A 126,733-nucleotide genomic window follows, 5' to 3' on the forward strand; every position below is an offset into this window, starting at 1 on the left:
AGCAGTCGGGTGCTCTTAACCGTTGAGCCATCTCTCCAGCCCTAGAGTTTGTTATTTTAAAACAAATTACTTTTCCTGGGCAAGGGAAAGGCCTTAGCAGTGAGCCTTCCTGACTCATGGCTTAGGAGGCAGACTGGTGAGCGCAGGGCGCAGGCTTTCTCAAGGACGCAGGACTACTCACAGAACAGTAGGGCACTTCCCGCTCCTTTCCACCAAGTCAACATCTTGCCTGTAGAAAAACAGCAAAGAGAACTGAAAGCACTAATTGTTACCCAAGGAGGGATGAGGAAACCTCTGGAGACAAGGAGACACAAAACCAAAGGCAACAGAAACTGCGGCTCCAGCTGGAGAATAGGAAGCCTCGTGCTACTTCCCGTCTTCTATCCGTATAGCATGCCACAACATGTGTGTAAAGGTCAGAAGACAACTTATAGAATGGGTTGCATTTTATACCTTTACGTGGGTTCTGCGGGTTAAGCTTAGGTCACCAAACTTGGGTGGAAAGTGTCTTCGCCAGGTGAGAGTCTCACCAGCTAACGGAACCCAAATTTTTACCCAACTTTGTATAAACTTAAACTACTCTAACAAAGTCTATTAACTTTTTTCCCAGTTTTCTTGAGTCGGGGTCCCACGTAAGCCAGGCTGGACTTCCGAGCCTTCCACACCTCCCTCTCGAGTGCTAAGCCTCTAGACCTGCACTAGCATACCTTGTTCTGCACCACACTAGAGGGCTTACCCAGAGCTTCTCGTGCTGGGTAAGCACTTACCAGCTGAGCTTCATCTCCAGCCAAAAGTCTGTTAATTTTCAAATGCAGTTCAAAAACCATAGGGAGTCTGACCTCAGGTGTGTGTTTAAATACTGGAAAAAAACACATTCAGATGCTCCTCATGGTTACTTCTGAAAATGGATTGTTGTCGTCTTTTGTCTCTATATCTTACTGAATTTTCTTGTTTTTATGCAATTAGGATCTGATTCCTCAATCGTTAAAAAGACATTTATCTGGTAGGGGAGACACTGTGATCATAAAACACCCTACTACCATCACCACCACCACCACCACCACCCAGGCTCCCATTACAGAGAGTATGCAACCCCAGAGACTCTCCTAACTGTGTGAAACTTGATTGCCTGCTTTGTGTGTCAAGGGACTGTATTCATGCCTTCCCCTGTTTGAAAAAAAAATAGTTAATTTTGTTCTCTCTAAATAAAGAACGTGATCTCTCACGCGTAACTGTACTTGGGGGGAAATATATAGTCTCTCTAGTAACTGCTCTTGGTTAAGAATACGAGTTTTTAAATTTTCTAGGAGCGTCTAAGGATAGCATTTCCACATTACGTAGACCACTGGTTCACATCCTCTAAGGAACAACCCTGAAAAGAGAGCAGATGTTAGGCAAACTCACGTGTGTCTTTTGCTGTTTTAAAGCAGATGTGGGGGGAACTGAGAAACCTCAGTGTAGTTGTTTAAAGACCCAAGTGGAATCAGGGATCAGACGAAGGTAATCTTAGATTCCTTTGAGGGTGTGTCAAGGTAGAAAGAGCCCTCTGGCTCCCAGCTGCCCCCTGCTCTCTACTAAAGATTCAGTGCAGCTTCTGGTTTTCTAAGAGCAGAACTTTGAGGGTTAAAGGTTTTTCTGTTGTTCCTGTGTACAATTGTTTGAGTCAAGGCTGTCTTTTGGTTTTGTTTTTTTGTTTGTTTTGTTTTGTTTTTGTTTTTGTTTTGCTTTGAGTTTTTTTCTGTCCTTTCCTTTCCCTAAGCGACTTCATCTCCTTCAGATCTATGACACATACACTGTACACTGCAGATGCCATTCTGGGCTTTCGAAAACTGTAATTTCTGTGGCTGTAGGGCTCTGGCTGCAGACAGATTGAACTCAGTGACCTTTGGCAGCAGGCACGGACTGTTAGGTGAAATGGGAAATTCTGGGAGGGGGAGGAGACCAAGTGTCCCGTGTGAGATCCAAGAGGACTGAGCTGGATCTCTGGGGGGTCGGAGCTGCGGTGGGTCTGGGCGATGCTACTGGTGCCTCGGGACTGGTCTAGGCAGTTCTTTCAAACTACTTGCTCTATGACCTACAGTAAAGTACATTCCCCCGAGGGAGCCACAGAGAAAATAAAGAGGTTGAACTGGGGTGGTGGTTTTCACCATGACATTTTGGCCACGGAGCCCTGTGTTTAAATGAACTTAATTGCACAGAAAGCCAGTCAGGCACAGAGTAGTGAGAAGCCACTGTACTTCAGGTGAGGGCATGAGCCCTAAAGTCTGGCACCCTACTGCCACAAAACAGTGTGGACCCTTATTTTTTCACATGGCATCTAGATCTCCCTGAGCCACAGTACAGTAGAGGAAGGGGGACTTCCTCCTGAGGGGGAAAGGCTGTTCAACTGGCCAGCCACACGAAGCCTTAGGAAATTGCTCTCTTCGAGTTCAGACACTGAACAAAAAAAGTCAGAATGGTAATAGAAAGTAAATACGGGATCTAGGTGGGAGGTAAATTACTTCCTCCTGCCAGTTTCGGGTCTTTGGCCGATCTGTGATTTCATTTTAACGTGAGACAGTAATGGGAGAAAAGCATTTTGGTCTTCACACATTCGCAGGGGCTCATGGGAGCTTAAATGCTACGGGGTGCTACGGAGAGGGCGTGGTCTGTCGTGAGCGGCTGGGCCACAAGACAGACTCCCTCCACTGGTGAAAGCTGTCTAGAAGCCACTCTCTTCCTGGCTGGACCCACTTGTTGGCAACGTTTCTTTTATATAGGGGAAAGTGTACTATATTCAAGGCAATAGAGGTGAAAGTAGAAATTGTTCAACACTAACTGGTTCTCAATCCCTTTTAAATCAAAATCATCAATATGTCAAAGAAGTGAATTTTAGAGGTAATATATTTGGATCTTCTTCCGGCCAAGATGACTGAGCAGCCGAATGCAGCCACTGTACTCTGGTGTTTGATGGCAGCTTCTGCTCTTTCTTCCTGGTTCGCCAGCTCTTCTGAAGAACACTGATGGCAGCGGCACAGCCAACCGCCCTCGCAGAGGTGAGGAGAGGCCCCAGCCACGCAGTTCCATCAGCACCTTTTGATTATTTGCTGGATGGGGTCCTGATCTAGGGACAGAGCGGGGTTCCACAGTCATTAACTGTAGCTCAGCTCCAGGATGGCTGCTATAGACACCCTTGCATGACTGGTGCTAACCTACCTTGAAAACCAGAGTATGCCTGGCAAAACAAAACAAACAAACAAATGAAACACTAACTCATTTCACGAATTTGAACTGAAATCACAGAGCATAGAAGAAAAGCGGGAACATCTGTAATGCTGCTTCCTAGGGGAAAACTCGATCCGTGGTTAAGATTATAGGACACAGGAAGGAAAAATGAGTAGGTTGGGGTCGAGGCTTGGTGCTGGAGTGCGCAGTTGGCATGCGGAGGCTCCGGGTCTGATCTCCAGAACCAAAAAAGGGCACAGAGAAAAACATTTATCCTGAAAATGAACCCTCACTGGTATCCAAGGCCGTCTCAGTAGCTAAGGGCCTTTTCTGAAGGAAGTGATGCCTAGGACTTCTCCAGTGAGAAGGAAAAAGAGACATGACATTTAAGTTCTTCAGTTAAAAGCCCAACCCAGTGTACATAAATGAAACCAAAGAAGACCAGAAGACAGCGAAGAAAACAGACCGGCCTCCATCTGACCTCTGTTCCACGGGCCCTTGACTGACACTTCGAAGATTTGGAACTGAGGGGGCCAGCAGCCTCCTGCACAAAGAGGGGAGACAATGACGGTCTCCAAAGAAGTCTGTTCCCTCCAAGTGATGGCAGGAAAAGGAAGCCTGAGGGCGGTCCAGGGAGTAGGCAGTCTGCTGCAGGTAGATACCTTAGAACATCTCCCAGTTGTGTACTAATTACAAAGCTGCAAACATGGCAGTGTTCGTGTCTGGCTGAGGTACAGGTCCTTGTGGCCAGCACTGAGTGCCCACCCAGTCTTTGTGCTCTAGAAAAGGGCTGAGCTATCCGGAAGAGGGCTATGCTCATGGCGTTGTAAGACTTGGACCAAGAGGAGCATTTGTTACTTGAGGGGCAGGACGAGGTATACTTTTTCTGTTTGAGTTTAAATAGTGATCTTGAATATTGGTGTCTACCTACCACTCCTTGACCTGTATGGTATAACTCTAGCTGTTTTGGGGAAGACAAACCTTGAGTTCACCATGGAAAGCAGCACAGACTCCATCAAAGAACCAACAATCTAAAGGATGCAGCTTAGAGCTGGGGCACATGCCTAACAAGTAAATCCCCAGCAGTGCAAACACACACACACACACACACACACACACACCACACGTTCATGCGTGCACACACACACACACACACCACGTTCATGCATGCACACACACACACACACACACACACACACACACACCACACGTTCATGCATGCACACACAGGCATACATGCACACTGAAGAAATGCTGAAGAAAGAAGGCAGGTGAAGAGACACCACCAATGATCTCACAGTATTCTGGGGTTTCTTGAATGTCAACAGTCCTAGAGGGTGCTGTGACAAATGCCCATGTGCCCTTTTGCCTCATGCCTCACCTGGGCCTCTGGTTGGAGGCTGAGCGCTCAGGCCATGGTGGGATGCCATGAGGCCATTAAACCCAGGTTGCGTTCAGCTGTGGATGCTGCCCGGACTACATCCCTAGGGTGAGTCTTTGGGAGTAGTGAGCCTGAGGCACTCAGAACCTGATGATGCCTACTGCATCTTAACATGGCCTTGTAAAGCAAAGAGAGACAAACCAGTGAACAAGGAGCCTTCTGAGTACCCTGCAGGCCAGTGTTCCTGAGGGCACCCGTCTTGCTCCACACTCAGATGAGGACACAGTGCTGGACATTTGGAAATACAAAATGGCAAAGTCAAAGTAGACAACCAGCCCCATGGGAAGGCTACAAAGCCAAGAGTTGCCATACATTTCCCTTTATGAGTCTTGAAGGACAGCTGGACACTAGTGGTATGGGCTAGTGCTCTCTGTAGATCACACTGTTGTCCACAACTTTGCAAGCAGTACAACAAGAGAAGCCAAAGAAGCAAATCCAGCATTTCTACGTCACTAGTTGCTCTAGAATGACATCTAAGACTCCAGAAGTCAATGTTGACTTTCCATGTCCAAGAGAAACCCCCCAAAATTACAAGTGATGTGACTTGTTCTAGCAAAAGCAGAGCATAGGTTGGGGGTACACATTCCAGATTTCATACTTGGGAATGACACACACACACACACACACACACACACACACACACACATTTACCTATGCAAATTGCTTTGTCCCGGGAAACGTCTTCAGCCCAAGCAGGAGACAGTGTAACAATCTTGGGATACTATACCGGAAATTGATGTGTCGCCATGTGGTTCACCTAAGTGCTCCACTGATGTTGACCTTGCTCTAGGGACATTTGCTGGGTGAAAAAAAAATTAGAGGGGAAGAGTGGCCACCAGTAAGACAGAGAAACCCACTGGGAGAAAGTGGTGCTGTTGGCACAGGGATAAAAGACCCGGAAGCCATGGGGTATGATTTTCAAACTAGAAAAGTGATTTTGGCTTTTGAATTAAAACAAAACAAAACAAAACTACATTTTGATGTTGGTTGTGATTATTCAGTGCGCTGCATGTGCCCCGGCAGAGACCTTGAAAATTATTTATCGTGAAAATATCACAGGGGGAACACAGAGCTATAGGGAGAGGGACCACCACTGCTGCGTTCACGGCTGAGGCCTCTATGCCAAAGACAACTGCGTGTAGTTGGGAGCAAATGAGGACATCTGCGTGTCTTGTGCTGGAGTCTGAGGGAGAGTAGACAGTCCTACAGAGGACAGAGAAGTCTCATCTATTGTCTGCGGCTTGAGATGGAGCCAGGCAGTGTGTTCAGATCCTATCTGTGGCACTGTGTCTGAACAAATAAGGCTGCGCCTCAGGGAAATGCACAGGGGGAGGTGAGGGAAGTCCAGATCCCCCCCCCCCCCGCCTGCCTCTGGCTGGCTTGAGCTAGACTAACTCCTTGTCTTCCCCGTAGGAGTCATGTGCTCTGCGTGCAGTCAGTCCAGAGACCACGTAGACACAGCATCTGTGGTAATCAGCCGAGCTTGCTCTATTGCTGACTTTTGCCCTGTTTACAACTCAGGACAAGCCAGAGAAAGGTACCTGGTTTCATCCGTCCGTGCTGAGACTTTGCAGTGAGGCCCCGGCCCAGCACACGGCCCCTACCAGGGACCTAGGAACTCGAGCCACTGTAAGCTTTTAGTTTCGGGTACAGAGCCCAGGGGGCCACTGGAGCCCCACCCTCTGTGGGGCCCCCACCGTGGCCAGCTGCAGGAGTTTGCCCTGTACCGGGTATACAGTTAATCTCTTCCCATGGGGCCTTGCTTATTTCCACACTCTGGAACACTTGACTAAACTAGGTAGAAAACCTTGGTGAGGCCTGGATAGGTGAGGTGAAGACAGTCAATAGGACCCCAACTGTCCACAGTAACTCCTCTGTAGTGCCCCCCCCACAGCCTCCTGGGGCCCACTGACAGTTGCTTTCATTCATGTAACTATCCTCAGCATGATTTCTACCAAGACACTGCCACCAATACCACATGGCTCTAATTTACGGGTAGTCGGCACGTCTGGCCACTATGAGGTTAAAATGGGAGCATGGAGTTGTCTCTAAGATTTCAGGTTTCCTAGATTTTAACCATGGGGGAGGTAGGGAAGGTTAGTAACCTGGAAGAAAATGAGCCCGTCAAATTAGGAACAATTCAGCTGTTGGGATATGTAGCCCTTTTGTGGGTTAATATTCTATGTGTGTAATTTTAAAATATTTCCAATCTGCAAATATAGCTGCCCATATTCTCTCTCTCTCTCTCTCTCTCTCTCTCTCTCTCTCTCTCTCTTCCTCCCTCCCTCCCTCCCTCTCCCTTCTCACCCCTCTCCGATTACTAGACTTTACACAGTCATCCAGTAGAATGAGTTTAATTAAATTGAGGGCAGCTTAGCCCTTGCCTTGGTTAGGGTTATGTTGCTATGATGAAACACCACGGCCAAACCTTGGAGAGGAAAGAGTTTGTTTGGCTTCCACTTCCAGATCATAGCCCATCACTGAAGGATGTCAGGACAGGAACTCAAACAGGACAGAAACCTGGAGGCAGGAGCTGATGCAGAGGCCATGGAGGAGAGCTGCTTACTGGCTTGCTCCTCATGGCTTGCTCAGCCTGCTTTCTTATAGAACCCAGGACAATCAGCCCAGGGATGGCACCCTGCACAATGGGCTGGGCCCTCCCCCATCAAACTCTATTTAAGGAAGTGCCCTACAGCTGGATCTCGTGGAGGTATTTTCTTAATTGACTTTTTTTTTTTTCAAATGACTCTAGCTTTCCTCAAGTTGGCATAAAACTGTCAGCACAACCCTGAAGGGGCTGGATGCAGAGCCATCATGAGTCTCTCTAACACTCAGCCACTGCTGTGGAAGAGCGCCCTGAAATGAGCTGCACTGGCAGCTGTGAGCAGGGGCTCTCCCTGGGAGGCAGGTCCGGGGTGCCTGGAGAAAGGTTTTGTTTTATTGGGCTTTGTGTTTGTCGCTGTGCAAGAGATCAAACCCCAGCCTCAGCCTCCCACAAGCTACACAAGCCCTTAACCACAGAGCTACAGCCCCAGTCCCCGAATCTACCTATTGGTGTAAAAGAAACATGAAATAAGCAGAGAAGCTCCTATGGAAAAATAAAAGCAGCAGGTGGCGGGGCTCGGACTGGCAGCAATGAGCTTCTAGTCAAGGCCCCCTCAGCTTTGACTACTCACTCTGTGAGACCACTCCCTTCAGAGCCGATACTCACTCCTCCTCCCAGAACCTGTATGTTTACACAAACCAGCTATTCTTACAGACCATCTGACCACACATCAAAGCCCGAGACCAAACAGGAACCCCCATCCCAGATGCCTGCACTCCGCTTAGATAAGAAACAGCAGGTTGCAGGAGCCCCCACCCTATGGTTCCTCAGACACGACTTTTGAATGTTGTTTCTCCTTTGTCAGAATTTGTTTTGATACTGTGAAGGAATCCCTTAGTCTCTCTCCCTCCTTCCGGCTCCTTTCCCCCATTCAGCCTTCCTCCTTTCCTTTCAGAGATCTCCAAGGAGAGCCAAAGGTCTCCGAAATAATTGCATTTAGTTCAACTGTGTCAACTTTCCGACCTACCTTTCCCTAGACGATACACTGTAGCTGACAGAGGAAGGAGGGCCGAGGAGCCCGCCTATGTTGTTCTTCTTCATAAATCAGGGCTTTCTGCCCTCCAATGACTGTGGCTGTTGTACCGGCCACGCCAGTGTCTGCGGTCACTGTCTCCGTGTCACTAGCTGGACTCTTGTGTGGCTACGGATTTCTACCTCTTACCCCTTCAATAAGGGGATAAAAAAAATCTAAATGTCTATACACTATTTTTATATTTATTTTAAGGTTAGCTTAAGTGAGGAAGGCAGGTGTTTCTTGAGACAGGGTTTCTCTACAGGGCCCTGGCTATCCTGAAACTCACTGTGCAGAAAGGCTGGCCTCACACTCAGGTCACCCAGGTACTTGTTTAACATATCAAAGAGGACCAGGCAGCCAGGTTGAGCATCCCTCTGTCCCTCCCTGTTACAGGGTATGGCTGGCATACTTTGCTCCCTACCCTAAACTTCTCCAGCCCAGGGACGAGGCTGCCCTTCCCCCAGTTGCCCTTCCCTGTATATTCCAGCCCATGGTTATCTGGTCCTTTTGTCTTCACTGTGGGGCCTTCTGGCTTTCCCCTCCCCTCACATGTTCCAGCTCAGGGTGGCACTGACTCTGGCTACACTCTGCCTTTTATCTACAATAAATCCTCTCCCCTACCACACCCAAGAGCAGGCATGGCCTCCTTTTTTATGTCTTTTTTTCATTCGCTACAGATTTTGTCGGTTTGAAGGCATCTCAATATGTTTCCCAAGAAAGACATTGGCTTACAATTGTTATCAGATGTTTATCAAGCATCTTTTTTCTTTTCTTTTCTTTTTTTCGGAGCTGGGGACCGAACCCAGGGCCTTGTGCTTGCTAGGCAAGCGCTCTACCACTGAGCTAAATCCCCAACCCCCGTTTATCAAGCATCTTAAGGTATTGTTGTTGTGATAACGAGCCATGGTTTACTATGAAATTCCATGAATTTGGGAATTCGCTTGAGAATTGCTAATTTCTTTTTCAACTCATCTGGCATAAATAGGCGTATAAATTAGGCATTGGCTAAATGCTCCTGGTTTAAGCCATCTTAGTCGAAATTAAAAGGCCCTGTCCTCAGTCCCAGAAATGAGACCTAAAGGAAAGGCAGTTGCCTTTCATCTGTTTACAAGGAAGCTCAATTTCTAAGCCAGAGTGAGTTCGGCCATATGCCACTTTGGGCTGCTTACCTGTGGGAAATCTTAAATGTTCCCACTTGTCGCAGGTTATGTTTCTGGGTACTGCTTCAGTTGCATGGCTGCCTCTCTCGGATGTAATTCCACTATAGATGCCATCTATATGACGGAATCACCAAGTGCTCATGGGTATTGCTGCCGGTCTCTTTTTAAAAGATCATCCATCCCATAATAAGTGTGTTCTATCCTATTGCCAAATCCTAAGTGATGGTTTCTCCTTAACGTAATCTCAGTGGCCCTCACCGATAGCCGCTTCTGTTCCTATTGTCCGTGTGTCCTTGGTTGGACGGTCTGGGCCTCATGAGAGCCTGGTCATTAGACTTCCCGGTAGCTAGAAATCCAATTAGGTCTTGGTGTTGCAGAGGGCGGACGGCAAAGCACAGGGATAATTTCTCACCTCGAATCCCGAGCCACCGGGAGCTTGCTCAGACAGACTCTTGTCCCTTCAAGTCCTGATATGTGAACCAAGGTGGGCCCAGACAAACATAACAAGTCCAGGTTATCCCAGCCAAAGGATCCGAATTGCTGTCCCAGGAGTTTTACGTTAAAGGACTATTTGTCATAATTAGCCTACAAAAAAAAGTCTGTCCAATAATCCACTAGGGCTATTGTGGAAGTTTGAATGAACATCCCCCAGAGGCCCAGTCATTCGGACATGTGGTCCCCAGTTGGTGGTGCTGTTTAGGGTGGTTTAGGAGATGAGGCCTCAGAGGAGGACGTACATCCCTAGAGGTGAGCTTTGGGCGGATATAACCCAAGGTAATTCCAATTCTGCTTTCTGCTTGCTGCTGAAAAAGCAAGCTCTCGGCTTCCTCCTGACACCTTACAGGCCGCTTGCTTCTGTGCCTCACTGCCATGATTGCCTCTTATCTCTCAGTAACCCTCGGCTGTGTAACCATGACCGTCAACTCTTCCCTCTGTAACCCTCGGCTACGTGACCATGACCATCAACTCTTCCCTCTGTAACCTTCAGCTATGTGACCATGATGATCAGCTCTTCCCTCTGTAACCGTCGGCTACATGACCATGAGCATCAACTCTTCCCTCTGTAACCGTCAGCTACGTGACCATGATGACCAACTCTTCTACTCTTCTATGGGTTGTTCTGGATGATGGTGGAAAAGTAACACATATACCTATACTTGCAATGACCTTTCTGAACCCAAATCCTAGACGCAGACACGACAAGCATGCAAGTCCCAGGTGAAGGAGTAGGAGGCATCGTGGAGTGTGACCCCATCCTCTGTCCTATTGACAGCTGCCCTGGGCAGTACGGTAGTCGACACAGGCTTGAAGCTCAACTCTAGGTCCAAAGAGAGAGGACGCTGCACAGCGATCTGCCTGGGAAAGCTTAGATAGGGCAGCTCTACCATGGGGGTGGGAGGATTTCTAGACAGCATGTGACTACATAAACCGTAGAAGCAAGAGAAAAGCCTCCTCCTCTTCCTCTTCCTCCTCTTCTTCCTCCTCCTCCCTGTCCTCCTTCTTCTTCCTCCCTCTCCTTTTCTTCTTCCTCCTCCTCCTCCCTCTCCTTCTCTTCCCCCCTGCCTCCCTCCTCCCTCCCCTTCTCTTCTGCCTCCTCTTCTTTTGGCTTTGAAATGTTTCTTATGTTATTAACTGATTTCAGTGAGGTCACCAAGGCAGCCTTGGGTGGTCATTGTCTGTACAAAAATCCTTTCAAAAAGCTATCCCAGACTACGAAATGAAGTCATGAGTTTCAGCACCAGACATTGCATTCTGAAACGTTTGTGTTTTCTTATGCCTTGAGGCATCCAGGGACACTACACTCTTCTGTAGAGAGTGCCTTGGTAGCTAACACCACACCCAGCCCTCTTCTTCCTGGAAGATAGAATGATGAGAGAAATGGCAGGCCCACAGTAGGTCCTGCCAGGTTCTCTGCACTGGGACCATCCTGGGGCGCCATCCAGTAGTACTCGTCTCCTAGCCACAACAGAACACTTGAGTAAAAAACTTATTTTGGCTCACTGAAGTTACAGTCTCCCTTTGTACATTGACCTACTGTGAGTCTCCCTAAAACACCCACAGAGACACACAGACGTACCCAGAGGTAAGATGCTCCAGCTCCCGGAATCCCCAATCTGTCAGGTGGACACTCAAAATTAACCTTCAGAAAAACCACACTGAACTGAGCTGACATTTCTAGGACTCCATCGAGGAAGCTAATGGCTCTCAAAGCTGGGAGCCAGAGACCATTACACTAACAAGAACAGGAAGGTTACAGTTCTTGTCTACAAAGTTAACAGCTCTTTGATGTTTTCTGTTAAGCCGTTATACTATTGTAAAAAGGAGCAACACACTGGCCACGTCTCTCCTTGTGTCCTTCCAGAACATTCTTCTCATATCAGTACGGTTGCTTGAGTGCAGGAAGAATCTTGGAAGAGGACACAATTAGAAACACTGGTTACATCTTCAAGGCTTTGACTGGAGGTTGGTAGGAATGTGTCCGGTGTGATTAGACCCTGCAGCTGCCTTTCTAGAGTTGATACTTAGGCTGGTGTCTAAGTGGTAGGGTTCAGCCTTTCACGTAGCTCACTTCCTGACAGGCTGGGGAAACCTAAGAGGCCTTAAGATCTCGGTAAGAAAGGAATCCATCCACGTCAGTGGTATGAAAGCAAGGTCTGGTGCTGAAACTCATGACTTCATTTCGTAATCTGGGATAGCTTTTTTTTTTCTTTTCTTTTCTTTTTTTTCCGGAGCTGGGGACCGAACCCAGGGCAAGCGCTCTACCACTGAGCTAAATCCCCAACCCCCTGGGATAGCTTTTTAAAAGACAAATCTGGTTCGATCCCCAGCTCTGGAAAAAAAGAAAAGGAAAAAAAAAAAAGACAAATCTAAGGTTCCCTAGACTCTGGGGTGGGGGTGGAGGTGGAGTCCAGCAAAATAACTTGAAGCAGCTTCCTCGTGAATTACTTTCTAGCTGTGTGTGAATGTTTGTGTTCTCCCCAAGTTCATAAGCTTTAGTCTTAATCCTCAAGGAGACTTCGAGGATGTGAGGCCTTGGGTCGTGGTTCAGAGCCTCAGGATAGTATTAGGGCCCTGAAATGGAAGCCCCAGAGAGTCGTCTGTCCTTTCCCATTGAGAACACCGAAGGGAGGCAGCAGACTTTTGGTGATCAGGGAATCTGCTAGTCTCTAGAACTGTGGGAAAAAAATATTAATAGTCCCTTAAGCCACTCGGCATAAGACGTTTTGTTGTGGCACTATAACTAGATTAAGGTTCTGCACTCATGTAAATGATTGGTCAAAATCCATCGAGAGCAGGTCTGTAAGCAGGAATAACCAGAGTCTGTGTGAAGGTACCGGCATAAATCTCAAGGTCCGGAGGCTTGGCTTATTTTTTGACCGACAAGGAGACTGTTTGAGAAGATTTTGCTTCAGTAGAAAACTGTAGCACCCCATAAAGAGCCTCAGTTTCCCCTGTTTACCCCCACATCTGCCACAGCACCACAACCTAAAGCTTCCCTCTCCTGCTTCCCTACCCGCCTACTTTGGAGACTGCGTGAAAGCTGCCATTTTCCCAGAGTCCTAGGCAGAAGTGGGGCTACCTTTACACAACCCTGTTGTCCACCTCCTGGCTGTTCAAATACAATCTAAGATGCCCTACGGACTCAGATAATGCTTGGCAACCATTAGCTGTACTTTGTTTTCTTTTAAAATGCTGGATCACCAGCAAACCCCAGGTATCCACCCAGCAAATATCCCAGGCACCAACCCCAGACAGGGGTTTGGCTGGTCCATAGCAAACCAAAGTGGCTTGGTGGGGAGTGTGTTCCTAAGGGACCTCAGATGGCGGACTCCACCTTGTCAGACTCAAACCGTCATCTCTGAACCCTTTCAGCAGGTAGGACCATGGCTTCACTCTCCAGCCTCTTAGGGCTGAAAGAAGCCTGACTAAAAGCCCGTGTGGGCTAGGGAATGTATCTTGGGAGGTAGCTCGGTGATAAGAGTATGCGTTTATTACCTGCCAGATGCTGGGTCCGTTGGCAGCACTGAAGCAAAGAATGCTGCTGACTCTGTTTATCCTGCACCCTCATTCTAGATACTTGATCCTTTACAACCCCTGGGTGGTGTCTTCTCTCCTCCCCTGCCTTCAGCAAGAATCAGGTCACTCAGGTCAGTTGAGCTAGAATACCCCTCCCCACCCCACCCCACCGCACCCCTGACGTCTCCTCTTAGGGACTTCATGCATGTACGCATACACCCAGGAGCACAAACAGACTTCCTCCCTACTTTTCCCCACTGTATTGGGTTGAACCACACTTTCCCTCTGTGAGACCCCCTGCGGTAGTCTGCGGAGAGTCTGTTGAGGTGGTTCTGAATACAGCCTTCCTCACTGTTTTACCAAGTGCCCTGAGTGATCTTTAACACCTTTAAAATGATTATGACTTTTAAGGAGGGAATAAAGATTACCCTTGATAGAGAAGACCCGGGAGTGATTCACCTAAGACACCAGACACAGAGGTGCTTTTAAAAATAGACTCCACTAAGGAAGGGCAAATGTAGCTACTATTCTTTTTGGTATTTTATTATAATCATATAATTTCCCGAGGAGGAAACGGGAAATAATGAAAAGACCTTGGCCTTTGGCTGCTCTGGGAACGAGAAGGGAGGGCGAGTGCCAGGAGGAGGAAGCCACTAGCCCTGGCCTGTGGGTGGGGAGGCCTTCAAGGATGCGGAGGACACTTCCACTCTGCTCTCAGACTGTTGAAAGTGAACACTGCTCACCGAATAAGGGAAGAACAAAGCAGTGCCTGTGACTGGTAGCTGAGGCCTCTGTCACTGCACCGCCATGGTCATCCTTCTTTCTGGGAAGCTCTACATGTAGTAGAGAAATCGTGCTCAGGTTACCCTCGGACAGAAAGGGACAGAAAGGACCTCTGTGCTTCCCAATAGATACTTACGTCCTGTTCATGATGACTGTCCCCTCCTGCCCATTATCTGTGAACTAGAGTTCTCTGAAGAGGCGGTCTCCATATCAAAGACCCAGCAGCTGCTAACTTTGGCTGCATAGAGCAGCAGTTCTCAGCGTGTGGGTCGAGACCCCTATGGGGGTCGAAGGACCCTTTCATAGGGGGTCCCATGACAGGGTCACAGGGCTCATCTAAGATCACTGGGAAACACAGAAAAAGTGCTGACTTCTTTTTGTTTTGTGACAATAACCCTTCGGGACCCTTCTTCCACGGTGTGACACGTCCGTCACGCCAACCTGAATCCGTGTCCTGAGCCACACCGGTCGTTTGTCTCAGAGGCAAATCCTTCTCTCCTTTGACAAGAGCTGTTAAGTGTCAGCCCACTCATATCTCAGTAAGTCAGGCCTTTGGCAGTTGGCACACAGAGTGAGGCGACACGGCCGATATGTATCTAAGTAAAAAAAAGAATGTCTACATCAATGAGTTCTATTTTATTTCAATAAAGGCAAATTCAGCCTAAAACCTGCAGCTTCCTCCAACTGAATGTTCAGGGGAGGACTGTTGGGCAAGATCTTTCTAGATCCCAAGATGAATTTGCATGTATGAAGACTGTTTTTCTGATGCCGGACTGTATAAGAACCCTCTTACAAACTTTGACAATAGTGTGGCTCAGAGATGAGGGGGTCAGCGACCCACATCACGTCCTTTGCAGAGCCACCATCTCTACTTACCCGGTTCCCTTCCTAACCATCGAGCTCTTCCACCGAAGGAGTTGAGTGCTGCTTTAAAGCGGTCTAAAATTTAGCATTAATGTAGTACCCTGCGGCGACTTGTCCTTCGTTACCGCAAGCCCTGAATTGTCCCAGACAGGCCAGGTCTGGGCTGACTTGAGAAGGTTCTCACTGTGTGTACACCCTTAATGTACTCAAACACTTGAAGAATGTCAAGAAGGCATCTTGTAGTTTACCTACAGTGCTGTCCTCTCCCAAAAGCACACAGCTGTGGGCAGTTTTGCTGGGTACAGTTATGTGGGTACAGTGTAGGACATAGCGGGTGTAGGTTCAAGTCCATGTGTGAGTGTTTACAAAGGCCAGAAGTCAAGTTGGTGTCTTTACCACTTTCCACTTTAAAGATAAGATCTCTTAGGCCAGAGCACACCGATTGGCTACACTGAGTGGTCACCGTTGTCTATGAAGGAACCCTTCTCTTTCCCTACCACCCACCTCCCTTGCAGGTGCCCCACCCCCCAACTTCGGTGGTCCATATCCATTGATAGACCTTCAAGGACCAGCATAGACTACTACCCCTCAGTCTGCAGTCAGCGAAGCCCCGCCCTTGGCCCCCGTAGCACCAACGGGGCGAGCATGCGTATTGCGTGGCCCCACCTCGGCGTTGCCGTGGTGATCCAGGATGGACCACGCCCATCGGGCTGGGTGAGCGGTGGGCCGGGAGTTGAGGGGCCGCCGGTGTGAAATGTCACGTGGGTTTTGTGCGCCCGGGTTCTTGGTCCCTCGGTAAAGCACTCGTCCGGCTGAGTTCCCCTGGGGGCTTTCTTAAGGAGCTTGGGGCTGCCCTGGAGAAGCAGGGGACCTGCGGGCTGAGTGTCAGAGTCGGGGAGGGCCAGGGGGCAGGGGGCCTGAGGGACCTGAAGGCTGGAGGAGGGTCTGGGGGGCGGGCCTGGGGGCGGGCAGGGGATGGCGGCCCGCAGCTGACCGCCCCTCCCCGCCCAGTCCTCCGCACTGTCCCAGCGCCGCGGCCGGCCGGGCGTCCTCCCTCAGTCCGGGAGCGACGCTGCGCCGAGCGGACAAGCACCCGAGATGTGGAAGCTGAGCCGAAGTCGAGTGCTTCTGGACGAGCCCCCCGAGGAAGAGGACGTGCTGCGAGGGGCATCGCCGGCATCAGCAGCCGCTCAGGCGCCGGTGAGGACACGCGTGGGGGCGCAGGTGCGGGCCGTGGGGTGTTCTGGAGGCCAAGTGCAGGTGCATGGGGTCGCATGCCGGCTGCGGAGTTGGCAGGGACCCGACGCATCTCCGGGCTGCGAGGAGACTGGCCCCGGAGGACACCTTTGATTAATGCCCGGATCCTGCAGGTCCTGGGCCCCAGAGCCAGCATGTGTGGGGTACCGCGGGGACCCGTACCCCGGGCACTTTCTGCACTGGCTGGCGACGCTGCCCTTCGCTCTACTGCCACAAGGGCTCTAGGGTTCGGCCTGAGACACCGGGGACGCGGAGTGACCGCTTCCAGGCCAGGTATTTCTATTCCGGAGTGGGAGAGACAGAGAAGTCCTGAATCATGGTGCCCGGGACGACCGTTCGCTCAGACTTAAAAGCTTGGTTTTTTTGTTTTTGTTTTTTCCTTTCCTTTTTCTTCTGGGGACTATAGCGAGTATAAAGTGGGTATTTATTTGCACAACACGTATTTCCTCTTTTTAAGCCTTTGATCCCGTCTCGCCCCCCTCCCCCGGAAGAAGAGATCAGAGACCTTTATACAAAAAAAGCTTTGGCCCGACAAGTGTCGAGATATGCTTGGAATGTCTAGAATTTTTTAATTAACAGGATCCCAGGTGGATCTGTATGAGGCTTCCACACCCACCTCGGTACACTTTTCATTCCCTCTCATGTGCTAGGAAATTTGGGTCACAAAGCAAGCAACTTTTTTAGGCATGAAGTTACCATATTATTTTTTGAAAGATATTGTGAAAACTGTGGCTGTTGCAAATCTTTCTTTTGAAAACTTGGAAGTAATCCCGAAATTGCTTCTCCCCTAGTTGGAGCAAAAGAACATTTGTTAGGAATGAAGTTTCATTGTAAGACATTTCTTGGGAATGTAATAACCTTACCAGCTGATGGCTGTGAGGTTTTAAGTACAGTTTGTATCTGAATTTACATTCGAGAAGTTACTTTTTGGTATTCCTAGTTACCTACCTTTTACTTTACTAGCGTTCAAGTTTTGTAACTAAACCTCAACTCTTAAATTTGTTCGCAGCCTTTAGTTTTTTGTTTTTTTTTTTTTAATCATCTTCTAGCCAGGAATATGTGTTTAAGATTACTTCATGTGCCTTTTCATGGTTCAGTAGTAAGTTTATTTTTGGCGCTGAATACTATCCCTTTGTCTCGGGAGACCGGTTACCTGTTTACCTTCAGAACATCTTGTTGCTTCCTTCCAACCTTGGGTAGCTGTTGCTGAAGTTCTGTAAACAGGCAGGGCAAGCTTTTTGTAGAATCACATTTCTGCTCGTTCAAGTAAGAGAATGTGTCTATTGGGTTGTCGGGGAGTGTGTGTGTGTGTGTGTGTGTGTGTGTGTGTGTGTGTGTGTTTATGTACATGTGTGTATACATATGTGTGTGTACATGTGTGTGTGTGAACTGTGAGTGCAGGCAAGTGTGCATGAGGAGGTCAGAGGACAACTTTTGAGTCACTTCTTGCTTTCCACGTTGGCAAGCAGGTCTCTCTTGTTTTTTGTTTGTTTTGTTTTGTTTTTGTTTTTGTTTTTTTACCATTTCCCAGCGTGCTTCCTCCCAATTACATCCCACAGCTCCTGTCGGAGCACTGGCAGTCCAGGAGCACTGCTCTGCTTGCAGAATGAGCACTTGTACCTGGGCAGCTTCCCACACCCCAGGTTCCCACTGTTCCCACTGATGCCCTCTCTTCACCACTGCCCAGACTAATTTTTACACAGGGGAACAAATTTCTCTACACTTTTTTAGATTATTGGCTTGTTGTTGTTGTTGTTGTTGTTGTTGTTGTTGTTGTTGTTGTTGAAAATAAATATGGGTGGCACTAATTGGACTTGAGTGGGTTATCAAAAAATATGAACATTAAGTTGGGAGTTAGAACGTGCTGGATATTTATGTGTGAGCTCTGGGGGAGATGGGTGGGTGATATTATTGCGATTCATTGCTTACACGCACCACAAAATGTTAAAAAATAAACATTATAATGGAAATAGAAAATAAGAGATTAAAAAGAAAAGAGACATCTGTTTGCATTAAAACATAAATATAACTTAATATAAATATGTAATAAACATAATACAAAATTCAGTGAGGCTTGTAAGAACTATTCATTACAGCCATCCCATAAGGGGAGATACGTTTTTAATAAATCTAATGTCTACTTTAAAAATTAAAGCTGAGAATGCACATAGTACAAGATTTCTGGATGTTGTTAGGTCGTAACTCCTGTCTCAAAAGATGTATTGTTAAGCTTTTTCATATCCGTCAAACACTTAGGCAGATGCATAAATTTGTTTGCAAATGTGCATTCGCTCGTCAACGCCAGGCACTTGTATTTATCTTGCACTGCTCTCTTCTGTGCTGAGTTCCATGAAGCACGTGCTGTTCTAGCTGCAAATCACTCAAGGCTGTGCGAGTCCACTCGCGATTAGGTAACCATGTGGCATCTGCCTAAGTAGGTCTTTCTGCACTTGCTCAGCCGTTTTTAAAACTGGCTCCTGGCTGCTCCCTGACCCTGAGCTAACCGTAGGGATTCGACATTTAAACCGTGAATTAATACCCTTACAAACAAACCAGGAAAGTGTGACACGTTTTCCTGTTAGTCTGTGTAAGGCATTGAAATATATCCCTCCACCAACTCAGATTTAGTGATGGGAAGAATCGGGGTGACCCTCTTTGTTCAGATTGCTCACACCATCCTTTGTGGGAGCCCCAGGGTCTCTGCGGAGAAGCGCTCATTGGTGTGGATTTGGGATGGACGGACGGACGGAGGATTGTAAAGTACAGCATTTGTGCTTGGATTCACTTGTAAGTCTACTAAGGAGACCCTGGTATCCTGTCTGAGGGAGTAAAGTGGAAACTTCCCACCTGCCTCCACAGCCAACACATAATTCCATTTCCCATGAGTCCTTTTCAAAGAGATTGACCTATGCACGTCAGCTGCAGACTTTTTTTTTTAAAGTATTTATTTATTTAATGTATATGAGTACACTGTGTGTCTTAGACACCAGAAGAGGGCATTGGATCCCATTACAGATGGTTGTGAGTCACCATGTGGTTGCTGGAATTTGAACCCAGGACCTCTGGAAGAGCAGTCAGTGCTCTTAACCCCACTGAGCCATCTCTCTAACCCCAGCTCCAGATTTCTATCTGAGCCAAGCACTTCTTCACTCTCTGTACGTCTCTGGCTTTACGTTGTATGGCCGTCTGTTTTGGCCTATCTGGGTGGCCTCCACAAAAAAAAAAAAAGAAAAGAAAAGAAAAGAAAAAGCTGATGTCTCACACAGCCCACGATTATCTCCTGGGCTCCAGAGGCTCCAAGTCCAAGATTAAAGCCTTAGGTTCTTTTTGTATTGTACAGTCCTTCATATAGAAAGCTAACAAGATACAGTTACCCTTGTTCTCCTGCAACCTGCTTTCTTCTCCTTTCTCTTCTCACTGAAGTTACTGTTAAATAGATGTGTCAGTATCCATCCAGTTAGGGCTCAGAATGTTTGAGCTTGCTGCATTGGGCCGTCTCCTTCTAGACTCTGATGTGCGACTTCTGGACATCTCCTTTGGGGGGTCTGGATTCCCCCAGCGTTTCAGTGTGCCTGGGTGTGCATTTTCTTTTCTATGTTTTTTAAGATTTATTTTATCTATATGAGTACACTGTCACTGTCTTCAGACACACCAGAAGAGGGCATCAGATCTGACTACAGATGGTTGTGAGCCACCATGTTGTTGCTGGGATTTGAACCCAGGACCTCTAGAAGAGTAGTCATTGCTCTTAACCCCTGAGCCATCTCTCTAGCCCCACGCATTTTCATTTTAAAAGCACTGCTGAGGTATCATTCATAAAATATCGTGCTTTACCATGAAATATGGCAGTGGGGCGGTGTTTTTAATGCGTTCATTGGTGCAGGGAGCTTTAGAAGCTGAAGGGGCACTGTACTCCACAGCTGTGAGGCCTGGGCTCGAGTCTCCTCACAGCCTAAGGGAACCACAGAACTTTCTGCTGCTGTGGCTTTTCCTGCTTGGGAATGTCACATATATGGAGTCGTGTAACTGTGTGGGTTTTCTGTCTGGCCTCACGCACCTAGCACGGAAACTGCTATCCCAAAGGCTGGACCAGTTTCCATCCTGTCAGCCGTGCGTGAGGATTCTGGGTGCCCTCTATTCCTATCAAACCCTGTTCATAGCTGATCTTCTATTGTAACGACCCCAGTGGGTGTGAAGTAGTCTTCAATCTCATTTTATATTTCCTTGGCAGCTACCGAGACTTTCAGTCTGGTCTCTACCCCTCAAAAGGAATCAGCCATTCATAACTTTCGTTTTGTTTGGCAATTCTGCACTGTAGCCCAGGCTGGCCTCCAATTCACAGAGCTCCACTTGCCTCTGCTTCCGGAGTGCTGGGATAGTGGGCGTGTGCCACCACCTGGCTGAAAGACTCATAATTTCACTGCTGAAATGTGAAGTTCTCATACACTCTCAATAGAAGCCTCTTGCCTGCCTGTACCAGATTTCCAAAGCTACCTTTTGGACAGTAGACTCTCTCTTGTCTCTTCATATCATGTGAGGCACGTTTTTACTCTTGTTGTTTCTGGTTTGAATCTCTCTTCCAGAGTCAGAGTCACCCTAATTGCCTTAAAGAGTCGAAGACCTGGGCTGGGGATTTAGCTCAGTGGTAGAGCGCTTGCCTAGGAAGCGCAAGGCCCTGGGTTTGGCCCCCAGCTCCGAAAAAAAGAACCAAAAAAACCAAAAAAAAAAAAAAAAAAAAAGAGTCGAAGACCTTGAGGTCTTTCACGTGTCCTGTGTGCCTTCTCATTGTATGTGGTACGTAGGAAGTAAGGGTCTGTTAATCCTGGGCATGCAGTTGGCTGTCACATTTGTTGAAAAGATCACCTATTTTACTGAATTGTCACAGAGACGTTCTGGGAAGTCAGTTGGCCGTGCCATTGCCGTCTTTCCCGGACCCCCAGGGCGCATGCCCCAGAACCTGTCTTGATCGCTGCTTGCAGTGTATGGAGTCTTGAGATGAGAACCTTCGCTCCTCTGTGTAATTATTTTTCTAGGCTAATTTTGTGTTGGAATTCTTCGTTTTTCCATATGCGTCTTAGAACCAGTTTATCACTGTTTGCAGAGAAGGCAGCCGAGACTCCCACAGGGACTGAATCTGTAGATCAGTTTCGGGAACATCGCTAAGTTAGCAGTCCTTCTGATTCATAAAATATGAGACAATTCTTCATTTGTTCAGATCTTGCAAGACTCTTTTTTTAAAAAAATTTATGATTTCCATTGACTAAATATGAAACCTTGCCATCTTTATTTCTAGTTATTTTAATACAATTGGAAGTAGAATTGCTTTAATTTGATTTTTGTATTGTTCTTGCTGGTGTCTAAGAAGTATATTCTAATATCTTGATTGTCTATCTGATGTTGCTTATCCTCTATAGGTTGTAAGAGATAATGCTTCCGCACATGGGGACAGTTTTACTTTTCTTGCAGTCTTGATGCCTCTGGTTTCTTTTGACTGATTTCCCTTTGGGGCCCCCAGCACACTGCTGGGCAGGAACAGCAGCAAGAGCTAGCCTTCTCTCCTTGCTCCTGATTCTACAGGGAGAGCCTTGGGTATTTCACCACCGAGTGTGAAGACAGCTGCGGGGTTTCCTTTATAACCTTGGAGCTGAGTACTTTTATCATGAGAAGATGGTAGATTCTGACCTGGCTTTCCCATATCTGATCGTGTGAATTCTATTTCTTATTTTCTTGCCGTGGTGCATAACTGAGTTCCAGATGTCTGCCCAGTGTCACACTACTGGCGCAACAGCCAATTGACCAGGTGCATGATGCTTTTAATAATGAGGTTTTACATTCCACTTACCAGGTCTTTGGTTTTGTTTTTGAAACAGGGTCTTACTGTGTAGTCCTGGCTGGGCTGGAACTTTATATAGAGACCAGGCTGGCCCCAGACTCACAGAGATCCACCTGTGTCTGCCTCTTGAGTGCTGGGATCAAAGGTGTGCCCCAGCTCACGTGATACCTCACTAGCATGTTGTTGCGGATTTTCTACATCTATGGCGTATGGTCCGCAGCTGTCTTTTACTGCAGGGTTTGGGTATCTAGGTTATACTTTCACCACAGATTGAGTTAGAAAATACTACATTTTTATTTGGGGGGATATATTAATGTTAATTTTGGGGGATATGTTAATTTTTTAAAGATTTCTTTATTTTATGTATATGAATACACTGCAGCTGTCTTCAGACACACCAGAAGAGGGCATCAGAACCATCACAGATCCCATTGCAAATGGCTGCGAGCAACCATGTGGTTGCTGGGAATTGACCTCTGGAAGAGCCGTCAGTGCTCTTAACCTCTAAGCCATCTCTCCAGCCCTGGAGACATTTTTTTTACTGCTAGTTCCCTCTTTGCTTGTTTTAGATCTGTTCAGATTTTCTACTTCTTCTTGAAATGCCTAGTCCTTTGCGTTCCCAGGAATCTGTCCATTTTAATATAAGTTACATCGATTCACAGCTACTCATTCTGTTCTGGAGTAATGTTTCATTTCTCATTCTTAGCCTGAGCAATGTGAATCTTTGTTTCCTTAGTTTAATTAAACGTATCAGTTTTGTTTACAATACTCTTTGAGTCAGATTATCCGGTGTTTTAGCCAGGCTGATCTTGAATTTAAGGCTCAAATGATCTTTTTGTCTCAGTACCTGGGACCTCAAGCACAGCATTCACATACATTTTTTATTTGCTTATTTTATGTATTTGAGTACACTGTCACTGTCTTCAGACACCAGAAGAGGGCATCAGATCTCATTACAGATGGTTGTGAGCCACCATGTGGTTGCTGGGAATTGAACTCAGGACCTTTGGGAGAGCAGTCAGTGCTCTTAACCCCTGAGCCATCTCACCAGCCCCACATACATCAGTTTTTCCAATTTCTCCTGCATTATTTTCTGTCCCTCCATTCCTGTCCTGGTGTTTGTTTCTTCCCTCTGCCTGCTCCTGATTCACTTGTCTTCTTTCTCCAGCCCTTGAGGTAGGAGCTCAGGTCGCTGGTTTGCGGTCTTTTCTTTAAGCATTCGCATCCATCTGCTTCCTGTGAGGGTCACAGCACAGCTCTGAGCCAGGGCTGCCGAGCCTCAGTCCCCTCTGGCTCTGCTTCTAAAGACCTGCAGGTGGGGTTACCATGGCTGCTTGCCTGCATTCTGTGTTCTTCAGAGGGCTCGGAGGATTGTCTAAAGAGGCGAGATTGCCCTTACTCTTCTTAGTCTAATAAGCATGCGCACCTTTCCTCGCTACGTTCATTTTGTAATAGTAATTTACATTATTGCTATGATTTGTAAACACCGATCACAGACCTTTGGTCTGTGTATTAGATGTGATTTGTTTCGGCATTTTTATTTAACTGAATTCTTTGACTTACAGTACAAGTAGGTTCCTGTTCTAACTTGTCACAATATTGTGGTTGCAAATACTTAAAATTGTAGTGTAATTGATACCTGGTTTCACATCTGAGAGTGGACATTGAAAATAGGATTTGGGGTTGGGGATTTAGCTCAGTGGTAGAGCGCCTGCCTAGCAAGCGCAAGGCCCTGGGTTCGGTCCCCAGCTCCGGAAAAAAAAAAGAAAATAGGATTTTGGGGGGTGAGAGGACAGGTGTTCTGGACTGCCTTAATGTTGCACGAGAAAGCCGAGAACACAATGCGTGTTGTGTCTGCACTTCGCTGTGGACGGTGAGTCCAGCGTGCCCCGACTGTAAATTCTGTCCCTTCCCACTTCCTGCCTGGGCACCTTTAGAGTGGGATGGAGATTGGCCTGGCCGAGGACAGGAAGACCAGTGTGGCTCAGGACACTGGGCTCTGGGCCAAGAATATGACTGGTGTTTTGTAGCAGGAGGAAAGAAAAGATCCCGGAAAGGCAAAAAAGCAAGTGGATAAATCACACATGTCAAGTAAAAAAAGCTGAAAATAAGTAATGCCCTCTGTGCAGTCTCAGGCAAAGGTGTCAAAAGTCTAGGCAGAAAAACTACTGTCGAGGCCAGCCGCACTGTCAAAGCCCCGCTGTCAAAGTGGCAGGAAGTTGGCCCTGAGGAACTGGAGCTCCAGTTGAAGCTGGTGACCAGCGTTTGTGTTCTTTCTCCTTCTCGCCCAGGATGGTACTTCTGCCTGAGAATCTCTGCTGTCCAGGCCCGTTGGGTCCCCAGAGCTGCTCTTCCAGTGTGTCTACCCACATGCCCCTGGGTTGCTTCTCACTTCTGCCTTCCTGGTACTGTAGTACATCCTCCATTTCACCTGACCCCTCCTCTCCTGCAGTTTCAGTCTACTTTTTTTAAGCCCAGGAAATCTGGATTTTTTTTCCTGTCTTGTTTTATCTTCTATTGAAATCGGCCAGACCTATTTACATAATGCTATTTACAGAACCATGTTTATGAGTGCGAGCTACCGAGTCTCCAGTGCTGGCCCTGCTGCCTTGGCTGCAGGCAGTGGGGTGGGGGTGGGGGTACCACAGTGAGGACAGGCGTCTGGTGGTTTCCTCCTTGGTAAATCCACTGCGGTTTATCCTCTTCCTCCAGATGCCTGACTCCGGCTTCCCAAGCTGGTAGGTCTTCCTTTAATTGTGAAGCCTCGTAACCTGCAGATCTGTGCCCATTTTACACTTTCTGCACACTGCCTTTCCTTGTGTTTGTTTCTGGTTAATGTATGGAAAAGCGGTGGGTTCGAGATTTGGATCACACACAGTGGAGGTATATTCCTAGCCTGGGGTGCAACCCTAGGGCACCTTCAGGGTCTGTGGTGGTCCTGGCTCATTCTAACTTGCCTTCCAGACAGTCTAGAGACAGCAGCCTCAGGGGAGCAAGTGCTTCCCAGGGTCCGGCTTTGAGATTGCACATTCAAGCTCATGAAGCCTCTGCAGCCATAAGGATGGGTGAGAACTGCAGGCTCGGTTCTTTTCTAGTCACTCCATGTTCTGAGTAATGAGCAAAGTGACTGGAAGAAGAAGACGGATGCTGTTCTGTCTGTCTGTCCTTGGCACTCATGTGCATCCCTCTCTTCTTGCTTGGTGTCTGTGTTGCTGAGCAATTTCCATTTCTCACAGGGGGGGGGGAAGGAGGAGGAGGAAGAAGGAGAAGGAGAAGGAGCAGGAGAAGGAGAAGAGGGGAGGAGGAGGAAGAGGAGGAGGAGGAGGGAGAGGAGGAAGAGGAGGGAAAGAACTCTAGAGCAATAGTTTCTAGAAAAAGCCATTAGTTGGACTCTTCATTTCTGCCTCTTAGGAAAGTAGAAAGGACTTGTGGCAGTGTTCTACTGGGAAGAGACAAAGGGAGGTTGGAGGATGAGAAGGGGGAAGACCGGAGGTCCCCGAGCAGGGACTGCATCCTCAGGGAGCTCCTCCATATCCAGTAGCTGTCTGCTAGGAACCTGAGTCCTGTGGCTTAGGGACTTGAGGTCCTACCTGAGTCTCAGGACGTCCCTCTGGCTGTTGGTGTGACATTGTGTCTCTGTGACCGCCTGTGGATGCTGCTCCTGTTCCAGGCAACCTTGGAGATGTCCCAGAGCACCTGAGCTACTGATCAGCATATAATTTCTATAAGCAACACACAAGTCTGGGCTTCGAGAACAGCTATTTGACTCTTCCCAACCTTAGCCTCCATGAAGTACTGGTTATCTGGTCACATCCTGTTTTTGTTTAGTCTCTTAGCTCCAGGTCAAGGGCTCAGGGTAGATCTGAGGTGATGTTTTGTAAAAGAATAAAGGGGGGTTGGATATGTTCTGTGGAGGTGTAGTTAGGTGTGGGGGAACAGGGTGCCTCAGCGTGCCCATGGTGAGGTATCCCTTACCCCTGAGGGACCAGCCACAGGACACTATAGTATAGAAGGGTTTATTCAGGGCATGGGGAGGGGAGTTGAGAGGGTAGTAGAGACAGAGAAAGGCGGGTGGGGGGCTTTTATCGTGAGTCAGGCACACCTGGCTATTGCTCTACCGTGGGGTGGAGCTTAAACAAAATGCTAACATGAGGGACTCTGATAACTCTCCTTATAACTCAGTGGAAAGCAGTGTCTTTTGCAAACTGCCTCTCTGCTCTGGAGTACTGAGTAAGTGCTTGCTGTGGACCGTGGTGCTCACCCGCTCGCCCACATTCTTAGCCAGCTGAACTCTGTAGGTTACAAACATGGCTGCTGCTTTGTTTCTCTCTTCCATGTTACCTGTGGTATAGAATTCCATTCGCAGGCCAATTCTGTCTGGTCTCCTACGGAGGGAGTATTTTCTTCAGCCTCACCACTCTCTTTGTGCAGATGCCTTTACTCTGACCCTGCGGTCTCACCAGTACCCTATAATACGGAATTTGGAGACAGACGCTTGTTACGACTTGGGGGCTGCCCACATCCACCTTCACCCAGAGCCACCCAGTGCTTCCTATGGTACAGGATGTACCTGAAACTTGCCCTCTTTGTGGATTGCTTTTGGCCCATCTGTGCATTTGGTCCTTTCCTAACCAGTCTGTTATGTGGGTGGTAACATCTAACCTCTTCTCACTAGTGCCTATGCCCTTCCTTCTGTTCTCAGACTAATGGGAACTACCATTGCCCTATACTTAATACCTACCAAGGCGAGAGGGCACCATGGAGGCCAAAGATAGGAGCGTGAATCAACACCCCCAGGCCTGCAGCAGCTCTTCCAGTTTAGACATGGAAGTGTTTTTCAGCAGGTGCCTGCCACGGACTTGCCTCAAATGAACCAGTGGACTCACATCTTTTTCTTGGCCCAACGAGGGCTGTGGTAAGGAGCGTCACCATCACTGCCTTCTTTCCACACAGTAGCCTGAGAGGATGGGGGACACACTCGGGTAAGGGGCTCAAAGTGTGTCCAGGCCCCAGTTCTCTGTGGTGAGCCATTCTGATCATCTCCCAGAGATGAACTGTGAACACAGGAGCTATCCACTGGAATAGCTGCAGAGTGTCTGTCTGTCTGTCTGTCTGTCTGTCTGTCTGTCTGTCTGTCTCTCTGTGTGTCCATCCATCTGTCTGTCTGTGTCCATCCGTCTGTCTGTCTGTCTTATACATACACACCCCACGCAAACAGGAAACAGCAGACTCTTCTCTGGTGAGCATTTCACAGTGCTTATAGCAGAACCCACAGCTTTTTCCCTGCCTGAGCTTCTCACACTGTGTGTGTCTTTGAGCTCGGACGCAGGTGTGTATGTGTTCTCATGGTTTACCTCAGTGGACAGGAGCCTGCAAGCAGCCCTCTCTGTCAGGGGTCCAGCACCCCCTTGTTCTGCCCCTGGCTCTGTGAGGTCAGTTGTGGGAGCACACCACTCTGCAGCTTTTTCTTCTCGGATGTTCCGAGTCTCGTGAAAACTCTCCTGTAGCCTGATACTCTGATTCTGATAAAAAGGCCTTGGGTTGGGTTTCACCGTTGACCTAGAATCCTACATTTCTCGAGAATACAAGTTTCTCCCTACCCTGAGTTTTAACATAAGATAATCTGAGTTCCAAGTTCATAGCTTGGGCTATCTCTCTTGCATCTCTCTTGCATCATGATCAAACACAGCCTGTCTGGGTAGGAGGCACAGCCTGTCTGGGTAGGAGGCACAGCCTGTCTGGGTAGGAGGCACAGCCTGCATGGGTAGGAGGCACAGCCTGCTCGGGTAGGAGGCACAGCCTGCCCGGGTAGGAGGCACAGCCTGCCCGGGTAGGAGGCACAGCCTGCCCGGGTAGGAGGCACAGCCTGCCCGGGTAGGAGGCACAGCCTGCCCGGGTAGGAGGCACAGCCTGTCTGGGTAGGAGGCACAGCCTGCATGGGTAGGAGGCACAGCCTGTCTGGGTAGGAGGCACAGCCTGCTCGGGTAGGAGGCACAGCCTGCCCGGGTAGGAGGCACAGCCTGCCCGGGTAGGAGGCACAGCCTGCCCGGGTAGGAGGCACAGCCTGTCTGGGTAGGAGGCACAGCCTGCTCGGGTAGGAGGCACAGCCTGCCCGGGTAGGAGGCACAGCCTGCCCGGGTAGGAGGCACAGCCTGCCCGGGTAGGAGGCACAGCCTGTCTGGGTAGGAGGCACAGCCTGTCTGGGTAGGAGGCACAGCCTGCCCGGGTAGGAGGCACAGCCTGCTCGGGTAGGAGGCACAGCCTGCCTGGGTAGGAGGCACAGCCTGTCTGGGTAGGAGGCACAGCCTGCTCGGGTAGGAGGCACAGCCTGCCCGGGTAGGAGGCACAGCCTGCACGGGTAGGAGGCACAGCCTGCTCGGGTAGGAGGCACAGCCTGTCTGGGTAGGAGGCACAGCCTGCCCGGGTAGGAGGCACAGCCTGCCCGGGTAGGAGGCACAGCCTGCCCGGGTAGGAGGCACAGCCTGCCCGGGTAGGAGGCACAGCCTGCCCGGGTAGGAGGCACAGCCTGTCTGGGTAGGAGGCACAGCCTGCCCGGGTAGGAGGCACAGCCTGCCCGGGTAGGAGGCACAGCCTGTCTGGGTAGGAGGCACAGCCTGCCCGGGTAGGAGGCACAGCCTGCATGGGTAGGAGGCACAGCCTGCCCGGGTAGGAGGCACAGCCTGCCCGGGTAGGAGGCACAGCCTGCCCGGGTAGGAGGCACAGCCTGCCCGGGTAGGAGGCACAGCCTGCCCGGGTAGGAGGCACAGCCTGCCCGGGTAGGAGGCACAGCCTGCCCGGGTAGGAGGCACAGCCTGCCCGGGTAGGAGGCACAGCCTGCCCGGGTAGGAGGCACAGCCTGCACGGGTAGGAGGCACAGCCTGTCTGGGTAGGAGGCACAGCCTGCACGGGTAGGAGGCACAGCCTGCCCGGGTAGGAGGCACAGCCTGCATGGGTAGGAGGCACAGCCTGCATGGGTAGGAGGCACAGCCTGTCTGGGTAGGAGGCACAGCCTGCCCGGGTAGGAGGCACAGCCTGCCCGGGTAGGAGGCACAGCCTGCCCGGGTAGGAGGCACAGCCTGCTCCTAGTGTCAACATCGCTCACAGTGGCAGCCATGCCTACAGTGACCATGGAGAATAGGATGCTGACGCTCTTGGTGACACCCAGAAGTGTCCCCAGGAAGGCTCCTGCTCCCACCGAGCGGATCACCGCTTGCTGTGGGATATAAAAGCAAGCCTTTACCTCCTTCTGCTAGCATGCCAACGAACCACAGTGCAGTCCCATCAGACTCCATCTTGGGGAACCAGTGAGTCTATTGAGCTCAGCTAGAGGCGTGGGTGACTCCAGAGCAGGCCCTCAGCTGCCTGGGCGAGTCCCTCAGTCAGCTCCCCCTGCCCTATACACGTCCCACTTTCGGAGCCTATGGGGCTGTGTACAATTAGGGCGGGTTCACGCACAGCTGAATGGGAGGTGCGGCTGGAGAGGCCAAGCTCTCAAGTGAGAGTCCGTGCAAGGACTTTCCCACACCTCCTTGTCTGCATGGGAAAGTGCCATGCTTAACAGGCTCCGTCCTGAGGGTCCCTAGCATAGTCAGAGCCTCTTTGATGAGAGCCGTGGCTGTCAGCTTGAAGGAGGATGCCCACACATGAAGGAGGATGCTCACACATGAAGGAGGATGCTCACACATGAAGGAGGATGCCCACACATGAAGGAGGATGCCCACACAGGAAGGAGGATGCCCACACAGAAAGGAGGATGCCCACACAGGAAGGAGGATGCCCACACAGAAAGGAGGATGCCCACACAGGAAGGAGGATGCTCACACATGAAGGAGGATGCCCACACGGGAAGGAAGATGCCCACACAGGAAGGAGGATGCTCACACAGGAAGGAGGATGCTCACACATGAAGGAGGATGCTCACACATGAAGGAGGATGCCCACACGGGAAGGAAGATGCCCACACAGGAAGGAGGATGCTCACACAGGAAGGAGGATGCTCACACATGAAGGAGGATGCCCACACAGGAAGGAAGATGCCCACAAAGGAAGGAGGATGCTCACACAGGAAGGAGGATGCTCACACATGAAGGAGGATGCCCACACGGGAAGGAAGATGCCCACACAGGAAGGAGGATGCTCACACAGGAAGGAGGATGCTCACACATGAAGGAGGATGCCCACACAGGAAGGAGGATGCTCACACAGGAAGGAGGATGCTCACACATGAAGGAGGATGCCCACACAGGAAGGAGGATGCCCACACATACATGAAGGAGGATGCTCACACATGAAGGAGGATGCCCACACTTGAAGGAGGATGCTCACACATGAAGGAGGATGCCCACACATGAAGGAGGATGCCCACACGGGAAGGAGGATGCCCACACAGGAAGGAGGATGCCCACACAGAAAGGAGGATGCTCACACGGGAAGGAGGATGCTCACACAGGAAGGAGGATGCCCACACTTGAAGGAGGATGCTCACACATGAAGGAGGATGCCCACACATGAAGGAGGATGCCCACACATGAAGGAGGATGCTCACACATGAAGGAGGATGCCCACACGGGAAGGAAGATACCCACACAGGAAGGAGGATGCTCACACAGGAAGGAGGATGCTCACACATGAAGGAGGATGCCCACACAGGAAGGAGGATGCCCATACATACATGAAGGAGGATGCTCACACATGAAGGAGGATGCCCACACAGGAAGGAGGATGCTCACACATGAAGGAGGATGCCCACACATGAAGGAGGATGCCCACACGGGAAGGAGGATGCCCACACGGGAAGGAGGATGCCCACACGGGAAGGAGGATGCTCACACGGGAAGGAGGATGCTCACACAGGAAGGAGGATGCCCACACTTGAAGGAGGATGCTCACACATGGAGGATGCCCACACATGAAGGAGGATGCCCACACATGAAGGAGGATGCCCACACGGGAAGGAGGATGCCCACACGGGAAGGAGGATGCCCACACGGGAAGGAGGATGCTCACACGGGAAGGAGGATGCCCACACGGGAAGGAGGATGCTCACACGGGAAGGAGGATGCCCACACATGAAGGAGGATGCCCACACAGGAAGGAGGATGCTCACACAGGAAGGAGGATGCCCACACAGGAAGGAGGATGCCCACACAGGAAGGAGGATGCTCACACATGAAGGAGTATGCCCACACATGAAGGAGGATGCTCACACATGAGGGAGGATGCCCACACATGAAGGAGGATGCCCACACATGAAGGAGGATGCCCACACATGAAGGAGGATGCCCACACAGGAAGGAGGATGCCCACACAGGAGGGAGGATGCCCACACAGGAGGGAGGATGCTCACACAAGAAGGAGGATGCCCACACAGGAAGGAGGATGCCCACACAGGAAGGAGGATGCCCACACAGGAAGGAGGATGCCCACACATGCCCAGGCACAGGTATCTCAGTGCCCTTACTCCCTACCACGAGTTACAGGACACATTTCTATCCTCCTTTCAGACAAGATGCCTGCCTCGGGCCTCATTATAGAAAACTCTGGAGTTGGGAAGAACCCCAGCAGGATGTAGCCCCATCCACATGTAGCCTGCGCATGGCTGTGGGACCAGTGCATCCTTTGGAGGTGTATGGACAGTGAGTGACCCCCCGTTCACCTGTCTGTCTGTCCATCCTTGGGGAATGCCCAAGACCTCCAGCAGATGCCTTTATGCAGGAGATGGGCAGCACAGCTGCTCCTGTACCGTGGACTGGATAAACCCATGCTGGAGTCGGCCTGTGATAGATGAAGCCCTCACATCTGCCTGCCTTAAATATGCTAAACTTCGCTTCCTACCTGCAGGAAAATAGAGACATAGCTGCTACTCTGCCTTGCGCTCTGAGGAGCCCGGGGATATTTGTTCAAAACTTTGATGCTGTAGTGGGAGCTGTGGGTAGGAAAAGTGGCACAGTTTGGAAAGCAAGGTTAGTAGCGTTGAGTGTATGTGTGTGAGTGTGAGTGTATGTGTGTATATGAATGAGTGTATGTGAGTGTGCAGTGTGTATGCATGTGTGTGAGTGTATGTGAGTGTATGTGAGTGTGCAGTGGGTATGCATGTGTGTGTCTATGAGTGTATGTGAGTGTGCAGTATGTATGCATGTGTGAGTGTATATGAGTGTATGTGAGTGTGCAGTGTGTAGGCATGTGTCTGAGTGTATATGAGTGTATGAGTGTGCAGTGTGTAGGCATGTGTGTGTATGAGTGTATGAGTGTGCAGTGTGCATGCATGTGTCTGAGTGTATATGAGTGTATGTGAGTGTGCAGTGTGCATGCATGTGTGTGAGTGTATATGAGTGTATGAGTGTGCAGTGTGTAGGCATGTGTCTGAGTGTATATGAGTGTATGTGAGTGTGCAGTGTGCATGCATGTGTGTGAGTGTATATGAGTGTATGAGTGTGCAGTGTGCATGCATGTGTCTGAGTGTATATGAGTGTATGTGAGTGTGCAGTGTGTATGCATGTGTGTGAGTGTATATGAGTGTGTGTGTGAGTATGCAGTATGTATGCAACTGTGAGTGTGGTGTGTGTGTGTGTGTGTGTGTGTGTGTGTGTGTAGGAGGGGGGAGCTGACTCCTTTTGAGTCTTGGCTGGCTTTGTACTTTGTACTTACTACATAGCTCAGGTTGACCGGGAACTCATTACCTTCCTGTCTCAGCCTCCTTCGTGGTCAGTCTTGGACATTTTCCTGTGTCCCGTGCTCATGATGTACCCTGGGGCCTGCGGGAGTCTCCCATGGCTCTTCTGCATGTTTGACAAGCCCCTTGGCCTCACCACTCCAGTGAGAGTCCGGAGGACTGAAAGGCCCTTCCCCTCCCTCCACTTCCAGCTTATGTGCCTGACTGAAAACTAGGGAAAGATCACAGGTTGGCTTTACACTGACAGAACTTGCTCCCTGTTCTGGAGCTTCCCTCTCTTGCTCTATTAGCCTTCACTGTGTTAGTTTCCTGACAGTTTCTGATTTTCATTTAGGTTTGTCTTCCCTAAAGGGCAGAGAGCTCAGAAGGAAATTTCTTAGAGGCCCACACAGTGGAGGGTATACACTCACCCTACACAGGCAAGCCCCACCTCAGGTCCACATTTGGCCTCCCCGAACTATTAACATCTTCCGATACCCAGGGCCTCCTGCCCTAGCACTCCTGTGGGCTGTTCCTGTGAAGTTCTTCCTGAGTGAAACACGAAGGTCCCTCCCAGGGGGCAAGTGTCTGGGCTCGGCACGCCCTTCCAGGATCACTGAGGCAGTCCAGGCTGCACTTGCCTGATCAAGGACACTGCAGTGAGAAGGGCCACAATCCTTACCTCAGGAGCCCTCCCTGTGTAGGAGGATTGCAGGACCACGTAGGGCCGTGGTTGCCAAGTTGACTCACAGAACACACAGTTGAGAAGAGCAAGGCTGTGGGTACAGGGGCCAGTGTGCACATAGGCCAATCCACAGAACACAACGTCCAAGGGATGGCATGGCCTGGTGCACCCAGAGATCAGGACTGTCACCTGTGACAGGTCTGAACCATGCTACAAATGAGTGTCCTGTGCTGGGCGGAGGCCGGAGTATGCAGTGTCTTAGAGCTCACGGTCCACGGGGGAATCCTGAAACTTCTGCACCACAGCACCGGGGGGACCCAGAAGGAAGAAAAGTGTTCTTCTCCATTTCTCTCTCCACTCTCTGGAGAAGCTGTTCTGCAGCTCTTGCCAGGGCTCAAGAGCTGCCCTCCCTGCCCCCCGAGGTCTGTCTCCAACTGTCTCCACACTTGGTAGTGTGGTTGGAGCCACAGACTCTTGGCTCAGGACTTCGGTGTGGGCTGTGCTGTGGCTCAGAAGCCTTGATGGTGGTTTCGTTGCTCTCATGCCATAGGAGGTCAGTAGTTAGCCTCTGGATTGGTGATGGAACTAGACTTTGCTCCTTGAGGGACGTGTCCTGCATGGGGACCAGGGAGCATCAGTGCCTTGTTAGCTCTGTGAACATTCTTGTCCGGTATGTTTGATGATGTCCAATGAGTTAATGTATACACAGATCTTCTCATGGGGCAACTTAGGTCTGACATAGCTGCAAGCTTTGCACCTCCCCCTGCTAGGATGACCTCTGTCCTGACGCCTAGGAGAATCATTTGCCCTGTATCCTCAGGCGTCAGGGCCAACCTTCCCGGAAGTGCTTTAAATGACTAGAATCTAACGTTTTTGAATTTAAGTGCTAGCTCATGGTACAGATTTAGCCCTCAGGCTGGCTTCTGTAGGGTCTCCAAGAAATAGAACCAACTCATAAGAAAAACACCAGCAGTGAGTCCTGGAGTCTTTATTTGCTCCAAATCCAGCAAGACATATAAACTTAACAAACCTTGATATCTCCCTCGGCCTGAGTTGACTTCATGCCCACAGGATATGCCAGTTAACGGCCTTGGAAAGAATGTTCACTGAGAGGACCCAGAGAACATGGAGTCCACATCCCCTGAGACTCTTGGGCATTTTGTTTGAGAGATGGGAAACTGTGCCTGGGGTTTCTGTAATGCTTGTGGAGTGGACAAATGAGAAACTAACAAGCCAGAAGAAGCAGGAGGGAACTTCTGGCCTGGAAACCAATCCAGTGTGACGTCAGCCATTCCCTTCTGCACATGAGTACGGCTCCCTTGGCATGGTGCACACTTGAAGTCATGCCAGAAGGCTCAGCAATGGCTGCTCTTAGGAAACGCCAGCAGGTGATTAGGCGGGTGGACAGGAGCACGGGAGACCCAACTGCCCACAGCTGGCCACTGGCCCAACAAACCTATCTGTATTAATGGTCTCATCGTACCTCCAGTACCCTGACTCTGAGGGAGGAATGTCCTTCTGTCCTTCCTGAAGAATGCCTTTCCCTCTCACTTTGCATCTAGGAAGTTTTTCTCCCTAGGTCCGGTTTCCCTTCCTTTGTTCATTTTTCCCCCTCAAGGCTCTTTGTCTAAACCCCATTAACTGCAGACTCTAGTGCATCCTCTTCCTAAACGAGACGTGGGTGGTATTCAGAGCTCCTGAGGCCCCTCTCTCACTGGCTTGTCTTACAATGCCAGCTGGCTCCCTGGCACCTCTGGTCAGGGATTGGTGGAATGTCCAGCCCCGCTTGGGAGGGGCAAACAAGCTGGCCTGGCTTGATGGCTGTTCGTGGAGTCTGCACTGGAGGGTCTGGGCTTGGTGAACAGCATACCCCGCCCCCTCAAAAAAAAACAAACCTTGGGTGCTGCTTCAGTCAAGTGCTTTGGGGCCTCACTGTTTGTATCCTCATGGGGAGTCACTGTAAAGATCAATACAGACTGCTCCCACCCCCGCAGCCTCGGCAGCACTGGGGAAACTTGTGTTACTTGGTGGGTATCTTTTGGGCACCCGGAAGGGTAAACTCTCATCTCATAGCCAAGTTTTCATTTTTGCTGTAGTGGCTTCTTCGATGTGGGACACCACCTAGGACTCCAGCACAGTGGGCTTGGTGGAGGGCCTGACAGTTGGAGACAGACCACTGCCCAGAGTGGATTCCTAAAGTCCAGACTGACAAGGGGCACAAAGGGGAAGTGTGGTTCCTGGGCACATTTGATTTCCCACTGCCCTGGTGGGTTTGCTGAAAATGTTCATCATGTTGTCTCATATCAGAGGCCTCCCCGCCTCTGAGTTCTGTTTTTACCACTCTCCTTTCATATTTCCTTTCTAACTCCTCAAAGTACAGCGTTGCTCTATGACAGTTCCCGTTACGCAAAGCAGCAGAGAGATGATATGGGGACGCAAAATTAGATTTCCAGGAAACTTCCAGGCTCTCCGAATTCCTTTCTGCTTAGTAAGTTAGTTAATGATCTACAGTGATGTTCTTTGTAAGATCTTGATTTCATAAGTGAAATTGTATAAAATCATCCACAGAACACATTATTTCTTCTCCAAGCTTCTTTTGGAGGTTGGCTAGGCATCACCATTCCCTAACTGCTGGGGCTGGAGACCCTGTAAAGAGCCTCAGGCCCCTTCTTCCAAGTCCAAAGGGTGAGTCGTGAGCAGCCATCTTGAGAGAGTGACATCACCAGGAATGCAAAAAGCTTGCTGGCATCAGAGGCCGGATTCCTTCCTGTGTGGTAATCTTCACTGGCCCATAACTGGGCTTTAACATGACTCTCCACAAGGAAAACATTGTTGGCTAGAGCATTTCAAGATGTAGTTTCCCCGGAACATAGGTGAGTAGGTAGGATGTATTTTTGTGTAGATATGGAAGGGTCTGGGACGTGCTTGGCCTCAGTCATTTCCATCAACATGTCCATGAGATTATAATGGGGCCAGAGACGCCCTTTTACCAACTGTGCCATAGCCGTCGTCACCAGGACAATCCATTCCTTCCACGAAAGCACAGAACGCATGGACAGTCATGTTTGTCCCATAGCACCTGGACATGTAAGGCGTCACCTGTTTCTCGGCTCAGTTCCCACACCACGTAGCAGCTGGTGTGTGGTAGATTATACAGTTCAGGTGTGAGTCAGCCGCTCTCAGGACGAGAACAGAGGTAAAGTCACCTGGTGCCGCCAACAGTGAGCCGTCGTGGGCTTGCTGGCACGGGGGGCAGACCTGTGCACTGTGGCACCGGCTCTGACTCTCTCTTTACCTCTCACCGATTCAGGGGGCAAGCCTCAGAGGTTGGAAAGAAGCAACATCTCTGTTTAATAAAGATGACGAAGAACGCCTGCTCGAGACTTCCAGATCGTCCAAGTCCAAAGGGTGAGTCAGAAGCAGCCATCTTGAGAAAGTGGCCACACCAGGGACACAAGGAGGCTGCTGTGGTGTAAGGAGAGGGGTTATCACACCCACCATTGCCCCCGCAGAGGCCTCTGCTGCCCCAGACAAGCTGTGAGATATGAATGCTTGGGTGCACAAAGAGATGGGGTGCACTTTTGGGGAGCCCCGGGGACAACTAAAATATACCTTGGGTAGAAGTTATGTAGCCAGAACAGGCTAAAGCAAAGTAAAAAGCTCAAAGTTGTAAATCAACCACACAGAAGGCAGCCTGGAGCCGTGCTTATGCTGTGGACCTCACTAGCCGGAAGGGCTCAGCAGCCTTGTCTGTGACTTTAAGTAGCTTCAGGAAGTGACGGACAGGACTGCTGATAGGATACAGGTTTAGGACTAAGGTGGGGGTGGAGCAGTGCACTTACTGAGCACACACACAGGACCTGGTTTGGTCCCAGCACCCTCAAAACTGAACAAAACCACAAGTAGTGATGGGAAACCACAAAAGATTCTAGAAGGTTAAGTATAAGCTGACACATTGTTGCTACCTTATACATTTATCAGAGCGCCAAGCTTGCATTTCCAGGCGCTGCCTGTTGATGGTAGGACTAGACCTTGGACCCCTGTAGCTGTGTTTTCTTCTGGTAGAGGATGATCTGTGGTGGCGGCCTCCTGCAGTGATGGAGCAGTGGTTTCACAAAAGGTCCTCTTGGTCACTGGGTGATGTGCCCATCGGTTTGGACACCTGTGTCTAGTGTCTGCCACACTGAGTGGCGTTAATAGGCAGCTAGTCAGGACACTGACGTGTTCTCTGTATCATTCATTCATTGTTTTTTTTTTCTTTTTTTCTTTTTCTTTTCCCCCCTTTGACTTTTCCAGACAGGGTTTCTCTGTGTAGCCCTGGCTGCCCTGGAACTCACTCTATAAACCAGGTTGGCCGTGAACTCAGAGAGATCCACCTGCCTCTGCCTCCTGAGTGCTGGATCCAAGCTGTGTGGTGACTGCCAGGCTAGTCATTTCCTTTTCATGAAAGGAGCTCTGAGTAATTGTTTTCTTGAGGAAATCACCTACCCAATGTTTAAGAGACGTTTGCTGTATGAGGCACCCTGCTGAAAACGCACTATGGCATAGAATTTCCCCTTTACTTACAACCTAAACTGGACCTTGGTTTTCGTGTCTGGTTTGCTCCAATGCCCATTTACTCCCGCAGTGGCCTTTGAGAATTCGTTCCTTGTGAAGTGGCATCCAGTCTCCTGTCTAAGACCTGCTCCTTGGAAAGCCGAGGCACGCATGGCTTCTGTAGGCTTCTGCAGGCTAAGCTTGCACTGTTGTTGTTAATATTTATCTCACAGTCCTGCACACATTTCTATTGGCCTTCTAAGCAGGTTAAAGTTTTTAGGGGAAAAAAAAACTTTATAAGACCGACACATAATGAGAGCTCTGTGTGACCAAAACCGTTTCATCTACAGAACTAACGTACGACTCAAAGAAGAGCTGAAGGCAGAGAAGAAATCGGGATTTTGGGACGCCTTGGTTTTGAAACAGAATGTTCAGCCTAAAAAGCCAGATCAGATGGAAGGTTGGGAGCCTCCCAAGCTCACTGCTGAAGACGTGGCCACCGACCATACCGAGGACGGTATAAGCAGCCTCCCGCCCTGGTCTGCCTGGGAGGACGATACCAAGGGCTCTACCAAGTACACCAGCCTCGCCAGCTCAGCCAGCAGCTCCCGCTGGAGCCTCCGCTCAGCGGGGAAGCTGGTCAGCATCAGGCGACAGAGCAAAGGCCACCTGACAGAGACCTGTGAGGAGGTGGAATGAACTGAAGGGGCTTCACAGGGCACCACATTGCTTTTACGGTCGGCCAAGCCCGCTGGCCGCCTCCTAGTGCACCATTAATTCCTTGAGCCCTCTCCTAGCCCAGGGAAGGAACCCACTGAGTTGCTTGTGTTTCGTGCTCAGTGACCCACACACACCATGGCTTCCTGGTGACATCTGGTCGCCTTGCTGCAGAAACGTCCACCCGCTGGGAGCGTGTATGCTGAACGGATGTGTGCATTGTAGACACTGTCCTGTGAGCCAGTCTCCTCTAGGGTTCATGCCAGCCTCACTCACCTGAGTTTTTAGGACGTCCCCATCTTGTCCCTGCATGAGACATGAGTGCCGCAGCTAACTGAACATGGCCTCTGTGGCGCCCTCTCCCTTTGTCAGAAGCAACTCCCAAAGGTTACAGTAACTCAGTTTAACAACAGATTCATTTTTCCTTATTAAGTTAAAAGCAAAGCAAAGTCTGGATTCTGGAAGCAAGGTGGTCTGAGGTAGGGAGTCAGGGCATCTTGAGGGCGCATCTGCTTAGGAGGAGTGGTCTGCAGTGTGGGCCTGGGGCGGCAACTAGTTCTTTTATGGAATTTTATTTTTACCTTTGAACGTTTAAATACAGATCTTTATTTTCTTCCAGAACGTGTTGATTTTTAAACTTAAAGACGAAAGAAATACTAGGAATAAATTTTGGTCACCCAATAATCTTTGCTCAGAAAACATTAACTTGCTCACTGTAGAGTTAAACTGTAGATAAAACACTGAAGTGCCTCGTTTCTATTCTTCTCAGATGATTAGTTTTTCAAAATGAGAAGCTTTTGTGACTGATGTTAAATCTATAAGAAGTGTGTCTCCCCCTACTCTGCCTGTCTCACACTGCTGACTGTCCTCGGCTGTGGTCCCTGTATGGCTGTCTGCAGCGCACGTGTGTGTCTTTGCTCTCCAGTTATAGGACTTGGACAGGGGAGCTGTGTTCCTCTCTGTTTTGGTTAAGAATTAAAAGCCTCCCGTCAGTCACACTGTCCTTGAGTCACCACAGTGTGAGCACCGTGCTTTGTGTGCCCTGATGTCCCTCGCAGTGATCCGTGGTAGGGTTGAGTGGCCGGGTTTACTAGATCCACCACCCAGCTAGCCAGCCACCTGTCCACCCGTCCACGCATCACTCTGTCTACCCATAAACCGAGCTGTTAGTCTTGTAAAAATAGAACAGTAAGTTTGCTTAATGAGCTTTGAGAGGAGGGTTCGAATAAACAACGTTAACACCTGGAAGTTGTGGAATTATGGAGATTCTGATTCGTAGTGCAAAGTTGTCATTTTTGCCATAACATGTGAGTTTGAAAACATTTATCCTCAGGTAAATGGTTGAGTGCATGAGCTCTGACTCTCTAGTCTTCAAACCGAGGTAACCGCAGGCTAGGACAGAAGAGCAGGCCCATGCTGACGCCCACCGCAGGAACCCACTGGTGTGTCTGGCTAACCACCTGTGGCGCAGGAAAACAAACCCAGCCTTGAGAATGTAGGGAACGAGCTCTTGGACACACAGCCTCTGTCTGTGTTCACTGGGCCTGCGCTGAGTGCCTATAGCTCACTGTGCCCGTGTGCCTGAGACGCAGTGTTGCGTGTTGACACGGGGACCTTTACCCCGTCCGTCGCCTCTCAGGAGGTGAAAATGCACTGTAAACCAGAAAGAGTAATTAAAAATAATTTTTCCTTCTGTTGTATCAGATTAAAATATCTTGCGTTTGAGACCTTTAGCGTGTATATTTATTGGTATGCTTCCAGGAGAACGTCTCTTCAAAGGCTTCACATGAACGTGCTCTGCTCAGATGCAGTTCGCGATGTCGCCGTGATTCTGGGGCCGGCAGAGGGGACCCAATGTCTGTACCTAGAACTCTGTTCTGTGCTTTTCCGGGAGGGGCAGAGTCTTCCTTAAAGCTAAGGATTAAAGAAAATAAAAGAACTTGCGTCTGCCTCCTTGATCTACCCCGGCTTTCCTGACGTGGTGACCTTGCAGTCCTGATCCCAGGACATGTCCATCCACCTTCCGTAAGAAAACTGACAGTTTGGGCTGAACTTCTGCACGTGTACCTTCTTGTTAGGTGAGCTGACTATACTGGGCTGTCACCCGGAGGGTGACCGCGCACTGGGTGCCCTGGGCTGCTTCCGGTCTGCCACCCTTAGTCAATGAGTTAAATTAGCCCTCAAGCAAATCGTTATCTTAGACCTCAGCTGAGAAACAGGAGTGTGCCAGAGACAGTATGGGTTTGTTTTGATTTGTTTTAATTTACCCACTCTCTTTGTAAAAATGTAACCATCCCCTGGAAATAAGTCTCCCCCCCACCCACCCAAACAGTGACCTTTATTAAGATTAACACCCACGGGAACTGGACCCTGTGAAAGCTCCTGGAAGCCTGTGGGTGTCCCATCTGACTCCAGGTGACTTAAAGAGGGAGGAGGTATTGGGCTTCTCATGGCCCAGCACCTCTGCCACTCACCTACCTGATCCTAGTCAGACTTGGTCAGATCATGGCAGCCCTGTTGTTCAGACTTCACAGGGCTGCCTCAGTGTGTGGTCCCCGTTGCCTCCTGGCCGGTGAACCTGCTTGCTTTTGGTGACTTACTCCTTGCTCTCTGACTCTTAGCCATACATCAGCTGGGATTAGATCACCTGACTCACCAGACGACAGTGTGAGGAGGAAAGACGGCTTCTTTAATACTGATCAGCTTTTTAAAACATTCACAAAGGGTCCTTGGTTTTGAGGAAGAACCCCAAGACATCAGTCACTTTAATGGGAGAGTATGATCCCGTGCACACACCCCATGTGCCCAGAGCACAGCCTGGCCTTTTCCAGCCGGATGTGAGCACCGACCTACCCGTCCACCTACCTGAGCTCACCTACCCAGAATGTTACAGACTCAGCTCTCAAGGGGGTCAGGCCTAGGGTTTCCACCATAAGTGCTGGCCAGGGGGCAGTTATGGCGTTGTCATTTCAGGCAAGTGGCCCCTATTCCACAGAGCTGCTGCGAGGCTTCCAATGTATGCTGGTCCAACAAGTGCCCATCCTTATTTCTTGATGAAGCTACTGGATCTTGTGTCCTGGATTTCCTGAACCGCCCAGGACTAGGATGAACCTCTCCTCACCCTGGCATTGGTCTTGAAATACAGTAGCCACTAGGGGGCTCACTCAGAGCCATGCAAATACATCACTCAACTCTGTTACCATCGAGCGCTCAGGAGGAAGATGCTGGCATTGTTACATAATAGGGAAACCAAGATCATTCTCCTGCTGTTAGCCATGTTAGTGTTTGCAGTCGAGAGCATCCATCCGGTGGTGCGCAGGGACCTGAGCCTGAGGTCACAGAGGCAGGCAGAGAAGGCATGGACAGGACTGCAAGGCAGGGACTCTGAACCTAGGGCTGGTAAAGCCGTGAACTAACGTCAATGCCTGGCCTCCATCATAGATTAATCTTGACTAAGCTTCATCCACTAAATAGAACAGCTGAGGTCGGGACCCGGAGGTGTCGGAGGAGCAGCCCATCCCTGCCAGCCTTAGCTGTGATAACTAAGAGCTTGCTGGCTTACTTTGGTTTGGCTTCTCACCTTGGCTATTTCCTCTGGCACATGCCCTCCGTAGACTCCACAGTAGGGCATATATTCAGTCCGTGGGCATCATCATCATGAACTTCACCCCATCCTTCCCGGATTCACAGCCTCTGCCCCACCCCCCACCCCGGGGACAGAAGGGACACACCTATAGGTCCTCTGTCCTCCTGGATCCTAAAGAGAAGCGGGGAAATGTGGATGACGGGGAACACCTGGTAGGGAAGGTCTGCCATTGCTAGGTCATGTTTTGACACGCATGTGAACATGGGATCTAACTGGCTGTGTCTGCTGCTGAGCAAGCCCTTGAGCACCAGGGATCCCTTTCCGTGTAAGGAAAGGGAGGACTTGTGTTTACTATTCCCGTTTGTGGTTCTTTTTCCTCAGTTCTGTTGGTAAAGGAGACAAACTATGTCACTGTCAGGCATCACACAGAAAGTCTGTGTCCGTTTCCAAGGCAACCCTGAGAGTATGTGTCATCTCTCATCTGTGTAGACTACATCTTCAGCAGCCCCACACATACATCTCAAAAGTTCCTCCCAAGAGCTGACATCTACCAAGAGCTGGTCCTGCCTTGTCTCTGAGAAGACTGACTATGACCTCAGCAGGTCAGTCGCCAACGGAAGATGGAGTAGAGCCACAGGACCAGTGTTCTGGGCCTAAGGATGACAGGAAATCCATCTATTGATGTCACCAGCCTATACTTGACCTCTCTGCTACACAGGGTCCTGAGAGCATAAGAAAAACGTTTGCGAGAACTTTCTGACCTTTCTAGAAAGTTATCTTTACAATACAAGCCGCTCCCGTTGCAAGGAACGTATACTGGTGTTGATGAGTTTTGATGGAAACTCCAACATTTGGCGTCTGTGTGGTTACTCGGATTATGCTCAGGTGTGGACACATCACAGTTGGAACTGAGAGCCCCCTCGCTTTTCTCAAAGCCACAACGAATTGAAAATGACACTGGAGACACGGCACATACGTCATGGAGAGGGAGGGATCTTGGGATGACTTTCCCTGCATTTTTCCCCTTTGGAATATTCTAAAAGTAACCTAGGAAAGAGAGCAGAAAACACCAAGTGTGGTGTGTTTACAACCTGGGGCGTTTATTTAAATGTGCCACCTGTCACTTAAGCAGTCCCACATGTGGTGGAGTGAGGTTACAGGGTCCAGCACCCACACCCCTGCCTCCTCGTCACCTAAGGGAGGTCAGGTCATAAACTAAAAGACTTTGCACAGAGCTGGCTCAGGCTGGCTGGCTCCACTTGTATGCACATGCCTAATTGTTTGTGTTCTCCCTGCGTGTGTGTAGAAGCTATGTCGTGTTCTGGGCTCTCCAGAAGCCCCACTTGCCTCTCCAGTTGAATACTGCAAGCTTCACACAGTACAGTCCTCCAGGGCAATTATTACCTGAACCAGCCATGCAGTCGACTACGCCCTCTGGGCTGACCCAGTGAAAAGAACTGTTTATTTCTCCTTAGATACACTAGTTTTTACAGGGGGTATAAATAAAAAGTTGGGAGCTGGAAAATCCCCAGCACATCCAGGGAAGGAGACCTCGGAGAGCAAAGCCCTTGGTCCCCACGTTCTAGAGGCTCCACTAGCCTCTATCGTGTCTGACGTCACCTTCCTCCAACTACTCCTGGGTTCAAAAGTGAAGCCGTCTGCACATGGCATTGCGACCAGCCCCAAAGCCCAGGGTATGGGGCGTTGGTGGAAGACATAACCGCCGTGAACTTGGTTGGGTTCAAGTTAAATCAGTCGGCCAACTGTTGAGATCTGTGATCTCCTTGTGGTTGTGATGCCAGCCATGAACAGGAGTCATGGTGAGGTCCTAAGCCAGCCGTTCTTCGGGAAATCAGTAGCGGGTCAGTCATAGCCAGCCCCAAGCTTCTTGTGGATGTACTAACTCCAGGGAGTGATCTGAGTGGTGTGCATCTGTACTCTCTGGAACTTGAGAGGCTGAGACATGGGGATCATGAGTTCAAGGCCAGCCTGAGCTACATAAAATCTATCTGAAGTACAGAAACAAAAAACAAAGCCAAACAAAACCAAGTAAGAAAAGCCACTGTTTCGTACTTTTTTTTCTCTTTGAAGAAGAATCTAGAATGGGAACTAGGGTCTGGCCTCACTGCCAGCTTCCCACAGGTTTGCTCTCTGTAGATTGTATTGCATCTTTAGATGGGCAAAGTGTGACGAATGGCCTACAGACTGGGCCTGGTTTGTCCTTGGGACTCAGGGGACAGTGGTGGGTGTTAAACACTTACAGTGGGCTCTGTAGGCTTTCAACCCTGCTCTCACAGCATCAGACAATGACTGCTGTGTTCACCATGACAGATGTAAGGCTTGCCTTGACCCTCCCTCTCCCCGCCCCCCAAGGACTCATATTCTCCCCTTCCTAAGACTCATATTCTACAGTCTATGTGCAGAGCTCCAACACTCACTGGCTGCTCCCTGGGTTCTGCTTGGTGACCTGATGTGTGTTGGGAACCTCTGCTCATTTCCCCATGGGCATCTAGAGTCGCCACACATCTGGCTTGGTTTCGTCCTTCCCAGTTTGAGGTGGTGAGCCATCAGTCTGGACGGATCAGCTTATGCCATTAGAAATTAATGCCTTCACATGATTTTTCAGAACCATGAGCGAGAGATGCTCTTAGTCATAAAACCCGGGCAGAATTTTAGATTTCAAAACAAATGGTTACACTGGCTCTTTTGCAGTGGTATTTAACAGTTCGTTTTCTTACAAAGCCAAAATCGGTATTTGAGTTTTAGGGAATGGTTTTATTTTTAAAATGTAGAAATGTAGATCTTCGAACAATTTTCAAAGAAACTAAGGCAGTTACATTAGTCAGGGCTCTCTGCAGGAACAGTACGAATGCGATGGGGAGAAAACAAAGTAATTTATTAAATCAGCTTACATAAAAATAGTAAGAGCTGAGTCACACCTGGAGGCTGAGGGACCAGTTGTTTCCCAGTTGGTGCCCCAGCAGTAGGAGGAAGTCCCATGACAGCTGTCTCTCAGTGAGGACACTGACAGCCTGCGGTTGCTCAATCCACAGAGCTGGGTGCCTCTGCAGACCCAATTTAGGGAAAAAAAAAACCTGCAAGGTTCTTGGAGAGCCACTGGTTTTTTAGCTCAGGAGAGAAGCCTGGAAGCACTCCTCTGTGCTTCAAGAAAGTCTCTTAACTGTGAGCCCCTGTAGAGTAAAAGCAGCAAATCCAAGTCACTTACAGCATACAATGCACAGATTAAAATCCCCAGGCTAAAAGGGAGGGAGAGGGCCCAGCAAGGAAGGTTTAGACCAAAGCAAAACCCAACCCAGCAAGGTAAACTGTAAACCCTACAGCCCCACATCCAGCATCTGGAACTCACGGCGGCACCATCTGGGTCCAGAGAACTGGCAGGTAGAGATGTGCCTGTCCAGCTATGTCACCCACAGCAACCATGGCCTCTCTTGGGCTGGCTTCATGGGTGACTACAGCCTTCCCCAGTCACCATCTCTAACACACTACCATGCATCCCCACTAATTTTTAGACTTCACCTTCACAGCACCACGCACAGTCTGCTCGAGAGCTCCCGGCAGGGAATCTGACCCTGTTACACATTCCTCGGCCTCCGCAGCCTCCAGAAACCCTGTTGAAAGCCTGATCCTATAACCTTTGCATCCCGTGTGCCTGAAACAGACATGCACCACCAGGGCAATGGCAAGCTGAGATATAGTTCAGTCCCCCTGTACGTCCGATGTGGCAGCTCTGTGACCCTTCTAGGCTAACCTGGAAAAGCACCTTCCTACGTGTGTGTCTCTGCTAAAACAGGATCCTTGCATGATCAGATCCTTTGGAACTGGAGCTACAGACGGTTGTGAGCATCCAAGTGAGTGCTGGGACTTGAACCTAGGTCCTCTGTGAATGAGTTTGTGTTTTAATATCCTGGAGCTAAATGGGCAGGGCCTTGCCTGTTGCATCAGTCCTGTTGTCAACATCAGCACCGCTCCTGTACCCAGCTCACGGCAAGGCTCCCTCCTCCTCATTGAACATCCTTTCACACCTTTCACCTTTCTCAGACTGTGACATAAGGGCAGCCACACAGCTTAGGTGTCTTAAAATTTCCTATAAAAAACAACTCAGTCCATTCTTTGCAAATTTAGTCTCACTAAGAAAAAGTTCAGGATATGAGCTGAATACAGGCTCTTCAGCAGGATATGACACAAGTGGCCTCTGGCCCAACGTCTGATAGAGTCCTCCTTTCCTGACATCTCCCAAGCCTGGCCTTTGCTCTCCCTTCTGTTCAGCTACCAGAATGGCTCAGTGAGGTCCGTTATAGCATTCTGGGGGATTCTGTAGCCTAAAGCTCTACTCTTCCACAATCTTCTTGTAAACCAGTTCCAAAGACCCACAAACTGCAAAATCAGGCTTATCATGGTAATAGTCCCCACTCCTTGGTCCTTGGCATCAAAATATGTATTTGGCAGAGTCCTGTAGAGGAACAGAACCAATAGAATGTGTGCATGTGAGTGTGTATGTGTGTGTGTGCACACGTGTGTGTACATGTGTGTGTGCTTGTGTATGTGTGCATGTGTGTGAGTGTATGTGTGTGTGCACATGTGTGTGTATATGTGTGCACGTGTTATACGGTGACTTTATTAGACTGGCTTATATGATGGGAGCTGAGCAATGCCATCTGCACCCTGGAGAAGCAGAGAATGCTGATAACTGCTGTCTACCAGAAGCCGGATGCTTCAGCAGTCTCAATATGACACCGGGATGTTGGATGCCTCCCAGAAATTGCTGCTATTGAACGAACGTTTGAAAGACAAAGAAGCTGGAGTTGAGTGTCAGCAGAGGACACGCTCACTCAGGAAAAAGACAGCACAGGCTTCTTCCTCTGACTTTTTTGGGCCACTCAGTGGAAATCACAGCTCACCCTGGAGGTGGGCCTTTCCGTTCTAATTCTCTATGGGGATACTCATACTCCACAGAAACAGCTACATTCAATATCAGTCCAGTGAAGGCAACCAAGTCTGAGCACTGCAGTATGTTTGCAAAGAATGTGGTTTAACATTTAGAAACCCGGGTTTCACACACAAAAGAAATGACTGTATGAATAGGTAAAGTTTCAGGATACAAATCCTGAAAAAAATTAATTGTATTTTTTATTCGGTAATCAAAAATTCATTTAGAATAGTTAAAAGATGAAATACTTGGCAAACAAATATATTGGAAGGCTTTGGCAAGATTCTATCCAAAGCATCCTACAAATATTTTGTTGTTGTTGTTGTTGTTGTTGTTTTTTTTGTTTCTCAAGACAAGGTTTCTCTGCGTAGCCTTGGCTGGGCCTCAAACTCACTCTCTAGACCAGGCTGCCCTTGACTCAGATCCATCTGCCTCTGCCTTCCGAGTGCCAGCACGCTCAGCTCACAATCTACAAACTTGAATCGACCTGAATCAAAATTCTGGGGGCATGTTTTACTGAAATAAAAAAAAAATCTGTCCTGACAACATATGAAATCTCAGGACCCCAAATATCCAAATGTATGTTGAGCATAAAGTGCGGGCCTCTCACTTCACTCCAAACTAAAATGCTGACGTCGTCATCAACAGTGATGACGCTGGCATGAAGCCTGGGACAGATGGATAGAGACCCAACACGTAAACTCAACCTTGTGTGGCCAATAGATCGTCAACAAAGGAGTCACGGCTGCTCTTTGAGGCAGGACGACTTTTTCAAGTTGTGCTAGGAAAGCTAGTAACCCACATGCTAGGGGTGAAGCCAGACCGTGTCTTTCTATCATATGCGAAAGAATTAAAAACAATAATAAAAGCCTTTTTACAAATCGTGGTGGCCCATGTACCTGGGAGGCAGAGGCAGGCAGATCTCGGGGTTTGAGGCCAGCCTGGTCTACACAGTGAAACCCTGTCTTGTAAAAACATGTTGCAGTAAATCTCCAACCCCAGTAAGCCCGTGCAAAACACACACAACTGTGATATTTATGAGCTGCACGCCTAGACTGGGCAGACTCACCGCTACACTACTCTATTCCCAGCTATGAGATCTCTGCTACTTACGGCTTCTCCGAGCCACGTGATTCTGCTCCATCTTCCTTCCACCTCCTCTGCCTCCCTCTTCTCCGCCTCCATTCCCTACTCTTCCCTGACCCTCTAACACCTCCAGCCCCACCTTTCCTTTCCACTGCCCACTCACAGGCTCTAGCCTTTATTTGATCAGTTAGAACAGGGAGAAGGCTCACATGAAGTCACCTGAGAACGGGATCTACCCGTCTTAGGAAGCAGAATCAACACTAAGATACAAAACAGCATCGGGGCAACTCACGACAAACAAACAAAGTGGTGTGTGTGCACGCACATGCACGGGTACCCAGGAGTGCACACCCAGGAGTGCGAGCGCCAATGGAAGTCCCATCAGGATGTTGAATCCGAAACTCCCAGCCACAGTGAGTGCTCAGAACTGAACTCCTGCGCTCTGGAAGAGCAGTGTGCAGTCTCAGACACGAAGTTACCTCTCTACCCCGAGATCGAAGACCTAAGGTAAGTCCGCAAAGCGACGAGATGGCTGAGTTGGGAGCAGCACGTGCTGGACACGCCCAATCACCTGAACTTGATTCCCGGGAACGACAGGGGAAGGAGGGAGCCAGCTCCCAAGTGCTGTTCTCTAATGTCAGCCGGCAATGGCATGTATGTAGGTACACACACAGCACCCGAAACCACACACGGACCCGTGTGAGTGCCTGTTCAGGTGGTTCGCCTTGCAGCAGGGCAGGTAATTGACGCCTCAGTCGCTGCATCTCTGAGCCACCCTGCCTTCTGGTCAAGTCCAGTTTAGTCAACTGCACTCACGTTTGGCACGTGTTGCTGGGCGGGGGAGGGTGTTACTTCTCACAGCTGGGTGTCTTTTCCTTGGTACAGAAGTAGCAAGTGGGTCCCAGAGTGAGCATAAGACATAAGTAAAGACATAGGCAGTTATGTCCTGACAGATGTGGGTAAGGTCACAGCTGTATGGATTCCGAGACTCTGGGGCCATCGAATGTCCGTAGTCCTGGCTGGCAAACATCGGACTGTACATCTATTTCTTGCTATCCTCCCGCTCAAGTCCTAGCTACTGGATCTCGTGTGGAATGGTGGCAGGAGGGGTTAGGCATGGCTGTCCTTACTGGGGCACTTAGTGGTGATGAGGAGGCAGGGTTTGTCTACTTCTGAAACCCTCCAGAAAGCAGTGGCCCTTACTTTGAGGATTAGGTTGCACAGTTAGGCCTTCATGCTGGAAGGAAAGCTTATGCGACACATCCATAGAGTAGCAGGCTTGCCCTCTTAAAGGGGAGTGGGACAAAAGGAATTTCCAAAAATGAAGTCCTGACTAAACTGACAAGTGCGACACCAGCCCTTGGCTGATTTCAACAGGGCTGTTTAAAGATAAACTAACAGAGATCATCACAATCTTCCAAGCAGAACAGGCTGCTGCTACCACCACTGGTGTACACATGTGCCCGCGCGCGCGCGCGCACACACACACACACACACACACACACACACACACACACACAAGGGAGTCAGGGGAAGATAATTTCTAAGTTCATCCTTTTAAGTCTGGTTTTAACCTGATAACAAAACCAGACAAAGACATCACAGTGAAAAACAAATGCTATAAAACACTATAGTTTTTTTTAATAAACTAGTTTCTGTAACACCTCTTAAAAACATATATGCAGGAAAAAATGCCCGCAAACTAAATTTAAGCACTACACTAGCACAAGGAGCATTAGAAATATGGACCACATGGGCTGAGAGATGGCTCAGAGGTTAAGAGCACCAACTGCTCTTCCAGAGGCCCTGAGTTCAAATCCCAGCAGCCACATGGTGGCTCACAACCATCTGTAATGAGATCTGATGCCCTCTTCTGCTGTGTCTGAAGACAGTGACTGTGTATACATATACATAAAATAAATAAATCTTTTAAAAAAAAAAGAGCTAAACGAGAAATATGGACCACAGTGTGGTCTGGCACCGTGGAAATCAGTGTCATAGCATTGAAAACACGGAACAGGAGGTAAAACCACAGGATCTTAAAAGAAAACAGCAACAACCACCACAACCACAACCAGAGGTACCACAGCCCTTCCTGACAACACTACATACTAGGAATAGCGGGGACCTGCCTGAACCCAGCTTAGTAGAGCCCTGAAAAGCCACAGTCACTTCCTACTTCCTGGGAAAAGGCTGGAAGGCCTCTCAAGATGAGCAGAATTTTGTATAGCTCAAATCCTGAAGAACCTAGAAAAAAAACACACCCTTATCTCAGAAAGGCTAGATGCAAGATCAAAATATTAAATTCTTACACAAGTGTGCTGGTTAGCTCAGAAGCTACGGACATCTAGAGGAGGGACCTCATTCGGGGATCACCTCCATCAGAGTAACTGTAGGCAAGTCTGTGGAGGCACGTTTTTGATTAATGATTGATGTGGAAGGGGGAAGGCCCATCCCCACCCCTGAGCATGTGGTCCCCAGTGAGCAACCGGAAGTAAGCCAGTACCATTCCTCATTGTCTCTACTTCAATTCCTGCCTCAGCAGCTGGCTGGAACTTATAACCTGAAGTAAACCTTTTCCTCCCAACCTTTTTTTGTTGTTGTTGTGTTTTTTTATTTTTGTTTTGTCTTGGTGTTTTGTCATAGAAACCTAACCAGGACAAGAAGAGTTTGATTCTAAATGCAGTTAAAGACAAAAATTGTATCAGATCCTTAACAGACCTGGTTCCTGCAAATGACCCCTGTCTCTGCCCCAGGCAGATGCAGACACCTCGGAGATAGTCACGGAGTTCGCAATGTTTAGCATTCATGAGGTGATGGACGTGACTTCTTGAGTCTGAACACAGGCAGGAAAGGGTGGGTGGGTAAAGTGGCTCTCTCCACACTGGCCTCCTGCCCTTAATGCTCTGTACAGAGTCTGAGAGACCCACGTTCACTGAAGCTAAAAGTGAGGGGAAAACCTCATTGCTGCCTGGCCTCAGGCCGCTGGTGTCCTGAAATCTTCTCTTCAGGACATGCGTAGACACCAAGTGGATGGAGGCTGACTGGGACCTGGTGGGGAGGGGCTCTGCTGCTTCTGGCAGGCCCTCTAACAATCCGTGTGCGAATATATGCTTCAAGAGTTTGGTGCCAACTGATCTGAAAACAGCCACGGTCTCGGAGCTTCCTCATTCTGTCTCTACCCTCTACGGACTCGCAGCTCCAGCTGGCAGTGTAAGCTGTGCCTACTCACACGTACAAGTGACATCAGCACACACTTGTAGTTTGGGGTCAGCCGCGCTCCTCGCTACAGAAATGAGATGATACAGTGAGAAAGCTTGGCCCTCCCTACACGGTCAATACTGTCAACTAAAGAAATTGATTCTCGGGGCTGGAGAGAGGACTGTGGTAAAGATGGTCCTCCCAGAGAGCCTGAATTCAGGTCTTGTTCTTTTCCCGGGACCTATGTGTATCATTCGGTTATTTGCAATCTGCCTGTTTTCAGATGTGAGTTCTCAGAGTGCTAGGCTTCCCTCCTAGAGCAGCCATCGCTGTGTCCTGTAGGTTCATGTGTTTTCACTTTCTATCGAGTCTAGAACATTTTATTTCCTTCCAGGCTCCTCCAAAGACCCTCTCATCACCCACTAACGCACTGTCCGAGCTCCATGGAGTTAGTGTATGTCCAACTGTTGAATTGTCATTTTACCCTGCTGTGGTCATATAGAATATAGTGAATTATTCTACTTTCCCTATTTTTGTTAAGACTCACTTTGTGTCCTAACACATGATCCACTTTAAAGAAAGTTCCGAGAGCTAAGAATGCATTTCTGCAGCGTTCGGATAAAACGCTCCATAGATGTCAGTTAAATGTGCTTGATCTACAAAGCCATTTAATTCAGATGTGTGTCAGGACGCCTTGCCAATGAGTGAGTGAATATTGAAGATACACGCTGCTACCGTACTGGGATTAATCTGACTTGTTATGAAAGAGGGCGAGCCTGTGTTCGGGAGGGAAGTGTATGCTTCCAACATTAGTTTCCTCTCTATGGACTGCTACCTTAATCAGTAGGAAGCGACCTTATCTATCTGTTCTCATTTGCTTTGGTTTAGTAAGATATTAGAACAGACACCTGCTATCACCTAGGTCCCCTGCTTAGAATAACTGTTACCCTCTTCTCACCGTAACATAGTGTCTGCCTTTCACAGTGAGTTCATTCCTCATAGGTAACAAATAGAGGACTCCTGCTTCTTGGTCCAATCTACTAATCCGTGTCTTCTCATCGGAGCACTGAGACCATTAATATTGTCATCAGTGAGCAGTGTGCGCTGACTTCTATTGCTTTGCTGGTGTTACAATGCCATTCTAACGCGGGTAATTCTTTCCTCTGGCCTAGAATCTGAAGGATTCCTTCAAGCCTCCTCTATAATGATGGCTCAGGGGTCACAAAGTCCTTAGTCTGTTTTTATCATGAGAAGTGCTTGTTCCTCATTTAATTATGACAAATGGCCCTTTGTAGCAGTCTGGGTTGGCAGTACCGTTGAGTGCTTGAAAAACATCTTTTTGGGCCCTCCTGACAGTTAAAGCTTCAGGGACAAGTCTTGTTATTCTTCTTATGGGAGTGTCTTCCCACCAGATGTTTCTTATGTCACTTCCGATGCACCTTCTTTGCTCTGTATATTTAGTGTTAATTTACATGGTGAAGAGAGGTTCTCCTCCTGGCTCACGTGTTTGGTGTCCTAAAATGCTTCCTGTGTCTGGATGGCTGTATTTGGGAATCAGTTCTTAGTGCTTTCTGTGTCAAATGATCTTACTCTTGTGTGCTCACGAGGTCTGACCTCTATGGTGTTACCTTAACGTTCCCACCTGTACCCCATCTTTGCTCTTCTTGCCTCTTTTCTTTGTCCTCAAGCTCAGCTTCTCTGACCTCTTCTGATCCATTCAATTGAGACCCTCTGTGAGCATTTGATATATTTCATTTCCGACCTTTCAGGCAGGTTTTCCTCCAGTAATCCTGTGATCGTATTGAATTCCTTTCTTATCCTATAACATCTTCCTTACGTCGTCATTCAGCTGTTTGTGTTCTCAGAAGTTTATCTTTGTAGTGGTGTGTGGACCTCATTAATACCAACATGTGGGAGCAGAGACAGGCGGATCTCTGAAACTCTGCAGTCAGCCTGGTTACACGGTGTCTTCCATGTCCACCAGAGCAGCCTACGATGGTGAGACTCCATCTCCAAAAACGAAAAGAAGGAAGGGAAAAGCCTTACTTCTTTGACCACAATTACAGCCATTTTTTCAAGTCCTGTCTGGAATTTCATCAAATTCACTTTTACTGGATGCCACTATTATAGGAATTAGTAATCTTCGGAGGAGTTGACATTGGCTTGGTTTCCATGCCTCTTACATTACCGCACTGGACTAAGATTTACGACATCGGGGATTATTTCTTACTTAGTCAGTTTATTCTTTCAGTTGAAGTACTCACAACATGGGACTTGGGTGGGATATAACTGAATTCTGTATTTCAGAAAAAAGTTCCTCATGTAGGAGGTCGGGGCACCTGGTGAAACCTCCATATTCCCTGAGTAGTATTACCCACGGCCGCTGGATATTCCCACTCTGTAAATGTTGTACGAGTCCATTAACAATAGTGGCACCTTGAACTTCAGTAGTGCTGGGAACTAAATAAACAAGGACAGGGAAGGGGAAGAGAGCCAAAAGGTGATAGGACAAAACAAGCAGGAGAGTCAAAACTCTTATTAAAGAACAAAATATAAAGCGCATATTTATTTTGCCTCAAACAAGATGGCTTTTGGTAGACCTTGTCTCAGCCACTGTTCCATTGCTGTGAAGAGACACTGTAACCAAGGCAACTCACAGAGGGAAGCATTCAGTTGGGGGCTCACTTTACAGTTGCAGAGGGTTAGTCCATGATCTTCAAGGCCAGGCGCACAGCAGCAGACAAGCATGACACTGGAGCAGCAACTGAGAGTTCTCTTCTGCTCAAAAAGCTGAGTGAGACTGGGTCTGGTGGGGGCTTCTGAAACCTCATAGCCCAGCCCCAGTGGCTTATCTCCTCCAACAAGGCCACGCCTCCTAATCCTTTCCAAACAGTTCCACTAACCAGACATTCAAAAGCATGAGCCTATGGGAGCCATTCTCATTCAAACCACCAGGGAATTTTTCCCCCCTCAATGGAAGTTGTGCATTGAAATGCATATTTGTTTTTTCTTTCAAATATTTTGCATAAATTATACTGAAGATTCTTAAAGTGGTGAGATTATAAAATGTTTTTAAACACAAGGTAGATGCATATTGCATCCAAATGTGAGAGTTTATGTGGCTATGTGCAAAGGTAATTTAATTTAAAACTATCAATTTTGTAGATAGTTATGATAATAATAGTTTTACTACAATCAAATCCTGTGTGTCCAACACCTAAAATTTAGTACTAGTAAGCGGGGAGCTAATATGAAAATTATGCTAATGAAGCACACACTTCTTTATTAATGTGGATACTTTTAACAGTAGTACCTTTTAAAATGCTGGCACCATATTTATTTACATAGGCAAAAGAAATGCGCAACTGGCATTTGCAACTGGCATTTGCAACTGGCAAACGGGGGGCCTTCTGTGCTCAGGAACCCACTACCCAAGAGCAAGGAACTCAACCCTGTAGCATGCGGTGGGGAGGGGTTCATGAGCCTCCACCCCTAACTGAGGAACTGTGGACTGATGCATGGTGGCTTGTGGGCAGTCGGCTTTCTTTAAGGGTGTGGCTCCTAGGAAGTTGATCGAGCTCCAGTGGACAGCCGCATCCATACCAGGGGGTATGAGCAGCATAAACTGGAGTTGATGGGTTGTTAAAAAAGAAAGAGAGGACACAAAGTTGGGGTGGTGTGGGAGCCGGAGTGGGACTGAACAGTAGAACGAACAGGACCAGATATGCTGCATGAAACTCTCGAAGAACTGGTACTGTTTAGAAAGAGGAAGCGAAAAGAACATGTGCATGCCTCACTGTGCTTCCTGACCACACGGCCAGCAGCCATTCCCTGGGCCTCAGTGGACTGTACCCCCAACACTGTGAATCCAAACAATCCTCTCTTCCCTTATGCTGCCTGTCATACACACTCACACTAACAAGAAAAGTATAAACCAATTAAAAAACGTGTATAAAAACCCGGCCTGCTGCACAAACGCTGCTCCATCCATGTGGTTCTAATGGAGACCAGGTCCTCAGCATCCTCTGGTTATGAACGGCAGGCACCATTTATGGTTTTAAGAAATGCTGACTTTAGTGTGCTGAGGAGGCTGGGTATCTGCACTGTGCCAGAGAGACTCGGTTGGCAATTATAAATGTTGTTCTTGGCTGTTTTGTCAGCTGAGGACAGAGGATATGACTGGAAAGTGAATTTTTTGATCTGTGTAGCCATGCAGTTATGATTTTGATGTGCTTAGGAAGTTTAAAGAGAGGATGAGTTTGGGGCTCCTGACTCCATCGAAGACAGAGTGCACAGCCATCTGCTGCTGCCACCACGGCTGGGCGGCAATGCTGAACATCCTTTTAGCAAGCATGGTTAGCTGTTCAGAAGAATTATGTAACTTTCACGTATCTTTATTTTCAAAAAGTTCTAAAGTGCACATGCATTATTTTTAAAATAAAACAGCACATTTTAAAGACGATACCATTCGGTTAGGTGTGAATTTGATGACGCTGATCAGTAGATAAACATGGTTTATTACTTTACCCATGAAAGTCACGTCTACGTGTGGCGTTCAGCCTCCCTAGGTTGTTTCCGGCTCCTTGGCAGAGGCTCTGGTCTGGTTCGGAGCCCACATCCCAAGTCTGGATCTATGAAGGCCTCATGGCCGGGGTTCCCAGAAACACAGGGACAGTGCTGCTGGCTATGGATGGTACAACCAGCTTGCAGCCCCACCCAGCAGTGTGGCCCGGGCATACCACACATGTTCCTGGGTTCATCTTGTATTCAATGAGGACTCATCTGGGCACAGCCACTGGGGTCGTGAAAATACCTTTTAAGAAAAATAAATATTCTGCATGAAGTATTTACAAGGATCAAGTGTTTTGTTCTTCATCCCAGTTACGGTAAGACGGAAACGATTGCTTGACAGCCAAGAAGCTCACTCTCGGTTGTTCATGTCAGTTCAGCACGGAATACGGGGCTGAAAACCCAAAACTCCTTTTGATCCATATTTAGAAATACACAACACTGCAGATTTTATAGGCTGAGAAGAGTCTCGAGAAAGAAGTAGAAATGGCGTTGGGGGTCTCCTCCCCCTCACTGACGGTGCACAACTGCCCAGGCATCTTCTGCATCCTGTCAGGTTCTCCTGGAAGCGAGCGAGGGCCACACAGGTACAGGCAGCCACCGAGCCTGTCATCACTTGTGTCACAGAATACTCACAGCAACCACACGACACAGAAAGCACAAGGGACAGCTGAGGGCAGGGGCGCAGGGCTGAGGACAGGGGTGCAGGGCTGAGGGCAGGGGCGCAGGGCTGAGGGCACCACTAGAATTTGAAGAGGTCAATGAAGTGCTCCGGGGACACGGGTGTGAAGCAGCTGTCTGGGTCAGCCGCCGTGCAGGGGTGTCCCGAGTCCTGAGGAGAGAGCGAGGGCATGGGTTAGAGCACATTCTTAAATGGCTACAGGAACACAATCTGTAGTTTGCTGAGTGGATCCCAACCCCTCCCACTGCCAAAAAAATGCCGGCTTCTCTGGGAATCCGCTCCTGGGTAGCCCCAGGCAGGACTACTAACAGGTGACATGGAGGCTGCTCCTCCTGGCCTACCACTCCACATCCTGCCTCCTGGGCCTTTCCTCCTGCTGCAGGCTTGGGGGTGGGGTGGGTAAGTAGTCTCCCTCCACACACAGAAATGGAGGCACCCGGCAAGCGCTGTCTCAACAGCAGGTGTGCAGAGTTGGTGTTGTCGAAAACCATGCAGCTGTGCTTGGTTTTGTAGACGTAACACGAGAAAAAGCTTGCACCATCTGGAAAGGCTCAGTGTGGCTGGGGCTGCTTCTCCGGCCTCCAGCAGACCACCCTGAGGTGCGTGCATGGTTCCTCAGTCAGCTTTCTGGGAGAAGTCTAGCTGGTTGACAGCAAGAGCTGCTATCACAGCCGTCACCTGACAGGGCAAGGACAGTGCACAAGATGGGACAGCACACAGGAAGTACCTTCAACAACCAAGCAAGGTGGTAGTCCTTGGACACCGTGGAGACAGTCAGCAAGGGAGCAGCAACGGGAGGAAAAGGAAGGAGAAGTCAGGGTCAGACGGAGCTGGGTGAGCTCAGCGTGAGCTGTGAGGCTACGTCTGTGAGAACGACTAAGGCATTATGGGTCTAGATTCTGAGCACTATAAACATTATGAAAAGAGGGAGCACCGCTGGATACCACATATCTATACCCTTAAATACGTACTCTAGCCAGCTCTGGTAGCCAGGGCCGTTGACCCAGTGCCTCATGGCACTTGGAAGGCAGAATTACGAATCAGAGCCAGCTCGGCCTACTCAGAGAGTTTCAGGCCAGCTAGAGCCACATAATTAAAAAAAAAAAAAAAAAAAACCTGTCTCAAGAAATAAAAATAAAAAAGAAGGAAGAAAGCCCAGGGCAAGAGAAACAGTTCCACTTCCTTTTAAGGTTCCCAAACTAACCATCTGGAAGGCCATACACTCAATTATTTGTTGAAAATATATAAAACAGTCCTCATATTTCTATGGGGGGAAACCAGATTGTTTGGGGAAAGCCTGTCATCTTTTTCATTGTCCTGGGGGGTCTGCTCTGTGAATGACAATGCAGCTAACAATAAACTACATGCACCCCGAGGTGACAGCCACTTTGGATGCCCCATTTCCTGCAGCCCAGCACCGTCTGCTGTTGCTTCTGTACGGCTGGCAGCTCCGTGCTGGCTGCTGCTGCGTGCTCTAATGAGAGAGTCTGTCTTTCCCTGCTCCGCAGTGTGCGTCTCTTCACCTGTGCTCACAGGGGGCTGCTCATGAGGATGGCAGTGAGGACGGCAGTGAGGAGGTCTGCGGTGAGGAGGTCTGCGATCTCTGCCCTGCCCCTGCTCTGGTCAGGCTCGCTTCTCCTGCCTACAGAGACCTCAGCATCACTACAAGTGTCTAGCTACTGACATACCGAGACAAGAAAGGTATGCAGAGGCGAAGTCTCTACCCTAGCTCCCCTACCCCTTCTTGGCCTACAGTTTCTGACAGGCTTCACCGGATCGGGAAACTGAATAGGGACAGAGAGAGGTATGCACACCCTGACTGGCCACCTTAGTGTGCTCGTAAGCTGGGTTGGAAAAACGAAGAAACATCACCCCAGTGTGGTGGAAGCAGAGCAATGAGAAGCCGGCCTGGGAGAAGGCACAGGGTCCCCATAAGGACAGGTGGTCACTGTGGAACCTGCCAGGCACAAGACAAGGTGCAGCTCAGCCACAGTGTGAATCTTGACCATATTCAGGGCCAGGTGAGGACTTGTCACCCCTCTCCCACCCCTCTTAATAGACTTCAAGCCCCCTGTGTGCCTCAGTCAACGGTGTCCCCAGGAACCTAAGGCAGACCTAACAGCAGGCACCATTCAAAGCCGCAACACAGTTCCACCGGTCAGGCCGCGCCCTGCGGCACTCTAGCTCACTGGTCACCCGAGCCCGCCTGACTGTGTCCCATGCTCTCCCAAGAAGGAAGCTGCTTCTGTTTAAGAAAGGTGGTCTTCCTTACATCTCACACCTAAGCTTAGAAAACGACCCTCAAAGCAGCAGGGCCTCTGGGTGGATGGGAGGTGGGAAAGCTGTGCTAACATTGACCCCTGCAGCCTCACACAGCCTGGTAGGCCTGGTACCTCCCTCCCTCCACTTGTCGGCCAGACCAACAGAGTCTGCTCTTTTTTTTTTTTTTTTTTTTTTTTTTGATTCTTTTTTTCGGAACTGGGGACCGAACCCAGGGCTTTGCGCTTCCTAGGCAAGCGCTCTACCACTGAGCTAAATCCCCAACCCCCGTTTATCAAGCATCTTAAGGTATTGTTGTTGTCTGGGGAGGAGGGAACACTAGCAGGCTGTCTTTTGTGTGTGTATGACCTCAGCAAAGAACTGCGGCCAAACTGAGCGTAAGATGACCCTGTTCTCAAGAGAAAGTGTTCTAGAGACCAGTCTGCCTGCTGCAAAGACACTTCACACACACTTTTGGTTTTCAGAAAGAAAAGAACCAAGGCGGGGGGGGGGGGGGGAGGGAGAAACCACCTCAGGAAGGACTAACTCCCCTTGGTGTCCTTGCCGGACATGACAGTGGCAACATCTTCAGCTTCACTCCTCTGCTTGGCTCTGGGCCACCACAATAAAGGCTATGTGGCTATAAATGGAGTTTGAGATGAAACCATTTAAAGTTGTCCTTTGCCAACAATTAAGAGCTTGCCTTGTATCCCAAATTTAGATAAAGGTAAAGCCAAGCCATCTGAGCTCATTACAGCCGCTACCAGGGAAGGAAGGGACACACAGCCTCTTCTCTGGGTATGGGAAACGCACTACTGTAACCAGAGACAAAATGGGTGGTGAGATTTCAATATAGCATGATGGGATGAAGGGCTCCTGACTCACTTATCAAAATCACTGACAGGGACACCTAAGCTTTTCACTACAGGATCAGTCTTTGGGTGTAAAAGTTAGTCTTGTTAGGTCTGCACATTCACTCTGAGCATGTGTGTCCCACGGCCCTACCGCCTACCAAAGAACCCGGCTTTGAGACAAGAGGCTAAGGCTGGCCCTGATGCCCTGCGGGCAGTCCTGAGAGAGCATGGGCACTGTAGCTAGGACAGGGTCTCCACTCAGAAGTGCACAGCACCCAGCTTTCCACACCGCTGGCCTTACAAGTGTCTTGTATGGACGCCCCACGTCCGCTCCCAGTATCCGGTGGAATGCTTCTCAGTAACGCTCCCATCACGGGTATTATTTCCTGTCTTCTCACCTTTCTGTTTAAGACACGGATGAACAGCTGGTCCTCACATCCCAAGTCCTTACCTTCCAGAAGAGAATGCTGCAATGTCGGCAGAAGTGCAAAGTGTCTCCGTACTGCTCTTTGGTCGGGTAATACTTCTGAAGCGTAAAATACATCAGCTTCCACTCGATATGGCCTTTTTCTGAAAGGATCAAATGTCTACAAAACTAGAAAAGACAATTCTGCTCAGAATTATTTGATGACTTTTCTAAAATATACACTAGGTATGTTTTTTTTTAAGCAGAACAGTGCACGAAACATTTTAAGGTTGAAATTAAACTTACATGGATGAAATCAATGAGGAACAAGTCAAGCAAATCATGGTGTTCCTACAGTGACAGCAAGCAGCCATGAGGCAGACAGAAGGCAGCTGAGGGAGGTCTGTGACAGCTGAGGATGCCATGTATTTAATAAGAGATGTGGATGCAGGGTAAACAAAGAACTCACTTCTTAACAACAATGGATGATGGACTTGAAAGGGCATTTTCACTGCCAGGACCCACAAATGATCAATGTCCTCAATGAAGAGATGGCAATCCCCCGAAGGGGAAGGATATGCCACCTTGTATCGACTGGGATGGCGATAATTAGAAAGTCAGGCAATCCACAACCTGAGGACCCAGCTATACCTCTCTTGGGCATATACCCAAAAGATGCTCCAATATATAACAAAGACACATGCTCCACTATGTTCATAGCAGCCTTATTTATAATAGCCAGAAGCTGGAAAGAACCCAGATGCCCTTCAACAGAGGAATGGATACAGAAAATGTGGTACATCTACAGAATGGAATACTACTCAGTTATCAAAAACAATGACTTTATGAAGTTCATAGGCAAACGGAATGAGATAGAAAATATCATCCTGAGTGAGGTAACTCAATCACAGAAAAACACACTGGGTATGCATTCATTGATAAGAGGATACTAGCCAAAAAGCTCAAATTACCCAAGATGCAATCCACAGACCACAGGAAGCTCAAAAAGAAGGATGACCAAAATGCAGATGCTCCTACTCCTTTTTAAAAGGGGGAAAAATATCCACAGAAGGAGATATGGAAGCAAAGTTTAGAGCAGCGACTCGAGGAATGGCCATTCAGAGCCTGACACACATGTGGCCCATATATATACAGCCACCAAAACTAGATAAGATTGATGAAGCTAGAAAATGCATGCTGAAAGGAACCAGATATAGATCTCTCCTGAGAGACACATCCAGAGCATGTCTAATACAGAGGTCAATGCTAGCAGCAAACCACTGAACTGAGAACCGGACCCCCTTGGGGGGAATTAGAGGAAGGATTGAAAGAGTTGAAGGAGCTTGCAACCCCATAAAAACAACAATGCCAACCAACCAGAGCTTCCAGGGACTAAACCACTACCCATGGACTGACCCAGGGCTCCAACTGCATATGTAGCAGAGAATAGCCTTGTTGGGGCACCAGTGGAAGGGGAAGCCCTTGGTCCTGCCAAGGTTGGACCCCCAGTGCAGGGGAATATAGGTGGCCATTAAGGGGGATGTATAGGGGGAATACCCGTGTGGGGGAGGGGGAGGGGAGGGAATGGGGGTTTGTGGACAGGAAACTGGGAAGGGAAATAATGTTTGAAATGTAAGTAAAGAAATATATCTAATAAAAAATTTAAAAAAAAAAAGAAAGAAAGAAAGTCAGGCAATAGCAAATGTTGAGGATGATGTAGGGAATCAAAAGCCTGGTATACTCTGGTAGGAATGCTAAATGGTGTGGCCACCATAGAACACTGCAATTTCTCCAGGGATTAAACACAGCAAGTGAATTGTATCACCACTGGGAAATTACTTCAGAGAAATGAAAAACACGTCTGCACCCAAACTCATCAACAGATAACCCCAGCAACAACCCTACTAGCTACAAGATACAAGGAAACCCATTCTCCATGACCAGATGAATGGGTGAGCAAAACATGGCACATCCAAAAAATGGACTCTTTGGTCCCCAAAGGGACGAAGTGTTGCTTCCTACTGCAGATACATCCTGAGGGGCATTTTGGGGGTGAGGTGGGACGCAAAAGCCTGACTGGTGTATATTCTACTCACACTACACAGCCAGACCCGGAAATACAGTAGATGAGGGCTTGCTTTGGGCTAGAGGGAGGCTGAGACCACAGCCAACACGTACAAGGCTCCTGAGGTAACAATGGTGTCCCAAAACCAAGCACAGTGACAGACACAACCTGGGCAGCCATCTAAATGAAGTGGTACCAAAGTGTGTGGGCAATATCACTTGGGCCATGAAGGAATGAAGCCCAGGGCTAGGTCAGGCCTTCATACACAGGCACCATGTGGCTGACAGGTGTGTCCTTGTTCGTTTGAACAGACGCCCTTGTCTAAGAGTGCTAGGCTTTGAGGGATGTTTGCTTCTTATTACTGGAAACAATCACTTGTACACCATGTAATCAGCCAGAGGGACGCTACCTCTACAGTCTGAGGAGCAGAGGGCCAATTACAGGCCTGGTGATAGCAATTTCCACGTCCTTTAAGCACCATGGAAACGTGAGTTTCTAAAGACAAAAATACCTCTGCCTTGCCTTCTCTCCCCTCCTCAGTTCCATGCCCACAGTGCTCACAGGCGGAACGCCCACATTCCCGGGTGTTTTTCTTCTACATAAGAACCTGGGGTCTTTTTGTTACTCAAGTCCCATATCTATGCCAGCTGCTCACATCAAACCCATCTTGCCATCGGTTCCTTCTGATGTCACCACAGACAGCCAACCCAGGACCTACGCAGACTCCAGCTTCCCTGAGATGTTCCTAATCTGCACGGTTGGCCTGACCCTAACCGTAAGCTACCACTAATCCTGAGAACCCAGGGGCCTGCTGTCAGCCACTCATGGAGGACCCATAACATCTCACGGGTTCAGTTTTGTGAATCAGTCAAGAAAGTATGCACCAAAAGATACACTCGTAGGTGCCAACAGCAAACTCTAATCAGACTTCTACACAAGGTGACTATTGTTGCAGACAGACCGTTAAGCTCTACAGTGTTTCATCAAGGACCTCCCAGGACTCACAATCGAACAGCTGATATCCTGAAGGCGGGCGTGTGTGACGCCTGGATATCTGAACACCAGCCCGAGCCCTGGCTCCTTGCCTATGGTATCCTTGGAGGTAGGTAGGTCCCAGAGCAGTGTGTGATGCACAGGCCCATCCCAGACAGACATTTATTCCTCATTCTGTCCATGGCTCTAAGTCTTTCCTCCAAAAGATTATCCGGTCTCTCCTGCATTTCTGATGCCAACTCAAATCCAATCTCAAAACGGAGAATGCACAAACACGGTCGCCAGCTGAGAAAGATGTCAGGAAGAGTAGGCAGAGACGGGATGGCTAAGGATCCGGGAGCAGCAGACGTCCCATCCCGCTCAGACGGAGTAGCCCAAGCATCTTTCGAGGTAGCAGCTCTCAGCCCCAGCCACGCACACCCCAGTCCAGGGGACCACTTATGCTCATCCGTCTGCATCCTCCTGACCGTGCTGCTTCTCACCTGAGAACCCAGAGCTTCCTGAGCTCCAATCGACTTGCTCTGGGTCCCCATAGGCATTTCCTCGGGGCTCTGCTTAGGACTCTCCTAGGGTCCTGGCCGCACATGCACATCATCCCTGACCACCGCCTTTGATGCCCACACCAGTGTTTCTCTCAAGCAAGACCCAGAGGGTCATTTAAATGGTGCCCTGTGCTCTGGATGCTTCACTGGATTTCTAAGCTGGTTGGAATCTCGAATGTGGCTAAGACTGTTGACTCCTCCTTCAGACGGGACCTGCTCTCTACTCTGCCCATACTTGCCATGGTGGCACAATTTTACTCCGAGTTCACAATGCCCCGTATCTCAGTCCCGCCCACATCGACAAGACAGACAGTGTGTCACTTGCCGCTTCCTAGCCTTGTATGAAATAGGTCCTGCCTTATGCAATAAGCCAGGAAAGCCTGCAGAAGAGTAGACGTGGGGACTTCACTCTAGAGCAGGAGAATTAACTAGCAGGACACTGAGGAGCCCAAGATGGTGCCACCAAGTGGGAAGCACAGGAGCTGCAAGGATCCACTGACTCCTCCAAGGATCCACTGACTCCTCCAAGGATCCACTGACTCCTCCAAGGATCCACTGACTCCTCCAAGGATCCACTGACTCCTCCAAGGATCCACTGACTCCTCCAAGGATCCACTGACTCCTCCAAGGATCCACTGACTCCTCCAAGGATCCACTGACTCCTCCGGGACAAGGGGCAGAGCCAGAATGACTCACTAGGTAGGAGTCACCATAACCTTTCCCAGGAGGTATGATACAGCCCAGCTAGTTAAGTTATTTGTTATTAGGCCATTTTTAGAATTGTGATTCTTTTTCAACATGAAAAATAAGCCCCGTAATTGACAGAATTCAGAAGCAACTTCAGGACACTATCAAGTCTCTGAATGGAGTCCACGTCGTCCCCAACTTCATCTGAGCACCAAGCATGTGACCAGCTGACCTGACTCAAGGGACCAACGACACACTTGTAGTTGGAATTTTGGTTTCTTTAAAGAACACAGAAATATTGTGGGAATATGGTTTTATTTTAATCCGAGTGTGGGACATGGGCTGCTTCAGACTGCCCACAGCAGCTGACTATGATTTGCGCTGTGCTCTAGCACAGGCGTGATTTTTTCCAGCTGCAGGTAGTTTCTGCGACTGTGTAAGGTCTGGAATCCTGGGGGCTTTTCAGAGGGTACAAATGCTAAGACCCCTGAGAAGCGGCGGGGATCAGGTTGGGTTATTGGTTGGAGGCTGGTGGGTGGGTGATGCTGGTTACTGTTTGTTACATAGTTGTAACAACCACCACCACCACCACCACCACCACCACCACCATCACCACAACCACCACCACCACCACCACCACCACCACCACCACCACCACCGCCATCACCACCACCACCACCACAACCACCACTGCCACCACCACCACCACCACCACAACCACCACCACCACCACCACAACCACCACCACCACCACCACAACCACCACCACCACAACCACCACCACCACAACCACCACCACCACCACCACAACCACCACCACCACCATCACCACCACCACCACAACAACCACCACCACAACCACAACCACCACCAGGAGAAAGCAGATATCCTGATGGTGAAGATCGCACTTGCCCCAAGGAACCAGACACCCCTAATGAGCAGGAAGTAGTCTGACATTAACGCTGCCCCTTCCCCACCCCCGACTTTACTCAGGGATCTCTTTCCTTTCCTCGCCATCCTTTCTTCTCTCTTACGCAGTGTCAGAAGGCAGGAAGGTGGAGAGGGTGGAAGAAAGAAGAACCCACAGAGCCCCAGAAGCAGCTGCCCACACTCACCTGCTTCTCAGCAAAGTGGTACTGACACAGCCTCTTCCACAGCCGCCGGTCTTCGCTGAGCATGTACAGGGTTGGTGTTACCTGGCCCAGGGTGACAATGTCCCAGCCGTCTGAGAATCGGTACAGGATGTTGTTCAGCATGTGCAAGGGCAGGTCACTGAGTGTGAGGCCAGTGTTTACCTGCTAAAAGGAACCACGGCGGTGTCAAGTCAAGAAAACACAGTGGCTTTCTTCAACAAAAACTAATGGCCATGCCGTAGAGGCAGCCTCAGCGTGACTACAGGGAAGAGGCCATGTGCTCTGATGGCCACTTCAGTCTTCATGCAGGGTGGTCTCACAGGTCTGGCATGTGGCGATTTCCCTCATGCCTGCCCCCGCTCTATTTTACCTAGAAAATACCTAGAAAATGGTGGATGGGAGATGTGGAACTGCTGACGACATTAATCATGATTCGTGGCAGCAAGGGAAGAAAGGGGGTCTACATCCTGATTCATCGAGGGTCAGGCCCAGGTCTATACACTTTCCCCAGCTTTATTTGTATCTAGTTTTAAATCCAAACTTTCTCCTCGTTGACCACTTAGCATGTGTGTATCACAAAAATAAATTTAGGTCAGGCGTGATGGCGCTCACCTTTAACTCCAGCACTCCACAGGCAGAGGCAGGCATATCTGAGTTCAAGGCCAGCCTGGTCTACAAAGCCAGTCAGAGATACATAGCAAGATCCTGTCTCAAAAAAAAGAAAAACCCCAAACCAAACCAAGCAAAGAAACCTACCTTAGTCATCTGGAGATTCTGCAGCTTCTCCTGCCAGTTGAGAACCGTCTCTAAGCGGCAAATCCAAATATTGATGTTCCCAACTAACACTGATTTCCCCACCCCCCTGACAAGGATGCAAAGGGTCGAGCTCAAGTCTTGGAGCAGGTCTTTGATCAGGCGAGGATTCTGGTGGTCATCAAGAACTGAAATAAACAAAGCCAAACAGGGAATCCTGTTAACAGTTATCTAGGTTTATACCCCAAACGTCCGAGAGAAGAACACAGCAAAGTGTGATCCCCTCACACACGGGGATAGAACTCAAGCTGGGGGATGAAGGAAACCGTGACCTGTGTCATGAGCTCCCACAAGATGTGTGACATGGGAAAGAGCCGATTACAGGAGGGGAACAGAGCATCATGGAACCCTGTGTACACAAGTCCCTCAGTCAGCAGGCACGATGCAATGATGGGGTGGGAGGAGGGCTGGCACATGCAAAGCCAGTGTGTGATGGGTGATGGGTGATGGGTGATGGGTGATGGGTGATGGGTGACAGGTGACGGGTGCAGTGATGGCCACCTCAATGTGCAGCTATTGAACAGTTTGCTGAAAACTGTTGGAAATAATAAATTTTATGTTGTATGTACTTTATCATATTAAAAACCATGGATCTCATTTCATGGCAATTTCATTTTTCAGATATCACAACTGTTAATAAGAGTTGTCAAAGCTCTAAAATGCTACCTGACTAAACCTTTGGTTGGGTCTACAATTTTGCCTGTAAAGTAGTCAGTGTAGGTTTTCTGTTTCACTTATGGTAAGGAGACTTAAACAGCTCATACTCAGGGTCACAAATTACTCTATGTGTACATGCTAGTGGTATAAAACAGAAAGTTCTCTTTACTTATAGTCACTAAAGGGTTAAGGTAAGTATATTAAATTAAAAGGAGGCTGGAGAGATGGCTCAGTGGTTAAGAGTACTGACTGCTCTTTGAGTTCAACTCCCAGCAACCACATGGTGGCTCACAACCATCTGTAATGGGATCTGATGCCCTCTTCTGGTGTGTCTGAGGACAGCTACAGGGTACTTATATACATATAATAAATAATTCTATGAAGATAAAAATAAAAGGAGAAGTATGACTCGCATGGTACCTAAGTCAAAAAGCTGCAATCATTACAGATTACAGAACCCAATGGTTGAATGAAATATGACTGGTTAACCATGAAAGGACAAGGATCTTTGTAGGACTGGGCCTCTCTGGGATTAGCTCTTTCCTTGGAGTACAAGGTTTAGCTGCTGGAGAGACACACCTTTTGGCCTGGTGTCAGAAAAGGCCCTCCCCCTGCACCAAGTTTCCAGTTAAGATTTATTCTTTAAAGTTCTGGTACTGCAGGTGCAATAATGGCATGGGGAAGGGGGACAACCAACTCTTCTGACTGGATTGGAGCGATGGTTCCATGGGGAAGAGGGGGCAACCAACTCCTCTCTGACTGGATAGGAGTGTTTGAACCATGGGGGAGAGGGGACAACCAACTCCTCTCTGACTGGATTGGAGTGTTTGCTCCTTGGGGGAGAGGGGAAAACCAACTCCTCTCTGACTGGATTGGAGTGTTTGAACCATGGGGGAGAGGGGACAACCAACTCCTCTCTGACTGGATAGGAGTGTTTGAACCATGGGGGAGAGGGGACAACCAACTCCTCTCTGACTGGATTGGAGTGTTTGCTCCTTGGGGGAGAAGGGACAACCAATTCCTCTCTGACTGGATTGGAGTGTTTGCTCCATGGGGAAGGGGGGCAACCAACTCCTCTCTGACTGGATTGGAGTATTTGTTCCATGGGGGAGAGGGGGCAACCAACTCCTCTCTGACTGGATTGGAGTGTTTGCTCCTTGGGGGAGAGGGGACAACCAACTCCTCTCTGACTGGATTGGAGTGTTTGAACCATGGGGGAGAGGGGACAACCAACTCCTCTCTGACTGGATAGGAGTGTTTGAACCATGGGGGAGAGGGGACAACCAACTCCTCTCTGACTGGATTGGAGTGTTTGCTCCTTGGGGGAGAAGGGACAACCAACTCCTCTCTGACTGGATTGGAGTGTTTGCTCCATGGGGAAGGGGGGCAACCAACTCCTCTCTGACTGGATTGGAGTGTTTGCTCCTTGGGGGAGAGGGGGCAACCAACTCCTCTCTGACTGGATTGGAGTGTTTGCTCCTTGGGGGAGAGGGGACAACCAACTCCTCTCTGACTGGATTGGAGTGTTTGAACCATGGGGGAGAAGGGACAACCAACTCCTCTCTGACTGGATTGGAGTGTTTGCTCCTTGGGGGAGAAGGGACAACCAACTCCTCTCTGACTGGATTGGAGTGTTTGCTCCATGGGGAAGGGGGGCAACCAACTCCTCTCTGACTGGATTGGAGTATTTGTTCCATGGGGGAGAGGGGGCAACCAACTCCTCTCTGACTGGATTGGAGTGTTTGCTCCTTGGGGGAGAGGGGACAACCAACTCCTCTCTGACTGGATTGGAGTGTTTGAACCATGGGGGAGAGGGGACAACCAACTCCTCTCTGACTGGATAGGAGTGTTTGAACCATGGGGGAGAGGGGACAACCAACTCCTCTCTGACTGGATTGGAGTGTTTGCTCCTTGGGGGAGAAGGGACAACCAACTCCTCTCTGACTGGATTGGAGTGTTTGCTCCATGGGGAAGGGGGGCAACCAACTCCTCTCTGACTGGATTGGAGTGTTTGCTCCTTGGGGGAGAGGGGGCAACCAACTCCTCTCTGACTGGATTGGAGTGTTTGCTCCTTGGGGGAGAGGGGACAACCAACTCCTCTCTGACTGGATTGGAGTGTTTGAACCATGGGGGAGAAGGGACAACCAATTCCTCTCTGACTGGATTGGAGTGTTTGCTCCTTGGGGGAGAGGGGGCAACCAACTCCTCTCTGACTGGATTGGAGTGTTTGCTCCTTGGGGGAGAGGGGGCAACCAACTCCTCTCTGACTGGATTGGAGTGTTTGCTCCTTGGGGGAGAGGGGACAACCAACTCCTCTCTGACTGGATAGGAGTGTTTGTTCCATGGGGGAGAGGGGACAACCAACTCCTCTCTGACTGGATAGGAGCGTTTGCTCCATGGCAGGAAATGCAAGTCTGGTACTGTAAACCTGCACAAAAGCCCAAACAGGCCCGGGGGTGGGGGGGTGGCGGCAGCAGCAGGGCAGACCTATTATGCAGTTTTGCGAGATGGACATGTCAAACTGTTTGTGCCCACAGCCTAGTGCTGCTCTCACTGGGCAGAGAGGCTTATCTTTGCGTGAGTAGAGGTTAACACAGAAACTCTTCACCAGTCCAGGGGACTAGGAGACATGACCATTCAGTGCCCAAACCTAAATGAAAAGACTGTAAGACCCCAGCAGATGGGGAGGAGTGCGATGAAATGCCGCCTTCTGGACATGTCATAGCCACTGCAGTCATGGACGCTCAGCAGCTATGGCTGCCACTGCAGTCATGGACGCCCAGCAGCTATGGCTGCCTGTCTAAGTAGGAGTGGGACCCAGGAGAAGAAGGGGCCAGCAAGTGTCTTAGTTACTTTTGCTGTGATAAAACACCATGATCAAAGCAACCTGGGGAGGAAAGGGTTTATTCAGCTTACACTTCTACATCATTGTTCACCACTGAAGGAAGCCCAGACAGGAAGCCAAACAGGGCAGAACCTGGAGGCAGGAACTGATGCAGAGGCCATGGAGGGGTGCTGTTTACGGGCTTGCTCCTCATGATTTGCTCAGCCTGCTTTCTTATAGAACCCAGGGCCATCAGCCCAGGGATGGCACCACCCACAATGGGTTGGGCCTCCTCCGTAAGTCACTAATTTTAAAAGATGCCTTAGAGGCAGCCTGCAGCCTGATCCTATGACGCATCTTCTCAAGTGAGGCTCCCTCCTCATAGATGACTTTAGCTGACATAAAACTAGCCAGCAAGAATGGGTGAGAGAGGGCGACAGAACCAAATACAACCCAACAGAGCATGTAACTGGAAATGTTCTAACGTTAACATCAGAGATGGTTTCCCAAGCCTATAAATAAGCTGCTCTAAGAACTAATGAATTGTGTAAATGGCCAGGTTGTCTACTCTGTGAACTATTAATCAATAAATACTTTATTTTAAAAAGACAACAAATGTTCCAGTAATAATCTTACCCTTTTGCACGATTTTATCCAAAATGTTGAAGTAGTTCTTCTGTGCCACTCCACTCAGAGAGGTTAACTGAGACTTCGCGATGAGCTGCAGTAGCTTGAAGAAAGAAGAGAAACGCTAAGCCGTCTGTAAATCCATTCACTACGGAAACACTGTGGTCACACGCTGGATGACAGTGTGAGGTCACACGCTGGATGACAGAGTGAGATGCACCCACGTGAGCAGTCAGGAAGGGTCTGCAATCTCTGTGTGCTGTGGGGACCTGACTCCAGCTCCTGAGGAAAGTAGGCCTGCTCTCTGTCCTGCTCACAAATCTCACAGGTCTGCTGTAGCCCGAGAGATGAATAAATGCTCAGCCCCCAGCTGCAGGGGATGCTGGTCGCTAACAGAGGCTCCTCATGCTCCTTCATGCCCTGACCCACTGTCGAAAGCTGACTAGACAATCGGGAAATCGACAGGCCCTTCCTTCCAAGTTGAGACTTAAAAAGAATGTCACGGTCAAGCTCTTCCGGTATCACTTCAAACACACTGTAGAAAATTAGGGAACCGAGAAAGATCACTGTGAGTGTCTAAGCAATGCGGACAGTGGTGTAGAGACAAGGGCTCATCCTGATGCCCATGCCTCCTGCAGCCCCACGACCATCCAGTACGCACTGAGCCCTGCGGGCACTGCACAGGGGCTGTGTCCTTCCACACTTCCTGTTCCTTTCCATTTTTACTTGTCTTTCCCACACCATCTTTCCCGACTTCAGGTTCCTACATTCAATATTTACTATGAGTAACTTGGAGCTGGGATGTACTTTTTGACCCAAACTAGAAACCATTACTTCACCAACTTGTTAGCACGCACGGATGTAACAGAGGTGCGGCTTTAATTCTGACATGTCATTACAGCTTATACAAGCTCCTCGTTCTTTCCCCATGGAAGGCTCTTTCACAACTCAGGCCAGCTTACATTCTTTTGTTCTAAGGGCACGTCTGTAATGTAACTCTACGTGACTCTCTCGCCCTCTCAGGCCTCAGAGGAGACATCCAGCTATGTCAGTTGTCTGCCGCAAACCTGCCACCTTCTGATCTCTCCTCCCTTCCACAGCTCCGTGTCAGGGAACAACATAGTTTGCTATCATCTTAGCCTGAGAATGCCTCGCAACAAAACAGAGCCTCGACAGACCTGTGATGGACAATGGACAGCAAGACCAAGGCAGCGTGACAAGGGTCAGACGGCTGTGCCGCTGCGTGCTACCACACATGTGAAGAACCAATACCACTTCTCAAAATACTCCAAGAAGGGAAGGAAGCTTTCCAAATGTACACCATGACACTTGCATATCAATACCAAAAGCAAATTAGGATACAAAACAACAAACACTACAGGACAAAGAAAACTATTTTTTAAAAAAATCAAACCAACAAATCATGCTAAAATCTGCCCCCAGCCCAATTTCAGGAAACAGAAACTAGCTGCATGTCAAGCCCTTCACCACCACTCAAGATTACTGACATGAATCGAGAGTCATATCTCATGGGAAACCAGTCAACCGAATACACATTTACAGAGTAGGAAAAAAAATCATAATCCTCTCAGTAAACACACAAAGAGCATTTGCTCAAACCCAACAACATCTTACGATAACAATGTAGAAGGAACAAAAAGACTAAGGGCACACGAGCCAGCCCAGGGCTGCCACCACTGAGGACACATGAGCCAGCCCAGGGCTGCCACCACAGTGAGCAGGACACCAAAGTTCCTTACGATCTCAAACAAGACCCTTCATCCGCCATGTTGCTTTTGTTAGAGTGTTTCATCACAGCACCAAGAAGCTAAGACACCCAGCCAGCAGGGTGGGGTAATTATATTCTGAACAGGTATAAGTACCACTCCTTTAAGAAAACTTGTTATTTAGAAAACAGCGTAAGTCAAATCTACTTTTTGGTTTTGTATTATTTTTAAGATTTATTTATTATATATGAGTACACTGTAGCTGTCTTCAGACACACCAGCAGAGGGCCTCAGAGCCCATTACAGATGGTTGTGAGCCATGTGGTTGCTGGGATTTGAACTCAGGACCTTTGGAAGAGCAGCCAGTGCTCTTAACCGCTGAGCCATCTCTCCAGGGCCCGTCACATCTACTTTGTAGAAGAAGATTATTTACACAAGTATTTTGGAGCTGGCAGCAGTAATGGTGTTGTGAGAGCTGCTATGTCCACCCTGGAGACTTAACTCCTCCACCCTTGAACAAGTCCCATCCCCAGGACAGAAGCGCTCAGACAGATGCCCTGCAGGAGCTCAGGAGCCACTGCCCCATGTACACTGGGCGCCAAAAGGCGCCGTGACTGCCTCTCCTGCTACCCGCTAGTGCTGCCTAGGGTCCCACATTACACATCTCACTAGCTGAGGCCAAGGGCAACCCAGTCTCACAGCTCCGTCCTGCCACAACACTAAGTGCCTAGCAGGCAGTAAGTACCTCAGAGTGGCACAGGGATAGGCTATCCAGTATGAAGCCTGACTGGGCTTTACCTACAGTGCAGTGAAGTGGATGAGACACAGACAAAAGCAAACTGCAGTGGGCTAATGCAGCAAAGACCGCTCCCTTCTGAAGCTGGCCCGAGGCAGAAACTTCTCAAAAGCCAAGAGCAATGCTGGGAGACTTTCTGCAGTTCTATCGTGTGTAAAATTCTCTTGTCTATTAGCCAGTTGTTCCTCATGCTGAGGCTCATTCTGAGTGAAGGCTCATTCAAGAGAAGTAGAACACGCATGTGGACTCATCAGGGATCCTCATGAGCCCAAATGTGGGAGGGGTTAACAAGAAAGAGGCCCTGTAATATCTTAGTTCCTGTGGCCTTTGGGACTTGCAACTGTGGCCTCAGTGTTGCAAATCCCCTTCCCGTCTTCTCCTGAGCTGTCCCTCTCCTTTCTGTACATAGACAGGTGACCCTTTATGTAATATCTCATACTTGTAACCTTCAAACTAGTCATTTGAGAGTCATCAAAGCTGCTTCTGCAAGAACCACTTACTTTGACCACATAAGTGAACCGTCTGATATCCTGGATCGCACTGGAGAAGTCTAGGCGGTTGAAGGCTTCTCCCAGGGTACAGTAGCCATGCCTCTAGAAGACATCAGACAAGCAGGGACGTCAGCCAGCCAGTCAGCCAAGTAAAACGAGTGAACAGCCGATATCGGTTAGGGTATAGAAGTCTCTAACCAAAGGCATTTGTATTCATTCTAAAACCCATGTCAGCTATAAATGCGAATGGAGCAAAAGACAGCAGTGCTAATGGAAGCCAACTGTGTGTTACGAGGTCTGAGGCACAGCAGTGTTTCACACTGCTGGTACAGTAATCTTCCTGAAACACCAGTCTGCCTTCTGTGGCTGGAGACAAGGAGGCCTGGGGATGTGGTATTGTACAAGCTAAGCTCAGCAGCACGTCTCTGCGGGGAGCGCTGACTGCTCTGGTGGGGATGTGCTCAGGTGACCCAAGTCTGACAGCAGCTGGTTACAGGCTGGGATCACAAGAGCTGAGCACCCCAAGAGCCGACTGCTATAATGAGCTACAGAGGTCCGAGAATCAAAAATGAAACGGAGGTCATTTCTCTTCAGTGTCCTAAGTAATGTACTGCCATTCTGTCTGAAATGTCTTCTGTTTTCTGTACCAGTCTGTACAGATTTCACCTCGGGTCAGGACAGATCTGAAAACCTTCCTTCTGTATCTGAGATACGTAAACTACACACAAACACACAGATTTCCATTCAGAGTTATGTGGACGACTGACTGGGTTAGAAAAAAGCGCTCTGGGCTGCAGAGGAGCAGCAGAGATGGCAACAGATGTGTTGACCTCGTGGGGAAACCACAGAGCTCTAAGAGCGGCCCTAATGTGTACAACCCACCCACACATCCGCACAGAACATTGATACCCGTGTTCTCTCAGCATTTGCTACATGCCGAGCACTGCTGTGGAGTTGTGGGGAGCAAAGGACAGAGTGCGAAGTACAATCTGAAGTGCATCTCACTTTTAAGGAGAAAAACCTGTGGTGGTGAGAGCACCTCTTTGAGGTGACGACTCGCTCCCATGGAACAAGGCCAGAGTGTACTCGGCAGCCCCTGTCTGCTCAGCCGCCTGGGTCACTACCAGGTATGAAGAAGGCGGCCCAGGACCAGACACAGATAGACAGCTAGTCCTGAGCTCTTTGTGAGTCTGCCAGACCCCATCCCACAGGGCTACGGGACGCCCTGGCAGTCTCTTAACAAACTTCCCTTGTTGCTTTTCCCAGATAGAACACACACGGTCCACAAAGGAGGGGAGATGTTTAATCGAGCTGGCTTTGTACAACTAGCTCTGGCAGTCACTCAGTAGTGTGTATGTCAAGGACTGGTCTCCTGCTACAATCACTTAAGGGCATTAACCATCACCAAGTAAGCCTTCTTTGCCACAATCAAGTACCTTCTAGAAGCCGAGATAGTTTAAAGACATAATCAGGGAAGGTGCTGCCACCAAGTCTAACAACTGGAGTTCAAGCCCCAGGACCCACACCGTAGAAAGAGAAAGCTACAAGTTGTGCTACAGGCAAACCTCCACATCCTTACCATAACACGTAAGTGTAAGGCACACACACACGCACACACGCACACACACACGCACGCACGCACGCGCACACACACACGAACGCATGCACGCACGCACACACGCACACACACACGCACGCACGCACGCACACACACACGCACGCACGCACACACACACACACACACACACACACACGCACGCACGCACACACACTGAATAAATAAAAGTGGTAATTTTTTTAAAAAGATACTAACATTTCTGGAACACTTAGCTAATCCTAGCCTCATAGTTGTGTAATGTGAATTGTACCCTTAGTTTCTCTTTCTCAGCAGATGTAAAATAAAGTGAATGCAGATGTTCGTGGTCTATAAAAGGAACTGGGTTTACTTAAAACTAAGCAGAGAAACAGGAGACACGGTGTAGTCAACTGGTTTATGGAATGACTCATAAAAGGGCTCATCAGCTTAGCAATCAAATGCAGATGATAAAAGTCCACGGTGTTTGCAGAGCCAACCTCAGTGTGGCTCCCATGATCACTCTGTATTAGGGAAGGAGGAGCCCGGGGACATCTGCATTGGTTTGTATATGCTTGGCCCAGGGAGTGGCACCACTGGGAGTGTGGCCTTGTTGGAACAGGTGTGTCATGTGCGTATGGGCTTTAATACCATAGTCCTAGCTGTCTGGAAGCCAGTCTTCCACCAGCAGCCTTCTGATGAAGATGCAGAACTCTCGGTTCCTCCAGCCCCAGGCCTGCCTGGACACTGCCATGCTCCTGCCTTGATGATAATGGACCGACTCTCTGACCCTGTAAGCCAGCCCCAGTAAATGTCCTTTATAAGACTTGCCCTGGGGGCAGATGGCTCTGGAGAGCGCTGACTGCTCTTCCCGAGGTCCTGAGTTCAAATCCCAGAAACCACACGGTGGCTCACAACCATCTGTAATGGGATCCTTTGCCCTCTTCTGGTGTGTCTGAAGACAGCTACAGTGTACTCATAGACATAAAAATAAATAAATCTTACAAAAAAAATTAAACAAAAGAGTTGCCTGGGTCATGGTGTCCACATCAGTAAAACCCAAAACACGAGATAAAGGAAAATCGTCACCAGCAACAGCAGCTCCCACGGACAGAACATGGATCCAACCCAGCGGATCTACTCTTACTGACCCAGAGATGTATGAGGATCAAAAGTACACATACATCCAAACTCATGGATCACATACAGTACAACACCACTAACACACGTATGTGTGGCATACACACTATCCATGTACAAGCATATCACAAATATGAACTGTGTATCATGTCCATGTGTGCCAGACATGTTACATAAACATGCCATATACCGCACACATGCACATATCACATGTGCATTACATACCAAATACACACCACATACACCATAAATACAAATAGATCATATAGCACTCAGAGGTGCAGAGCATGCGCCGTATCTATGCACATGCCTCACACAGGAACATACCACACATATCCATCACATAGCACAAACATACTACATGCTTTATGTACCATACAGATCATATAACACAAACATACTACATGCTTTATGTACCACACAGATCATAGAACACAAGCATACTACATGCTTTATGTACCTCAAATACATCTAACACCACATGCATGCCTATACCACACATCCCCAGTGCACAGCCATACACATGCCAATGAACACAAGTACATGTGCATAACAGTAATCACTATTTTAAAAAGACATGTGTGTGTGTACATGTGTGTGTGTGTGTGTGTGTGTGTGTACGTGTGTGTGTGTGTGTACGTGTGTGTGTGTATGTGTTCACTTTCATCTGTTAGGATGTGAGTTATAAACCTCGCATTACTAGTGAAATATATTAATTATTGTGACATTTGACAGAAACAATACATTACTCTTCTAATGGCACACTTACTTCCTTTGTGCTTTCTTTATGGACATAGATCCATTTTTCACGATAAAAACCTAGAACAAAGATGAAACGTCTTTAAAACCTGGCAAATCATTTCAACCTCAGCATTTTAGGGCCACTGTGACGACAGGACATGCTAACAACATTAACTCCCTGCCCCAGTTGAGAGATGCTTCTGCTTAGGTAAGTGTTAACACGCAGTCTGTTCCCTAATATCACGTGAGTGCTCACACCTCTACATGAAAAGGTATTATTTCTGACACTACCATACCTTATTAACTTAGAAGAAAATTGATGTTTTTATACCAAAGTATAAATGCTTAAAAAGTACTATAATATTACCTCTATATCATTGTATACCTAATAGAAGGTTCTAGTCTCTTACTGCCTGTGACAGCCACACGTGGTACATTTGAGATCATAAAGCTTCTTCACATGGTTGTGCCTTCTTCTCACTTTAACAGGTATTTGTGGCATGTGCCAAGGTGGGTAGAGCTGTGACAGAACCTCCTCAAGCTTGTCTACCTGTCCATCATCGCCCTCTACTCCAGCTCTGCCTGCTGCTGGCTCCTGTCCCCAGTCCCCATGGCCCCACGTCTAGACACTCCCTCCGAGGGGCCTTTCTGCTCAGAGAGTGGCTCAGAGCAGGACCGCGCTTCGCTACTCGGGAGCAGACATAAGCTTCAGGCTTCTCATTTCTGGTGTACAAACCTCACCAGGCAAACAGCTGAGTTGCAAGCAGTCCGGTGGCCACACAGTGTGTGCGCACCCCCACTGTGCCTCACAGAGAGCCCTGCGTGCAGTGGATCGTGGCAGCATGCATATTCCATACATCAAAGGCTACAGACTTACTATGAAAACACTCTTACTGTGAGCAGCTGTGTCGTTTCCATATTCCATACATCATATTCCATATTCCATACATGAAAGGCTACAGACTTACTATGAAAACACTCTTACTGTGAGCAGCTGTGTCGTTTCCAAAATGTTGCTTCTTCCTCTTTTTGGCTGCATATTCACAGTCATTATTGAATATTTCTTCTTCACCACTATTTAAGATACTGAAATAGAGATACTTCATTAAAGGAAGTTTGTCATGGAGAAATTCATTTAGTGTGCCTTTTCTAAGAGTGTTTGCTTGGTAATCTGGGAGATTAAATCCTGGCGAGCACTAGCTAAATTTCAAGGAAGACAAGAGCTTAAAACTTACAGGTGATATCTACATTAATGTCTTTTGCATTTTGAAGAAACTAAGATATATTCTTGTTTCTTTTAAAACATGACTCTTGAAAGTGAGTCGGGCTTTAGAATCTCCCAAACATCATACGACTTCAAGACCTGAGTATTTACAAACAAAACTATAAAAGCCTTGAAAAGAACCCTAGTAGCAATATGACCACAACATTAAACTTGCTGTGCCCCAATCACACTTAAACATTATGTTCCTGTTTATTGTCTACATTTTTCAAATATTGGCTGATGCTAACTACTGCTGAGCTGAGAGAGAATATTGCACTGACACTGACCGCTGCACTGACACTGACACTGACCGCTGCACTGACACTGACCGCTGCACTGACACTGACTGCTGCGCTGACCCTGACTGCTGCACTGACACTGACCGCTGCGCTGACCCTGACTGCTGCACTGACACTGACCGCTGCGCTGACCCTGACTGCTGCGCTGACACTGACTGCTGCGCTGACACTGACCGCTGCACTGACACTGACCCTGACCACTGCGCTGACACTGACTGCTGCACTGACACTGACACTGACCGCTGCGCTGACACTGACTGCTGCACTGACACTGACCGCTGCGCTGACACTGACTGCTGCGCTGACACTGACCGCTGCGCTGACACTGACCCTGACCACTGCGCTGACACTGACTGCTGCACTGACACTGACCGCTGCACTGACACTGACAGCTGCACTGACACTGACACTGACTGCTGCGCTGACACTGACACTGACCGCTACACTGACACTGACCACTGTGCTGACACTGACACTGACCGCTGCGCTGACACTGACCGCTGCGCTGACACTGACTACTCCTGCAGTGTGCATTTTCTTTTTTTTTTTTCTTTTTTTTTTTTTCGGTTGTTTTTTTTCCCCGGAGCTGGGGACCGAACCCAGGGCCTTGCGCTTCCTACGCAAGCGCTCTACCACTGAGCTAAATCCCCAATCCCCTGCATTTTCTTAATAAGCGTCTACCAAATATACCAAAGTACTTAATAGAACCAGTCAGATCAAAGTTACATGGATGATATTTAAATGCATTAAAGTATTTTAGCATTTTTCCTTTTGTATCAAACAAGGAATTCAAGTCAAGCCATGACAACTCGAACATTTTTTATTTAAAACAGTTTCCTCTATGTAGTAAGAAAAACTGGAACAGCTTGGTCCACAGAACAAGTTCTGTAACAGCCAGGGTCACACACTGGAACCTGCCTCAACACACAAACAAACAGAAACGTGTAAACAGCAATCCACACTGTAAACACTAAGGACGCGTCTTTTTGACACACTGCAGTTACTTTTTGGTCTGTAAGCCAGGAGGAAAATGCTGTGGGTACAGGCTGTCTGGTGTCTGTCGCCTGTGAGAATGGCACTGGAAACCGCCGATCTAAAGGGACTCATTTGCCCGTCACCGCTCTTGATGTGAAGATTGCATAAAAGCCACTTTTCACCCACCACCGAGTGCACTCTTAATCAAACAGCCGAGTTTGCCACATTAAGTCTCTCCGTCCCTGACAGCAGTGAAGCAGCACAGACGATGGTGGTGAATCGCCCAGACAGCCAGAGGGCACCTCAAACACACAACTACATTCCGTCACAGCCATGACACCAACGCCAGAGAACACACGGGGCCTCGAATCTTACAATCTGATACTTACTCCCATGCTGGTCTACTAGACCGATCCCGAGACTAGATCGTTTTGAATCTGAAAACGCTTTTTAACTAAAGTCACAAACTGATCAAAGGAAAAATGAGATGTCATTGCTGTCCTGAAGAAATGTCACAGAAATGGGAGTCTACAGAAGAGGACGCCCAGCCAGCTTCCTGAGCTGGGGACCCATGTGCATGAGCGGTGGGGTATTCGACATGCCACCTGCAGGTGCAGGAAACACACTCTGCCAGCTGAGCCAGGACAGGCTGTGCCAGCCCACACCTGTGCAGCTCCCCCAGCCCCTGACTTTGCTGGCAGAACGTCCTCTGGATACTGCTGAGTGCTTCTGAAGCTGCCCGGGGTTTGATGGGAATCAGAGGACTTGGGAATGGAGCCACCACGGGAGACCCAGAGGTCATGATCAAGAACAATGGCTACGCTAGCAAATTATTAACTAGCTGCTATTTTTGTGAGGTAATTTGAGGTAGGAAGTGGTTACATTTTTGGTGACTGTTTTTACTCCCAGGTTTATGAAAATCTAAAAGTGAAAAAAAATACTTCCAGTATTAAAATTTAATGTGTATAAATGTTAATAAAGCTATTTACATTATACCAACCTCTTAGTTTTTCATGTATATAAACTATCAGTCAAATACATTTTAGAGCAAACACTTCCTATTTTTATAACCTTTGGTCATATGACCAAGATAAATGTCCCTTATCCAGCTTTAAAAAAAAAAAGAAGAAAAAGAAGAGGGGATGGAGAGATGGCTCAGTGGTTAAGAGCACTGACTACTCTTCCAGAGGTCCTGAGTTCAATTCCCAGCAAACACATGGTGGCTCACAACCATCTGTAATGGGATCTGACGCCCTCTTCTGGTGAGTCTGAAGACAGCTACAGTGTACACATACATAAAATAAATAAATCTTAGAAAGAAAGAGAGAAAGAAAGAAAGAAAGAAAGAAAGAAAGAAAGAAAGAAAGAAAGAAAGAAAGAAGGAAGGAAGGAAGAAGGGAGAGAGGGAGGGATAGAGGGAGGGAGAGAGGGAGGGAGAGAGGGAGGGATAGAGGGAGGGAAGGAAGAATTTCAACAGTAAATCCCCCTAGGGCAGGTAGAGAGAACTTTACTATTTCTCCAAGGAAGAAACGCAAACGAACACATGGGCAGCAACATTAATTCTCAAGGAAACAAAAATTAAAACTACCACAATATGTGACCTCCACTAAAATGGCTACTATCCTGTCCAAAAATGCAGCACATAAATCTTGGGGAGGATACAGAAAGGGAGAACTTTTAAGCACTGGTGCAGGAAACGGTACAGTCAGGCCTCAATGCTGAGCAAATTACCATCTAAACCGAAGAATCTGAAGGCACGGTCTAGAGAGGTCCGCTCTCCTGCACTCCTAACAGCACTGGTGACGACTGTGACACGTATGGGCATTCCCCATGTCTACCAAAAACAGCACACATGAGTAAACAGAACTATCCACACAAGGAAGGAGCCCTAAGAAACAAAGGGACATTACCAGTTCATGCCAAGCACAGCTGGGTCTTGAGGACATTGCACTACAACAAAACATAGTCACAAAAGGGCAAACACAGAGGGGAGTGCTTGGAGTAGTTTTAAGGCTTGAGGGAAGGAGCTAGACATGCTTCAGATGCAAGCCTGGGATGGCTCAGCAGGTAGGTCAGCTGCTGTCTGTGCAAGCAGGAAGACTGAGTTCAAACGCTCAGCACCCATATGCAAGCCGGGTAGGGCTGGCTACTCCTTTAATCCACGACTGTCACGGATTAGGCACACCTAGACAAAACAGTGAGCAAAGCCACACATGGCAGAGCTCGGCGGTGAGCGAGTGACAAACACAGAGGCTGAGGCAGTGACTGGGCCTCACTGGGACTCACATGCTGTGGTTGACGGGGTACTGGTTATCCTCACTTCTGATCTCGTGGCTACAGGGGTCACACCTTTTCCACCCATCTTCTGTTTTGATCCAGCTCCATCCAGGGGATCTCCAGTCCTGACCCAGAAACGGCATAGTTCTATAAAAGAAAGAGAATCAGTTTTCATTAAAAGTTATATACAGGGGCTGGAGAGATGGCTCAGTGGTTAAGAGCACACTGACTGCTCTCCCAGAGGTCCTGAGTTCAATTCCCAGCAACCACATGGTGGCCTACAACCACCTGTAATGGGATCCGATGCCCTCTTCTGGTGTGTCTGAAGACAGCTATACTCATATACATAACATAAATACATCTTTTTTTAAAGTTATACACACATAACGAACATGTTTTCTCATTTGGAACTAAACTCTTAACATGTGACTGCATATGATGCAGTGCTGGCTAGCCATGGTAAGCAGGCAGTGTGAGTATATATAGTACTTTGCACTGAAGGGGTTAACGAGGTTAAGCATGGGTGGGTCGTACGCTCCATAGCGAACATGTCCTGAGCCAGCTGAGGAATACCATTCTCAACAGCAGGTCCCTCACTCCTTCCGCCCGCTCAGAAGTATGAGGCAGCCAACTGAACTGAATCCCACCTTACTCAAGAGATCTCATGGGTGAAAGCGCAGAAAGCCGACGGTCAGGAAGTCAGGGAAGGCACGAAGCCAGGAGAAGGAAGGAGCTGGGCTTCACCCGGAGAAGACCAGAGCCGGAAGCCGGAAGGCAAAGGATTGGATCAGATCCTCTCTTTACAGTGAGTAAAGGTAGTGGACTCGGGGCAACGGGAGCCACACGGGAGCAGTAAGGCAAAGTGCTGCCATGTAGGTGCTGGGACGCAGAACTAGGTCTTCTGCAAGGGTGGTGAGTGTTCCTAACCATGGAGCTCCAGGACAGGCACACGGCAGAGCAGCAGACATGGGAGGGGAAAGGGAAGGAACGCCCGGCTAGGTATTGGTCCAAGGGTGACTTGCATACACGCTGAATATGAAGAACTGCCCCAGCTAGTCATGTTTACACATTCAAGATGTTGCCTTCCTGATGAGGCCTACCTGGTCTCTTCATGCAAACAGGCCCCTTCCCACATCTCCACCCTGCTTCAGCAGTGTCCTCGCGGTCACTACCTGAAAGTGTTTACCTTCTCGGCATCTGTTTTCCTCCAAGACAATGCAACATCTTGCTTAGTGCTCTTACCCCCGTCACCAAAGCAGTGCCAGGCAGAGCCCGAGTCCGGTGAACGTTTATTTGTTCACCGGATGGATGGCTGTACAGACTGTATCTCAGAAGCACGGACAAAGATATGGACACAGCATCCTAAGAGTAAGCAGTGTGGGAAAACTGAAGATGGCCGAGGGAGGAGTTCTAAAGAACACGAGCGGGTGATGGGAAGTGGACGGAGACAAGCTGGGGAAGAACCTGGAACAGAGACTGAGGGTGTGGAGGGAAAGACAGGAGGCAACCAACGAGCACACTGTAAGAAAGGACTCAAAGGGGAAATGGTATCAAGAAGCCATACAGCACAGGAGTTCAAGGTGGACAGTTTTTAGTTTAGAGAGAGGGCGCCTGCATGTGCAGAGAATTTGAGCAGAGCAGCCTGGATATGGCACGGTATTTACATCAGAAGGGAGCACCCTTTCCCATTCCCAGGGTGCCCAGAGTGACAGGGCATTTGCCTAATAAGGAGGCTCTGGTTCAATATCCTTAGCACTGAGAAGACAAGCAAATCAAAGCAGGTGTCTCACTGCTCTGAGTACTTGTGAGATCTCAAACTCCACTGACATTAACTGGCAAAGGCCAGGTGACCAATGGGCATTTACACTGTATTATAGGAAACAAACAGAAAGGAAAATATGTAGATTTCAACACTCCCCTTGCATTATCTTCAAGAGGTCCTGGCCTATTATGTGAAATGCATGCTGAAATAATTTTTGTTTTTTTTTTTTATACCAAAAGGAGTGCAAGCCCCTTCTAAACTACTTTATACTCAGAACACATCTTTTCTGATTAAAATCCTGCATTAGGAGGTGCCTAACAAAATGTTCTTTGGATTTTAAACCTGTTATATTACAAACCTATTTCATAGCTACCGCTAATCTCGAAATGCAAAGATCACCACCACATCCCGTCAATCCGGACTTATCGGATTGTCAACAACGGTCAGAATTAGGGCAGAGAACACATTAGAGAACAGGAGGTGTAAGGGAAACTTTAAACAGAAACCTCAGCCTAAGCACACACTACAGAATCATGGCTGTCACAAGCAATTCCCATAACTGCCCGCATATCTCTCAGTATCACAGGGAAATGGTCCAGAAAAAAAAAAAACAAATCAACCCTGAAAATCCTTTAAAATTACTAACGACTAAATGAAGGATTGTTTCGATGATAACCACTGGACACAGACTAGGTAGTGAGATGTCACACCTGCCTACGGGAAGCAGCCTAGCACAGGAACTGAAATAAAATACTCAGTAAAACGAGAAAGAACATTCAGAGTCAATTCGCATGCGTGAATTATAAAGTACATGTTTATGTGTGGTGCGTGCTGGTACACACAGAGAGTATGGATACCACAGGTGATAGAGAGAGAAACTAGAGAGAAAGGCAGCATAGCTAGGAAGGCCCTGAGAACAGAACATGGTGTATATGTATGTATATGAGAAATATATATGTGTGTATATATTATATATATATGTATATATTATATACGTATATATATTATATTATATATGTGTGTATATATAATATGTATGTATATATAAAATAATTGAGATGTGAGAAAGCAGCGGCAGCGACGGGCACCTGGGTGAAAAGATTCAGGCTGGAATGTGTGTGCCAGCTCTGAAACAGTAAGCAGAAGTCTGGTTGAACTGACGTCCTAGAGCTGTGACAAGGACCATGAGAGACTCCAACCTCTTGAGACTTAGTTTTTGAGCAGTGTGCTAATGTTCAGCGTGTACTTAGGAAGATAATGTTCTAGGCTCTGTAGCACAAAATGAAAAGGAAGAACACCAACAAAACCAACCAACCAACCAACCAACCAACCCCTCCTGAACCAACAGTTCCCCATCTTGTCTTAGGTAAACCCATGTCCAAAGCGAACAACTTACCTTAGGCTTCATAACATGCAAACATTGTACTAATGTAGGCAGCCACTCCCTGTTAGGTATATTTACCTTTTAGCTTCAAAAAAAAATTCAATAGTATCTATAGAAAGAACCACTGTGGCGTTTCCAACTACATTTTGATTATCGTCAACTCCACGCGACGACAATTCACTGAACGACTTAGTTAGAAAACAGTTTGGTGTAACCATTTCATCAGCTAAGTGTCTCAACTTTTAAAGAACTGGCAGCTACTAAACCATAAAAATAAAGTCCTATGTCCCCCGGTTTCCCAACCTGGGGGAAAGTATTTGTTCTTTTAACAATTTACTTCATAGACTTGTCATGACACGGTCATGTGATCACAGTATCGGATCACGAGTTTAAAGTATAATCTATAGAGTTCACAAACTAAGGCAAATTCTGAAAGCACCTGTATTAATTAAACAATAACAAAAGGCCACCCGGATCTAAGGCTATAGACTAGTACAGCACTTACTTAAGCTCATAAGGCCTTGGGTTCAAGCCTAAGCACCACTTTAAAAAAAAAAAAAAAACCACCACCATTGGGGCGAGGTATGGGTGACAGACTCCTGCACACCTGCAATCCTGGCGTTCAAGTATCTGAGGCAAGAATTCAAGGCCAACCCGGGCTCCGGAGGAAGACCCTTCCTCCTAAGACAAAAGACAAGTTGTAACTTAAAAGGTTCCTATCTCTTTTATTTTTTAATGGAACCTGGAGCGTCTGATCAGGAAATAGTGTTACTAAAGATTTTAAATGATGACAACCCACATTTTATGGGAACTTCTCTCCTTGGTTAAAAGACATGAACTGCCAGAATTTTCATTAATATATTTAAATTAAAACTACCTTTTTTTGAGGATTTGCAAAGGCTCAGACAGTCTTGTTCTTTTCTGTTGATGTGATACAATCCTAACTAAAACCTTTGTTGAGGAAACGGTTTGTTTCATTTTACAGGTGACAGTCCACCCTCTGTGGAAGCTGGGCAGAAACTGTAGAAGGATACTTCTGACTGGCTCGCCAAGGCAGCTTTTTCATGTAGCTCAGCCCCACCTGTACAGGGCTGTACAACCCAAAGTGTACACTGGGCCATCATATGACCATTGCCAATCAAGAAAACAGCTAACAAATACACCTGTGGGTCTTGACCCCTTTTGGGGGACACGTATCAGATATCATGATTCATATCATGATTCGTAACATCAGCAAAATTACAGTTATGAACTAGCAACAAAAAATAATTTTACCGTTGCGGATTCACCACAACACGAATAACTGTATGAAAGGGTCACAGCACTAGAAAGGCTAAGAACCAGAGGCCAATGTCATGAAGTTAAGGTTCCCTCGTGTGTCAGGTTGGCAACCAAGACTACCCATCAAATAAAATCCAGAAACCATTTCTGAAAATGTATATGTGCGAGTAATGTCTGAGTCTACTCAGCTGTGACACAGCTTGTGTGATCCACACTTTTTAAAAATATATATTTATTTATACTTTACGAGTATGAGTGTTTCTCTTGCATGTATGTAAGTGCGCCGCACCCATGTGGTGCCCAGTAAATGACAGACAAAGGTGTCAAGTCCTCCTGGAACTGGGAGTTATATACTGTTGGAAGCCACCGTGTGGGTGCTGGGAGTTTAACTTATTCCTCTGAAAGAGCAGCAAGCGCTCTTAACCACTGAGCCACCTCTCTGGCCCTTATCTGCACTAGAATTTAAGCACAAGAATTGCTGGCTAATGCCCAAAAGCACTTGGGGTTGAAAACCTTTAAGTCTTTTCTGGGTTTCTATTTCCCATGGCAGGACACAAACGTGAGGTACTTCAGGAGAACAGGATGAATTCTTCAAATTCATGTCCTAGGAGAAACTAACACTAAAGATCCTAAACAAAACTTCCTCCTCCTCCTCCTCCTCTCCCTCCTCCTCCTTCTCCTCCTCTTCGTCCTCCTACTCTTCATCCTCTCTCTTCTCTCTTTTCTCTTCTTCAACAAGCACATGTTCTCCTAACAAACACAGTTACAGCAAACACTAGAACTCAGAATGGGCTAGGTGTTAACGCTGAACGACTCACTGAATTACACCGAGTTTAGTCCTCACACTGACCTGGAAAGTAGGAAATAGCTGCATTTTACCAATTTAACTCTCTACTTGAAGGCTCGGTGGTCAAGCTCGAGCTTAGCATATCCAAGGCACTGTGTTTGCTCACCCAGCAGCATCATAACAAAACACTCTCTGTTTTATACATGAGAGTACAGAGGCAAGGAATCCCATAGGACGGGATTCAAAATTACAGAGTCGAGTTCCACAAGCCATGCTCTCGGGCACTATATTTATAGTAATCATAACAGCCTATTAAAACAGATTCCAGGAAATTATGGGATTCGGTGGTTTTGGTTTTTTTTTTTTTTTTTGGCTTTATATGTATGCTGCTCTCTGTGTAAATTACTTGACAAAATAATTGGACTGTACATCAGCTACCTTTACCTTCTAAACAAACGTATGCTTTGAGTGTATAGCAAGAGCATCAGAATGAAACAAATTATAACAAAAATAGCAAGGCAGGTTCAATTTTGGAGAAAAAAAAAAAGCTTCACTCTTATCTTTTCATTCTAAATTTTGAGACCGATAATCACCATTGTTCTAGAGTAAGAAAGAATGTCTGGTCTGGGGCTGGAGAGATAGATCGGCGGTTGGTTAAGAGCTCACTGTAACTGCTCTAGCAGAGGACCCCGAGTTCGGTTCCCAGCAGCCAAACCAGGCAGTTCACACTGTAACTCCAGTCCATCAGTATCCGAAGCCTCTGGTCTCCTTGGGCACTCCTGCACGTGCCCACACACAGGCGCACACATAATTAACAATAATAAAACCCTTTGAAAAACGAATTGTCTTCAACCTAACAAACATTTGATTCTTGCCACCGCTCTAGTTTTCTTGTAAGGCCTTCAAGTAAATTAAATTCAAACAACTTGGATCAAATGTGAACAGTTTGTAAATGTGGATAGATTTGATTGTGACAGATCATGAAAAACACCACTGCAAATTTCAGGCTGAATGTCAGGAATGGGGTTTACTCCAAGGAGCCCAGAGAGAGCATCACAAGAGGCTTCGTAGTAAGGCAACATGCCCAGGAGCCGAAGGAAAACGAAATGTGAAGGAAATGGGGGACTCGGCGCTGCAGGTAGGGAGAAAAGGGCCCTTCACAGGGACAGTTCTCCAGATGCCCGAGTTCTGGGGAGTTTGAATAGGCCCAGGGATGGAGATGGAACTCCAACTGGAACAGACAGAAACCAGCTGTGAGGACAAAGATGCAAATCTCCCGTGCCTATCGGTGAGCGCACACGCAGGCCTGAAGGATGGTGCACACACAGGTGTGCTCCGGAGGCCGCACGGACCCGCAGGGGACACAGACAGGCCGGCGGCGGTGGGGGCGGACGCCTGCACCCAGGGAGGTGGACGAGCCCACAGCCCTCTCGGAGCCCCGAGGCATCACGGCGGCCATCGGAGGGCGGGCCCGGTGCGTCCTGCCCGACTGTCCCTCCCGGTCCCGAGTCCCTTCTCACCTACGGGTCCCTTCCAGACGAGACAGCCACCAACTGCACCCAGCTGCAGCGTCCAATTATTGCCGGAAGCCGTCCGCCTCCCGCCGAGGGGCACCGCTGGACGCCCCGCCTCGGTGCCCGGCTGATTGGCCCGCGCGGAGCCACGTGATTTGTGTTGCTACCCGAACTCGGAGACCTCTGTGCGCGCGTGCTCAGTGAGCACAAGCCCCACCCACCCCATCCTAGGCGCTCGAGGGCTGGTTCTGGTGCTTTTTGACCCGCCTTGTTGGCATTGCCCAGGTCCTCTGGCAGAACCCGAGTGGTTAGCCTCAATCTCTGGACGTCCTCTCCGGACCTACAGACAGCCCTAGTGCCGGGCTGGGGCTAGCAAGGATACCCGCTGGTCTACACTCACGACCCTCACCTCACTGTCCCATTTGCCTGCCTGCCTAGCTAGGCAGCTGTGAAAGCAAGCTTGGGCCGGGTTTGTGCTGCCCCAGTCTCCTACACGCCAGGGTCTTCTTGCACATAGCCCTGGGACTCAAAGACTGTCTGGCTGACCTGCCGCCTAGATTGTCTTTCAGTTCCTAGAAAGCTGGAAAAGCAGTGTCAACAGGTGAAATGTTTTCCAAATGAGTAGTATGAGGTCTGTGGGAAGAAGAGGGGAAATTGGACCACTGCAGGTTGTGGAGCTGCTAGCTAGAGCCTCTCAACCAGGAACCGCTGCCATGAGTGTTGCTGGGAAAGGTCCCCGCTGTGTTATTCCTGATAGCAAAGCATAACTAGGAATGGTCTTACCTGAGTAAACAAAAATATTTTAATGCGCCTAGTGTGCAGTGAGCAAACATACATACTCAGTTTTAGTCTTTTACATTTTTAGATGACCTAAGTATTCATATTTGGAAAAGTATTATGTAAGTCATTTCTGGCATGCTTATTCTAATAGTGTTCTTGTGTTATACATTTTAAAAATAATACACCAATTATGAAGGGTGGAAGTCCGCAATATTCCATCCACACACCTAATTTAGGCGTGTGGCTCTCTATTCTAAACCGTGCCCAGGGGCTCTGTGCTTTCGTTTATTGAACTTACTCGTAGAGGTGTATTTGCAAGCAAAGGATAACCACGATTCTATGTGAAGTTTTTGTCGCTGTTACCGAGCCAAGATAATACCAGAACAGAGGCAATAAAATATACCTGCTCAGCTTCCAATGGGGTTTGTCCTGATAAACCCATGCAAGGTGAAAACACTAAATCAAAAGTGCACCTAACACACCCAGCATAGGTTATACCCAGCCTGCCACAAACACTCTCAGAACATATATAAACCTATGGTCAGGCAAAGGTATCTGACAAGGTCTGTTTAAAACTGAGTTTAGAGCCCGTGCAATGTCTCAGCTGGTAACAGTGCTTTGGAAGCCTGGTGACCTGAGCTCAATCCCTGGGAAGGAAAGCACTGGCTCCCATGGTTGTCCTTTATGCACCTTGCCTGATAAAGGGGAAATTTAAAAGCTAGTTTAAAGTATGTTAAATATACTAGGTATTTCCTCTGAATTGAAATCTTCCCTCCTGGAGACAGGAATAGGGCACCTAACACTCGGAGGCAAAGGAAACGTGAAGAGATGGGGAAGCCTCTGGAAGAAGATTCACAAAATCCCTACCCAAGATTAAATAAACAGAAGCAATCTGCAGGGAGCTCCAGAAGTAAATTGTCAGCCATGCTGATGTGAGCTTTTCCGTGATGTAGCCTTTGAGTCACCTATGATCCTGTGAGTCACCCTAGTAAATAAACCTATTGGTTCACTAAGCAAAATGTGGGTGAAATCATTTCTTTGGTCTAATGCCAATGTCATAATTAAGGTGAATAGGTATTTGGTTACATATTTCCAGGGAAAATCTTGCATCAGATGTATTTGTTGAATGATATGCTAAAACTGAAGGACATTTAGAGTTAAGAAAGTGCTATTACACTATAGAAGAGTTAAAACATCTTAGCTTGATTCCTTCTAAATAGAGAACATCTGTATTAATTTAACCTAATTTAGTAGCATCCACATAATTCCTTTAAAAGGAATTTTACCAATTGTATTAAGAAGAGTCAAGTGGGGCTGGAGAGATGGCTCAGCGGTTAAGAGCACCCGACTGCTCTTCCAGAGGTCATGAGTTCAATTCCCAGCAACCACATGGTGGCTCACAACCATCTGTAAAGAGATCTGATGCCCCCTTCTGGTGTATCTGAAGACAGCTACAGTGTACTTATATATATAATAAATAAAATAAATCTTTAAAAAAAAAAAAAAAAGAAGAAGAGTCAAGTGTTTACAGAAAGTCATGAAGAGGAGCCCATGAAGTAACACTGGGAATTCACAGATTAATATGAGAAACCACAAAACAGTAGTAGCGCACAGTACCACGGAGTAACGACTGAGACTCGTACTAGCAGGAACAGCAGCACCTTCATTAGAGCCCTGAGAATCCTGTGCAATGGCGATGCTTCTGGTTTCAAATCACTGACTTTATTAAGTATGTGGAAAACCAAAACAACAAGTAGAAAGTAGCAGACAGATAGAAGCGACAGGTATATAGCAAAATACCATCACATCTGGTGCCCCTAACACCCAGCAGCAATGACTGGAGTGTTGTAATTCAGGAACAAGCAAAAGCAGCATCAAGTTCGTCCTGCATCCTGCAGAAGGGGACGAAGGAAACAAACAGTCATACTAGAGTTCCAAATTGGAAACCTCCCCCATGGATTAGTGTCCCACTTCCTGTTCCCACCACAGGCATCATTAGTCAGAAATGGTTTACCATTTAACTTCCCAAGGATGCAGTGTTTTTTTTTTTTAGAGAATACTTTATTAGTTTTTGTAATCAAACCCACGTATATAAGACCTTACATATTTAATACAGTGTGTTACCCCTGTACAAATGGAAAAAACTTAAGTTCAACATTTCTAGACCAATATGGCTGTTAATTTCTGTACAGTGCCAACTCAACACAGTAAACGGGGATACTTTTTTCGAAAGTTGACAGCACAGGTAAAGTTTCAAAAAATTCAAATTATATATCTGTATATATATATATTTATATTTATATAAAAAGACCAATAATAGCAGTGTGTTATGCATCAACAGCAGCAACAGCTTTTCCAGGTTCTGCAGTCATCTGAACAAAACTGTAGAGACATCCAGCACACTCCATTAAAAAAAAAAAAAAGTAAAAGAACAAAACCCGAGAAAACAGCACAGTTCTGTTACTCTTGTGGTACCTGGCACCATTTTTTTTTAAATTAGCTTCTCAATCATCATCTGGAAAGAAAACATTCTGAGCAACATCATTAAAAACAGCTCTGATAAAGCACGGTCACTACTACGTATCATAAAGCAGGTACAAGCTATTTTAAGGATGCAGTGTTTTAACACCCTGAGTTGCTTCTGGGTTTCCCTCTCATTACAGAGACTGTTTTTCCTCTCCTATCCTCAACCAGGTTGGTTTTGAACAACACTGATATAGACTTGCTTGAGGCTAAGACATGGTTCCCAGATTCAGCTTTCAACAAGTTTAAATAGCACATGGGTATTCGTATCATATATTATACAATCCTGTGTTTCAATATTACACAGCAGTAAAACAGAGTAACAACAGATAACCACAAAGTAACAGGATCAGACAGCAGGACAAGGATGCCACAAAGTAACAACAGAAGTCCACAGAGTGACAGCTAGAGCTGGCAGTGGCAAGCAGAGAACCTCAAAGCAATGTCAGAAGACAGGAGTGACAGCGGAAGCCCAGCAACGGTTCTGGGGAATCACCAGGTAAGTATTGCTACAGTTCCTAGAGTTGGCTGCCCTTGCCAGGATGAGTTAGTTGGTGCTCTCTGCAGTTTAACCTGTGGAAGAAGGGAAGCCACTCCAAGAACTAAAAACATCCTCTGCAAGTCTGTGCCAGCCGGGAAATATGAGGTTGCCCGACTGAGGGCATAAGGTCAGAGTGAGTGCCAAGAAGGTACCTTACTGAACAGAGATTTTGGCATCCAATTCATTTAACACACTCCAGGTCAGGGGGGAAATACCATGTGTACTGGCTGGTTTTGTGTCATCTTGACACAAGCTAGAGTCATCAGAGAGGACAGAGACTCAGTTGAGGAGATGCCTCCATGAGACCCAGCTGTAAGGCATTTTCTCAATTAGTGATCAAGCGGGGAGGACCCAGCCCACTGTGGGTGGTGCCATGCCTGGGCAGGTGGTCCTGGGTTCTATAAGAAAGCAGGCTGAGCAAGCCGTGGGAAGCAAGCCAGTAAGCAGTAATCCTCCATGGTCTCTGCATTAGCTCCTGCCTCCAAGATCCTAGCCTATTTGACTTCCTGTTCTGACTTCCTTCAATAATGAACAGCAATAAGGAAGTAGAAGCCTTTTCTCCCCAGCTTGCTTTCTGGTCATGGTGTTTCAGAGCAGCAATAGAAACCCTAACTAAGGCACCGTGTAGTTTTGCTTTTTTTCACAGAAATACCAGTCTGACCGTTGTCAAGGAGTTGGGGAAGCTTAACCTGATGGTTGCTGTCCCTCCCCACATTGAGGGTTCAGGATGGCAACAAGGTTGGTATTGCTGGGCACAGGTGCCTCCCAGGGCTTGGTGGGAAACTATGAACCGTGCGTCCTGAGGGTGAGTTCGCGTCCACCTTTTTTGGCCTTTGCTTGCACAGACAGGTGTACATGCTTGCCCTTGGGTGTCATGTCCTCTGGGCTCAGGGAATAGCTCATTTGTTAGGGTTTGGAGTCTGGAGCACAGCAGATTTAATGGAGTCTTCACTTGACCTGCAAAGGCTTCTTTCCAAGTAGCATTAGTGCTGTGGTAAGAAACAAGCCACCAGCATGACCATGACACCTTAGAAGGAGACAGGGAGGCGTACATTCCACGTGGCCCATTCTGAGACTCTTAAGGGCTGCTTAGCTAATGGCACCATCTTGAAACCCCATCCAAACAACACACCTGTTCCTGTCACGCCAGATTTCAAGGTCACACACCAAACATGGCCTCTGTGTTCCCTTGTTGTATTTATGATTATTACTAGGGTGAAGAGCCTTTCTTACTCTTACCTTTCCTGTTATCTTGAGAAACAAGCAATAAAATAAACAGAAGATCCTTTGGACTGGAAGGGACGGTTGGCCCGGAGCCCAGTGCTTAGGGTGGAAAAAGCTCCTGGCTCAACTGCACAGAGTGTAGGGACAGCAGGCTCCTCAGAGCTCGGCTCTGGGCTTCAAAGATGGCTTTCTTTCCTTTGTATACCGGACAGGTTCTGTCCCTAGCTCTTTTTACCTGGCATACTTGGCGCCCTAGGTTGGGCCTTATGGCTAAAGTTATTGCCTTTATTTTTTTAATAAGGCCAGAACCTCCTTTGGTGCACATAGGCCTAAGTTCAGTTTGTAGGGCTAATGGCACCAAGGGAGGAGGGGGCGTTTCACGGTAACCAACCCTCCACCTCTAGTCCACAGAGCCCACTATCTGTTTTCATCCAACTCTTGTGTGCAGGTGATGCAAAGAACAGTGAGAAGGCAACGCTTTTGTCTCTCTCAATTTTTACTCCAAATGTAAACCCCAGTTTGAAGGCCCAGTGTGTAGGAGTGTAGAACTAGGGAAAGACAACAACAGTGTGTGTGTGTGTGTGTGTGTGTGTGTGTGTGTGTGTGCGCGCGCGCGAGTGTGTGATATGTACACACACACACGCACACACACACACATATATGTGTACATACATATATACATACATACATATGTAGTGACTTATCTATTAGAATATTCTAAAACTTTTCCAGTCTGACAAACTAAAGCAATTTTGGCTAAGGGCCCCAAAATAGCTTCATGTTTCATAGATATCACAGAAAAAACTTTTAAGGCAAGCCAATTTGGAGAACCTAGGTTTGGAAGCTACTTAGACGAAATTCCGCTTGGATGCAAAGGACATGGTGTCAGGCTATGCCCCTCTCCGAGTTACTCTATATTACGAAAACAAAGCAAAACAACACTGAGAGACTCCGTTTCACGAAAAGCTTTGACTCCATTCTGAGGCTGGAAACTGAGCATGCGCCTGAGTGCACGGTGAACGTCTGTCCAGGACCACAGAGGCAGCAGAGACTGACGAATCACTTACTTTTGGGGAGTAAAAAGAGTTCTAGTCTATGCATTTATCAGAGTGAGTGAAGACTGTTAGACAACATGGGCATACTAAAGGTGTATCAGGGAAGTTAGACCCAGGACCTCATCGGCCACATCAGATGGGAGCCATGTGTAACTCCCTTGCCTGGACCTCATAAAGAAGTGGACACCAGGCATTGTGACAGTGATGGCCCCAACTGGTCATCTGACTATCCAGTGTAACTCTTGACTGTCTTTAGTGTCTTTGGAGGACTCTGCTATTGACACAGCCTATTCACCGGCCGTTAGCACTTCTTCCTATTAGCCATCCATATGTCTGTCCATCTATCCATCCGTCCATTCATCCATCCATCTGTTCATCCTTTTGGTCCTTCCCTTTGATCGCAGCAGCTTTTTACCTCTGTTTTCAAACCTGTAGCCTGAGGCAGCCTGACTCTACAACCACGGCTTCTTCACTGTCTCTGTGGGTTATTTTTTTTAATCAATACAGACCTCACCTAACCTAGTTCTGAAACCACTTGAAACTCTACTGCAGTCTTCTTTAATCTTTTGCAAATATTGTGTAAATATGTGCACACACACACACACACACACGCACATTGCTGTGTGATATGTGATAGAAGACTTACTATTAAGAATGGAATAAAGGAAAGTGTTAGTGTTGAAGACCAGGATTAAGTAGCAGATTGCTGCCACTGAAGCTACTGTACCCATTGTTAAAAGACAAAAGCGAAATGGTAATTTCTGGTTTCTTTGGAGACTCCGTTGTGTCATGTGACGTTATCCTGGGGGCTGTCTTATGAGAGGATCTTCTGCTGAGGCAGACACTCGAGAGGAAACGTGATGTTTGGGAAGAGGATAAGTAGAACCCAACAGACAGCGAACGACGCTCTCGCATTGGTTCGCCTTGCAACGCTTTGCCGGTCTTTGCCGATCTTCTTTGTTGTCGTGACTTCATAGAGAGAAACGCACTAAAGAACTTCTCACGGTTTTCAGGCCATTTCTTGCTGCTTCTGCAGACCCAGGCCGATTTGGCAGAGCCTCGGGGTTTCTTCTGGATGGACCCTCTGCTACTGATCCATGTTTGGTGTTTGCCCATCAGACTGGAATGCCGCCACTGATTCGTGTTTGACGTGTGGGACTGGACTGCTGATATCCTGTCAGTGAAGATTGGAATCACCCCAAAGAACTACTTCCAGACAGATCCACCCACCCCTTGTCCTGTTAACCATCTTTTTCCCCTACCTCTGGACTGTGGGCTAGAGGGGAGGTTGGAGCATTTAAGAACTCTTATTAAAGTAAGGTTTGAAGGCTCTAAGCCAACACAGAAGCGTGTTTGTCAATGTTTCTGACAGCACACTCATGACAGGAGCATGAAATGACCGTTGCTCTTGCTGAGTGCCTAGTATGCCTCATGCAGCTAAAGCCACTTGCATATCCGATTAGCTACTGATTGCATTGGAAGTTCCCTCTCGCCGGGAGGAAGTAGATTTATCTGCTAACATTTAACTATGTCTTACCATTCCCTGATTTCTATTCCCACATTATTTTTGGCAAACCATATTTACTTATGTTGAGAGAACTTGTTTAAGAAGACAGAAATGTATATAACTGGGTCTGCTCAGGGCACTGATGTCAAGTAGACTTTGTTCTCCAGCCATCTAAGAGGGCACCGTGGAGAGTGATGAGGCCATAACTTGGGGGTCTCCTAATGCTCACCTTGAAGTGGGCAGACATATGAATGTGTGGATTAACTGTGAGTATACCTATGATGATTTTAAAAGACAAAGGAATGGGGGCGTGGGGGAGTCAGATTTTCACCAGCTGGACTCCAGATAGGATTTCTTGATAACAGGATTGCTTCTGTATGACCCAGTTCCACCTAAGCACCGAGAGAGGCCCTGTGCCTCCCTTAATGGGAACGCCAAAGTTCAGGACCAAGAAGGACAAGCAGAGTGCAATAAGGAACTGGACCCAGGAGCTCCCAAGTATGCGCCGAGCCTTGGTCAGCTGTGTCCCTGAGTGTTGGTTTGCTTCCTTGTGCTAACTTGCTCCTATCTAGGAAGTTTTAAGAATGAAAAATTATCCCTTTTCTGTTGCTTTTCATTTCTCTAAAAATTCTACTTTTTCTCACAGCAGTGTGCTACTCTATCTCGCAGTGGGAGCCACATCATGTGATAGGAAGCAGGGGGGCAGGGGGAAGGGAGATGAATATTCCCAGATATCATCTTGCCTTACTGAAAGAAAAATCACACAGGCAGAATGTAGGCAGCCGCTATTGTGCCTCAGAGGTGCACAGAGGAAACACATTTTTTTTAATTTTTTGGAGAAAATAGCATACTTTGTATAGTATTTCTCCTTTGACTAGAGAGCAATTGAGCCATTAGAGCCAATGCACTTTGAAAGGGCATTTGTAAGAAGGAATCGCAGCTTGCTACAGTTCTTACGATTACAAGTGGCATATCTTTCCACACTGCTGCTTTTCATCCTATCAGGGAGGAAAACCCAGCAGCAGCTGCACAGGCTGGGATGAGGAAAAGCTACACTTCACGGTAGCCGGTGTGAGGATTGGCCTTTCTTCTCTCATGCTCCTCTCTCTGCTGTTGAAGCTAAGGGAAAGTCTCCCTAGGCTGGCCCCAACTCGATGCCCCCTGCCTTGGAATCCAGAGTGCTAGGATTCCACGTGTATACCATGCCTGGCTGATGCTTGCCTCTTTAAGTCCATAAACTTTGTTCCAATGTCTAAACTTTCAACTACTGTATAAAGAAAACAAATAGTCCAAAAGGGGCTGGAGGGATTGGCATATTGGGTAAAAGTACACATTCTTGCAAAGAGATTCAGCTCCCAGCACCCACTTCAGGCAGGGCGCAGTGACATATAACTACACCACTCGGGGATCCAGAGTTCTCTGCAGGTACCTGAACTCATGTGAACACAGACACACACACACACACACACACACACACACACACACACACACACACCACACACACAGAGACAGACAGACAGACACAGAGAGACAGAGAGACAGAGAGAGACAGAGAGACAGAGACAGAGAGACAGAGACAGAGATCAGAGACAGAGAGACAGACAGACAGAGACAGACAGACAGAGAGACAGACACAGATACAATATTAAAAATAAAAATCTAAGAAAGGAAAACAACCGGCGGATCCCGGACCGCAGCAGCTCTCTGCTCCCAAACCCCGTGGGAGAGAGACCCCACCGCCTGATCAGGTGGGCACTCCTGAGGCTGCAGAGCGGAGGAGACCACCAACACTGCCCACCCCTGCCCACATCCCTGGCCCAAGAGGCAACTGTATAAGGCCTCTGGGTTCCCGTAGGGGAGGGCCCGGGAGCGGCAGGACCCCTGCGCCTGAGACACTGCCGGAACCTGAAGGAAACAGACCGGATAAACAGTTCTCTGCACCCAAATCCCGTGGGAGGGAGAGCTGAACCTTCAGAGAGGCGGACACGCCTGGGAAACCAGAAGAGACTGCACTCTGTGCACATCCAGGCGCCAGAGGAAAACACCAAACGTCATCTGAAACCCTGGTGCACGGAGGCTCCCGGAAGGAGCGGCACAGATTTTCCTGGTTGCTGCCACAGCAGAGAGGACTTAGGCAGTACCCCACGAGCAAACTTGAGCCTTGGAACCACAGGTAGGACCAATTTTTCCCCTGCAAGAAACCTGCCTGGTGAACTCAAGACACAGGCCCACAGGAACAGCTGAAGACCTGTAGAGAGGAAAAACTACACGCCCGAAAGCAGAACACTCTGTCCCCATAACTGGCTGAAAGAAAACAGGAAAACAGGTCTACAGCACTCCTGACACACAGGTTATAGGACAGTCTAGCCACAGTCAGAAATAGCAGAACAAAGTAACACTAGAGATAATCTGATGGCGAGAGGCAAGCACAGGAACCCAAGCAACAGAAACCAAGACTACATGGCATCATCGGAGCCCAATTCTCCCACCAAAGCAAACACGGAATATCCAAACACACCAGAAAAGCAAGACCTAGTTTCAAAATCATATTTGATCATGATGCTGGAGGACTTCAAGAAAGACATAAAGAACTCCCTTAGAGAACAAGTAGAAGCCTACAGAGAGGAATCGCAAAAATCCCTGAAAGAATTCCAGGAAAACACAATCAAACAGTTGAAGGAATTAAAAATGGAAATAGAAGCAATCAAGAAAGAACACATGGAAACAACCCTGGACATAGAAAATCAAAAGAAAAGACAAGGAGCTGTAGATACAAGCTTCACCAACAGAATTCAAGAGATGGAAGAGAGAATCTCGGGAGCAGAAGATTCCATAGAAATCATTGACTCAACTGTCAAAGATAATGTAAAGCGGAAAAAGCTACTGGTCCAAAACATACAGGAAATCCAGGACTCAATGAGAAGATCAAACCTAAGGATAATAGGTATAGAAGAGAGTGAAGACTCCCAGCTCAAAGGACCAGTAAATATCTTCAACAAAATCATAGAAGAAAACTTCCCTAACCTAAAAAAAGAGATACCCATAGGCATACAAGAAGCCTACAGAACTCCAAATAGATTGGACCAGAAAAGAAACACCTCCCGTCACATAATTGTCAAAACACCAAACGCACAAAATAAAGAAAGAATATTAAAAGCAGTAAGGGAAAAAGGTCAAATAACATATAAAGGGAGACCTATCAGAATCACACCAGACTTTTCGCCAGAAACTATGAAGGCCAGAAGATCCTGGACAGATATCATACAGACCCTAAGAGAACACAAATGCCAGCCCAGGTTACTGTATCCTGCAAAACTCTCAATTAACATAGATGGAGAAACCAAGATATTCCATGACAAAACCAAATTTACACAATATCTTTCTACAAATCCAGCACTACAAAGGATAATAAAGGGTAAAGCCCAACATAAGGAGGCAAGCTATACCCTAGAAGCAAGAAACTAATCATCTTGGCAACAAAACAAAGAGAATGAAAGCACACAATCATAACCTCACTTCCAAATATGAATATAACGGGAAGCAATAATCACTATTCCTTAATATCTCTCAATATCAATGGCCTCAACTCCCCAATAAAAAGACATAGATTAACAAACTGGATACGCAACGAGGACCCTGCATTCTGCTGCCTACAGGAAACACACCTCAGAGACAAAGACAGACATTACCTCAGAGTGAAAGGCTGGAAAACAATTTTCCAAGCAAATGGTCAGAAGAAGAAAGCTGGAGTAGCCATTCTAATATCAAATAAAATCAATTTTCAACTAAAAGTCATCAAAAAAGATAAGGAAGGACACTTCATATTCATCAAAGGAAAAATCCACCAAGATGAAGTCTCAATCCTAAATATCTATGCCCCAAATACAAGGGCACCTACATATGTAAAAGAAACCTTACTAAAGCTCAAAACACACATTGCACCTCACACAATAATAGTGGGAGATTTCAACACCCCACTCTCATCAATGGACAGATCATGGAAACAGAAATTAAACAGAGATGTAGACAGACTAAGAGAAGTCATGAGCCAAATGGACTTAACGGATATTTATAGAACATTCTATCCTAAAGCAAAAGGATATACCTTCTTCTCAGCTCCTCATGGTACTTTCTCCAAAATTGACCATATAATTGGTCAAAAAACGGGCCTCAACAGGTACAGAAAGATAGAAATAATCCCATGCGTGCTATCGGACCACCACGGCCTAAAACTGGTCTTCAATAACAATAAGGGAAGAATGCCCACATATACGTGGAAATTGAACAATGCTCTACTCAATGATAACCTGGTCAAGGAAGAAATAAAGAAAGAAATTAAAAACTTTTTAGAATTTAATGAAAATGAAGGTACAACATACCCAAACTTATGGGACACAATGAAAGCTGTGCTAAGAGGAAAACTCATAGCGCTGAGTGCCTGCAGAAAGAAACAGGAAAGAGCATATGTCAGCAGCTTGACAGCACACCTAAAAGCTCTAGAACAAAAAGAAGCAAATACACCCAGGAGGAGTAGAAGGCAGGAAATAATCAAACTCAGAGCTGAAATCAACCAAGTAGAAACAAAAAGGACCATAGAAAGAATCAACAGAACCAAAAGTTGGTTCTTTGAGAAAATCAACAAGATAGATAAACCCTTAGCCAGACTAACGAGAGGACACAGAGAGTGCGTCCAAATTAACAAAATCAGAAATGAAAAGGGAGACATAACTACAGATTCAGAGGAAATTCAAAAAATCATCAGATCTTACTATAAAAACCTATATTCAACAAAACTTGAAAATCTTCAGGAAATGGACAATTTCCTAGACAGATACCAGGTATCGAAATTAAATCAGGAACAGATAAACCAGTTAAACAACCCCATAACTCCTAAGGAAATAGAAGCAGTCATTAAAGGTCTCCCAACCAAAAAGAGCCCAGGTCCAGACGGGTTTAGTGCAGAATTCTATCAAACCTTCATAGAAGACCTTATACCAATATTATCCAAACTATTCCACAAAATTGAAACAGATGGAGCCCTACCGAATTCCTTCTATGAAGCCACAATTACTCTTATACCTAAACCACACAAAGACCCAACAAAGAAAGAGAACTTCAGACCAATTTCCCTTATGAATATCGACGCAAAAATACTCAATAAAATTCTGGCAAACCGAATTCAAGAGCACATCAAAACAATCATCCACCATGATCAAGTAGGCTTCATCCCAGGCATGCAGGGATGGTTTAATATAAGGAAAACCATCAACGTGATCCATCATATAAACAAACTGAAAGAACAGAACCACATGATCATTTCATTAGATGCTGAGAAAGCATTTGACAAAATTCAACACCCCTTCATGATAAAAGTCCTGGAAAGAATAGGTATTCAAGGCCCATACCTAAACATAGTAAAAGCCATATACAGCAAACCAGTTGCTAACATTAAACTAAATGGAGAGAAACTTGAAGCAATCCCACTAAAATCAGGGACTAGACAAGGCTGCCCACTCTCTCCCTACTTATTCAATATAGTTCTTGAAGTTCTAGCCAGAGCAATCAGACAACAAAAGGAGATCAAGGGGATACAGATCGGAAAAGAAGAGGTCAAAATATCACTATTTGCAGACGACATGATAGTATATTTAAGTGATCCCAAAAGTTCCACCAGAGAACTACTAAAGCTGATAAACAACTTCAGCAAAGTGGCTGGGTATAAAATTAACTCAAATAAATCAGTTGCCTTCCTCTATACAAAAGAGAAACAAGCCGAGAAAGAAACTAGGGAAACGACACCCTTCATAATAGACCCAAATAATATAAAGTACCTCGGTGTGACTTTAACCAAGCAAGTAAAAGATCTGTACAATAAGAACTTCAAGACACTGAGGAAAGAAATTGAAGAAGACCTCAGAAGATGGAAAGATCTCCCATGCTCATGGATTGGCAGGATTAATATAGTAAAAATGGCCATTTTACCAAAAGCAATCTACAGATTCAATGCAATCCCCATCAAAATACCAATCCAATTCTTCAAAGAATTAGACAGAACAATTTGCAAATTCATCTGGAATAACAAAAAACCCAGGATAGCTAAAGCTATCCTCAACAATAAGAGGACTTCAGGGGGAATCACTATCCCTGAACTCAAGCAGTATTACAGAGCAATAGTGATAAAAACTGCATGGTATTGGTACAGAGACAGACAGATAGACCAATGGAATAGAATTGAAGACCCAGAAATGAACCCACACACCTATGGTCACTTGATTTTTGACAAAGGAGCCAAAACCATCCAATGGAAAAAAGATAGCATTTTCAGCAAATGGTGCTGGTTCAACTGGAGGGCAACATGTAGAAGAATGCAGATCAATCCATGCTTATCACCCTGTACAAAGCTTAAGTCCAAGTGGATCAAGGACCTCCACATCAAACCAGACACACTCAAACTAATAGAAGAAAAACTAGGGAAGCATCTGGAACACATGGGCACTGGAAAAAATTTCCTGAACAAAACACCAATGGCTTATGCTCTAAGATCAAGAATCGACAAATGGGATCTCATAAAACTGCAAAGCTTCTGTAAGGCAAAGGACACTGTGGTTAGGACAAAACGGCAACCAACAGATTGGGAAAAGATCTTTACCAATCCTATAACAGATAGAGGCCTTATATCCAAAATATACAAAGAACTCAAGAAGTTAGACCGCAGGGAAACAAATAACCCTATTAAAAAATGGGGTTCAGAGCTAAACAAAGAATTCACAGCTGAGGAATGCCGAATGGCTGAGAAACACCTAAAGAAATGTTCAACATCTTTAGTCATAAGGGAAATGCAAATCAAAACAACCCTGAGATTTCACCTCACACCAGTGAGAATGGCTAAGATCAAAAACTCAGGTGACAGCAGATGCTGGCGAGGATGTGGAGAAAGAGGAACACTCCTCCATTGTTGGTGGGATTGCAGACTGGTAAAACCATTCTGGAAATCAGTCTGGAGGTTCCTCAGAAAATTGGACATTGAACTGCCTGAGGATCCAGCCATACCTCTCTTGGGCATATACCCAAAAGATGCCTCAACATATAAAAGAGACACGTGCTCCACTATGTTCATCGCAGCCTTATTTATAATAGCCAGAAACTGGAAAGAACCCAGATGCCCTTCAACAGAGGAATGGATACAGAAAATGTGGTACATCTACACAATGGAATATTACTCAGCTATCAAAAACAACGAGTTTATGAAATTCGTAGGCAAATGGTTGGAACTGGAAAATATCATCCTGAGTGAGCTAACCCACTCACAGAAAGACATACATGGTATGCACTCATTGATAAGTGGCTATTAGCCCAAATGCTTGAATTACCCTAGATCCCTAGAACAAAGGAAACTCAAGACGGATGATCAAAATGTGAATGCTTCACTCCTTCTTTAAATGAGGAAAAAGAATACCCTTGGCAGGGAAGGGAGAGGCAAAGATTAAAACAGAGACTGAAGGAACACCCATTCAGAGCCTGCCCCACAGGTGGCCCATACATATACAGCCACCCAATTAGACAAGATGGATGAAGCAAAGAAGTGCAGACCGACAGGAGCCGGATGTAGATCGCTCCTGAGAGACACAGCCAGAATACAGCAAATACAGAGGCAAATGCCAGCAGCAAACCACTGAACTGAGAATAGGTCCCCCGTTGAAGGAATCAGAGAAAGAACTGGAAGAGCTTGAAGGTGCTCGAGACCCCAAAAGTACAACAATGTCAAGCAACCAGAGCTTCCAGGGACTAAGCCACTACCTAAAGACTATACATGGACTGACCCTGGACTCTGTCCCCATAGGTAGCAATGAATATCCTAGTAAGAGCACCAGTGGAAGGGGAAGCCCTGGGTCCTGCTAAGACTGAACCCCCAGTGAACTAGACTATGCGGGGAGGGTGGCAATGGGGGGAGGTTTGGGAGGGGAACACCCATAAGGAAGGGGAGGGGGGAGGGTGATGTTTGTCCGGAAACCGGGAAAGGGAATAACATTTGAAATGTATATAAGAAATACTCAAGTTAATAAAAAAAAAAAAAAAAGAAAGGAAAACAAGCTGCGGAAGATGGCTCATCCAGGAAAGTTTTGAACCCTGTCCCTCCCCTCCTCTTAGAGGTTAGAGGGGAAGGTATTTTCTGAGGCCGCCCACAGTTGATGGGGTCAGCATACCCTAATCCAAAGCTCAGGCTGAGCTACGGCCTTCTTGGAGCCCATCCTCCATCTAACTCTTTGCTTTGACACTCCTCACAGAGCTGGTAGAGATACTGGGAGGGTGATTAGGCAACGCCAAGCACTCTCTCCAAGCGTCATCCAGCTCTAGAGCCCAGCCTGGATGGTGTCAGTGCACATCAAGGACAAAAATCTCACTGCTTTGGAGACAGTACCAACGAAATCTCTCAGTGCTGTGACAAGACATCGGACAGGAAGGGAGGGTTGTGTAGGTTCATAGTTTGAGGGAGCACATGGTTCATCATGCTGGAAGATCATGGCGGCAGGCATGTGAAGCAGGTTACATCCCATCCACAGTCAGGAAGCAGAGGGAGAGCTGCCAGTGCTCCGCTCACTTCCGCCTCGTTGTTTAGGTCAGAACCACAGCCATGAACTAGAGACACCTCCATTCAGAGTGTGTCTTCCCTCCTGAGTTAAACCTCTCTGGAGAAGCCCTTATAGACATGCTCAGAGGAGTAGGATTGGTTCTATACCATCGAGTGGACAACAGGGATCAACCTTCGCAGCCCGACTCTATGTAGGGTGAATCTGATGGGCCTCTGTCAACAATGTTGGTTTCCAGGGCAAAGAAGTGTACTTCCGCAGATGCCACACATAACCCTGCCCACTCTCTGAGGCCGCTAAACAATGTCTGTCTCTGTGTGCTGATCCACAATGAGCTTCCAAGAGGCCTTTCACTGTGGCAGCAGGAAAGCGGGCAGTGCCTTAGGTAGTGTTATTGAGAAAGACTGAAGATCTCTACCACAGAGCGATGTTGAAGCACGGCCATCAGCATTCCACCAGTCTCCCAACGCTGGCCCAGTGTTCTGTCCTATGGCTTTGGCTTTGATGCCACCAGCTTCCCCAAGAGGAGGTGAGCATGGCTCAGTGAAACTACACAAGCCTATGCCAGTGTGGTCAAGACACAGTACCAGCGGATGCATGAACGACAGGATGGCTCCTTATTCTGTCAGATGGAATGCCTAGGCCACACACTGAACTTTTCAGGAATAGCTGAGTCCTAGCAGGGAGCCAATGAACATTTAGAAAGGGTGCTTTCTAGAAGGCTTTTTCAAGGAACGCAGGTAGGGCAGTTGTGATGGGGAAGGGGCACACACCAAGGACGCTGTTGAGAGCTGGTGACATTTCCCTATTGATACTGAATTGAGGTGGGATGAACTTGCTTACAGTTTTGTGCATGCAAAGTATGAACTTTGGTTTGTTTTTTAGGGCTCTCGCCTGGGCAATGTGCAGGGTATATAACTAGCAATTTAATCTAGAGTCAGAGGGAGATCTTTGTACTCTCCACACACAGTCCATACAAGGAAGTCTGCACACAGTCCATATAAGGAAGGCAGCTGCCCTGGAGATAAAATGACATTTCTTTTTATGTATATTAGCGTCGGGACAATGTCTACCCGCCTGCAGGTACCCCAGATAAAGGCCTTCCCTGTGCTGCCAAGCTCCTCCTCCCAGTAGGGGCAGAAAGAGGAAATGGCCTAGGGTTGAGTGTTAGACTTTGGCCAAAGCAGTCTGTTGGGCTCTGCTGAACCGCTCCTGTAGAAGCCGCCTTACCTGAGAACAAAGTCTAGTGCTATTCAGGGGCGTTCCTCCCCCTTCGTGGACCATGAGGGGGCTTTTCCTTCTATTCCCCACAGAAAGGTCAAGGATCAAGAGGAGGAATCAGTGTGGAATGTGACCCATCTACAAAAATGCAAAATTACTTCGGTAATGCTCGAATTTTTTTTTCCGGAGCTGGGGACCGAACCCAGGGCCTTGCGCTTGCTAGGCAAGCGCTCTACCACTGAGCTAAATCCCCAACCCCGAATGTTTTTATTTTATTATTTATAGCACACTGTAGAACGGAAGCTTTATGTAGGTTGATGTATGTTATAGGTGAGCTCCTTCCTTACCCAGGCTAGGAAACAGGGAACACTTAGCTAGCTTGCTGGTCCGGCACTGACCCATGAAATGTCAGCACTGGGCCGACATTTGAATCGTGATGTGCGTTCAAGCACAACCAATGCCAGCACCACCTTTCCATCAAGCCTGTGGGTGGACTCATGGTGACCAAGTATTGAGTGTTGAAGGGACAGGGATGAGGCCTGCTGAGTAACACGTCTAGAGCTCTTCATCCTCCATGCACAGACCTTACAACTGCAGGAGACCAGGACGAGCAGCCAGAGCATTGCTATGGCTTTGCAGTTGCCAGCATTGGCTGCAGAGGGCCGGGCTCAAGGGCCGCACGGTGTCTCTGGCAGCTCGCAGCTCTTTCTTCATGTTGGTTTCTACGCCTCTAGGAACTGTGTCCTCAGAAACAACTGTATTTCTTTTTTTTTTTTTTTTTTTTTTTTTCGGAGCTGGGGACCGAACCCAGGGCCTTGCGCTTGCTAGCCAAGTGCTCTACCACTGAGCCAAATCTCCAACCCACAACTGTATTTCTTAGAGAAGCTATAGTACAGAGATATCCGTAAGCTACAGTTGCTGATGATGAGAAGCCCACGCGAGCAAGCCGACAAAGTACCCTGGTAGAGGGAGGCTTGGGCCCTGCTCTCCTCATAATGACTGTGGTACCATCTCTGCTTTCTGCCTGAAGCCGAGAGGCAGCGGGTTTTGGAGCATGCCTCTGTGGGGCTAATGTAAACTAGGATTGCAATTCTTACACTTTGTCCAAACTCTTGGAGATGAATGATAATATATTTTTGTAATTAACAACTTGAGTTGAATGGCGCCATGCTGGGCATTCCTCAGAAATGTGCTTAGACTTAATCATCTGGGGAATTAGTTAGAGGTCTCTCTCCAGAGTCGAACCTGCTGCCTCATGTACAAATCAATATGATAATCTAATAATGGTAAAACCTCAGGAAGGAAAGGGAGTCCGTCAAGTGTATGTTGGTTTCCTGCGGCTGCTGGGAAAGCCCTCGTGAAGTTTGTGGCTGAAAGTAAGCAACATGTAGGTTAGCTTGCTGATCTGGGACTGGAGGACCCAAGCGGTTCCTGGAGTAAAGTGAGGCCCGTCTTTGCTCCGTCCTGGGGGAGCTGACAGGAGTCTATTCAGTCTTCAGAGGTGCCTGTGCCCCTTCTCTTCAAGGCTGAGTGAGCTCTTCATCTTCCCTTCCGCTGGTTCTGTTTCTCTCTGCTGTGTCTCAAAGCCACAGGTGCCTGTCTTTCTCCTTCTGCTCCCTCGTTGTCTGATGACCTCTCCATCAGCGTCACAAGACAAACATCACCCCCTGCTTTCAGCCAGGAAGTAAAATTCCTGTGGAAAGGGGTGGGGGGCGGCAGAAGGGTGACTGTGTTTTCAAAGAGTGTGCCAATGTGGTTTCTACAAAATGCCCTCTAATGAATCCTTTAAGAAGGAATGTACAAAGCAGAAAGGGAGAAGTGGCATGGGTGAAAGGAAACCTTGCTCCTGCCCAGGCTCCAGGGCGTGAACACAGCAGAGGAACACCTTCACAGTACTCTGCTACTATCCGCATGCAGACCCTGGTTATTGCCGCTAGTTTGAAGTGCGTGTCAGTGGTATTAACTCCATGCAATGACCCAACACTCTGCAGCTTCAAATCATCAGATCTCAACCTGCAGGTCGTGACCCCTTCGGATTGCATATCAGAGATTTAACCTTACAATTCTTAACAGTAGCAAAATTACAGTTGTGAGGTAGCAACAAAAAAATAACCTTGTGGTTGGGGGTCACCACACCATGAGGAGCTGTATTAAAGGGTCACAGCATTGGGAAGGTTGAGAGCCGCCCCTTTAAAGGAAGCGCTAGTGAGCTTGTTAACAGAAGGGAATGTATGGACTCGCTGTCCACGGAAGAACGAACATGCCAGAGGGTAGGATGGAGGTTATGGCTATGGTGAGAGGTTAGGGTCAGAGTAGGATTGCGGTTAGAATTAGAGAGTTGGGGTTAGAGGTTAGAGTTAGGGTTGGGTTGGGGTTAGGGTTAGGACAAGAGTTAGGGTTAGTCAGGGTAAGCTTAGGGTTAAGGTTAAGGGTTAGCGTTAAGCTTAAGTTAGGATTAGAGTAAGGGATTCGTGTTTATGTTAAGGTTAGGGTTATGATTATGGTTTGAGTTAGATTCAGAGGGTAAAGTTAGGGTTAATTTTAAATATTCACATGTATGCCCACATAAATATATATAAATAAACACACAAACACAGACATAGACACACATAAACACACAGGTACATACACAGCAATATAGAAATATATATATCAATATACACCTGTAAACATATTAACATACACATGTACACACACACAAACTTACCCATGTACACATATAAACATACACATGTATACAAATAAATATACATGTACACACAGAGAAACATATGTAAACAAAAATATACCTTGGCATACACATACATGTATACACACGTTTGTATATAAAAACACATGTATGCAAATAAATATATGTGTATACTCATATAATTACATACAGCACACACATAAATAATATGTACAAAGATAAAAATATGCAAGTACACATAAATATACACATAAATATATACATGTATGCACAATATATACATGCATACACTTAAGCATAATATGCACAGGTACATATATGCATGTGAATGTATATGCATATGTATGCATGCATATTCAAATGTACACACAAATATATGTGCATATGAATAGAAAAATAAACATGTACAAGTTCATGCACATAAATATATATATTCTAACAAACATATATATACACATGTACACCCATATACATGCATGTATAATACAAATATGCACATGTACACACATAAGCATATACACATATATATGTGTACACACATATAGATATTTATATATTTAGACACAACCATGTGTATACACATAAGTATACACATGTAGTCACATGTAAATATTTATATGCACATGCTCACACTTTAACATACAAATGTAGGCACATATATATATTCATATGTGCACACAAATAATGATTTATACACATCAATGTAAGCATGTACCCATACATAAATAAATGTGTATGAACACATGTCCACATACATACAGAAACATATGCCTGTCCACATGCATGAATATACATATACATATACATATATATATATATATATATATATATATATATATATATATATATATATATATATATATATATCTCACACCGTATTGCTCTGGACTGCCAGTGTTGCAGTTGAGGCTCAGGAGTTTGTTCACTCAAAGACCCTGGACACCCATGTTTTTGAGAAGACTGTACCTGAAACCACATATATGTAAGATGATCTATTTGTATTTCATTCTATTTAGGAAATGTTTTAAGACTTTAATAAAAACTCATTTGGAATATATTTGTCTTTTGAGAGAGAACCTTAGGGTGGCATTTCTTTTTCTTTTTTCTTTTTTCTTTTCTTACTTTATGTATGTGGATACCTTCAAACACACCAGAAGAGGGCATCAGATCCCTTTACAGATGGTTGTGAGCCACCATGGGGTTGCTGGGAATTGAACTCAGGACCTCTGGAAGAGCAGTCAGTGCTCTTAACCTCTGAGCCATCTCTCCGGCACCATGGCATTGGTTATTAAGGATCAAGATCTGAATGTACTTCCGTTTACTAGCCTGTTTCTAATACTTTACTAAATTGTGTCAAACCTCTAGTCTACTTAGGTTGCCTACATTTCCTAATACCATATTTTCACTTGCTTCCACAAATGATCAGAAACCTAGACTTTAAGAATAATTGTAAACCTTAAGGAGTTATTATAGATCTTTATATAGAAGAGGGAGGAAAGTATTTTGGAAGGTACGGGGGGGGGGGGGGGATGACATTTACTACTCATTTATACTTGCCTCTGAAACAGCAAGCATGATGCGTGAATCAGCCTGGGTTAGGGGCGTTATGGGTTGCAGACAGCCTTGACAACTGGGTGGCTGTAGGTCTGAGTGGTAGTGGGGCTTACTTGAAAGATCTATAACTGGTGAAAGTCATAGTCACTGCCTCCTCACCACCATGGATCTAACAATAGGATCAGGTGAGTGTCACTCTGTGTGACTTGGCCAGAAGGCTGCGTTCTGACCTGCCGCTCTTATGCTGACCAGACATTCTGACATTGATTATTTTGGGCAGGTTCATCTGCCCTTGAGTTTCTTCACAAAGCTTGTCTCTTTTTTCTTTTAAGACATAGGACTCACTGTTGTCAACGCAGTAACTCTGGTGGATAAATACTCAAATTTTATTTCTCAAATTGGTGGCTGTAATAAGCACCAGGGCTGACTTGGAAAAGGGACTCACATTTGAAACTGTAGTCCCCCTGTCTGTACTTGGCCCTTCAAGACCAGGTCCTATGTATCATAAAGTATCCAAGGAAGTGCTCTCAGAGACCCCCGCCCCCTCCCCAAATAGTGTTTCCTTGGTGTTTCTCTTTATGAACAGTAAAGGCTATTCAGTGCTGCTGGTAGCTGTAGTCCCATCCAGAAGAAAGGTGCTATTATAGCATTTGAGATGTGTCTTGTAGAGTTGAGATTACATCACAAGCACAGTTACGCCTACTGCATTTGGGGATCAACATTTGGCTGCCCTTCCCCCATTAAGTAAGGATTCCAATAAACACTTAGGGCTGCCGCAGCTCACACCTGTAATTCCAGCACTACAGGGGCTGAGGCAGGGGGATTTTTGTGAGTTTGAGGCTAGCCTGAGCAAGATAGTTTCAGGCCAGCCTGAACTACAGAATGAACTTCCACCACAAAAATAAACCGAAAATCACTTATTGAGCATAGTGACATGGAGTCACATGGTAACGCACACCTTCAGTCTCAGATGCCAGCTACTTGGTAGATAGAGGCACCAGAATTGTTTAAATCCAGGAGTTTGGGAAAGCTGGGCTAAGATTGAGAGACCTCGTGCCTAAGACAACCACATTAACAGGCAGCTGTATGGCGTAACATGCTGTGAATGCGTGTAGCTTCTCTGTACACAGTAGGTAGAAATACTCTTTGTTCACATTGGAAACTGGCTACTTAGAATATATTCTTTGAAATGGAATTGTTGGTCTCCAAAGGACCCGGAAGTGTTACTGGATTAAGATTCTAAATCAGGGAGCTGGAGAGATGGCTCAGTGGTTAAGAGCATTGTCTGCTCTGGGCTCTGATGCCCTCTTCTGGTATGCAAGTTTACATACAGATAGAGTACTCAGCCATTAAATGAATGAATGAACGGATGGATGAATGAATGAATCTAAAGAATTCCAAAAAGCAAAAAGAGAACAGGAAGAGAAATGAGTAGACCAGAATTCAGGAGTGGCTAATGTCACTAAATGTTGATTAAGGCAGGGGAATGACCAACTGTCAGTCTCCACTTCGTGTATTGATTTGCAGCTGTGTCCTCATTAAACTGCTACAGAGGCACTGGGCTGGGTGTACCCTTATACATACAAGACGTAAAAGGCTTTCTGTCCTTGTAGAAGAAGACATTTCATCCTTTTTAGTTTACAGAAAACTATTCATCTTCAGTCTTGGTTTTTTTTTTTTTTTCAGGAAAATTATGTTGTTCAAGGAGGAGCAAGGAAGCTGTGTAAGCGTGTCTTGTCTGGGAAGATAGGTCCGTGATTTCTAAATTACACCAGTGCTTGCTATTTTAAAAGCTTGTTAGAATTCGGTGCAGATCGCTCTTCCAGTCAGAGTGTGGGGGCTGCACTCGGAAAGCAGGGAGACGCTTGAGACAGACAGGAAGACCCAGATTTCTAACTGAACTTGGGCTATACAGCAAGACTCCTGTTTAAAATAAAGCTAGAAGGCACGTAAATATTTCTGATTCCTTAGTCCAACCCTTTCTCCAAGCTGCTGTAGGGATGGTAATCATGCAATGCGAAGCAAGTATCTCCTGGGAAACATGTTAGTCGTGTGTGTGTGTGTGTGTGTGTGTGTGTGTGTGTGTGTGTGTATGTGAGAGGGAAAGAGAGAGAAATGTGTGTGCATATATGTGTGTGAATGTGAGAGAAATGTGTGAATGTGTTATGTGTGGAATGTGTGTGTATACATGTGTGTGAATGTGTGAGAGAAATGTGTGTGTACATGTCTGTGTGAATGTGTGTGAATGTGTTGTATGAAATGTGTGTATGTGTGAAATATATGTGTGTGTATGTGTATGGATGTGTGAGGGAAGTGTGTGTGTACATGTCTGTGTGAATGTGTGTGTGTAAGTGTTGTATGAAATGTGTGTGTGGATGTGTACCTAAATCCAATCTGCTCAGTCTATACCGTGTTACTTGTATGTGTATCTGTGTTTCAGGGCAGACCATCGGGTACTGGTTAACCAAAGGTGCTCTTTCCTGGGAAGACTGCTTCTCCCACTCTCAGCATCCTTAGTTGCCTGTGTGCAGGGTGGAGCTCTGGGAGCTTTCCCCTACCCGTGTCTACTGGTCTCATCTTTGTCCAGCTCATGATCAGGCAGTTATGTTGGTGAAACTGTCTAGCTGGGACCTCTGACACTTCTAAGAGACACAATGGCACAGAAAACTGTTACTTAGGCTCCTACATTGTTTCCACTCGCTCTTCTGCAGAGATCCTGAGCCTCAGGTGTGGGAGTTGTATTGTAGATGTTTCTGTTGGTACTGGGCTCCACAGCTCTGCGTGTTGACTGGTTGTGGTTTTCTGGAATGGTCTCCATCTGTTACAAAGAGTTTCCTCGATGAGGACTGAAACTGGACTTGTCTGTGGGTCTGAGGACAGATATTTAGAGTAATTAATTATCATGTATTTAAGTATCATAGTAATTAAGTATCATGCTGGTTTCATAACATGGTGGTTGTTGCTTTTCTTCCAAGAGCCACACTTAACTGACACCGAGCAGTTGGCTGGGTTTCTGGTACTTAGTATGATTCCCCTCTTGTCGAGCAGGTTTTAGGTCCAATTAGAACGCTGTTGGTTACTGCAGAGGCATACACACCATTACTGCTCTGTGAGGATTATTGTGCCGTGCTGGTCACTGTCGTGGTCCATAGGTCTCATAGCTAGGTAGAACTATCCGTTGTTTTCCTCCGTTGGAAGCTTGCATAGCATCTTCTCGAATCATGAAAGCTGATCCCTCAGGGAGGAGGCTTTCAGCTAAGTTCCAGTCAGGGGCCTCTGGACCCTGCGTTTAAGTATATGGTGTCTTCAACCGTAGGAACTTACTTTTCACCTATGAAGGTCAGCCAAGGGCAATAGCAAGAGCCTATAATATATTGATAGTCGTCTCTTGGACAACCTTCGCCAGCAACTTAAAGGGGTGTATTCACGCCTGGTCTTGGGATTTTTGTTAGACGGTTGATGGCTCTTAAAGAAGCACTGTTAGCCCAGGTGGGAAATTTTCATCTCTAGTATTTATGTCTATGTATACGCCAACTTATATGTGTAGTAGACATGTGTTGTTGCTGGAGTTTAGGCTGTTGTGGGGGAGCGGAGGCAGTAAAGGCTGTCTCTGCAGCTGGGTTGTTCACACACACACATACACACACACACACACACACACACACACACACACACACACACACACACACACACACTGCTATCTCCAGCTAGCCGCTGACTTATGTTTTTGAGGTATTAGGGGGAAACCAGACTGTACACTGTAGGACTTTGACCACTAAAGACAGCTTTGTCAGTTTCTATCACCCAACGGTTTTGAACTGCGGGAAGGGGGTTGGGGGAGGGGGTGTTAACAACCCGTGTCCGAAGTTAGGTTAGTTACCCGTACTCAATATGCCAGTAAAAATAGCCAGATTAATCATGGAAAGACGAAAATGGAAAACGGAGAATTATAACGGAGAATTATTCAACATAGTCACATTACTGACTTGGAGCACTGGCTTTGACTCCAAATTCGATGACACACCACGTTTTGTGGTGGCACGTAGTTTGTTTTGATCCTTTATCCGGGTTCCTAGCGGATTGGCTTTAAAGACGATCCTTAAATCAAAGCAGCAATTCTCCAGGCTGCTGAGTTACTCATTAAGAGATGCTGTAGTGCAGGTGCAGAGGGCGATCTGGAAAACCGTGTGATGGGGAAGAGCGAAAGTGATGGAGCCCAGAGGCTGTGACTGTGTGACAGCCGGGTGGGCTCTATATGCTCTCGGGTCATTTCACACTGCGGTTGGGGAGTCCCGGGTGTCTAGGAACGCTCAGTGGCCAGTCTGGCCTAAGGCTCTTCTAAACCAGCGCTTGAGGTCAGATAGGGCTGGAAAGCCTGCGGTCCGGAACAACGCAGGTGGGCGTGTCGTCCGGCGCTGCCCCTGCGCCGCCCCGCCCCCTCGGTCGCAGCGCCGCGCCGATTGGCTCGCCCGCAGCCTGTCAGCCGTCACGTGTCGGAGCGTCCCGGGCGCCTGGCTGTGGGCGGCCCGGCATGGACCCTCAGGCAGCCACCGGTCCGGGGCCGGGCGAGCCGAGTGCATGGGAGGCCCCCAGCGCGGAGGTGAGCGCCACGGGGTGGGGGATGCGGGCACCCGCGACCACCCGGGCTGGAAGTCGAGGGGCTCGAGCGCTTCGGAGAGACCGCTCACCCGGGAAACGCCGGGGCCGCGCGAGTGCGCGCAGAGCCTGTCCGGTAACGGCGGTGGGCGCGGAAACGCGCGTGGACCCGAGCCCTAGGCTGTGGCTGGCGCGGGAGGGAGAGAACACCGGGGCTTCTCGGGAGCTCCTGCGGGAGTGAATGCAAAGAACGCGGAGCTGGCCGCCCCGAGCTGGTTCCAGCAGCAGGGGGCCGGGTCAGGTGGGAGCGGCGAGGAAACATCTTTTTTTTTAACCTTACCTTGAGGACCTCTGGCCATTGATAGGGATGTGCCGCTGATGTCACCCGTGCTTTTCCCCATTTGACAAAACGAAAGAGCCCGTCGTGTTACGGGGTTTCCAGAAACTTGTTTTCAAGTGCCCGCCAATGCAGCCTTTTCCCACGACCTGCCCTTATTGCGTCTACCTCTCCAGTGACTTCTTGACTGTAGGCATCCTTTTTACCAGAAGCCACGCCTGTACCTGGCACAACGTATATGCTAATTGGGTGTATGAGTGGAATGCTTACTTGGACATCAGTACTTGTACCATCAGATGGTACTTGAAGCGACAGCACCAATAGATTTGCAAAGAAAATTACTTTTGCAAAATAGAAAGTCAGGGCGGAGCTGGAAAGGATGTTTTTGGGTGAGAAGGTAGGCCCAGCAAAGGTCTGGATATGAGAAAGTACGGGGCAAATGGCCTTGGAGCTTGGGTCGGAGGGCAGGCCTTTTTCAGGAAGAGGACTGTGTTCAGCAAGTTGAGGAACGTGAGAGGCAATATGGATGCCATCGCCAGTCTGTGATGGCAGCAGAGGGCCTGTGAAGGTTTTGAGTGGAGGAGTGATTACACTTGCTAAGAGTGAGCAGGAGTAGAGAGATGGGCATAGGTTCACATAAGACGTTCAGCTCCTAGGGGGGGCAACAGTGGCCCATGGTTATCACTGACTACAAGAGATGAATTGAGCTGTTAAAGCTCAGGAGTGACTAGATAATGAACGCTAATTTGGGTGAGTGCTAAGTACAGTTTACATGCAGGATGAAGGGTGCTTAAGGCCGGAGAGACAACCTTGGTGGTCTTACAGAGTTCGGCTTAGTTCTCCGCACCCACAACAGATGTCTCAGCCCTCTGCAACTCCCTCTCCAGGGATCCTCCTGGTAGATTCGCACATACAATTATATACAAATAAAGTAAATATATAAATAAATAAATAAGTGGATTAAAGTCAAAGAAATGTTACCTCCTTGAAGTCTTAACAGGTGGTTTTGTTATTGTTGTTGGCTTTATTTTATTGTAATTTTTTTTTTTTTTTTTGAGATAGGGTCTCATGTAGCCTAGGATCTGAGCTCACTTTGTGGCCAAGAATGATCTTAAATTTCTGACCCTTCTGCCCCTCCCTCCTAGATGCTGGGATTCTGAGTATGACCCACCTGTAGTATGTTATGTAGGGTTGGAAAGTCAGTGTGGAGCTTTGTGCACACAGGGCAAACACTCTCCCACTGAGCTCTGTCTCCAAGCCATAGTGGATGTTTTATGAATGTCCCTTCATCATAGGACCCCTCCCAGGACATAACAACCATTTCTGTTTCTAGAGGTCACACCCTGAATGAATGGCAGGGCTAAGACTGAATGAACTCTGCCTGACCATCCACGCTCTGGACATTACGGGTTCCACTGCAGAGAGATCTTGGGGGGAATAAAGTTTGGGGAACTTTGAAGTAACAGGGCATAACATTCCTGGTTGGCAGTGGGGATTAGGTATTCCTTCCAGTGTTTAGAACTCAGGCGGCTTCCCCCATGGACCACTGCGGGCATGGCTTTGTTAGGAGTTGTTAGACATTGAGACAAAGAACTGAAAAAGGCAAAGGTTTGCAGAGAAGTTGCAGGATCGGGAAACAGCAGTCAATCCTAGCCAAGAAGAAGAGAGATGAAGTTAGGGCAGTTGAAGTGTTCATAAACTTAGAGGAAAGAGTTTCCACAGACCTGAGGTTACAAACTGAGTCCAGGGAGCTGTCCCATCTAGCCTCAGGGTCTGTGAGCTTGGGGAAGTCCTGCTGCCCAGACTTCTGAAGAGGGCCCAGGGGTGAGAGCAAAGCCAGCATCTGTCAGTTGGCCACTGCAGGAGGGCACACCCAGTGGTCAGAGCGGAGAAGTGCTGCTGGGTGATGCCTTGCGCAGGGCAGTATGGGAGGGAGGGTTTGGGGCTTCAGAGCAGTGACACGCCCCACATACCCAGTTTCCTGGTGATTATTTCTTCTTCCACAGGCTGGTCTTGCCACAGCTGACCTCTCTGGTGGGGAGACAGAGACTGAGCTAGACGTGGACCGACTAGGCAAGTAGACGGTGGAGACTGGGGTGTCCCCTGGAAGAGATGGAGGGAAACAGCACGGTCCCTCTGTCTTGTCTGTCTTCTTGTGTTGGCCAGCCCTCTTTGCCCATTGTCTGAGTGGAACTGTTGGTTTGCAAGCTTCCAGGAGGTACTGGATGCTCGTGGATCCAAACCACCCCATTTCACTGGGAGGAACAGCTTGAGACTATGAAAAGCATCTGGTGTGTGAAGCTAGGAAAAGTCTCCGTTACACATCCAGGTTGAGTTAGAAGATCTGTAGTGATGCTACCCAGGATACTCGCCACCGTGTAGTTCTGTGATGCTCTGCTCCATCCTGGAGGAGAGTCCTAACGGGCAGTGCTGATCTGTACAACCTGGGCACAGAATGGGTACGGCCAGAGCCGGTGCCGAGTGCACACTGTATTTCAGGCACAGATCCAGCTGTCCCCCCCCCCCAAATAAACTCACAACAACCTGATGACTGTTTCACCAATGAGAAACTTAAGGTGCATAGTAAAGTCTTAAAATGCAGCAAAAGACATATAACTTGTGTTTACCATTAAACTAAATTACAGCATATGATCTGGTTCATTCAGCTCCATGACAGTGTGTACAACTGTCACAACTACGGCTAGGATGTTTTCATGGCTCCAGAAAGAAGTCCTGTACCTGGAATAAACACTTTCCACTCTCTAGTTCTTGAGCCCCTATTGATAGCTTCCCCCACCCCTAATAATTTACCTATTATGCACATGCAAGTGTGAATTTACAGTAAGTGAAATTATACAATACATGGTCCCTCATGGCCCGGCTTCTCTCAACTCAGCACATTTCCAAGGTCCATTCCTGTAGCAGCCTCTGTCAGCACCCATCCCTCACGAGACTGAACACGTCCATCAGGTATCCTGCATTTTGTGGATCATTCATCCTCTGATGACATGACATTTGGTGATGGAATGGTGTCACACTGAACTTCTTTTTGTCTGGAATGTGTTTTATAGTTCTTGTGTGGGCACTGTTTCGAGTAGAGCTGCCAGGGCGTGTGGTGATTCTGTGTTTAAGTTACTGAGGAGTCAGGACCTTCAGTGTCGAACAGCTCAGGACAGAGCTGACTGAAGTGGTCTCCAGACTCCGCCCTCTCCACTTCAGTGCTTTACAGCTGTGACGACAGTCTTAACACCATGGCTTTCCAGGCCACTTACTTCCTTTCCTCAGACCTGGTATCGCCACAGCAGCCCGTGTTTTGGAGGTCCATTGGCCTTCCGTAGGCTTTGTCATGTTACCATGTGGCCTCTCTGAATTCAGGAGGAAGAACGTGCAGACTGGACAGGCCCTGTTCTGTTTTCCTTTGTGGACTTGCATCTAACAAGCTTCAAAAGGAAACGTGGGATGCGGGCTTGAATAGCAGAAGTACACTTTGCCAGAGGCCTTTGGGTTCATTGTAAATTACCTGAAGATGTCCCCTTCATAAGTCAACACCCTCTGTACTGAGTGGCCTAGTTTAAGACAAACATCTTGGAAAACGTGGTCAACTTCATTTCCAAAAATATAAACTAAATACTAAGTGCTCAAGTATCAAAAGAGCTGTGTCTAGATTTTTTCTGATTCCTTAGACAAGGGCTGTCAGAAATTTTTCAGCTATATGAGCAGACCTCCAGTTTATCAATTTTCTAAAATGTCTGTTTGTTCATAGCCAGTGGAGCTCAGAGCATCCCTACTGACGTTCCTACCCATGCCGAGGGCCCAAGTTCTGAAGAGGAAGGCTTTGCAATGGAGAAGGAAGCGGATGGGGAACTGTATGCCTGGGAGCTGTCAGAAGGTCCAGCCTGCCCACCCATGGAACAGGCTTCTGGTCTTTTTAACGAGGACTGGGACTTGGAGCTGAAAGCGGACCAAGGGAATCCTTACGGTAGGTAGGGGGCAGTAGTGGGCAGTGGGAGCAGCGGGGCTGAGCCTGAGCAGCTCAGACCCTGCACACTGGCCCTCAAGGCAGACAGCATGGAAGTCGGATGGTGTTCCACTGCTCTACTGCTCCAGGACTGGAATCCCTTCGTCTTTCCTATATTAAAAACAAATGCACCCAATCCACAACATGTCGATTTGCTTAAAAAGAAAATTCTAGTGTTTGAGCTGAGGGGCTGAGCTGAAAGTACTCTGCTGTCTGGCCCTTTGTATTCCTTAGGGATTGTTCAGAGTGACCTGTTTGCATTTCCTCAGGAAAGGAGGGGCTGGTGTGTGTGTGTGTGTGTGTGTGTGTGTGTGTGTGTGTGTGTGTACGTGCGTGAGTGTGCTCATGCATGCATGTGTGTATGCACACGAGTGTATGTGTATGTCTACTATTAAAATAATTGCAATATTGTTCCCTCTAGACTTTTCTTGTGCAATCCAGTTTGACTTTCCCTCTTGAATCTCTTTTGAAATTGTCTGCAGATGCTGATGACGTCCAAGGGAGCATTTCCCAAGAGATTAAGCCGTGGGTGTGCTGTGCACCACAAGGAGATATGATGTATGACCCCAGTTGGCACCATCCACCCCCACTGATACCACATTACTCCAAGATGGTCTTTGAAACAGGACAGTTTGATGATGCAGAAGACTAAAAGTCACTTCCTTCAGTGGAGGAGTTACTCTGTCCTCCAAAAACCAAGTTGTTTGCTGTGTTCTAAGTTCCAAGGCATCGTTCCCAGTGACCTCCCAGTGTGGGCTACAGACAGGCATTAACTGGGGCGTGTTGTCGTTGTTGTTGTTGTTGTTGTTGTTGTTGTTGTTGTGGACTCTGGAGTGTGTTGGAATTTGTCTGTGTCAGGGTTGTGTTCTTTATAAATAAAGTTAAGGAAATGACCTAGTGTGCTTTGTCTGCATTTCTTCCCTATAACTATGTGCTTCTGCCCAGGGCCTTGCTCCCTCACTTGAAATCCTTGAATTACATTTTAAGGATGGAAATACTTAAGGGACATAAACTACGCTCAAGAGAAAAAGCTGTAGCTTCGCTTCTGTGTACCTGGCAAGTTTTAGCAGGGATTGTAACCCAGGGGTCACTGGTGATGCCGTGGCTTATTTCTATCCCCTCTGAAGGAAAGGCTAAGTATTTACTCAGTTTACAAAGAAGGAAACGAAGTGGCATTTTTAAGCCAGCAATTATATAATCTTTTATTTTTAAGAATCATTTATTTTACAAATTATTTATTACTTATAAATAATGTAGTCTATGAGTACACTGTCTCTGTCTTCAGACACAACAGCAGAGGGCATCAGATCCCTTTACAGATGGTTGTGAGCCACCATGTGGTTGCTGGGAATTGAACTCAGGACCTCTGGAAGAGCAGTCACTGCTCTTAACCACTGAGCCATCTCTCCAGCCATATACAATCCTTAATTGGCATGGAATTCTGTCTTTAATACTCTGTTCTCTTCCTTGGCTCTATGTGTGTAAGTGTGTGTTGGGATGCGGGGGGGGGGGGGGGGTGATCTATCAAAGCCAGTTACCTCTGCCTCTGACAGACCAAGGGGTAGATTCTTACCCCTTCATGATTGAAACTAAACCAAGAAAAAAAATGCAGGTCTGAAATACAAGCAGATATCACAGCACTCTGCTGAGCATTAACCCTTTGAATTACCTTTCAGAGCCTTCATGAGTGTGTGTGTGCACAAGGGAGCACTGTGGGAGGGAAGGCAGCAGCCATATAATCAGGGTCCTGGGAGAGAAAAGATACTTTCCCCTGTCTCTAATTAGGGGCAGTTGAGGACCTTATCTCCACTCCACTCTTTCTTCCTCCACCTAAGGCCTGCGATGAGATCACAGAATGTCTGGCCTTAAAAGTAAAAGTAAGACATCAGGAATGGGGCTTGTGATGGAAGGCAGACCTGAGAAACAGAAGCTGTTTTGTTCCACGTGTGACTAGCTTTTTGAGGCAGCCTCAAACTGTGTATGATCACATATATGGGGCCTCAGGGAGGAAGCAGAGAGAAGCATGAAGCAAGCATAGCATGTACAGAAGCATGAAGTAAGCATGTGCAGAAGCATGAAGCAAGCATAGCATGTGCAGAAGCATGAAGCAAGCCTAGCATGTGCAGAAGCATGAAGCAAGCATAGCCTGTGCAGAAGCATGAAGCAAGCATAGCCTGTGCAGAAGCATGAAGCAAGCATAGCATGTGCAGAAGCATGAAGCAAGCATAGCATGTGCAGAAGCATGAAGCAAGCATGCACAGAAGCATGAAGCAAGCATGTACAGAAGCATGAAGTAAGCATGTACAGAAGCATGAAGTAAGCATGTGCAGAAGCATGAAGCAAGCATAGCAAGCACAACATTTGCCAACTGTGACCGGGAAAGGCGAGAACCTAAGCATCTTGCTTTTGAGTTCATCCTGTAGGGAAACCAGCAGTTTGTCTGTCCCCTCTCTGGCTGCTGTCTAGCTATACACGTAACCAGAGAATTTTGGCAAAAAGCCTGTGTTCTGACAGGCCCAACAAGCACTGAAGTTATCATCAACTATTTCACACTCAGACACCAAATGAATTGTTCATCTAAAGGTTTGAGAGTCCGCAGTAGTTCAACGAAATATCTTAAACTTTTATTTTGCTGGGCAGTAGTGGCACACGCCTTTAATCCCAGCATTCAGGAGGCAGAGGCAGGTGGGTCTCTGAGTTCAAGGCCAGCCTGGTATACAGAGCGAGTTCCAGGACAGCCAGAGCACAAAAAAGAATTTCAAGTTTGAAATGAAGCATGGGTGGCATAGCCCAGTATTCAGGGTGCAGAGTCGAAAGGGTTACTATGAGTTCAAGACTACCCTGGGCTACAGAGAGAGTACTGGCTTATCAGGGCTACCCAAAGAAACCCTGTCTCAAACCAAAAACAAACACACAAAATCTCTATTACTCAAAGCTGTGGGTCCACACTAGAAAGAGATGTGCTTGAAGTCTTCTCTTTCAGATACCTATCATTCCTCTAATCTAAAATTGTATCTCTTGACAAAGCATCCAGTTGTCTTTACATAATGACACTTTATGAAACTTATTTGATACACTCAAATACATTACCTTTTCAAGAATTGTTAAGATACTAAGAGTTGCTGACCTTAGCAAATATTTTAGTTTTTTCACAGCTCTTTTCCTTTTATAACCATTCATCAATACATTTTACATCTCACTTATATTTCCTGCAGAGTTAAGCTATCAAACAAGTCTGATTAATATCCGAAGTCCCCTCTTTGTCAAGGAGGAAGCAAACTACAGATCACTGGGCTGGAGGTGACTCGGCGTTTAAGAGCACTGATTGTTCTTGTAAAGGACCCAGGTTTGGATCCTAGCTCCCACATGGTGGCTCACAACCATTTGTAATTAGTCCCAGGGGAATCTGATGCCCTCTTCTGATCCCATGATACCAGGCACAAATGCTGTACACACACTTACATGAAGGCTTGTATACAGAAAATAATCTAGAAAAAATTCACAATATTGAGGTGTAGTATAAGACAAATATAATACAAATTTACTGTCTATAGATGGTTAAATTCACATTATATTTATGACATGCTGAAAGTATTTGGCTATATGGCTAACAAACTTTGCAAGCCTTAGATTTTTAAATGTTGTATACAAAACAGTAACTTGATTCCTTTCTTTTAATCCCAAGCAGCCTGAGCGAATCCTTTTGGCTACCAGTGAACTCCCAGGACCTTCCCCTCACCCTGTCCTCTGTCACAGCACTAAGGTATAAAGCCATTCCATGGTGGCTTTTATGTATGTGCTAGGGATCCAAGCGGCCTGAAGAGAAGACTCGTTACCAACCGAGCCGTCTCCTCAGCCTTGTAACAGGCTGTCTTCACAGAAAATACAGAGGAAGAGCCAACACCCTCCCTCCAGTCAAATATAAAACCAAGCAGGAAAACAATAATCATATATGTGTCTGAAAAGTAGTGATAAAATACAGTGTGTGCGCATGCGTGTTTCTTCCATTCCTTAAGGAGCAGTTACTGATTTTGCTTCCTAAAGTGTCAAAAGACCTACAAACTACTTTAACAAATTAAAATATTCAAGAAATTAAAAACAAAACACTAACTTAAGCACTTAGAACTAAAAAAACTCACCAGAAAGAAAACATGAGCTCAAAACAGCAGACAGGGTTGCAGACATCAGCACCCTGACCCCTCACCTCATACTTGAGCTGTGGAGTACTCAGGGCAGTTCACGTTGCAAAGCCAGGAATCAGCCCAGAACGGCAGGCACGCAGACGAAGTGCAGAGAAGAGTTTTTATGGCTCTAGCACAGGTCCCTTCAACGAGCTTCAGGCAGACTAGTAGGAATTACCAGGGGTCTTGTGTTTTCTGTTTATCTGTAATTAAACCTAAGCGAACTCAAGTGCTTTTCTAAAAAACCCGAGCCCTCAATTCTCTTACACGGATAACTCTAGGGCACTCTGAAACCCAATTCGTGCCCTCTCGAGCCACAGCAGAGATCCCCAGACAGCACGGCTTTTCCTTCCCTTTTTAAACTTATTTTTATTCTGTGTGTTTCTTGCATGTGTGTAAGTGTTCTGTGTGTGTGCCTTGCCGGAAGGAGCCAGAAGTGGGCAGTGGAACCACTGGAGTTAAGATAGATGTGAGCCTTCGTGTAGGTGCTGGGAAGTGAACCCTGGTCCTCTATGAGGACACTGAGTGCTCTTAGCCACTGAACCAGTCAGCCGTCTCTCCAGCCCTAATATGGCTTTTCTTTAAAGACTCTATAATGTCCTGTCAAACTGGCACCAAAAGAATCCAAACTTAGTTGTCAAACTATATGCTCCACGAAAAACCTAACAGAACTACAGAGGCTCTCAAGAGGTCACAAGCTAGCTAAAAGCCATCACAAATTTCCCTGTCCAATAGTTCAAGATGAACTCCATCAGGAACGGCTACAGGTGACAAGTGTAAGATCCAGTGTATAGAACCAATGAGAGTTTGCCAGGGAGACAAACCCGAGGGCCACGGATTTAAAACACTCATTTTCCCTTTTTAGCCCAAATGAGCCACTAGCACTGCCCAAGCGGAAAGGAAAGGAAGATGTGCCAACAATCAAAACGAGGTTCCACATCTTCAGGACTTTTTCTTTTTCCTTTCCTGTCACACAGCTGGCAAGCCACGTGAAAACTCTGGGAGCACCCTATCCAAAGATGCCCTCAAATATTATCCCCATTTGGGCCATCACATTGTTACCAGACTCCCTGCCCTAAAGCCTGGCTCTGGGCTGAATGCTCCCTCCCTCCCTGAGAGACGGGTTCACTCAGAAGTTAAGGCTACTCACGGCTCTGGCAGAGCACCTTGGGTCCCAGCCTCTGTAGCTCAGAGCCCCCTAAAATTCTGGTTCCATGAGATCTGACACCCTGACTCCTGCAGGCACCCGTATGCACATGGCACATATAACTCATATAGGTACACATACATATTCATAAATGTAAAAGAATAAAACCTTTTTTAAAAAGCCATTTCTTCTTTCCCTCCAACAAGTACTCCTGTCAGGATGCTGGAGACCCATGGTGGTTTGAATAAGAATGTCCCCATAGGCTCCAATATCAGAAGGCTTAGTCACTAGAGAGGAGAATTCCTTAGAAGGATTAGAAAGATTAGAAGGTGTGGCCTTATTGGAGAAAGGGTGTCTCTGAGGGTGGGTTTCCAGGTTTCAAACACATACTGGACGCAGCCCTGCCCGCCCAGGGATCACAATGTAGCTCTCAGCTACTTCTCCAGTCCCTGCCTGCCATGGTGACAATGGCAGCCCCTGCCTGCCACGATGACAATGGACTACCCCTCTGAAACTGTATGCAAGTGCCCAATTAAATGCTTTCTGTATGAGTGGCCTTGGTTATGGTGTCCTTGCAATAGAACGTGGACTAAGACAAGACCCTCAACAGAAGCCAGGCAGGAGCCACCCAACCTTGGGACCTTCAGCCTCCAAACCTGGGAGTGGCAAATACTTCAGGAAGTAGAGAAAAAGGTTGTCCCTTTGTATATAGTTCACTACCCGTTCCTCATTTCCACTCGACCTCATCATAAAGACCATAGTGTATTTTTAAAAAACATTTTTACCAAAATTTTGTTCATAATTACCCGTATTCTCTAGTATTAATGTTTTCTCTACTACATTGGGGGCGGGGTTCTATCAAGAAGATAGTCCTTGGAAAGCCAGAAGGACTTTCAAGAAAGTGACTCTGCTTAAACTTTACTTCAGTCTCCAGGGCTGACAAGTGGTTGAGCCACTCAGCACACTCCAGATGCAGCAACTCCAGCAGCACGCATGTCCCAGACATCCTGCCCTTGTCCACTACTCAGCTGCTTCTGAGGGACAGTTTAAAAATGCGTTTCCTTCCTCTGCCCTCATCTTCCTCTGCCCATAGCTCTAACTGCAGCCCAGAGCTCCTGCCAAAACGACCTCCATTTTGGTTATTTAGAACGGTGCCATTTAAAACGGTGCCAAAGACTTTCAGGGACTGGGAGAAAGGGGGTTTGTGAGCTGGAGTGAGGCTGGTGAGCAGCGATGATTGACTTTGACAATTGGCACCAAAGTCACACGTTAATGGAAGGGTCACAAGCTCCTCTTGCCAGACACAGAGAGGACTCCACTCTTAGCAGGCAGGAACTTTCTTCAAGCCCAGGAGGGATGAGGTCTTTGTCTAAATGCCAGACCTAGGGCAGAGGACATTCCGGGAGTAGGGGATGACTTTTCAGGGATTTGTTAGAATCCAAGGTAGTCACAGACTCCACCCCCACAGATGTGGGTACCACTGTTTTCTCCCTGTTGTAGTCCATGAAAACACGACGTTGAAACTCATTAGAACTAGTCTTACAGAGGAAGAAAATAAAAACGCATTGAGCCAGTCATATTGTTAAGTGGCTGTTGTACAGGGAGCAAAGTCATTCCATCACATTAGTTAGTTGTTCTTAATACATCCATGGTCTAAAACCACAGTGGACCAGGCAAGAACAATGGCTTAAACCTCACACTTTAAAACAGTATTAGTCAGGGTTTCTATTCCTGCACAAACATCAGGACCAAGAAGCAAGCTGGGGAGAAAAAGGTTTATTCAGCTTACACTTCCACATCGATGTTCATCACCAAAGGAAGTCAGGACTGGAACTCGAGCAGGTCAGGAAGCAGGAGCTGATGCAGAGGCCATGGAGGGATGTTACTTACTGGCTTGCTTCCCCTGGCTTGCTCAGCTTGCCCTCTTATAGAACCCAAGACCACCAGACCAGGGATGGCACCACCCACAAGGGCCCTCCCCACTTCATCAGTTATTGAGAAAATGCCTTACAGCCGGATCTCATGGAGGCATTTCCTCAAGGGAGGCTCCTTTCTCTGGGA

General features: G+C 47.5%; 3 protein-coding genes across 10 annotated transcripts; 2 read left to right on the top strand and 1 right to left on the bottom strand.

Moving 5' to 3' along the window:
• The first annotated feature begins 15,777 nt into the window (after positions 1 to 15,777).
• Positions 15,778 to 40,707, top strand: Tdrp (testis development related protein). 3 transcript variants are annotated; one of them, XM_087588986.1, is made up of 4 exons: positions 15,778 to 15,884; positions 16,101 to 16,313; positions 36,826 to 36,923; positions 38,402 to 40,707. In XM_087588986.1, exons 2-4 carry the CDS (start codon positions 16,188 to 16,190, stop codon positions 38,748 to 38,750), a joined length of 573 nt encoding a protein of 190 aa, XP_087445112.1. In that variant the 5' UTR covers positions 15,778 to 15,884; positions 16,101 to 16,187; the 3' UTR covers positions 38,751 to 40,707.
• A 15,255-nt stretch (positions 40,708 to 55,962) lies between these two features.
• On the bottom strand, positions 55,963 to 88,784 carry Fbxo25 (F-box protein 25). Of its 6 annotated transcripts, none has more exons than XM_087588868.1 (11): positions 88,718 to 88,778; positions 81,993 to 82,130; positions 78,154 to 78,254; positions 77,197 to 77,246; positions 73,724 to 73,816; positions 70,710 to 70,803; positions 66,536 to 66,720; positions 65,762 to 65,941; positions 60,405 to 60,548; positions 57,568 to 57,594; positions 55,968 to 56,990 (listed from the first exon to the last, which is right to left on the bottom strand). In XM_087588868.1, exons 2-11 carry the CDS (start codon positions 82,124 to 82,126, stop codon positions 56,901 to 56,903), a joined length of 1,098 nt encoding a protein of 365 aa, XP_087444994.1. In that variant the 5' UTR covers positions 82,127 to 82,130; positions 88,718 to 88,778; the 3' UTR covers positions 55,968 to 56,900.
• A 26,094-nt stretch (positions 88,785 to 114,878) lies between these two features.
• Coprs (coordinator of PRMT5 and differentiation stimulator) lies at positions 114,879 to 120,242 on the top strand. The gene is given in 4 exon segments (NM_001169121.2): positions 114,879 to 114,993; positions 117,333 to 117,399; positions 119,090 to 119,305; positions 119,827 to 120,242. Coding segments are annotated over 4 exon segments (522 nt in total). The 5' UTR covers positions 114,879 to 114,924; the 3' UTR covers positions 119,997 to 120,242.
• Positions 120,243 to 126,733: the final 6,491 nt, after the last annotated feature.

Source organism: Rattus norvegicus, chromosome 16 (assembly GCF_021556685.1).
Source record: "Rattus norvegicus strain SHRSP/BbbUtx chromosome 16, alternate assembly SHRSP_T2T, whole genome shotgun sequence".
Taxonomy (NCBI): domain Eukaryota; kingdom Metazoa; phylum Chordata; class Mammalia; order Rodentia; family Muridae; genus Rattus; species Rattus norvegicus.

What these genes read in the sequence shown, in the direction of transcription:
- Fbxo25 (XM_087588867.1), bottom strand. Translation starts at nt 82,126, where the DNA reads ATGCCGTTTCTGGGTCAGGACTGGAGATCCCCTGGATGGAGCTGGATC. An exon ending in TACCCCGTCAACCACAGCAT is followed by an intron (nt 78,255 to 81,992) that starts GTGAGTCCCAGT and finishes TCTCTATTTCAG; the next exon opens with TATCTTAAATAGTGGTGAAG. An exon ending in ATAAAGAAAGCACAAAGGAA is followed by an intron (nt 73,817 to 77,196) that starts GTAAGTGTGCCA and finishes GATGTCTTCTAG; the next exon opens with AGGCATGGCTACTGTACCCT.
- Tdrp (XM_087588986.1), top strand. Translation starts at nt 16,188, where the DNA reads ATGTGGAAGCTGAGCCGAAGTCGAGTGCTTCTGGACGAGCCCCCCGAG. An exon ending in GGACACGCGTGGGGGCGCAG is followed by an intron (nt 16,314 to 36,825) that starts GTGCGGGCCGTG and finishes TCACCGATTCAG; the next exon opens with GGGGCAAGCCTCAGAGGTTG. An exon ending in AGATCGTCCAAGTCCAAAGG is followed by an intron (nt 36,924 to 38,401) that starts GTGAGTCAGAAG and finishes TTTCATCTACAG; the next exon opens with AACTAACGTACGACTCAAAG.